The sequence below is a fragment of the Sinohyriopsis cumingii genome, chromosome 4 (assembly GCF_028554795.1).
Source record: "Sinohyriopsis cumingii isolate HCF-2022 chromosome 4, ASM2855479v2, whole genome shotgun sequence".
Lineage (NCBI taxonomy): Eukaryota > Metazoa > Mollusca > Bivalvia > Unionida > Unionidae > Sinohyriopsis > Sinohyriopsis cumingii.
This window is the reverse complement of record NC_142964.1, coordinates 54,992,712-55,136,890: the sequence shown is the minus strand read 5'-3', so window position 1 is coordinate 55,136,890 and position 144,179 is coordinate 54,992,712. Positions and strand designations below refer to the sequence as shown.

The window sequence follows — 144,179 nt, the reverse complement described above, 5'->3', positions numbered from 1 at the left end:
CTCAAGTCGAAAAAATAAGTAGTATACGATCGGAGAATACTGGAACCCAAACAATAAATGGTTAATAAATATAATTCGAGGTAATTACTTGATAATGATGATAGTTTATCTCATTAACAATATTGAAAGGTGATTTTCTGTTTATATTTACTGGAAAGAGTGGATTTGGTTATATTTTCTGCGACATATTTTACTACACGCGATTAATATCAAAATATCTCGCAGTCGCGTTCATTGACTGAAACGTTTTCTCTTCACCAGTATCTACATTTTTAGATTTAACTGATCTTGCAATTTTTTCATGTTTACCAGTATTACCACGTGCATAGTTCTCGCTCTGTGTAACAGCTTGAAGGTTGAATAAATTATTATTAAGTTTATTTCCGTCAATATGATGTATCACAAAGCCGTCTCTGATCAACCCCTTGTGACATTCATACACGAATCGATGACAGAGATAAGGTTTCTACAAAGCAGTAAACAATAGGTAACCAGCATTATTAATATAACCAACTGGTACTTTCTTCTGACAATTTCTGATCACACCATCAATATTTGATTCGTAGTTTGTTATTATAGGATGTGGGACAAGTTTATTTTGCTCCATTATATAATAATATTATTTGTTTAAATCATAATTTGTCTGAAAACGTACTTAGATAGTCCTCTACGGATTTTATAGCTCCGTCACTGACGTTATTTTTTTATCATAATATCTCTTAAGTTCGCGATATTTTTTACCGCCACAACACGCACACAACTCTATTTTATCTCGTACTCCAACACCACATCGCAGACATGGTATTGGTCCTAAGCTTCCACGGTGAACGTTTTGCATGTGTTGTCCACAGAATTCCTTTTTACAGGATTTATTACAGTGAGTTAATGATCTGATCATCAACCATTTGCATCGAGACATTGTATATATAATATTTTAATTTAAATACTTGTCTGAAATATAATATTTTAATTTAAATACTTGTTTGAAATATAATATGAACGAATTCGATAGATTATCCCGAATCAAGCCTTGGAGCGCAGATAAATTCAACCTCGACAGGATATCTTCTGATTTACCAATAAAACATCTAGTTGATAAGAAAAACAAAAGTTTGATTAATAAAATTCGCGACGCTAAGAAAGAATTTCACGCAGATGGTGCATCTCATGTCTGGTCAACGTTCAAGATTATACGCAACAAAGATATCATCGACGCTACGATGAATGACAAACGAGCAGCAATTATCATTAACTATCTTGATAATCGCAAATATCTTTTCAGAATAAAATTTGTCATACTTGCAGAAACAGATGATTGGATTATCCGTGGCAAATATGATCCTGTCCACGGTGATAAAAAAACTGTCGTACTAAGTAAAGATTCCAAACCAGGTCTATTGACCGGTATTGACAAATCGTATTATGAACGAGCATATCCGTAACAGCAGTTATTTATGGAATCTATGTGATAAATGAAAAACTTAGCGTTGATAAAATGGCGCCGATGAAATTTTCAAAAATAAACTGTGTAGCTGAAAGAGTAACATAACATTTTACCGTTTCGACTCCTGGAAACGGTCTAACGGATAAAAGACGTAAAATAATAAACACGTGGGGAGAAATGGTTAAAGATACCGGGGCGTCTATCAAAGATGTCACTGAGTTAGGAAAAAACTAAAATTCCCAATAACCGTAGCGACGATAACAGGAGAGATTTTGTATGAATCAAATTAAAATTGAGGAGCATATGATCACAGACGACATTGTACAAGATTGATTATGGATGATGCTGAGTTAGATTTTATAATCGCTGATACAACGAACAGAAATACGTTTACAAGTCGAGAAATAGCTTTCTTGTCAAATGGAACTAAATTAGGTACAATTGTAAGTTATATGGACGGTGAGTAACCGCAATATACTCATTTAAGATCTTCAATGCTCGCGTAAGTTTCAATAAATCTACTATCGATGATAAATAAAGTTTCTACACTCGCTGTCAGAGTTGCTACGGATTCGTTTTATATAAGTAAAAAATATTCAATACTGTTAGAAAAATTAAACATAGGCACTTGTGCATCGTGGGGTTCGTGGAGAATAAAAAAGGAATGTATACTTAATTATTCCGAATCCGCTGATGTTGCGGTTAAAGATATTTACCTGATAAAATCAGGCAGAAATAATCAGATATCTTCTGCACCATCGGTATACGATCCAATAGCTAGAAATAAAACGGTTTATCTAAACGGACCTGGGGGTTCTGGTAAAACCACTCGAGCGATCGAACTATTTCAGAACTCAGATATGATCGTGCTGACACCTACACACAGACTCACGCGAGAGATGAAACAACGAGGAGTAAAATCATGTACTTATCATAGCTTCTTCCGATGGAATGGTGATGCATGGACATCTTTAAGGATGGGAGAAAAATATATTCCGAGGATTATAATATGGGATGAAATATACACGGTGCCGTTAGAAACATTAAAAACGTTTCTAAATTGGTTGTTAACAAGAAATACTACTGTGATAATGTGCGGCGATCACGGTCAACCTCCACCGTTTGTTGGACTATCTCCACATGGACGGCTAAAACATTTCGTTGATTACTACGAAGAAATAACTGATGATCATATAGAGCTTGATGCAGAATTAAAACAGTTTAAAAAATTAATTAGACTACAACCGAATACAATTCAATGTGAAGTAATGCGTGAATTAATTCCAGAAACACCCATGAACGACTTTCTACAAACGTGGCGACCAAACGATTTGATAGTTGCAAATAGAAAGATAGTTCGTGATACACTTGAATGAGAGTTGTTTCAGTTACAACGGGAAAAGTTTCCGACGCTGCCAGTTCCGTTGTTATCGACCAGCAGATACGCGACGGCAAAATATTGACGTTGATATACCAGGACAGACCAAGAAACAGAATTTAGTATTAAATGATATTATCACAGTTAATATCAACGCTGTTGAAGATGCATTATCGTTGAACAAATCTCCGTGGATACTAGGATATGCAATGACGATTCACTCATCTCAGGGATTAACTATTACCGATACAGTTGTTTGGATTATAGATGATCGTATCGAGTGGTCAAACTTAGTTTATCTCGCAGTGTCTCGAGTCAGAAGAATATCTCAACTGAGACGAATTGTCTTGGACGAGTCAGTGACTAGTGATGATATTGACAACGATATAATAAGAAAAATATTAGCTAGTTATAAACAATCTGATAAAAAAAATAAGCGCGATTTTGATCTTGATGTTGAATTTATCAGCACGTTGAAACAACAACAGAATAATCACTGTGCAAGTTGTAATTGTGTGATGTTATGGAGATATTCGAGTATTAATCCAAGACAATTTACCGTAGATAGAAAAGATAACAGTCGCGGTCACACACGCGAAAATATCATGTTGACCTGTCTTGAGTGTAATCGACGTAGAGGAGCTAGTTAAGTGATTGCGGTGGTAATTGCGTATCCTCAGAAATCACCTGTAATTGTTCACGTACAAATCCACGTTGAGAAGCAGTTGAATCCAGTCTGTAGATTGCAGGTCTACCTGAGGATCTTGTTATGTTAGATATCTTATGTGTGGTAACACTCCAAATAGGATCAGTCGCTCTTTTTTAACCACCTTCGAGTTCACCAGCCTCATATAAATACCTGACAGTGATATTACCTAATACTGGCTGTGCTGAAAAATCACGTCGTTGTGTAGGTATTTTGTTTGTGTGACTGCGCTAATAGGTTTCATGTTGGTCGTTCGAGTTACTTCATTATTTAACGCGGCTATCACACTTGGTAATCTTACAACCCATTCACGAGATCTCTTGTCTTGAATAAATTCCTTCGCATATTGATATCCAAATAACCGCTGAGATGGTTAAAGTGGGATAAATTGTATTTGGTAGCCCCGTCAGTTGATGATCAACGATGTTATGATGTGCTCAAGGATTTTAATGAAAACGCGCGAATAGATAAAGATAACGATGTTATCGAGTTTATAACCGATATTGATGAAGCACCATCAGTAGATTCCATAGACGGATTTATTAATAATTTGGTTGTATATGCTGATGTGATGCTGGAAAAACAATCAAATCCAGCTAGGATTTTTTCTCGAGGTAGACATAAAAACACCGATGTTATTTATGTTACTCAACGATACATACAAATACCAAAAGTGATCAGAGATAACTGTAATATTTTAGTTGTGTTTAATGGAGCTGATACACACACGATGAGAAATATTCATCAAACTTCAGAAACTTCTTTTCACGAGCGCAAGCTACTCCGCATAGATTTATAACAATAAATTTGCACGATCCTAGAACAAGATATCGTATTGGACTTGATAAAATATTTGGATAAATTAATAGCAGCAGAGAGGGCGGGACCTCAAGTTCGTTCGTTTTTTGTAATGTACTTGCCATCGACAAGTCTTTAGTTGGAGAAATAACGTGGACTAACCTAGGGACTCTAGGGACTTTTTGAAAGACTCTTTGAGAGAGCCTCTGTAGTTAGTTATTTTGATTTTTAAGGTTATTAATCCCTTTTTTAGGAAGGCTTATTTCGGTTTTTGGACGCTCCAAAAGTCGGTCTGTTCGCCCTCTCTGCTGCTAAAATATAAATTTGAGGAACTTTATATATAGTCTGTAAAATCTGGCCCTGATCTGCTGTCACCGTAAGCGGAGAAAACAAGTTTCACGATCTACATGTTTGGGCGTTTGTTAATGAAGGGCACAAAGTTACCAATTTCGAATATCTCTCTCTCTCTCTCTCTCTCTCTCTCTCTCACACACACACACACACACACACACACACATATTGTTATGTATCTTTGATTTAATTTTATTGTTTGTTTGTTAGTTTTGAATTTTTTTTAAATTGTAATGTAACTGCATTGCCGTAAACAACTTTAGAGAAACAGGGTATCTAATGATGACCTAGTTTCTGACCTTCATTCAGAACCAGTAAGAGTTGTAGTAAACAACTTTTTTATATTCGTCCTCAGAGCAAGATTCATAAAGTGGCATCGAAGCCATACTTGGAGTACGTGACAAATAACATGTAGCAATTGTTACAAACTCTGGTTTTTCTAGAGTATTGATCCACATATCTTTTGTGTTTTATTTAGATTTATTACTGATGTTTTGAGAAATAATAGTTATTCTTGCCTCAGCACTTGAGAAGTTAAATTGTTTTATGTTGTGACCAGTTTGGGGCTAATTATTTTGTTTAATTTAATTTATTTGGATTACAAGTTTGTTTTCCTTGGAAATATTAGTGTTCTAAATTAATTCTCGGACAAGGACAGTTATCGAAATTTATACAGAATTAAAACACTGGGATGTTATTTTCTGTGATACAACAAAGAACTGTTGACACACCAGCACGACGCTGATCACAGCATACGTCATCATCTTCCATTTAGGATTTCACCAGGATTCAGTTTTGGATTTGATTTGTAGAACCGTAAGTTCTTTTCTCATTTTTGCCATAGTTTTCTAGGGAAGTAAATTCTTTGTTAAATTTTACAAAGCTTGTTATCCTAGTAAATAGTAAATACTGTTTATATATAGCCAAATAAATATTATTAAATAATATTTCATATTTAATATTAAATAATAAGAATATTACTATTATTAGGACCGCGAGTTCAATGTCGTAAAATACTGAACGATTCTCACAATCTAAAGTTATCGGAGAAACAAAATGAGGGTATAATCAGTGGCGTCGCTAGGCGGGTGCGGGGGGGTGCGGACCGCACCGGGTGACACCATCTCAGAGGGGTGACACCAAAATGAAAAATTGCAAATTTTACAGAGCACACACTGCTCGGTCTAGTCGGATTTCATAAGCGGATAACCGATCATAGTTAAATACATGACTAGCAGGCACAGCAGTGGCGTCGCTAAGGGGATGGGGGGGGGTGCGGACTGCACCGGGTGACACCATCAGAGGGGGTGACACCAAAATGACATTACTAAGGATTATGTATGGTCTGTTACGGAAGGAGGACCATGAAGGTGACACCATGAGCTACCGCACTGGGTGACACCAACCCGAGTGACGCTAATGGGTATAATAATGATATATTTATTCCCCTCCGTACAGTATTGATAACCAGTACAAAAAGACTTAACTATAGTTAAATAAATTTCATTAAAGACTTATATACTTGATAAGACAAAACCCAAAACACGCTACATACAAATTACAACCCTATTTACCGTCATCGAGCTAGAAAGGAATGAAAACGCATAAATAGACCAATCCTAAATTGAATAATAACGAAAGACTGTTATTAATTTCATCTCAGTTTAAATGAATACCTATTGTACAATGATAAATATTAACCAATTGTATGCATTTTGAACCGTATTTGAAGAAGATTATAATTCAAAATATTCGACATTTTGGCCATGTAAAAGTCAAATAAGACTTCACGATCAGATTTATAAAACAACCCATTTAAGAAAGCTGACATTCCTTGCCTAATTTCAAGTATTTCACTGGTAAAGTTAGGAAATTAGCCATTTTCAAAAAATTGTGTTGTTTTGGAAAATCTTATTATTCCACCTTTGTTACATCTAGGTTTTCAAAATGTATTACCTAGCCATTTAATCTTACATGGTTTATCTGGCGTTCGATATTCAATATGTGATTGCTTATTGCTCACCCAAACTGTAACTACTTTTACAAGTCGAAATATTCAACAATAACCCACTTATAAAATATCGAGAATGATTTATTTCTATACTTTCTAATTATTTAAAATGTCATTTTGTAATTTTAAGAAATGCAGTCATATTGGGTAAAAAGGCTCGCGTTTGCTACTGAGAATAATTGGAGAGTACCTTTCGTAACTATTAATAGTTTGTGTAGCTATGCTCAAGGTATTTTGTAAAATGCATTTTCAATGGGTAATATTAACTTTTCATATTTATCATGGTCTCTTTATTACATATTTATATTTCCCCCCCGTAAATTGAAAAGTTATGAAATTGTTGTATTGTGAGTCGATTATGGTCCTAAAGTTGATACACTTTTGAAATGTAATTTATTTTCGAGTCCGTAAGAATAACGTCACCAACTAGAAATTTTGTTTTCTCTAAGAATTTCAGGGGTTCATAACTTAACAGTAAATTTAATTGTCTTTTACTTTGGAAAAATAAGTTTCTGAGTCAGCTAATTAATTTTTGAAGAACACTCTTTTTACATGATGCATGATGACTAGCTTTGAATAGAAGCCAGATCTGTGACGGAAATGTCCATGGTGCAGTCATACTTTGGTACACCACATAATCAGATGTTGCATTTATTTGTGTCAAAATTTGGCATTGGCAAGTTTTAAATAAATAAAAAAATGACTTCTCTGTTTTCTTTCATCGTCTTTTTTCTTGTTTACCGCCAAATATATACATGATATAACAAAATTAATTATTTCAGGCGCGTCCTTGGCGGCGATTGTGCATCGTTAATACGTTCAGTTGCTAATTCTGGCATTTCCTCTTCTGCTTTGAACGACAGTTTTAAGCACTTAACTGAAAATTCTATTTCAAGCAAGATGCAACAGTTACAGTTTTCAAAAGTATGATACAAAGTATCAACTGTTGCTTTTTTTAAAAATATATGTGCGGAGCGCGTATTAGGCCGATTAGGAGGATCCAAAGTAAGATTTCATCTTTCTTTTACTCACCTTGATACGCGCGCTAATGAGGCCAGATTTTTGGTATCTGCTTTGCATAAATACCAATAATTCCATCCTAAACGTTATCACATGATCACAGGGTATGGTGCAGAAAAAGACCTGTTTTATCTCCGGGTCTAATGTCATCCAACCATGCTTGAGCATAGCAAGTTCATATGCATGTCATGGTATCTAGACTGAGAAATTAGTTAGCTGAGGTGGACAACAATATCTTGGACAACAATTTTTGACAATGAGTTATCAGATGAAGCTGATGTGTAAAATGAGAGAAAGAGAGAGAGAGAGAAAGAGAGAGAGAGAGAAAGAGAGAGCAAATACCTTGCAACTGAAATCTTGTATGGACATTTTTAAAAATCCAGACAAAGTAAGAAAGACTCGGGAAGTCATTCCAATATTCTAGACATGGTTAGAAATGGCCTACGTCTGGAGAAAACTTTACCCCATGTTTAATTCACATGAAACATTCCACGATGTAAAATCAGCTAAAATACTAAACTTACATAAAAATCCATTTCAGCTTCAAAGTTTAAAAAACGTTGTCTGCGGAATAATATTTGTTAAGTATATCTGAGGATAAAACTGACAAACATTTGCAATATAAAGGTAGAGATATACCAGAGAGCAGCAACTGTTTTGATTGTGACACAATTTTAGAATCATTATATCTGGTTATAATGTAGTCGAGACCTTTTCAACACTCGAGCACAAAGAAGGAACTTTATATTTACATTATAAATTTTTGAGACTGTTCAGATACAAAAAAGACAAGAAAACAGAACAAATACTACAATATTATTTAGACTTGTCTTGATAAAATATATCGAGCTGAATATGAAAAATCTAGTCCGCATGTTAGAAAGAGACTGAATCTTGGATTCCTTAAAACTATATTCATAAAATTAACATTTTACATTCACTGCATCAATTTTTTCTTGCATGAAACGAAAATCAACTATATTCCCTCATCAAAATCTATCTTTCCATGCATTTGATCTTTTACAGATGTTTCTAAACAGATCGTGTATGTGGTGTATCCATTTGTTGCTTGCACTTTTTCAACCGAAGTTTATTTAGAGAAAATATATCAGTTGCCAAATGTATTTATATGTATTGTTGTATCTTTCATATACATCCATTTCTTACTAACTTAGGTTGTCCACGTGTCTAACAAAGAACCTTTCGTATCAAAATATTTTTCTCTCTTGTTTATATGATGTGGAGGAAGACTGTTCATATAACAATTCTTTCAATTCAATTTACTTTATTCCAGTTTTTGTCTAAACTGCTGTCACAATTGCTATATTTTCAGGATCTTAGCAAAAATTAAATACTTCTCTTTGTCTTGTTAGGCAAGGTCAGTCTTTGATGAGACTACATCCTGTCCGAAAATGTTTATTTAATATAGGATTAAGTTGTCACGGTTGGGTATTAATCGATGTGTAAAGTCCTAAGGACTTTATTTACTTTGTGAGTGATTAGGTAAAATGTACACATCGATAAATACCCAACCATGATCATTTAATCTTTTTAATCTCAATTTACTTTCTTTCTGGCATCATATCAGCAGATTTCATTAACATGTAATTCACTTTTAGGTAGTTTTCATTCTTTATCCTCTTTACTGCGATATAATACATACATATTGAGTTACTTTAAATAAATAGAGTCCGAAGGATCAGTGTCGGATTACCAGATAAGCAGAGCAGGCACCGGCCTAGGGACCCCGCGACAACAGATCAAAATAACATTAATAAAAAGTATTAGGAGATAATTTGCGAGGGGGACCCCAAGATTTCGACTGCCTAAGGGCCTAAGGGCCTCCACAGAGTTTAATCCGGCACTGCGAAGGACTTTATGTTAAGTTTGTGAGTGATTATGTACAATTTACACATTTAATCCTATATTAAACGTAAAGTTGCTCTCTGTAATGAATCATTGTATGCTGACCTTCTAAATTGTACGAGATCGTCAGTGTTGTAAATTTAGCCTAACACAAACTTGTATATTTATTCAAACATGCTATTTATTCCATTTTCTTACTACATTGTTTTAAACCTTTTGCACTTATAGATGGTATCGTCATTGAAAATAATATACAAATCTGCATCTTTTCTGACACATTGGAGGATATCGTCATTGATATTTGAAGTAAACAAATTAAGAATTTCATTCCCTTGTTTTGAATTGAACTTTGACATTCATAATTATAGCCTTACTATTTCAAATCATGTCGACCTTGAAAAGTTTACGATGTTGCAGTATAAACAACCATGCAATCAATTCTGATGCTTTCACTGGAAGGAAGTCCCAGTACTTTTAATGCATTGTATGAGAGCCAGCTTGATATTTCAAATCAGCCAATCAGCTTTGTCTCCATGAATGACATTCTGAAAGCCTTGGCCACTCCTTTAATCGGTCCAAACCTGTAAACATTATCTCCTGATAACAATGGGTACCTGGTCGTTCCGTATCCAAGTCGTTTCGTACCCAGTGGAAATTGGTCATTTCGTACCCACGGTGCTGGTCGTTTCGTGCCCAAGGTGCTGATCGTTTCGTACCCAAGGTGCTTGTCGTTTCGCACCAATTAATTTACAAGTGTACACGTATTTTCATATTTACAGCTCCTTTTTCCTAACTTAAACAAAGCATATCCGGGCAAAAAATTTACCAAACACAGATAATTACAGTAGTTGTACTGTTTTCACTGTATCATAGTATCTATTTACAAAACGGAATTAAAAAATTATTCACATTGCCAGTAAGAAGAAGAAGAAAAACAACGTTGGCCAGGTTTAAATAACTGAATAAGCCCATTAGTTTTGTATAGTTCCAATTAACACTTACTTGTCATATTTCTTGGTATTATTTAGTAATGACTAACGTGTCCGATAAATTACATATGGTTATCCCCTCAAAACAACTATACATTTTGCGATCTCTTGATAATGGGGCTGAATGCTGATACATTAGTGTCGTTTGTGTAAGTTTCTCTTCTCCAAGACCCAATACTGGTGTTAATTTCAATTTTTGTCGCCTGCTTTTAAAGGTGTTGAACGTGGTATATTATACGGGCAACCAAGCCATTTTTTTTGGGGGGGGGGGGGAGGGGGAGACAGCCGATCGCATTGGCATACTTGTGCACATTTTTGCTCACTTTTGTTATCCTCCACATAAATGAGAGAGAGAGAGAGAGAGATTTAATTTGGCACTGCATTTTACATACATTTGCTTTGTTGGGTACGAAACGACTCATTTGGGTACGAAACGACCAGCACCATGGGTACGAAACGACCATTGTTTTGGGTACGAAACGACTCATTTGGGTACGAATCGACTTGGGTACGGAACGACCATGAGCCATACCAATGTTGTTTCAGTGATGTTAAATATTTATCATATCTCTCTGAAACGTGCTGCATTCAATACAATGAAGCTTTGTGCTATTATTTAAAATGTGTAAAAGATTTCAGTATTATTATCTTTATGTTATCAAAGTTAGAAGGCATTTAGCTCAGATATTGTAAAAAGAATCGTGTTGTAATGATATCTTCATATTACACTTGAAATCTTTCCAGATATTGTTTTCTGGAACAAGGTAAAACGAATCGTGTTGTAATGATATCTCCGTATTACACTTGAAATCTTTCCAGTTATTGTTTTCTAGAACAAGGTAAAACGAATCGTGTAGTAATGATATCTTCATATTACACTTGAAATCTTTCCAGATATTGTTTTCTGGAGCTAGGTAAAACGAATCGTGTAGTAATGATATCTTCATATTACACTTGAAATCTTTCCAGAAATACACTTCACGGGTTCAGCTGGAACAGAGAGACATGATCCTGATTTGTTCTGTGCTACATCCTAATTTGTTCTGTGCTACATCCTGATTTGTTCTGTGCTACATAAATATTACAGTTTTCAACGCGCAGTTCAATCTTCGCAAGAACGTATTTTAGAAAAAAATGAATAAGTTTTCAATTTGGTTTTTTGAGGATTGGGCAGTTGTGATTAATATTTATGGTAATAAATTCTAGTGTTTGGTTGATTGCGGAAAAGGCTGAATTTGCAAATGTCGGTTCGTTCATATGGTATCATGTAAATTTATTCATTTTGATATCTTCTGATTCTTTTTGCTTTGATTAAACTGTGACCTTTTCCAAGACTTCTGTCTTCCACTTTAGGTCCTTTTCAGGTTTTCCAAGATAACTTATTCAATATTAAGGCTACAGTTCTCGGGGCATGGCCATACATTGATGTAACAAGCGTGGCTGTTCGCTTTTGGATATTTTCAATTTCATCCTTTTTAACCTGGGAATGGGTATCCCAAACTGTACAAGCATATTCTAAAATAAGTCTAACTAAATCCATGAAAGCTAACTCCTACACATTTTGTGGGCAAGATGATAAGTTACAACTAGATAGGCATAGCGTACCATTTGCTCTGGTACATAATTCTCGAATTTGAAGGTTCCATTTCAGATCACTAGTTATTGTGACCCCTTAATGTTTTATTTCATGAAGGTGTCCTAAAGTAATACCTTCCAATAAATATGACATTCTGGTTTTATGACATTTCTTTCTTTCTTGTCATTTGCATTATGTTGCCTTTATTAAAACTGGAATTGCATGCCCCGTTTTTGTGCCCACTGTCCTAGTTTACTAATGTCACTCTGTACAATTGCTCGGATCTGATTGGTCTGTTGCATACACAGTCATCTACAATCATGTTGTCATCGATGTGCGAGGAGGATTACACTGGTAAAAATATTGTGCCTTGAGGTACTTCAGAAGCTAATATGACCAAGCAGATTTGGAATCGGTTACCACCACACACTGTTATCAGAAAGATTAAAGAGAATCTATACAGAATGGAGTTTTGGTGCAATTCCATAATGAAATAGTTAACACCTCAGCAATTCATGGGGGACAGAGTCATCATTCAAAGACTGTAATGAAACCCTACCTTTATGTCTTAAAGAACCAGGTCTAAGAAAATGCAGTAGTAACCTTTCAAACTTTTCGCAGGTATATAGGTTGAATCTATGTGAACGTCATCAAATGCTCTTCTTTATATTGGTCATAGCTATCCTTTCATCCTATTAACCGGAAAGACAGCGGACACAGTGAAATGGCGGTCTTTGCTAAATTTGTAATTTTTGTTCAATTTGTTCATTTTTTCAGTAGATAAAGATTCTGATAGTGGATAGGATTATGTGCCATACACTTGGAATAGTTCCTTTCAATAGAAAAAAACAAACTGTCGGCAGCGGTCTATCCTAGGAGCACGATATAAGGCTAGTTTTTATGGGCTACATATTAGAACAGATTTTGAAACAAGCGCTTCAATGATGCACCGTGAAATAGAATACAAAATTATTAAATGTAATTTTATACTTGGTTTGCAAACGTTTCTTGTTATATACACATCAAATGAGGCATTGAAAAACTGATATGTAGTACTTATTCAGTACTCATTTTGGATTACAAAGACAAACAATTTATACATTGTCCACTACATTGATTCATTTTAAAAAATAAAACGTGGAATGTTACAGTTACATCTTTGGATTAAGTTTTTGTACCCAGTAGGATATCCAACAGAGTTGTTCAAACTATTGTACAAGTTCTTACTGCTTGAACACAAGCAGATTTTCAACAGAGTTGTATGAGATACTGAGCAATTGTCTTTTGCTTGTACCCAATAGGATATTCAACAGGGTTGTTCGAGACACTGTACAAGTTCATATTGCTCGTATCCAATAGAATATTCGACAGAGTTGTTCAAACTACAGTACACATTCTTACTGCTTGTACCCAATAGGATAGTCAACAGAGTTGTTAGAAAATACCGTGCAATTGTCTTTTGCTTGTACCCAATAGGATATTCGACAGAGTTGTTAGAAATACTGTACAAGTTCTTATTGCTTGTACCCAATAAAATATTCAACAAATTTGTTCAAACTACTGTACAAGTTCTTATTGCTTGTACCCAATAGGATATTCAACAGATTTGTTCAAACTACTGTACAAGTTCTTATTGCTTGTACCCAATAGGATATTCAACAGAGCTGCTCAAACTACTGTACAAGTTCTTATTGCTTGTACCCAACAGGACATTCAACAGATTTGTTCAAACTACTGTACAAGTTCTTATTGCTTGTGCCCAATAGGATATTCAACAGATTTGTTCAAACTACTGAACAAGTTCTTATTGCTTGTACCCAATAGGATATTCAACAGAGTTGTTTAAACTACTGTAACAATTCTTATTGCCTGTACCCAATAGGATATTCAACAGAGTTGTTTAAACTACTGTAACAATTCTTATTGCTTGTACCCAATAGGATATTCAACAGAGTTGTTTAAACTACTGTAACAATTCTTATTGCCTGTACCCAATAGGATATTCAACAGAGTTGTTTAAACTACTATAACAATTCTTATTGCTTGTACCCAATAGGATATTCAACAGAGTTGTTTAAACTACTATAACAATTCTTATTGCTTGTACCCAATAGGATGTTCAACAGATTTGTTCGAGATACTGTACAATTGTCTTTTGCTTGTAAGCATGCTTACTTTAGTTTTCTATCGACCTCTAAATCAGATCTCATGAAAATAAATTCTAACAAAATCTTTTTTTTTAAAAATTTAGATGTAAAAAATTGAAAGAATGTTGTTAAGTAACATATCTTATCCCGAGAAAAACCTTATAAATGTTCCTTTGAGACGGGAATAGTTATAACACTAGGTAGATAAGCATTAGTTTCATTATATATGCACCGTACTCTTGATTAATAAACAGTTGTATCGACTTAAACATTTTTGTTTAGAAAATAATTTTAATCATTTAGTAATGTCCTGGAAGCATATCAATAATCGCTTCCCTCCTGTCGATAATTAAAAAGAAACAGTCTCATTTGGCAAATCGAATCTACATCGGAAAGGATGTCATTATCGAAAACCTGATACATCCATTTCTCGATTAAAACAGTTTAATATCATAAAGTAAATAACCTCCATTTCGTAGAATGACAAGGATGAAGTTTTAAGTTGAATATCTTAACAGATAATAACGGCTTATTAATCGCTACATGTCTGCGACATGATGCCCCAGTGCTAAACATCACTAAAAACTGCGGCACTGCAGACATCGTAGCGATATGACTGAAAAATTGTTAAAGCTACGTTAAAAATCCAAATCTCTCTCTCTCTCATACACACACACACACACGCGCGCGCGCGCGCGGCTTATTAATACATCAATCTCTGCAAATACTGGATAATTTCTGAGAAAGTGATATTCAAACTGCCCATACTTTTCATACTGCAGTTCTTTAAATGACAGTTTCTCGCACCCATCCGTTTTCTCTCACATTCAAGGGTTTTCTTTTCATCTCAAGGAAAACTCTGTTTTATGAGAATAATCTAATCCTGGATTGTACTATCTAATCTTTATGAGAATAATCTAATCCTGGATTGTACTGTCTAATCCTGGATTGTACTATCTAATCTTTATGAGAATAATCTAATCCTGGATTGTGCTGTCTAATCCTTGATTGTACTATCTAATCCTTGATTGTACTATCTAATCCTTGATTGTACTATCTATTCTTTATGAGAATAATCTAATCCTTGATTGTACTATCTAATCTTTATGAGAATATTCTAATCCTGGATTGTACTGTCTAATCCTGGATTGTACTATCTAATCCTGGATTGTACTATCTAATCATAACTTTTGTTCCATCAGAACGAGCTTTTACAAAAAAGACATACCTACCTTGACGAAAATATTGAAACCTTTTTAACAATATGATCAGAATCAAGTAGTTTGAAATAAACTATGCTTCTTGAAGCCTAACCTAAATAATTAATTTAACAATACACAAACGTCTGCAGTTTTATATAAGGTATCGATACAAAGTATTTTTTAAAACATCCAGATACGCAAAATTGGAAAATATTTTGTTTAAATAATTCTTATCTCGAGCAGCTTGTTGTATGAGACATCTTTTTGTGAAGTTATATGAAAACAATGCCGAATAAGATAAAAGAACCCCATAAAAATGTATTTTCGATGCAATATTTTGGAACAAGCTGTACTTGTGTGACTGGAATTGCAATGCAATAACGTCAGCTATTCAACGTCATCAGTAGACGGCAGTTCCTCAACAGACATAACAAATATTCGCAAGTAGACTTGTCCATTTTTTTAAAAGTAAAATATAGTCTCTATTTTCTGTGAATCTTGCCTCTTGCAGTCCATTAGAAAATAAGCTTGTCTTCATCAACCAGCTATCGATCTTGATTCCATTATTATCTTTCCATCACGACTCCGATTTTCAATATTAGACTTTAAAACTGAACATTTCTGCTTGGGCCCTTGTTTTTAGGAAATGAAATGTCGACACCGGATTTATGTGTTTGTTTCCTAAGTTGCAAATGTAAATCAGACTGATGTGCATTAGTTTGTTTTTCATAAAGTCGGTATTGTCTGAGAGCTTTCTTTGAAAAACTGCCGGTTTCTGTCACTCACAGCCGTGAAATGTCAAGCGGTTTACTTGCAAGAAAATCTATATTTTCTTTTAAAGATTTCTCTGATCAGGGGGTGACATAATGACTGTATGGAGAAAGCTTTTTCTTCCAAGAAGTAATTGGATTTCTGGTCCGGTAGTATTTTCGGAGCCATTAACACTCTCAGTAATGAAGAGTGTTTAACGTGGCCGGAAAACAGTCACAATCCATCGGCTAATGAATCTGGTCTGTTATGCTCATCCTTCCATTACAACTTTTGCTGTGTTGTTAGCTAACCTGTGACACAGCAAATGCTTTATAAGACTATTACATAGCTAAATCCAATCTCTTTCTCTTTCCTGAACTGATAAAGGTTTATCTAAACCTTGGAGCTATTGAAAACACCGTTACATAAGGTTAAAGACATGGTACCAGTCCTACAATATCTCTTACACATCAGTCCTACGGTATCTCTTACACATCAGTCCTACGGTATCTCTTACACATCAGTCTTACAGTATCTCTTACACATCAGTCCTACAGTATCTCTTACACATCAGTCCTACGGTATCTCTTACACATCAGTCCTACGGTATCTCTTACACATCAGTCTTACAGTATCTCTTACACATCAGTCTTACAGTATCTCTTACACATCAGTCCTACAGTATCTCTTACACATCAGTCCTACAGTATCTCTTACACATCAGTCTTACAGTATCTCTTACACATCAGTCTTACGGTATCTCTTACACATCAGTCCTACAGTATCTCTTCCACATCAGTCCTACAGTATCTCTTACACATCAGTCCTACAGTATCTCTTACACATCAGTCCTACAGTATCTCTTACACATCAGTCTTACAGTATCTCTTACACATCAGTCCTACGGTTGTCTCTTACACATCAGTCCTACAGTATTTCTTACACATCAGTCCTACAGTATCTCTTACACATCAGTCCTACGGTATCTCTTACACATCAGTCTTACAGTATCTCTTACACATCAGTCCTACGGTTGTCTCTTACACATCAGTCCTACAGTATTTCTTACACATCAGTCCTACAGTATCTCTTACACATCAGTCCTACGGTATCTCTTACACATCAGTCCTACAGTATCTCTTACACATCAGTCCTACAGTATCTCTTACACATCAGTCCTACGGTTATCTCTTACACATCAGTCCTACAGTATCTCTTACACATCAGTCTTACAGTATCTCTTACACATCAGTCCTACAGTATCTCTTACACATCAGTCCTACGGTTATCTCTCACACATCAGTCCTACAGTATCTCTTACACATCAGTCTTACAGTATCTCTTACACATCAGTCCTACAGTATCTCTTACACATCAGTCCTACGGTTATCTCTTACACATCAGTCCTACAGTATCTCTTACACATCAGTCTTACAGTATCTCTTACACATCAGTCCTACAGTATCTCTTACACATCAGTCCTACGGTTATCTCTCACACATCAGTCCTACAGTATCTCTTACACATCAGTCTTACAGTATCTCTTACACATCAGTCCTACAGTATCTCTTACACATCAGTCCTACAGTATCTCTTACACATCAGTCTTACAGTATCTCTTACACATCAGTCCTACAGTATCTCTTACACATCAGTCCTACGGTTATCTCTTAGACATCAGTCCTACAGTATCTCTTACACATCAGTCCTACAGTATCTCTTACACATCAGTCCTACGGTATCTCTTACACATCAGTCCTACGGTATCTCTTACACATCAGTCTTACAGTATCTCTTACACATCAGTCTTACAGTATCTCTTACACATCAGTCCTACAGTATCTCTTACACATCAGTCCTACAGTATCTCTTACACATCAGTCTTACAGTATCTCTTACACATCAGTCTTACGGTATCTCTTACACATCAGTCCTACAGTATCTCTTCCACATCAGTCCTACAGTATCTCTTACACATCAGTCCTACATTATCTCTTACACATCAGTCCTACAGTATCTCTTACACATCAGTCTTACAGTATCTCTTACACATCAGTCCTACGGTTGTCTCTTACACATCAGTCCTACAGTATTTCTTACACATCAGTCCTACAGTATCTCTTACACATCAGTCCTACGGTATCTCTTACACATCAGTCCTACAGTATCTCTTACACATCAGTCCTACAGTATCTCTTACACATCAGTCCTACGGTTATCTCTTACACATCAGTCCTACAGTATCTCTTACACATCAGTCTTACAGTATCTCTTACACATCAGTCCTACAGTATCTCTTACACATCAGTCCTACGGTTATCTCTCACACATCAGTCCTACAGTATCTCTTACACATCAGTCTTACAGTATCTCTTACACATCAGTCCTACAGTATCTCTTACACATCAGTCCTACAGTATCTCTTACACATCAGTCTTACAGTATCTCTTACACATCAGTCCTACAGTATCTCTTACACATCAGTCCTACGGTTATCTCTTAGACATCAGTCCTACAGTATCTCTTACACATCAGTCCTACAGTATCTCTTACACATCAGTCCTACAGTATCCCTTACACATCAGCCCTACGGTTATCTCTTACACATCAGTCCTACAGTATCTCTTACACATCAGTCTTACAGTATCTCTTACACATCAGTCCTACAGTATCTCTTACACATCAGTCCTACGGTTATCTCTCACACATCAGTCCTACAGTATCTCTTACACATCAGTCTTACAGTATCTCTTACACATCAGTCCTACGGTTATCTCTTACACATCAGTCCTACAGTATCTCTTACACATCAGTCTTACAGTATCTCTTACACATCAGTCCTACAGTATCTCTTACACATCAGTCTTACAGTATCTCTTACACATCAGTCCTACAGTATCTCTTACACATCAGTCCTACGGTTATCTCTTACACATCAGTCCTACGGTTATCTCTTACACATCAGTCTTACAGTATCTCTTACACATCAGTCTTACAGTATCTCTTACACATCAGTCCTACAGTATTTCTTACACATCAGTCCTACGGTATCTCTTACACATCAGTCCTACAGTATCTCTTACACATCAGTCCTACAGTATCTCTTACACATCAGTCCTACAGTATCCCTTACACATCAGCCCTACGGTTATCTCTTACACATCAGTCCTACAATATCTCTTACACATCAGTCCTACAGTATCTCTTACACATCAGTCCTACAATATCTCTTACACATCAGTCCTACAGTATCTCTTACACATCAGTCCTACAATATCTCTTACACATCAGTCCTACAGTATCTCTTACACATCAGTCCTACAGAATCTCTTACACATCAGTCTTACAGTATCTCTTACACATCAGTCCTACAGTATCTCTTACACATCAGTCCTACAGTATCTCTTACACATCAGTCCTACAGTATCTCTTACACATCAGTCCTACAATATCTCTTACACATCAGTCCTACAGTATCTCTTACACATCAGTCCTACAGTATCTCTTACACATCAGTCTTACAGTATCTCTTACACATCAGTCCTACAGTATCTCTTACACATCAGTCCTACGGTATCTCTTACACACAGGCTTCTTTAATGTAGTTGTCTGATGGACTGAAGAGGGCAAGACATTCTTCAAAGGAATCAAAATATCGAAAGGTGGCATAAATCCTGAACGACATTAAATTCAGTTTCCAATGCAAAACAACAATAAATGTCAGATGTGGCGTGAGCTCTAGGATAAGCACGGTAAAGTATGAAAAGACCTAGTAGTGTTTAACAGCACATCAAAACAATAGTGGCTATATTGTGCGAACTAGAAGAGAAATTCCAAAAATGCAAAACAGAAGAACTGTACACAATTCCAGGAAAATAAACCCTTCCAATAAATGTAAAGTAAAAAAAAACAACATAATATATGGAATCTAGCTGTTAATAAAACATATGGTCACGATTGATCTAGCTTAATGGAAATAGAATAGCGTAGTGGGAATAGAATAGACTAAAGGAAATAGCATAGTATTGTGGGAATAGCATAGACTAAAGAAGATAGCATAGCATAGTGGAAATAGCATAGACTAAAGGAAATAACATAGCATTGTGGGAATAGCATATTTTTCACGCATACACTACTGAAGTCTATAATGGAATATCCAAGATTTTATAAAAGATAAATGGAACCGAGAGGGACGGCCTTAATTTTCTTGTGTTTAAGATTGCGATAAAATGTACAGACATTTAAGACAGATAAAATTCCCAGTTCTAAGCAGTCATTTTCCTCACTATAATCTGAAGAAATAGTTACTTTTATTATCGCAGGAATCCCACACAACCCATCCCCCTATAAAAGGATTTCCTTTTTTTTCACATCTTAAACAACACCAGTTCTACAAAAATAAATCTTGTCGATGACAGAATAATGGAATTATCTATTTAAAAAATATTAAATTTAAAAATGCAATAGATAATCTATCTTCAGTGCAAGAAGTCGGCATAGTATGATAACCGGAAGTTGACATATGAGGCAAATCCTAGTAGAGGACACAGCTGACGTAGCACTATTTTAAACCCAGGTTTAAACCCATTGGGCCTACACACTTTGTCAACCTGCGATGAAACATTTCGTTGAAAAGTTTCTAATTTCCTCAATGATAGAAGAAGAAAAAAAAATCCAAATAATGTGACTCTAATAGTTTAATTTCGTTAATTTGCTCATCTACTGAACTGCACAGTGAGTGATTATCATGCTTTAATATCCAGAAGTGGATTAAATTATTCATTATTTGGAGGGGAAAAACACATTGATGGCTTACATGCCATATTATAATTCTCTCTCTCTCTCTCTCTTTGTCTCTCTCTCTCTCTCTCTCTCTCTCTCTCTCTCTCTCTCTCTCTTCTCTGTCTGTCTGTCTGTCTGTCTCTCTCCTGATTTACAAGGCATTAAAAACAGTGACGTCAGTTTGCTAGAAAGTTGGAACCATAGATATGTATTCGTAACTTTTCAAAATGTATGTTATGTACGTATCAGCGGTACAACATAATATCTAATAAATGGTTAAAGTAGTTGGAAACTCCCCAGCTCTAGACGGGTACTTTAACGCTTGAATGAACCGACCGGCTCTAGACGGGTCCTTTAACGCTTGAATGAACCGACCAGCTCTAGATTTGTACTTTAACGCTTGAATGAACCGACCAGTTCTAGATAGGTATTTGAACGCTTGAATGAACCAATCAGCTCTAGATTGGTACTTTAACGCTTGAATGAACCGATCAGCTCTAAATGGGTACTTTAACGCTTGAATGAACCGACCAGCTCTAGATGGGTACTTTTACGCTTAAATGAATCGGCCAGTTGTAGATGGGTATTTTGACGCTGGAATGAACCGACCAGTTCTAGATGGGTGCTTTAACGCTTGAATGAAACGCTTTAACGCTTGAATGAACCGACCAGCTCTAGACGGGTACTTTAACGCTTGAATGAACCGACCAGCTCTAGACGGGTACTTTAACGCTTGAATGAACCGACCAGTTCTAGATGGGTATTTTAACGCTTGAATGAACCGATCAGCTCTAGATGGGTACTTTAACGCTTAAATGAACCGATCAGCTCTAAATGGGTACTTTAACGCTTGAATGAACCGACCAGCTCTAGATGGGTACTTTCACGCTTAAATGAACCGGCCAGTTGTAGATGGGTACTTTGACGCTGCAATGAACCGACCAGTTCTAGATGGGTGCTTTAACGCTTGAATGAACTGACCGGCTCTAGACGGGTACTTTAACGCTTGAATCAACCGAACACACGCGTCACTCCTGAACGTCACACTTTCTCTCTGCCTTTCAAATTCCATTTAACTACACCATACCTAGCCTGACCGGATGTGCTAATGTAGTACCCTACTCGTAGCAGCTAATATAACCGGGAAAAACAGAGCCGGACATGCGTTTCAACCCGCGACCTCTCCAGTTCTGGAGCTATGTAAGTCTACGCGCCCAGTCCTAACGATTTCATAAAAAAGTCATCGATGCCAGCAAGTTATGGAATAATTTATGATATTAAAGCAAAGATGGCAAGTACCTTTACAAGAGAAGATAATAAGTCTTTATTTCAGACTACATAGTTCATTCTTTTAAATTAAAATACAGATACAAATTATAAACATTGTAAACATAAAAGAACATGTATATGATATGTTTAAGTATACAGATACATCTACATAACTGTGTCATGCATTGTTAAGAATGAAATTAAGTGGCACATTTAAAGAGTAATTTATTCAATCTGCTAATAATCTGAGAATTAATGAGTGTTATAGTTCCAAGGAGATTTCAATACACAGTTCTTACTACTAGAAAGGGTGAAACTGAGGTAGATATATTTGTACGATAAAGTAAACGTACTCCCCGCTAAGGCCTCGTCGGAATGACAACAATTTCGTTCTTCTGACCTCAGAAAACTAAGGAATAACGATCGCAATAGTTATTACTAGTAAACCAATTTAATTTCTACGCATTTATAAGTAATTTATCAGATTAGTACTGATTTTGTTGACTGGTGCTTAGATTAATTCTAAAAGACGGTTTAGACATACGAAAGTTTGAGAACCGACTGCCAGAGCATATGCTTTTTTGGCATCCAATATATCAACTGCACATTAATTGCAAATTATACTGTATATCTTTTCTAACGAATAAAGAAAAGAAGAACATAGAACATAAGTACTACATTATCTCTCTTAATGCTACTACAGTGCATCCAGGGACGCGAGTATCTTCTGAAATGCGATGGTAAGTTTTAGACGAAACCGTTGGTCATGTCACAATGAAAAAGATATTTATAAGCACAAGCACAATTTATAAGTACCTCCAGGCCTGGAGACGTTTTATTAATAGGAATGAGTATAGACGAATACTTCCTATCAAAATCTTTGATAACTGAAATATTTTTCTTGCACTGGAGGTTTTAGTTAACTTTCATTAATAACTTTAAGCTTTTGTCATAACTTAAATGTGTTCACTTGATTTCTTTTGAACTGACTTATGTAAAAATGGAAAATAAAAACATATCGAAATTCCAAATATTAGTATATTACTTTAAATGAATGGATATAATACGATCCGCACTTTTCAAACTAATAATAAAAAACTGAAAATCCCCGTGAATAAGTTATTTTTTATATATATGCATATAACTTCTAGAATATAAATTGCTGGTAGTGTTTGCATTCATATAACATAGTATATAAACTGACGCTACAACAAAATGGATATGCTACTTTATGTTTTATGGGACATGTGAATTATGCCTTGAAGTAACTGACATGATACTAAAGTAAACCATCTTAACACTTCTTTGAGACTTACTACTAACAAATGTGCACGGAGAGTTGTCCGTTTTGTCGCGACTGACGCCATAAAATGCAAGAATCAATTTGGCAGGAGGAAGAGATTGAAAGGTAGTCTTGTTGAAGACTGCTATAAAGAAAAGAAGTGAAGGGTGTTTATATATATATATATATATATATATATATATATATATATATATATATATATATATATATATATATATATATAAACACCCTTCACTTCACGTTTGTAAGAAGATAAGAAATATATATATATATATATATATATATATATATATATATATATATATATATATATATATATATATATATATATATATATATATATATATATTTCTTATCTTCAGACAAACGCCAAAGGGGACGTATAAATGATAGGATATCCTCTATGACACACAATAATGAAACAAACTGGTATGAAATCGTAAATTATCAGGAGTGGTCGAATTTAAATCGATGAGTATATACGCATAGGGTCTTTGAGTGGCATCGTCGTACACATAATGCAACCATGGTGTTCCTAATTATTTGGTTAACAGTTGCACTTCACGGTTATCTCTGAGACTTTTAATCAGTACTAGATAATAGGCATTGTGACTGCTGGTGCGATTAATTTTATTTTTTCGAAATACATTTTAAGAACTTTAACTAATACTAGTATTACAATTATAACCTTTTCGAGTAAACCAAAACTTAATTTCTTCTTTGTCCTCTCCTATCATGTCATCGAAGATGACAAGATGGTGTGTGGCTAAAGTCAGACATGAATCTTTCGTCTTATGGAGGAATACTTCTACAAACTATTTGAAATTTCATTGACTTTCTTGAAGAAATATATAAGCCGAGTGTCACTCATTGTAACACCACATGATACAGAATACGTTGTGGTGGATGGTCAAACATCTATGATTTGTATTTGATCAAACATTTGACAAACTCACTTTTGCCTGAACCACTAGGTCTAGCTATCAACATGGTAAATGGATGGGGACAATACAGCGCCTCTCAACTCAGACAATTTATAATCTCGTCTATCACTTTGAAAACAGGTGAGATGCAACAATAAGAATGGTATTAATAATTTTTAGATTGCCATCAACGATACAAGATAATTTATACATCTGATAAACTTTTCATATTTGTTTTCAAAAAGTGTAACAGCTACAACATATTTACATTTCCGTGTACACTAATTAAAGCACGGTAAAGCACAAGGCATGCATGATTCTTAAAGAAGCATCGTCTTGAGATGAAACTTCTTTTCAAAGTTTTTTTACCTTGTAAGTCTTCATCCTCTGGAAGAATAATCTGCAATATTCCAACCTTGTACGTAGAAGTTATTGCATCTAACATCCTCTGAGTCGCGGATATATCATCAGTATCTGATTATTTTAACACTTTCAATTTCATCAGCATTCGTATAGAATTCATGTACCATTTGCTAAAACGTCTATGTCGCAAAGGGTGTAACTTTTGCATTTTGCTTGAACCTGTACGAGCTCAGTGTAAATAAGTTCTCTTAATTCAGGAGCCAAACTACGAATGTTCTTCTAAGTATCCATCTGGATAATCTTAGTGCCCCACCAAACGAAGGTACTGACAGCACGGAGACCATCTGGCATGTTCCATCTTCGTGCCTCACCAAACGAAGGTACTGACAGCACGGAGACCATCTGGCATGTTCCATCTTCGTGCCCCACCAAACGAAGGTAGTGACAGCACGGAGACCATCTGGCATGTTCTATCTTCGTGCCTCACCAAACGAAGGTAGTGACAGCACGGAGACGATCTGGCATGTTCCATCTTCATGAGTCACCAAACGAAGGTAGTGACAGCACGGAGACCATCTGGCATGTTCCATCTTCGTGCCCCACCAAACGAAGGTACTGACAGCACGGAGACCATCTGGCATGTTCCATCTTCGTGCCTCACCAAACGAAGGTACTGACAGCACGGAGACCATCTGGCATGTTCCATCTTCGTGCCCCACCAAACGAAGGTAGTGACAGCACGGAGACCATCTGGCATGTTCTATCTTCGTGCCTCACCAAACGAAGGTAGTGACAGCACGGAGACGATCTGGCATGTTCCATCTTCATGAGTCACCAAACGAAGGTAGTGACAGCACGGAGACCATCTGGCATGTTCCATCTTCGTGCCCCACCAAACGAAGGTAGTGACAGCACGGAGACCATCTGGCATGTTCCATGTTTGTGAGTCACCAAACGAAGGTACTGACAGCACGGAGACCATCTGGCATGTTCCATCTTCGTGCCCCACCAAACGAAGGTAGTGACAGCACGGAGACCATCTGGCATGTTCCATGTTTGTGAGTCACCAAACGAAGGTACTGACAGCACGGAGACCATCTGGCATGTTCCATCTTCGTGCCCCACCAAACGAAGGTAGCGACAGCACGGAGACCATCTGGCATGTTCCATCTTCGTGAGTCACCAAACGAAGGTAGTAACAGCACGGAGATCATCTGGCATGTTCCATCTTTGTGCGCCACCAAACGAAGGTAGTGACAGCACGGAGACCATCTGGCATGTTCCAGATAAACAATCTTTCTCCTCCTATTCGTGAATCTTCCCATAATAATTGAAATCCGGCTCGGACTGAAGTTTAGGTGCTATCCAAGCCATCCAGACCTTTGGGCATTGTTTAAAAGTCCGGATTCACAACAGCCAGTCAGAATAGATAGGTACAAGCACGACATCACTTCTACCAGTAAAGTAGAAAAGTCGCTCAGTATCAAGAATGTTGAATCCATATATCATCACTTGCCAACAATTTATGGAGACAAGGACAAATTCAAAGAACGGTACCGAACTCAAAATGGCATCACACTGGAACATGTGGAAAACAACGAAGGAAGACCATCGCATGCTCCCTGGTTTCTATCACATGGTATCCCTGACTTTCTAACGTCAGGGATCATTGGTATGTTGTTCCAACCTTTCTATGGTGAACTCTGACAAAGCCTTTCCATATCTTGTTGAAGGAAACACTACGACATCTTTGAAATATCCATCTTCGGAATTCATAAAGCACAGAAAGACTTCAAAATGTTCTTGTTACCACCGATTGAGCATGTTGAATCCATCTGTCTTAACTTTTATACAAGTAATCGAGCCAGCACAAAGCTCTCGTATAATATCGACGGCAGACCGAGATATACGATTGAGGGGGTATGAAAGCTAGTTTGTTCTCAGGCATGAACTTATTTCTATATACTATTTGACACGGTTTAGTGGTGGTAGAAATTTCCTCTAAAGGATCCATACTACCGTGATCTAGAAATAATTGAAGAAATGTTCCATAGCAATGGCGTAAAATATCCACCTCAGATCGGCAATATTTCAACATTCTTCTTAAAGGTCAAAAGGTAAAAGGCGTAGAATGCTTCTCGTGCGTGCCATTAGGGTCGTAGTAGCGAACTTCAGACAAATACCTGAGCTCAACGTGTTGAAGTATTAAAAATGTGTGGAAATTAGCCATTCATTATTTTTGTTATTCCAGATGTTTTAAGCATTCTACATGGCTAAATAAATCATTGTTCTAACTACCTTATTCTGAATTCCATTTTAAAAGAAATTATTCATCGTACCCCGAGAAATAGTGAGGCATGACTGTAACATAACGATAGTAGCCCCCATCCTCTTCGCTCCAAATTACCTCCGTACGAACTAAATTCTTTTCCGCATAGGTGGGAAGAATAAGTGGTATCCGAGACATTTTTCTCGTACTCCGGAATCTTTCTACGGTTGGGACGGTGAAAAATATAGGTTCTTGAGGATACTTCTCAAATGCACGGTGTGCTACGCTAAATAATATGATGCGAATGTTAGTCTCTTTTGTACATTCACAGTATAAAAGATAAAATGATCCTGTTTCTGTTTTTTTTTTGTGTGTGTGTGTGTTGTTTTTGTTCTTGTCTTCCTTTCAGCCTTCCTTAAGTTTAATAGCATATGTTTGAATGTAACATTGGTGCTCGGTGTCCTCGATGTCGTCACAAAAAGCGAAATATTTTCTTTCATGGACAAATATGTCTTTCTTTTATTAGTTCAACTAAGATTTCCACAAATGGAGCACAATCTCAATAATTTGCAAGTACATTGTGTTGGTTAAGCTTGTTTTGTACGATGCCAGTGATATTTTCCAGTTCTGCTATATCATTCATCCCGCCATAGGTTCGGCCCATGACGATGGCTCGAACTAAGTCGGGGTCTCAAACTCAAATCACCACGAGGGCCACATAAGGACTAATACATTGACCCGAGGGCCGTATCGCTGAAACCATTTCATACAACAAAAACGGCTCATATGAAACATAGCCAGTCGAAATATTTGAAACAAGAAGTAAACGATATAAAAAGATCAAAGTTTTATCAAAGCTGGCTGGCTGTGAAGAAACAATTTGCATTATTAATTATTTTACAAAGTCCGGTTGTCATAGCCGAGGGAAATAACTCCACAGGACGCGTGTTTGAGACCTCTGGACTACGTACATCTGGTCATGAGAGTTGTCAGTTTGGACGATACCTGTTTTGTTAGTGCGGAGTTCATTCATCCGTCCATAACATTTAAGACCGTCTACTTCTCGGGAGCTGGAATGTCCGTCATGTGAAGAGTAGCCTTTAGATAATTGCTATATCTGTCAAGAAAATATTGCATTGGTTTCCAGAATGTCTACACGGTGAAACAAAAGGAACGAAAGGAGAAAAGAGAGACAAAGGTAACGATACCTGTTATCGTTGTCATATTTTTTCTAAGAGATAAAGGTGATCCTGAAAAGTACCGTTATATTCTTAATAGCAAAAAAAAAAGCTTATGAATTTGACATCATCAGCTTAACTGCTGAATTATTTTTCATGGACACGTCCTACGTATCCTGCTGCCGCTGTTCTGCTTTGTTATTGGTAGTAACTACTGCTGCTGGCATCTTAGTGCTGCGAGATTAGATGTGGTGATTGATGGGTTATCTCGCACGTGAATCTCTCTCTCTCTCTCTCTCTCTCTCTCTCTCTCTCTCGGTTGAGCTATAGAAGTCTAATACATTTCTCGTTGGTGGTTTGAAAGGTCATGTAACAGATTCAACGTTTTGTTTCACTCCCTTCCTTCTACCATTCACAATTCAAAGTTGTCCTCTTCTCTTCTTCGTCTTCGTGCGTTTTCCGTCTTGTTGTTTGTTTCTGAAAAGAAAATAGTTTAAAAATACCCCTTCTGATATTGTTTGCTGCTGCAAACAAAGTATCCAGTTCCTGTTTTTCTTTCTGAACTCACCCACCAATAATAATGGAGAAGGCGGTGAAAGTAGTACTACCGTTGCAAGCAAATATTCTTGTGGAAACGACAGGAAATCAGCTGCGTCTAAATCTGAAGCTATCCTGTTCTGGAAGAAGAATACTGGTTACAGCTGTAGTAGCAGCTGTAGTCCTAGCACTGTCTTTCCGAGCTATACATTGTCTTCGATTTTTCAGCATGCGTACTGGAACTATTCCTCAAGAGTAAGATGTAGGAAAGCTTTGCACCGATATATTAAATTTGACGCCACATATCCACTCTTACGATTGGAAGAGAGATCCCACGCTCTGACAGAATTTTATAACACGCGTTTTGATTGGTGTAACATTTCACATACAAGGCCATTCTCCTATTGTGTCACCTGTTTCCAAGACAACTCAAGCAAGATATGAATTAGGGTAGAGTCTTCAACCATTGTTTCCAGCATTCTTCTTAACCCATCACTACCCCATATGTGTTAATGTATAAACACTCATACCCTTTTCGTTGGATATTACGGGTGTGTGCTTGGGTAGTAAAATTAATTCCAGTACGTCCCAGAAAGTCACATACAACCTGGGCAGTCCTACCTGCCGTATATCCCACAGATGACAACCACCCCGACTGACCAGAAAGTTCGGTAGGTATCAGAGAAAGCGATTCTTGGGTAATCGCTGTTGTTGTTGTTGTAGGGTTTAACGCCATTTCAGCACACGATATACACCAGTATTAATGGTGGAGGAAGAACCCGGGAAATCCCCAGAAAGAACCACCGACCCTCGAGAAGCTTTCTCATATACCCACATTGGCCGAATCCGAGACTCAAACCTATGCAGACAGAGGTGAGATGACAGTGATCCGTAAAGAAGAGCGCTTTAGACCAGTCGGCCACTCGGGGCCCCTGGGTAATCGTAAGAATCCTATGATGAACTAGGTTTGAGAACCTTAACCACACCATTATCGTAAATATCTTTGAATAGAACCCTTCGCTTTATAGACACACGTTTCTGAAAAGGTTCCAGATATGATCGTCCGCCTTTTGCTACTCACCGAAGCCGAGAAAACAGTACTACAATTGGATCAAAGATCTTCCCCGGATGGTGCACAACACTAGAAAGCATAAAAATCGAATGCACGTTTGCTGCCGATGCTTCTGCGTGTTTAAGAGATCTGACTTTCTTGAGGACCATTTAACACACCGTGGAGGCACTGGCTTCAAGCCGCAGAAATCCGTACTGCCCAGAAAGAACAAACCATACTTTATGCACGTCTTCCGTTAGATTCTCGTACCATATGTCATATATGCGCACTTCGAGGCCCAGAATGTACAAGTGATAAGGAAAAGATCGATCCTGTGTCAACCTACAGCAACACATACAAGTCAGCCAGCCAGTCACCGTACTGCTTTTGCTACGTAATCCAACGATGTAACGGTAAAATCAATAATTTTGTTAAGTATAGATGGAAAGACCTTTTCAAAAGTCCACAGGAAGAGCTAGTAGGCATACACGAGATGTTAGCTAACCATCCTAATCTGGTCATGACACCACCAGACAACACTGCCAAAAGCTTCAAGGGAAGGACCGGGCGAAAGACTGCTGCCACATCACCGGCAAATTCCAAGGAGAGCTGCTCTCCTGAGCGATAAGGGTATATATCCCTATTAGTATATGGAACTCTGGGAAGGTTTTGATGCGACGAAGCACTCCCTCCCATAATAGCCTTCTACAGCAGACTCAGCCGTACAGGTATTATCTTCTGAGAACTGTCAGCACGCCCAGCGCGTATGGCATACCTTTGATTGTCAGACAATGGGGACTATTACGACCTCTACCTCCGAACGGATGTGTTCCTTCTGAAAGATTTCTTTGAAGCCCCTAAAGTCACCTCCTTGATAACGTATAGCGAATACCCACCATCAATACTTTAGTAACCCCAGAATGACGCGGGTAGCCAAACTCAAACCACAGGCCGGTAAAGATCTTTTCTAGCGTCGACGATATTCCAGGGCTAGAGGGCCTTGACAGAAGCATCACATATAGGCTGGTGGGGAATCCCCCACCCATGTACGCATTTCGAATGACACCTACACTGCAAATGTTTATCGAAAACGGCGATTGTATAATGTTAGCAATGGGCCAACTGTGAACAACTTTAATTGCACAAAGCTGATCAAAAAACGTCTATAACAAGACTCGAAGAATCGTGGCCGAAGTGAACGTACGGGCACAACAACAGCTGTTGGCTCCTGATAGAACGAGTTTTAAAAAATAAGCCTCCACATTAGAAAAAAGCGGGACCCACCTGAAAAGGGTGGCGTACTTGCAGAGCGTTTGAGAGAGAAACCAATTGATGTGCCTGGGTAATGAGAAACTGGAGTGCTACCCAAAATGCATATTCTGGTACCGCAGCCAACACAGACAGCACAATGACCACTACCACTACCGCAGCCAACACACCCAGCGCAGTGGCCACTGTCACTACCACAGCCTACACACCAGCGCAGTGACCACTACCACTACCGCAGCCAACACACCCAGCGCAGTGTCCGCTACCACTACCGCAGCCAACACACCCAGCGCAGTGTCCGCTACCACTACCGCAGCCAACACACCCAGCGCAGTGACCACTAACACTACCGCAGCCTACACACCAGCGCAGTGGCTACTACCACTACCGCAGCCAACACACCCATCGCAGTGGCCAATACCACGGTCACTTCGATCGTACCCAACCACGATGAACGCTCTAGCATAGATCCTGTACGAAACGAGGAACGTATCTGAAATATCGTTACCGATTTGTACCTGAACGACCCCGTTGTATTTGCCAACAAAGTCGGAAACCGAAAGATCTCCCACATGGACCTCTCCTCGCTGATGATCCTCTTGGTCAGCACGGAAGCTGCATACAATCTCGCCGTCCTCCATGTCGCCCTCTCTATCACGTAGAAAGACCTGCGTCAAAATTATGGTCCATTATGACCCATTAAGAAAACTACGACATTACATGGTACATTGTTTTACAATGACGATATCAAATATATTAGAATTGTTCAGAACAGTAATTTCATTCAATGCTTAGAAAATGATTTGAGATGTTGTGAACCTTATTTCAGGATGTTTTTGCTACCGTTTTTATTTCATCTTTCGAATCCTACTGACTGTCAATGAAATCTATTATTTAAGTATGTGCTTTATGTAATACGTTGAACATATAACTTCGTTATTAAAAATGTATAAATACTAAAATAAAATTAATTAATGTATAAAACGGTGCTAGTAGCAGGATTGATAATTAGTTAGAGTCATTTGGAAATCTAGGGAAATTGGATTGCCCAGAAAATCTATCGCTCTCACATGGCACAGTAAGATTCTGGAATAAAAACATCTTCCTTTGCACAAGCAGAGAGAGAGAGAGAGAGAGAGAAAGGGGGGGGGGACTTTCAAATGAACCTTCGTTTCAGATATAGTCTGAGGAACATAATGCTTGCGAATAAAAAATATTCTTTGTGGCAACTGTACCTTTTTGTATTTGTTGAACATAAGAATCCTACATCCCAGCATAAGACATTAAAACTCTCTTCAGACAGAACATTTGTAAGAATATATAATGTCAGTTGAAATTCTCTATCATCAGTAAATGAGTTTAGCACATTTAACTTTAAAAATTTCATCCAAGCTCCTTGTTTGCAAGTTTCGCAAGATGGATGTAAGAGTCTCAAAAGATTGTTTGCTTTTCTTCTCTTTTTTTCGAATCTTCCTCTACATTAGGTATTTAAGACCTGCATTAAAACTATTATTTTAAATCATATCAAACCAAAACACGCTAAATATGTGCCTACATCGAAATTACTTTAAAACTATTATTTTAAATCATATCAGACCAAAACACGCTAAATAGGTGCCTACATCGAAAATACTTTACTTGAATTTACGGTTTAATGCGACTGGACTATTTGCACAAATTACATCATTTGAGTGTCAAAAGAACAGATGTAAACTTATTTTATAGAAAGATTAATTAGAATAATAAATTTCAAGTGTAGTCTCTTTTATAATAAAAAAATTTAGATGCTCGAAGTCAGAATATGCCTGATACTTAGAAGAGTAACAATTTCAGTTAGATTTTTACCAATACCATGAAAGTTGTCTTCAAGTATTTACCCTGGTATCTTGTTTCCCTTTTTGACCTAAAAACATTGTATATGTATAAAACAATAAGTCTTTACTAATCTCCATTACGATCAGCATTTTCGTCATCGTCGCTATTTATTCTCGGAAAACGTTATCTTATTTTGGAAGAATGCACGCGTTTATTCGTGTAAAGAATTTGATGGTTAAAAAATGGTCTTGAACGAAAAGATACGTGTCAATATTCCATTATCTCCAATGACATTTCGTCGACTTTAACAAGGAAACAAATGAGCTAGATATCTGGAATAATGTTGACGAAAACCTAATTGGAACAGATTGATACAGGATTCGTAACTTCCGCTAAAGTGACACAATAATTAGGTGTATGCACAGCTGGGTAGTAATGTTCCCTAGACAAAATTACACGGCTATGTCATGGCATATTTAAAAAACATTCCCTTCAGAAACATATATTGTACGTGTACTTGTAACTGTTATTAATAATGGTAATACATTCAAGATACTCGACCAAATTCCCATTTTTCAGAACTAATGATTTCTATTTAATCTTTTTCAAACAAAACAAACAACAACAACTTAGATATATAAGCAGTGCGGTATGTACGTGAGTTTGTTAATAGCTTTTCTGTGACAAAATATTTTATACGTGTCTATATGGACCGTATGTGTGTACTAATTCACTCTTCTTTAATTCTGGCTCGTTATTTGAATATATGGGAATTAAAATTACTGGGGTACGGTAGGGACGTATGGAACACCTATCGATGGAAATTTGGGATAGGAATGTATGAGAAATTAACTTTGTCCTTGAGTCGGTGCTGTTTTCAACTGCTGTTTATATTATGTTTCTCCATTTCTCTATTGTGGAATACGACAACAAAAAAGCAAGTTCCGAATCAAACTTAATATGTCGTGCACGTTTTAACGGCAAGCATAAAGTGCACTGTTGCGTTCAATGCTTTTATCGGTTCTGTTTTTCCATGGCGATTTTAGTCAAGATGACAGCAAGCATAGCTGCACTTTGAGAATACAAAATCAACTACAACAACAACAACAAAAGACAACAGACCTTGTTAATTTGAAATACGCCCTAATGTGTTGTGTACTTTTAAACAGCAAGCGTACAGGTCATTGTTGTTTGCAATGGCTGGTAGCTTTAACACTAAGACAAATATATCTCTCGTTGTCATAGGGGTAGACAAATATGTTGCAGATATCAACAAAGACACGCATCATTACAGGCAATGACCCTATTTACATTTCAACAATCACGTCGTTAGTATTACACACACGTGCGTTTGGTTACAATAAAACAAACGGAAGGTTGGGAATTGGTTATGGTCGCTAACACACGTTCTTAAAGACAAACGCACAAACATATCAATTGAAGCCCGAGAGGGACTTAAAGTAGGGAGAAAAGTTATGGAGTTATGAGGACTAACGTTTCTTCCAGAACAAACACAATGACTGGTTTCATTCCTATTCCCCCTTCAGATCAACCTCATTGTATTGTTGTTGTTGTTGTTGTGGGGTTTAACGCCATTTTTCAGCACACGATAGGCTATGGATGGCGGCCAGTATTAATGGTGGAGGAAAAACCTGGAAAACCCCGGGAAGAACCACCGACCCACGAGAAGCTACTGACAAGCTTTATCACATACCCATATTAGCCGAATCCTAGACACGCAGACAGAGGTGAGATGGCAGTGATCCGTAACGGAGAGCGCTTTAGACCACTCGGCCATTCGGGGCCCCACCTCATTGTATACTTTGATGTTATGTTTTTTGTAGATTAACATTTCTTTTTTTAATATTAATAAACACATTTTCTCCTTGGAAAAATATATAACTGTAACTTCTCATTCTAACAAAGACTACACGAAACCTCACTTGGAATTTAAAACTTGTGACTTTGTTTTTAACACAGCGTAATAAAATATTTTTGTCGCATTCTCCTAACCAGACTGGAGTAGAAATAAAACATTTCTTCTAACATTAAATTTAAATGTGTGACATAGATTTAATTTTGTTCTAAACATTGTTATGGATTTAACTTCACTTCAACTTAAAACTACGTTTAGTACTGATTTATTTACTGCTAGCTTGAACAAACCAGACATTGATAAGATTTATCATCAGTGACTATAAAGGGCCCGTTATTGTAATCATCGTTGCCGCTTGTGTTGTACGTTTATCGTTTGCTATTTCTCCATTGTTTCGTTGATTGCTTAAATGATTGCTACAGATACGATCAAGATATTAAAAGCTGTTACATGTACGTTTATCGAAATTCCTATTCAGTAAAGAGTTGGCGTTATCTGTTTTTCTTTATATCCATCTGGTAGGTTCTAACAGGGAAAAGTAAACAGATACCCATACACCCTCTCAGTGCCCCAGTATTGTTAATTCCCATATATGCCCATATCCCCATACAGCTCGAAACCAAATATTAAATTACGATACCCAACACAAGCCAAAGTTTTGACGAAGGTTCTGTGACACGAAAGAAAGGTTCAACGTTTCACTGATTTCATGGGTCATCAAACCGAAATAGGGTGTCATTGGGTTCATTGGCTTCCATCTTTAGTGGTCCAAAGGTGTAACAATCCGACGGTTCATTGGTCCGTAAGGTTTCAGTGCTAAAATATTCTTAAAATAGAGCTCTTGTAAAAAAATAGCTGGGACTTGTGAACCTTCAGTCAAGTGAACTCTCAGAATATCGAGCAATTGCCCTAAAAGGTCCAGACCAGCTAGGCTGGGCAGCAAGTTGCCCCATAGACCTTGACCGCTACATACCTCCATCCTTACCTCGAAGGACGATTGGCACCAATATTTACTTTTCGGAATGGATGATACCTATTCCGCCAACGGGGCCATCAGCTACTGAGAGTCAAACGAACGCCCAAGTTTAACTAGAGGGGATGCAAAGTCTAACTGTCGATGTTGGGAATAAAACCCCAGTTTCTCTGTCTCGCATTCGAACACCCATACAAACAGACGTATAAGGTACGAAAGGTGAGACAGGCAAAAATCTTCATACAATTTCCCTAACGAGAGGCAACATCAGCTGTCAAGCGGGGCTTTTACAGGATTTCAGGTAAGATATTTTCCATTTATTATATTCTACCAATTTCAAGTATTTAAAAAAATTATTCATGTCCATTATTGGCAACATCCGCTCATCATACGGCATATGACCATGACCCCAAGTAAAAACAGCTGATGATATCGGATCGGGTAAAATTTTCTCCTTTTCGTTCCAATTCCCGGCTTTTTTTCATATTTTCTTTGTTCTCCATCACTGTCATCAACCTACGGAAGCAAAACTAAAACCGGACGACAATAATACTTACAGTTAGAGGGAGTTCGAACGTAAATCCATGCGGATTATCATATGCTCAACTTCCAATGTAGAGAGTCTTCCGGTGTGGTCGCTTAAGATTGTAATAAACGATCTTAAACTTCGTCCTTATGTGTGTGTGTGTGTGTGTGTGTGTGTGTGTGTGTGTGTGTGTGTGAATATGATTTTTAACGTAGCTTTAACAATTGTTCAGTCATATCGCTACGATGTCTGCAGTGCGGCAGTTTATAGTGATGTCTAGTACTGGGGCATCATGCCGCAGATATGTAGCATGATGTCCCCACCCAGTCACATTATCCTCACACCAGGTCGACCAGTCCTAACACTAACCTCTTAATGCTGGGCGCTTAGTGAGGCAGCTGTTAGTACCAGTTTTGTAAGTCTTTGGTATGACTCGGCCGGGGTTCGAACCCACGACGTCCCACTTCCGAGGCAGACGCTCTAACCACTAGGCCACTGGAGCGGTCCCTTATTTTAGGATACTCAAATGTTGAATTGAGGAAGGACAGTGAAACGGTACCTGAGAAAAATCTCAGCTCGGCCAAAAACTCAACGGATCTGAGGTTGAGAATGTTCTCAGACTTAAGATGTTTAGTAAAACCGGGCCAGTGCAAAACTTTCTTTATCAAGGACACTTAACTTCAACCGCTGCTTGTTTTTATTTGTAAATGTGTTGTAATTAATACTTATTTTGATTATTGTGAAAGATTGCTCAAGTGATGGTGAAAATTTGGGAGTCTTTGCTTATTTGTGTGCACTATGCTCGCAGTAGAAATCAAAATAACCCCGCATTCAAGGCTAAGGGCACGTGTGAGGTAGGATAAAGTGTTTTCGCATTCACATTCCATCTAAAATATATCTATCCATCCTTATAAAGAGTTTGAAAATAAAAAGGTCTAGACCAACGAGCTTAGTTAGTAATGGGTCTCGTATATCTGGACGCTACTTGATATTACACTATGTCGCTACAACTGATATAGCCAGTCTGTAAAACATTGATTTTCTGGTTCTTGTCCATCAATAATACTTACCAAAACTGGAGTGTAAACCCTGGCGGTGAAACGTCATATATTTAGCATACTGAAGGATCCGTTAAGTGTCACGATACAAAAAAAGGAGATAGTCTGATATTATTTACATTCATGTACTTTGGTGTTGACCTTTTTCTTTCATGGACCTTTCCACTTTGTTACAAGCCCTTTGATGCTTATGCCAAACTTGAACTCGAACTGGTATCTTATTCATGTATCGCACATATTCGCGTATAAGTCAAATTTAAATGTCAACAGCATAGACACGGATTTCATATCGCATCATGTAAATGGTCAGGGTGTGTGTTGTTGGATCGGACGTAAACGAGAGTATACACAGTTAGTCAGGTTATGACTTTCGTACAGCTTAATACAGACAGGATGTAATGATCATTCCCTTCCTTCCACTATCAACACTCTCTCCTCTGGCATTACTGATGATAGCGAAACGATGCCTACATTCAACTTAGTTGTCTTTTGAATAAAAAGGACAATAATATCTTTAATTTATCAAAGTGACATTTCAAGTGACATTGTACATTAAAACATGTCTGAGCTTATGCTAATCGATAAACAAAAGAAAACTAATTTGAAATGGAAAAGCCTTTTCTTGTGATTACGGAAGCTCCGACGTCGTGAAACAATGCTTAATCTCATTACAGAAGTCCAAACTGGAAAGATATTTCTAACACATTTTGGTTTCTTATTTGTTTCATAATATAAATATATAGCATCGTAACACGTTTGTTGTGAAATAAAAATTTGTCAGCATAAACTGAAGATAATATATATTTTGTCTTCACAGTTTAAGATGTTTCATTAGCACATTAAAAATAAATGTGATTTCATCAAGAAAGCAGCGATTGAAGCCGAATGGAACCAAAATTATGTGAAAGATATTTAAGATGTGCACAACCATTCTATTTTAAGCTCATTAGTGGCAGCAGTGAACATGGAGCATTACATTCAAATAATCTTTAAGTGCTTCTAGGCTGGGCTTTCTATCAGGCATTGCTTTCTCTAATTCCTCTGTAACAATGCAAGTAAAACTTTCCTCCTAATCGATCAGAAAGCGAAGAATTGCTGCATCTTTTGTGCATCAGTTTCTATCAATATGCTTATTTCACTGTCTAGCTGAATTTTTAATACCTTATTGATCTAACATGAAAACAAAGTCTGGAGCTAAGGAACAAATTTATTATTATTATTATTATTATTATTATTATTATTATTATTATTATTATTATCATCATCATCATTATTATTATTAGTAGAAAGTGTAAAAACGAACAAGAAGATTTGAATGAAGAATATATTATCAAAGAATCCATAGTCACCTGACCGAGATGCCAACTGAGCTTATAGTATGGCCATGTGAATGTGTTGTGTCCTATCCGTCACTTTGTTATCACATGCGGCTTGACCATTTTACACAGAATGTGGCAAAAGGATTTTAACATTCAAATCTTTTATATTTGTGACTCTTACCCTCTGTCCATTTTCGTCCACAGTAATTGTTCTCTCTATCAAGAAATGCCACCGGTATTGGAAGTTGTATACGACTTCATTAAAGAAAAGCAAACACTCCAACAATCTGTTTCAGAGATCATGTTCTCGTTGTTATGTATATTTGATTTACTTGTATCTGATTTAATATATTTTATTTCAATTTAACTGTTTGTAAGTTTTAAAGATTTTTTTTATTTTTCATTACATGATATTGTAATGTAAATTTATTCACTAGAGATGATACTTTTTTCAGAAAATAATTTGACCTTGACTGTTAGTTTATAAAAACCAGGTGTTGATCTAGATCCTGACCTTGATTTAAAATTTGTATCGACCACGTAAACAAATTCTATTTTTATTTTAAAATGATTGGTTGTTGTCAATGTCATGATGGGACAATGTGTTTAAGATTTTTTGTTTTATTTCTTAAAGTAAAACGATTTGTTTTCGTCAGGGTCACACGGGATTTACGTGACCTTTAACAAGTACCTAATTTCTACAAGCTTCCAGAACATGATCACGTGATCCCCTGTTTACGTTTAGAAGACGATATAACCTCTGTTTTGGAAAATTATTCTCAGGAAAAGTTGGGCTGTTACACTGGATGTTGTATGTTGTGCTGTTTGGAGTTATTTCAAATTACTGGGATTGGAGTTATTTCAAATTAATTGGATTCAAAAGGATTAATTATTTTTTTTCTGGAAAATACATATGCTCATGTGAGATTTTTAATCAAAGACAGTTCTTATAAGAAATTTATTTAGATTTCCGAAACCGGAGTGATAATTCTTGTTTCTACAAGGAATTATAGACTTTATAACTACAGGTTACAGCATGCTTCATCGTCTTCCATCTTGGATTTTTCCTCGGGATTCGAACTTGAAATCAGTAGAACATTTTGTAATCAGGACTTCAAACAATTTTATTCGTGGATTATTCTTGGATTATTTTTGTTTTTGATTCTTAAAACCATCAGTTCATAAATATACTTTTTTACAAAATTTTCCAGGGAAATAAATTATTCTTGTATTTTTCAAAGCTTGTTGTTTTCACTCTTTCTTGCGTTACTGTTTACTCGAGCCTAAACACGTGACATTGTTGAGACCTTTCCGCGCTGTACGTATTAAGTATCACAATGCTGTCATATATGGCGGCCGTTACTAAGCGTATGGGGCAAAACTTTAACAACTTTTCTAAAGCCACTAAACTAGTTTAAACCAAGGTTATCACATATTGTTAATTTATCTGTTGCATTGTTTGACAGAGTCTGATTGGGGTAGCATCCCTTACATTTGAGTATATTATGACGTGTGTATGACGCAGACCATTATTGTAAAGCAAACGGTTTATTAATGGTACATTCATCCCATGAACATTTTTGTTACAAAGTCATATAATTATAAAATGAAAATTTAATAAAGCTAATAATTGTAAATATAGACCAGTATCATACAAACAAGACCTGTTACATTTGTATAAATTATTCTGCTCCATTATTACTTAATGGTCGCAATGTTTTAAACGACTTCTTGAACTCGCTTGATCAGTTGGGACTATATTTTACAAAGATCATTCTGACACTCGTAGCAATGAATCTCCTTCGCCGTCAAATATGGCTACCGTCATGGAATTGTGCCAGAAAATAACTTGACGTTGAATTAGACGATTACATGCAGTTGGTTTCGTTAATACGAATAACATAACCTGGTATACTTTATTTTACACCTACTAATCTAGCTACCAAGTAAAAGTTGCATCTGGTTGTATCGTTCGCTTCAAGATACCCATTTTACACCATGTGTACGGGAACTTTGACCTTGGATCTTCTTTTTTTTTTCTTTTTGTCGTATTTATACACTGTATATTCTAGACGCTGGCACAACGATTCATGGACTTCTCAGGCAGTGTTTACTTTGCTGACAGTTTTCCATAGCCATAAGGGAAAGTACTAGTCTACTTTACAGACAGTTTACCACATCCATAGGGGTAAGCACGGGTTTACTGTGAAAACAGTTTACCATATCCACAGAGATAAATACGAACTTTAAAAACAGTTTACTATAGACATAATGGTAAGCACGAGTTTACTTGACCGACAGTGTATCGCAGATATATGGGCAGTTTACTACAGCCATTGGGATAAGCATGAGTTGGCCGGTATTTTACAATAGTCATAGGGATAAGCATGAGTTTACCGGTATTTTACTACAGCCATTGGGATAAGCATGAGTTGGCCGGTATTTTACTACAGCCATTGGGATAAGCATGAGTTTACCGGTATTTTACTACAGCCATTGGGATAAGCATGAGTTGGCTGGTATTTTACTACAGCCATTGGGATAAGCATGAGTTTACCGGTATTTTACTACAGCCATTGGGATAAGCGTGAGTTTACCGGTATTTTACTACAGCCATTGGGATAAGCATGAGTTTACCGGTATTTTACTACAGCCATTGGGATAAGCATGAGTTTACCGGTATTTTACTACAGCCATTGGGATAAGCATGAGTTTACCGGTATTTTACTACAGCCATTGGGATAAGCATGAGTTTACCGGTATTTTACTACAGCCATTGGGATAAGCATGAGTTTACCGGTATTTTACTACATCCATAGAGATAAACATGAGTTTACTTTTGAGCATTACTAAATTATATTTGCAATTTGTTTTCAGGGTCGAAAGTGTCACGTGAATTTACCACTTTAGATTATATTCTTGATAGGTAGACTTTAGGTAAATGATGTTCAATTTGAGATACGGAGTATAGTCAGCTCACTGTTTTAAGGGCTATTGCTAATACGAATGGGTTTAAAAGGGTAGATTGCTAATACGAATGGGTTTAACAAGGTAGATTGCTAATACGAAAGGGTTTAACCGGGAAGATTGCTAATATGAATGGGTTTAACAGGGTAGATTGCTAACACGAATGGGTTTAATAGGGTAGATTGCTAATACGAATGGATTTAACAAGGTAGATTGCTAATACGAATGGGTTTAACAGGGTTCGTGGTTGCGGTATAGCTAAATATCACGTAAAGTACGTAGTAAGTGAAAAGTTTAAAATTAGCAACTTAAAAAGCTGTCATTTTAATTTTCACTGACAATCTGTTTGCGGAATATGTATTGATTTGAGCTAAAATATGCAGCTGGATATTGTATTTTACGAGCAATAGATACGGCAATGTTATTGTTACACGCACACGGGTATTTACTTGACCGAGCGGTTGTCAGACCCTGGCGCGATTCTCGCTAGAAGTCATAAGTTTCCCCGACTTTCCAAAGACTTCCATACAACCTCAGTTGTAAATCAGAAAGCCCGACGTGTCCATTCTATACCTAAATTTTCCTCTAATTAATGCAAGACCACAGATAAACCAAACTGCCAACTATCTACCAACCGTACATCTGCGTGTTTTGGCTTCATTATGGTTCCGTACCACCAACCGTTCACGCCTTAGAACATATATGAGTACTCCCTAACAATGGGAACTATTTTAACTCCGCCGCCTTAGGCCAGTCAATGTATGCTTTCCAGGCACATTTCGCCGATATAACTGCACCATATTCGCCCACATGGCGACATAAACGGTGTCTGTCAAGTCCCTTTTTATTTATTTCCTTGTGTAATTTACCGGTTTAATACCGTAAGTACTGTCCTTGCAGTTACGCTACCAATGTATACCACTAGATTTTAATATGTACTATTTTACGACAGGGACATTCATTCGGTTTTGGTCGGAATTCACTACTAGTGAACCAGGACATCATGGAAACACACTAACACTTCACTCCGTGACGTTTTCTCCTATTAATTAGCTCATTAGTTCGGGCCAGGAATATTTCCATGGCGCCGAATTCCAATAATCAAACAAGTAATCACACAAATCTAAGAATTGCTTAAAACGGGGCACTACAACCAAGTGCACATACTCTAAATTTACTACAATATAGTATTGATCTATTGTATTGAACTAATCTTTATGCATGAAGACTAAACAAGATGCAACGAGCGTTACATTTCTCATATGGGGCCCCGAGTGGCCGAGTGGTCTAAAGCGCTCTTCGTTACGGATCACTGCCATCTCACCTCTGTCTGCGGCGGTTCGAGTCTAAGATTCAGCCAATGTGGGCATGTGAGAAAGCTTGCCAGTAGCTTCTCGTGGGTCGGTGGTTCTTTCCGGGGTTTTCCGGGTTCTTCCTCCACCATTAATACTGGCCGCCATGTATAGCCTATCGTGCTGAAAAATGGCGTTAAACCCCACAACAACAACATTTCTCATATACCGTGAGCCCTGCGTACTACGCAGGTGGCAACACCACGATGCCATATATAGTGGTTGTCATATTGGTAGTATTCCATTAAACCCGGTCGCATGACTGACAGTCATATTACAAGCACACCTGTAACCCAATAGCTACCAAACTTTCCACAGTTAAAGTACATTTGTGGTCGATACTGATAGTAGCGAAGACAATTTCAAAACTTTCCTTATATACATATTAAAAGATAACTTACTTGCTTGTTTACAGTTTTATTTCTTTTCTTCTCTTCTTTCACCGCAAGTAGTTCTCTATATATTAATTCGCCAAAGATTATATATTCGGGTATAGTCTGTCTTTTGTTCTTAATACCCGTCTAAAGATAATGAAAAGTACTTGCATTGACTACTTATCCTAAATAAACCTACATGAACGGGATTTATATTGACTTGTATGAGATCTATCGCACGAGTTCCCCATAGGGTGTGAGAATGCATTTCATGTAAATTAAGAGAGTGATTCAGTTTTTTTTAAAAAGACAAAATTTAACAAAATTACAGACTGATCAGATAAGGTATATGAGCTATTGAGTACTTTAGTTTGTTACTACTGTCACTAATCGTGAATGTTTAAGTATTGCGCAGCATGTTTAGTGATGATAAATATGACATGTAGCCTATATACATGTATGTATCCATGTGCTTTTCTATAGTGGATACGAGGGTGTGCAGAATAGGCCACGCACAGGGAAAGACATTTTTACACAATTATTTTTATACAAATTACTGTTGATTCAGTGAGATGTTTCTGTATTTGTGATAAATATTTATGTATGTTGTTTTGTGTATGACATTATAACACTGGGTAAATTAGTTTTGATCGTTGTAGAGTGTATTCCTTGGCAAAAAACATGAGGTGCTTTAGAAAGCAGGATACAAGGAAGCAGCTTAATAGAGCTGGTGGTCTACATAAAGGGGAAATATTAGACCAAAGTCTTACATTTGGTACATTTTGCCTTGAACCCATTACAAGGATACCGAGAAAGTGGTTAGATATTTAAACTAAGATTCGTTAATTAATAAAGTATGGAAAACTGAATTACCAGTAGTAGTGAAAGGGGTGAGATTAGCGTCAATGGGAATTAGCATTAAAAACACCCCCTGGGCGAGATTAGCGTCAATGGAAATTTAACATTAACCACCCTGGGCGAGATTAGCGTCAATGGAAATTTAACATGGGCAAAAAACCCTGGGTAAGATTAGCGTCAATGGAATTTAACATTGGAGAAAGGAAAAAAAAGGAAATATTGAGATTAGCGTCAAAGGCATTCGAACAATGGAAAAAAAAAATCGATTCTAGGGACAAAGGCAATTGAACATGGGGAATAGAGTTTGGGTCTGTCTAGGGACAAGGGGAATTGAACATGGGAATAGAGTTTGGGTTTGTCTAGGGACAAAGGGGAATTGAACATGGGATTTAGCAGCAGGGAAGGCGTACAGACCAGGTGGCTCAGATAAATTTAAGCCTCCCACCAAACATTTCTCCGTAGAAGCCTCAGAATTCAAAAATAAAACCTCCTACGAAAAATAATCCGCAAAATCTCCCCCAAAATTGCATTTTCGGGCATAAAAAAAATAGCAGCATTTTTTGGGGGGGATATTGTAAAATTTATTTGTGATTGCAAATTTGGGCTGCGGATATTAATTTTATTTCACAATAAAACAATATCTTTGAAAATAAGATGAGCCGGAAAACTAGCACAGTTGGAGAACCTCATTCTGCCAGATTAGCGCGAGAGCAATTAGCGGCATTAAAGAAGTTTATTCCGACAAAACAATTATTTAAGAAAAATGTTCGTGGTTACGAAGATATGCAACATGGAATTTTAGAAACTTCGGCAAAATGGTTGAAGCCAGTTACTAAAACAATTGAACAAACTGTATATGGTGACGAAAAAGATAAGGAAGATGAGGAAGCCAGAAAACGTGGAATTTTTCGTGCGTTGAAAGGTATTGAGGAGCAATCACGAACGTTACCCGATCGATTAGCAATAGCAGCAGCGGCAGCGCAACAGGGTGGACAACCTGCAATTGCCTTTAAAGTAGGTCGTAAAGGAAAAACTGAAGCAAGACCTAGAGGGAGAAAACCTGGAGTAAAAAAAAGGAAATTTGATATCGATGATTTAAGAGAAAATTTCACTGATGAGGGATGGAATATAATATCACAACCGCTATCTACGATATATAGTTTAGATCAATTTGGTCAACTTGCTGAAGATATGTTCAGTATTCGAAATGATTATTTGTCTGATATAGGAAGAGAAAGATATCCAACTCGTAAAAGTTGGTTTAGTATGTTATTTAGAATTTATGATGGAAAAACGCAAGCGAGTGAAAGGGATCCATCTTTTAGAAGATTTATGGCAGCAGCAGACGATAGATATGATCATAATAAACAAATGGCGGAAGAAAGAAAACAGCAAGAGAAAGAAAGAAAACAGCAAGAGAAAGAAAGAAAACAACAAGAAAGAAAAGAAAAAACTAAAACACGAGGAAGAAAAGCAGCACCACAGGAAGATATTCAACTACAGGAGCCAATATTTCAACCAGAGGAATTAGGAGCTAGACCAAAGGAAGATATTCCACCACAGAAAAAAGAAAGAAAATCAAGAAAGAAAAAAGATCAGAGTGATGAACCGATAATTGTTCCCGAACATATATTATCACCGGCTAGTAGTTTGTTTACAATTAATCCTAAAATATCTGCTAGAAATTATTTGGATGAAAAAATGCTGCATTTAACCCGCAACTATGATTCAGTAGTTCAGATGGCTGCGGATAATTCTCCGGAAAATAAAAGATTACTTTTACGAAAAGATATTGATGTTGATAAACTTGACGAAATTGATTGGCTAGCAATAATGTATTTTGGTAGTTTAGAAAAACCAATAATATATGATGATGAAAATTTTGGAAAATTTTCATCAGATGTTATTAAATACAGATTTGCAAGTGCAAAAAAGACAATTTCGCCACCCAAAAGTAAAAGTTCGTCACCCAAAAGTAAAAGTTCATCACCTAAAGATAAAGGTTCACCGCCTAAAAGTGATAGTTCTGAATCATTTTCCTTTGATCTTCACCACTCTCCTCTTCTCTCTCCCACATTATATCCAAGGAGACCTTCTGAATTCCCCTCTTGGCGCCCCCCACCTCCGGAACCAACAGCGTCAAACTACAGGGGTCCCACTGAGAAATATTTATTATACGATCCTGAGGGTAAAAAACTAGAAAGACACCCGGCTGGGACTCCCCCATCTCCACCAGAAATATATTCACCACTGACATCGTCAGGGACATCGCCGGGATCACCATCAGAGGAGAAGAAATCTTCATCGCCGTCAGACGATTTATTCTACGTAACGCCATTGGAATCTCCAGAAACAAAAAAAACAGGAAGTGGATATTCAGTTTGTCCCGATAGTGTTGTCAACGATGTATCTCGCCTCGAAGTATTAATCGGAGGAAAGCGAGCCGGAAATAACTCCCGTGAGATAGTCAACGAAGCATCAGATATTTGTCAGCGATTATTCCGTGGTGGTATCATCGATTCTCACATTTATAAAGAGTTTGTCGATGAACTCATCGATTAAATCAACACAATTGAAATAATATGATTGTTCATAAACATCAACGCAGACCTAATCAGGTCCGCATAGTAAACTCTCGATTGCCAGTATACAAATATATTCACGGTAATGGATTTGGCGATATCATTGGAAGTCTTGTCACGCGAGTAATACCTAAAATTGGACCAATGGTAAAACAACTAGGATTAAAAGCAATAGGAAAGATAGGTGAGACTGCTGTTTCTGGTATCGGTAATTTGGCCAGTAAAGGCTTCAACGCTATCAAAAATAAAATATTAAGTTTAGTACGTAAAAAACAACCCGTCAAATTACCCATTACCAGCGAAATGCCACCCGAAGTCAGTAAGGCCATAAATGATGCGGCAAATAAAAAAATAAATGATCTAGCACAGGAAGCTGCTATAACAAATCTAGCACAGGAAGTTGCTAAGACAAATCTAGCGCAGGATGTTGCTAGGACAAATCTAGCAAATACAAGTTTTGTTTCAGGCGATGGTCTTCGTTTTAGACGATATTATTAATAATAAATGTTCTCACAAGTGTCAAATGAAGTATTTGACATGGATGAACCAGTAGGTAGGGATACATCAGTGCGAGATTTCCAGTATTTCTCGTACGACACAGTTACACCAAATACTGATAATCGCCTGGAAATTCAAGTTCACGATACAACAAGATATTTTCTTCCATCTGAGGCATATATCGAAGTTACCGGTGAAATTACTAGAGATGACGGCGTTACTCTCTATGGAGCAGATTTTAGAGTCGGATTTGTTAATAACGGTATTATGGCATTATTCAAGAGCGCCACTTACATGATTGATGGAAAAGAGATTGAGTCAATTACCAATGATGTTGATTTAGCAACAACGATAATAGGTCTAGCGAGATACTCGGATGATTTTACCAGATCAGCTGGTCCGGGTATGATGTTTGCCAAAGATAATTCTGATCGTCCCGATAATAGACCGCTTGATATCGGACAACCTAGAGATCGCGCCGCCCCCCCAGTCCTTATTAATACTGTCCAAGATCTTCCCCTCGGCACTAATCCTGATTATAATCTTGGATTTGCCACGAGAAAATCCATGTTGTGGGATATACGTAGAAAATTCTCTTGTGCTATTCCGTTATCTCATATATTTGGATTTTGCAGGCATTTTAGAAAAGTTATTTACGGAGCAAAGCATACCGTAACATTTATTAGAAAAGCAGATAGTAATGATGCTATTTGGCGAGAAGGTGATATCAATTACCAAACGAACGTGGTAGGTGCAAATGATACCACGAATCATGGAGGTAGGGTAAGATTACTAAAATTTACCTTGTGGATGCCAGCGATGACTCCATCATTAATCGTGGAAGAAAAATTATTATCATTTATGAATCAAGGTGGTAAATCTATCATGTCATGGCTAACAACAACAACAGATTCCACAACTACTGATATTGATGGTGATTTTACTTGGCGCATTGCATCGCAGCAAGGTACCTCTGCGCCACGTCATATCTTTGTCGCTTTTTTGCATACACGAAGATATCATCAATTATATAGCCACATGATATTCGATAATATTCACGCAACAAACGTGTCACTGAGAGTAAATGGCCAACAGGAGCCATCCGAGGAAATATCCATCAATTTTGAAAATTATTCGACAGCTCGCGCATATCATCGATTGTTAAGTTTCATGGGTCGCGATCAAAATATCGATACTGGATTGCAAATATCACAACTAGATTTTAATAAACTTTATCCTATTTATTACTTTTCCTTGGAACATCTCGATTTGATAAAGCAATCCGTCGTCGATATTCATTTCAAAGCTAGAATTCGAACAGGAAATAATTTATATAAGGTATTCGCAGTAATTCTCAGTGATAGAACAATGTTCCTGGAAGGCATCAGCGGTAGAATGAGAGTTATCGATGCACCCGTAGAGAACATGTAATAAATTCTAAATTTAGATTAAGTGATTATTAATATGCCATACGATCACGTCAGCGTAACTCTGACCCCGGGTCAGGTGAAAAAACTTCATGCAGCAACAACAGCGCGACGAGGTTTAAGTTTAACCTTAAAAAGTAATCAACTTCACGGTGGACCTAACAAACTATCGTTAACTAAAAATCAACACGGACATTTCACCAGAGCCAGATCAGCAAATACTGGTATTCGCTTGAATCTCTCAATAGGAGCAATCAGAGATATGATCAAAGTAGGTGGTATTTTTCCATTGGCTGCGCTTATACCTGGGATAATAGCAGGTGCAAAAGCATTAGGATTGGGCGCACTTGGAGGGATAGGTTCCGCAATAGCAGGAAAAGTTGTTGGAAGAGGATATCGCAAAAAAAAGGGAGGATTTCTCTCCCCCTTCTCTCTTCTAGCAAAAGTGCTGCAGACGCAACAAGGATCCGGCCTTTACCTAAGACGACCCCCGTACGGATCCGGGTTAAGTCGAGCTTACCAACCTCAAATTTAGATTTAATCAGTGAAGCAAAAAAAAGGAAAATAAAATTTTTCAGAGGCGTATTTATGCGAGATCAACTACCAGATAAACCAAATCCCACCGAGACAGGAATAATAAATCTCGATGAAAATTCCGGTCCTGGCACTCACTGGGTTGCCTACGCGATTAATCCTCGCGAAGTTATTTACTTCGACTCATATGGATTAGCACCGCCAAATGAATTTATCAAATATGTGTCAAAATTAAAACTTCCAGTTTGGTATTCAACACTTCCAACACAAACATTAGCGGATCCACCAATATGCGGTCCAGAGTCAATTAATGTCCTTGATGCAATTTCAAAATCATCCAATCCTTATCGCAAAATTTTATTTGAATATACCGTAGATAAATATCATGGTTGACATTTACGGTAGATCTCTCTTTAGGAAAGAAAAAAAAGACGCAGTCGACATCGATACATCAAAGTTTGCAACCAAGAGCGATATTAACAATCTTTTATCGCTGTCAGAAGTTGATCCTGGTGAAGTTGCTGTTTTTCAAAATACAGAAGGGCGATTACAAACTAGCAACGTTAAAATAACTGACATAATCAAGCGAGACGAATACCGCGATCACATTAGTCAATTTACTCGCCAATCGGAGATGGTATTAAAATCTGTTGCTGATATCGCCGATATTATAGCAAAGTTACCCCTGAAGGCCGATAAAGCATTACACGACGAACTTCAAGATAGAATGACAAAAAGACTTAACAAACTAAATAACGATCTTAAAAAACTTGACGATATTTTAGCTAAATTTAGCAAAAAATTTGACGAGAATATAAAAACATCCAGTGATACTTCCTCCGTATCAGATCAAGCATCACATGACGATCTTAGCGAGAAAATAAAAAAAATCAACGAGGAAATTACTAATATTCTTGCCAAAATTAACGAAGTAAATATCTCGATGAGTCAGAAAATCGATAAAACATCAATCGACGATCTCAACAAAAAAATAAAAAAAATCAACGAGGAAATTACTAATATTCTTGCCGAAATTAACGAAGTAAATATCTCGATGGGTCAGAAACCATCGATCGACGATCTCAACAAAAAAATCAACGAGGAAATTATTAAACTCGGTAATGTTGTTGTTCCTGAATTTACCAAGGGGATTAACTTGATGCAAGGACAAATAAAATCCATCAACGATGAAATTAACGTGGTACGTGAATTAGCGCGTCAAAAAGTCGATACATCAACGTACGACGGAGAAATTCGAGATTTAAACACGAAACTTTTTGCTGCAACAGCAAAGATTGACCAATCCGTCGATAAAACTGGTCACGCCACTGACGTAAAGCAATTAGGTAAAGAAATTGACGATATCAACACAAAAATATCGTCAATGAAACTTGGAAAATTATCGCGAATTTCGATACCAACGGAGGTAGAAACAAAAAATATTGTCTGCAATGTGCCATTTGTGTTTAAGACATACAATTATAATTGGGACCCTAAAAAAGGTATTATCGGATTTTATTTCACCGTACCAATTACCGGCGTATATCGAGTATATGTTATTTCCAAGATAAAGTTTAAAATAAAATCGAATAGTGAAATTCATGAATTCTACCCCGGATTTTTTATTATTTCTATAAAAAAAAATACCGGCGTAGTCTGCGATCTAGAACCGCCAGATAGAACCACCACAGAACCGGTGGATTATTTTGTAATTTTCGAATATTTATCGGGATTGGAAACAGTTGGTATTCCAGGATAAACATGATAATCCCGTAATTGTTATCGTAAGATACTAATAAATGACCGCATCTGATTACCGTTACAATCAGGCGCGATCATGGCAGGATTCGTTGCGAAAACAACTTGACGATTATCAAACAAAAATAAATAAATACCAGCGCAAATTAGTTATCATTGATGTTGCAGTGTACGCGGTATCAGCTGTAGTTGCTGGTGCAGGAATAATTTTATCCGCGGTAACAATGATAGCGCCAATCGTAGCAACAATAATAATCTCGTCAACAACAGCAATCGCGGGTGTTCTAAATATCATCGCGAAAAAAATATCATCTTGCACAAATGAGAAACTATATTTGTACAAAAACAAACTAACTAAGGTAAATGACGCGTATTCGAAGTTATCATTGTTACTTTCGGAGAGTCTCAATGATGGTATTATATCCGATCTAGAATTTTCTGCAATGATCGGTATTTACTCGGAGATTGAACAAATGAATATTAATAATGTCCGATCTAGCCCAGATAGTGACAAACACGACACCGCCAACAACAACGTTAATATCGCTAAGTTCAACGAAACCCGAGTTTAGCATTAATTTCTCAACACCAATCAGCGTCAACGAAATTGCATTAACACAGTTGCGTGTCTACAACAGCTGGCCTAATGTTAGATCAAAATCATTCGGTAATTTGATGTCAAATAATTCACTAGTTTTTGCAAATAAGAATAAACCCGATGGAACACCGGATTGGATCGTTGTTGGTATACCAACGGGCAGTTATGAAATTGATCAGCTGAATAATGAGTTTACCACTAGAATATCAAATTTAACCGGCGATGCTACTCCGGGAATAAAGATATCTTCACATGATCCAACATTATCGTCAATGATAGAAGTGAAATCACCGTACATGGTAGATATTTACCAATCATCGATTAGAAATATATTAGGTTGGCCCGAGGTCGCACCTCTGGTAGAACCAAAGAAATCGGATGTTATTATTCCAGGTTGGTATGATGAAACCCTTCCAGAACTACCGGAACCAAAGAAATCGGATTTTACAACCGACGAAGGATGGTATGGAGATATCAAACACAAACCTTTGATCCACAGCGCCATCAATCTCATGAATAACCACAAAATTAACCTAGTAATGTTCGCTTTCACTTTTATTAACGAAAGAATTCTCTCATGGCTGCCTCTTCCTAAAATCCCCCCAGATGTGAAAATCTTCGACGCTACCCACATTAACAGGATAATAGCCCCCATAGACGGTATCTTGGTAAGAAGAACCCTCGACGAGTTTATTCAAGAACACGAATCACAATTAAATTTATTGCGAGGATCATTTCATGAATGCATCCTAAATAAATCAGGTTCATGCAGCGAAATTATAAAGCATGTGAAAATTTTAAATCAACTTGCGAATGATATTGAATATTATCATGATATGTTTATTCGGGCGATAGTCGACGATATATCAATTGCCGACTATGTTCTTCCTATTAGCAAATTCGAGTTGATCAAGAACTCGGGTGAGAAACAAAAATTCATGAGAGTATTTGAATTAACCGAGGAAACACTGCCAAATTTCAAATTTCCCAATTCTGATTTTGATGCGATGAGAAAATCCGTCACTGATACCATTGATGATTTATTTCCGAAATTACATGCCTCATGGACCAAAAAAATATATTTAGAATTGATTCTCAAACACAATAATGATCCTGCCGGGCAAGGGCGGCATATCTCGCCTGGTATCGTCAATATAACGGAAGTTATCGCGATTTATCTTCACGCGGATGTTGTCGAGGGTAGTTACAATGTTGATGCGTCAGAGTCAAATCAAGCCCATCAGGGTTTTATATTGTATTCATTTTCACCTAGCGCATCTCCTGGTTATTTGATAATCAAGGAACCAATGAATCCGTTTTACCTGCGATGTCATAATCGATTTTTATCAAGAATAAATTTCAAACTAACGGATCAGAAAGGAAATTTACTTGATATACGCGGGGAAACTGTGAGTATCAATCTTTTGGTGAAATCATAAATTTTCAAATCGCAAGTGAATTTGTTAAATCTGTCTCCGTAAGAAAAATAGGCGAAAAAAATAAATAAAAACCAGGGGAATATTCAAAATTAATCTTTTTTTTTGTTTTGCAGAAATTATTCAGGATATAGATGATTCCCTAATTTTACTTTCATCGACAAGTTTTTTCAGTTGCCTGACACGCGAACTTGTAATTTTTCGTGATTCATAAGCGTCTGATAAAATCAATCTAGCATTTTCTACTAGCATCGATAATTTAACAAAATCCTCGATGTGATTATCGCTGACTGTCGCAAGTGATTGATATATCGCGATTTGGATTTTCTTTATTAATTTATATTCCGACGGCAGCGTATATTTATATTCAAGTTTTCCTTGAACAATCATTTCAAATTCAGATCGAATTTTATTTGTGTCTAACTCCGATGGAAGATTTATCTTTTTCTTCAGATCATCAATCGCTGCAATGATGTCGTTTATTATTTCTTCGTCCATTATATTAATTTTGTAGTATTTAATTATTCTTCGTCGTCGTCATCATCATGATCTTCGTCATCATTGAATATTATTGGTACATAAGAGAATCTGATCCACTCGCCGAGATTGTAGGAAAATGTTCTGTGAATTATTCCCTCCGCTGCTCGCCACACCGATATTACATTAATTTCATAATACTTTGCAGCAGCATTTATCGACTCAAATATAATTTTTTCATTTGTTTCTAGATTTATCGACTCAACTGATTTGGCATATTTCGGATACCTTCCAGAATTACCTGAGGAACAATTTTCACTTTGAGTCACAGCTCGAAGATTGGAAAGTTTGTTGTTGAGTTTATTTCCATCGATATGATCTATAACCAAATTATCATTGATGAGTCCATGAAAACATTCGAATGTAAATCGATGAACGAAGTAATGTGTGTTTCTTCGTATATTATTTTTATTGATTGTAAATCTGAGATATCCATTCATATCAACAAAACCAACAAAATTCTTTGTTCTGATGTGTCTGACATTTCCATCCTTGGATGCTTCGTAACCATCAATGATGGGATGTGATTTATATTCACTCATGGGAATCGTTGATTTCATTTCCATATATAATATTTTATAAGTCTAAATCATAATTTGCTTTGAAACGATTAATATAATCTTCTTCACAAGAAATTACTGATAAAGATTTCTTTTCATAATATCTTCGTAACTCACGATATTTCTTTCCACCACAAGAAAAACACAATCGAGTCTTTCCTCGAATGCCAACTTGGCAAACTAAGCATCGTTGTGGTCCTTTGTTACCTCGTCGAACTTCGTATATATGAGCGCCGCAATATTCACCTCTGCAGGATTTGTCACATGACTTTGTTGATCCGACTATTATCCACGCACATTGCTTCATTATAATTTAAACATTTGTCTAAAATATAATAATGGATTTATTTGATCTTGATGAGGCAGAATATATCATTCCTGAAGTAGATCGTGCAAAGAAAGAATTTTTCGATGATGGAGCGATTCATACCTGGTCGACATGGAAAACTAATTTTGTTGATGCTACGATGAATCTGGAGCGAGCAAAGAAGATAATCGAACATATAAAATCTGAACACAAAGAGGAGCGATTTATCTTTGGAATAAAATTTATCGCACAAATGCCCGATGACACTTGGATTATTCGCGATAAAAGAGATCCAGTACGCGGCGGTAAGAAAAATGTCGTTCTTGATAAAAATTCGAAGCCGGGATTGTTATTAGGGATTGATGGTCCTTATTATGCTAGGGCGTATCCTTCTAGTGCTGTAGTGTATGGAATTTATCGGCTGAATAATAATCCTGATGCGAAAAATTTACCTGCGATGAAAGAATCTCCGATGATAAATTGCGTGGCTGAACGCGTTATCGAGCATATGAAAAACGCTTGTCGTGGATCTGGTCTGACTCAATTAAGACTGGATAAAATTAATTTATGGGCAAGGACGGTTACTGATGGTGCATCGATTGATGATGTTGCTGCGCTGAGCAAGAAACTTAAATTTCCTATTACGGTTAAAACGTTATCGGGTGAAATATTATATTCGTCACCGTATAAGTCTCGAGGAACACCAATCGAAATTGTTGATCATAATTCACATGCGTGGAGTCAGTCGGTAATGATATTTCCACGAGATCGTGTTGTTAAATTTTATCCCGTGGAAGAATCCAAAGACAATTCTGATGCAATGTTTAGGTTTATCAAACTATTAGCCAAGTCCGATCCAATATCGATTTGGTTATTTTCTAGCGAAGAAAGATACGATCAATTTATCTTACCACGCGGAGATATTTACCGAGATGAAATATTACACGAAGCGATGAGAAATATCGCGGAGAAGTATTCGTCAAATCCAGATCGATTACTGACAAATTGCTTTACTGTTCCGTCTGTTGCTGCTCATGCTGCCAGAGAAAGAAATTCGTGGAAACCTACAAGAAATGAATTTCTCAATGATATTCAACTTAGTTGTATCGAATACGGCCATGGAGGATTATGGAATACCAAATATTATTTCGAGGATATGATTTCCGTTGATATGAGCGCATGCTATCCTGGAAGTTTCCTTGGATACGGCGATTGTGCAGATTACTTTGCTAAATTCGGTCATCCCACCAACGAGATGACTAGAGTTGCAATTAACGGACCGTTACCCGATTTTGTCATGACAGGATTCGCTAATGTTACTTCGTTTGAACTTGCTGAAAATTTGCATAAAATTTGTTATATTTGGTTTGGTCGGCATTTATCTCAGCGAAGATGGGTCCCTACGGTATTATTGAGGTATATGTTGGATTCGTCGATGTTAATATCATTGACGGTAAGTGAAGCAATTATATCGTATAGAAAGCAGACCGAGGTGTGGTTACCCACGGATTGTGAGAACGCGAAAGATATTGGAAGAAAAATAATTGGTAAATTTACTCAAGGAGGATCAGTTGATCATAAACATCGCCATGCTAGGTTATTTATCAATGATGCCGAGGTGGATTTTATTATTGCTGATACAGTATCGCGCGGAATATTCTGCAACAGAGAAAATATTATTATTGATGGAGAAAAGTTAGGTACCGTGATTAGTTATCTTGATGGAGAGTCAGCACAATATACGCATTTGAGATCGTCAATGCTAGCTTATGTCAGTATTAATTTACTGTCGATGATAAATAAATTTGCTGATATCGCGGTAAGGGTTGCAACGGATTCGTTTTATATCGATAAAAAATTCCAATGTAGGTTGGAGAATTTAATCGCCGATGGTTCATGGGGAACCTGGAGAATAAAGAATGAGGATATTCTAGATTATTGTGAAGACGCTGATGTGGAAGATTGCAATAAGTTTCATAAAAACCAATATGATGAAATATCAACAGCAGCATCCGCATTCGATCCGATTTCACGAAATAAATTTGTTTACATGAATGGTCCTGGCGGTAGTGGTAAAACTACACGAGCAATAAACTTATTTTCAAATTCTGATATGATCGTGTTAACTCCAACTCACAGACTAGCAAGAGAAATAAAGCAGCGTGGTGTTAATTCTTGTACTTATCACAGTTATTTCAAATATAGTGGTGGATTGTGGGATCCGGCTCGAATGGGAAACAAGTACGTTAATAAGATTATAATATTTGATGAAATTTGCACAGTAAATTTAGTTATACTAAAATCATTCCTAAGTTGGTTGGAAGAGAAAAACACCGCAGTAATAATGTGCGGCGATCACGGCCAACCTGATCCTATTGATGGCGAATCTCCTCATAGATGGCTTAGAAATTTTGTGGATTATTATGAAGAGATTGATGCTGATTATAGATCTAATGATATTTTACTGACCGAGTTTAAAAAAATGATTCGATTACAACCGAATAAGTTTCAATGTGATGTGATGAGAAAAATAATTGATGAGACTCCGATGGATAATTTTCTAACTTTGTGGCGTCCAGATCATTTGATCGTTGCTAGCAGAAAAATTGTTCGTGATAATATTCAAGAAATACTATTTAAGCTTCACTGTGAGAAATTTCCAACGTTGCAGGTTCCGTTATGCTATAAGCCCGCTGATACTAGGAAACAAAATATTAATGTTACTTTGCCATGCGGAGAAGAAAAAATATTAGTTTTGAATGATATTATTTTCGTTGATATTAATCTTGTCAATGATGCGATAAACGCAGAAAGATCTCCATGGAAACTCGGATACGCAGCAACGATACATTCATCACAGGGATTAACAGTAGATGGCCAGGTCTGGATCGTCGATGACAGAATTTCCTGGTCAAATTTAGTTTATCTGGCCGTGTCTCGAGTAAGAAAATTATCTCAGTTAGGTAGAATTAAATTTCACATTAACGACGATGGTGGTAATTGAGTATCCTTTGGTATTATTTGTAATTCTTCTTTGGTAAATCCGCGTTGTGGCGCTAGTGAATCTAGAAAATAAATCGCTGGCCTTCCTGATGATCTTGTTACAGCTGATATTTTATGTGTCGTAACACTCCAGTTTGGATCAGTTGCTCTTTTTCTGCCACCCTCGGCTTCTCCTTCCTTATACAAATACCTTACAATAACGCTACCTAGCACAGGTGGAATAGTAGAATCTCGCTTTAGTGGTATTTTTGTTTTTGTAATTGCAGTTGCGGGCTTCATTGATATTGTTCGTGTTACCTCATTATTTAGCGCGTTAATCACGTGAGGTAATCTTGTTACCCAATCGCGAGATCGTTTATCTTGGATAAATTCTCTCGCGTACTGATATCCGAATAATCGTTCTGCAAGAGTTTTATTGAATCTCTCAACGATAGCTTGATTGTGATGAACACCTACAATACCGCGACGGATTTTAACATTATTCTTTTTCATCAGTGAAGTAACCGCGCCAAGAAATTCTCGACCTGGATCAACCTGGAGAAGCTTCGGCCATGTTAATGGAGATCGTGAATAGATTTCGCTAAACGCCTTAGCAATCTCTGTTGCTGTTTTATTCGATAACGGTTCCGCTTCCTTGTATCTGCTAGCAATATCAACAACCGTCAACACGTATTTATATGTGACTCCGTCAACGGTATCGTAAGGAAGAAACATAAGATCAGCCTGATGGACTTCATTAGGTACGCTGACAGAGAAACTCGCATATGATATTTTCTTAGGCGGAGGAAGATAAATTTGCCAGACCGCCTGCCTCGATAGCCACGATTCAGCGACAGATTGCTTTACTTTTGCTGCCTTGGCAAGTTTGGCTATTGCTGATTTTCCCTTCCAAAATCCTCGCGGAGAATAATATATTTGCTCCATTATAAATTACCAGCACCTAGTACTAATTTACCTTTCATTGCTCCTTTTATCAACCAAGTTGCCAATTTCTCTTTGAAATTTTTATCAGGAATAGCATCTATTGCGTGAATTAATTTAATATCAGCGAGATGTCTTTGTTGTAAATCTCCGCTGCGATATGCAAGATCGTGATAGTAGCATGCGTTATCGATAGCGTTTACTGGATCCTCGCCAGGATTTGGTTGATTATTATCGTTAAGTCTTATATCTAGCCTCGTGCCGGGTCCACAGTAATTATATCCTGGTAAATGTTTCTCTCCGGGATATTTCGCCCAAGGAGCTCCAGGCAGATTTGTTAAGGAGGTTGCGATGTCTCCTCCGGTTCTACTTTTTTTTTTACAAATCTAAACTTAATTGTCTTGCAAACTTCACATTCTCCCTTGATTGCATTTCTGTTGTTGCGTGTAACGACTTCGATTGGATTTATCGTAGCAGTTCGAGTGCGACACTTAACACAATATGAATCCATAATATTCTAATAACATGAATGTAATTGATTTTTCAGCCACAAAGAAACGCGAGAAAATGAAACATATCGAGGCATTACCAAATTCGATTAGAATGATAATCATTGGACCATCTGGTTCTGGAAAGACGCAGTTGTTACTAAATTTGATAATGAGATGGCTAAAATGGGATAAGTTGTATTTGATTGCACCGTCCGTAGATGATCAACGATGTTATAAAGTACTAAAGGAATTTAGCGATAATACTGAGGATGGCACAATAGAATTTATAACGGATATTAATGAAGCTCCATCAGTGGAAAGTTTAGACGGTGATGCTAATAATCTTGTTGTTTTCGATGATGTGATGCTGGATAAGCAAACTAACCCAGCTAGGATATTCTCGCGTGGCCGACACAAGAACACCGATGTGATTTACGTGACGCAGCGATATACGCAAATTCCAAAGGTGATTAGAGATAATTGTAATATTTTATCGGTATTTAATGGCGTTGATACTCACACGCTGAGGAATATTCATCAAACTTGGTGCAATGGCGACATGGATATAAATAAATTCAAAAATTTCTTCAGTCACGCTCAGGCAACACCGCACGGTTTTGTCACAATTAATCTTCATGATCCACGTAGTAGATATCGTGTTGGTCTTGATCAAATTTACTCATAAAATTGCAGCCCAAATTTGCAATCACAAATAAATTTTACAATATCCCCCCCAAAAAATGCTGCTATTTTTTTTATGCCCGAAAATGCAATTTTGGGGGAGATTTTGCGGATTATTTTTCGTAGGAGGTTTTATTTTTGAATTCTGAGGCTTCTACGGAGAAATGTTTGGTGGGAGGCTTAAATTTATCTGAGCCACCTGGTCTGTACGCCTTCCCTGCTGCTGGATTTTTTTTTTTTTTTAATTTTTTTATAAAGGGGTAGGCAATCGAAAGGCTATCTCTTTTCGAGAAATGTGGGTGGCCCTGAAAAGGGCCTTTGGGTTTATGTTAATATTAATATTAACATAGACGGCATCTGTCACATCTTCTTCTTCTTAAACTCCTTCTAACTGCAGGTCCATACACAAGTACCCCCTCTTGAGGCATCCTTGTCTTTCTATGTAAACTCTTCTCATCCATAGACTAGTATCTGTCCTATCAACAACAGTCCACTTGGACCGGACATACATGAGCATGTCCGTCCTAAACATCATGGAAGACACAAGGGTGGATGATTCAACTGTGGTCCACATCGTGAGGCGACGAGAACAGGTGAATCAATGCAGTGAACTGAGCTTATTTATAGGTAGTGGAAGGATTGAAACGGATTGAGTCCATTCACCAATCCGAACACGCGTTACAAAATTCAGTCAGTCCGCATCCAATCCGAAGAGAGCAGTCTGTGACGTCATGTGGTCTATATAGATTCGCTAGCGCTTGTGTGCTGTCAATCTATGCGACAGTGATTCAACATGACGGAAACTCAGAAAACGATCCATTGGGGTGCACCAGCAGTGGAGACCGCCCAAGGGAACCCGGACTTACTTTCAGAAGAGGTACATTGGGATTTTGTGGATTTTCTTACCTCGCAAGAATTTGTTCCGGAACCTTCGTTACCTTCTTCATTACCGCAAGTGGAGAATTTTAGACAGAGACAGAAAAAACAATTGGAGAAATTTATGCAACGACAAAAGGAAGCGGAACAAGCTTTTCTCCTACAGCAACAGCAACAGCAACAAGAAGAGGTAAGAAAAAAACAACAACAGCAAGAAGTAGCAGCAAAGAAACAAGAGGGTGAAAATCAAACGGCTACGGTACTGTTGGACATTTTAGCGGAGTTAAGAAGTCTGAAACAAATGTATTAGACTTCTTTATCACGACCGAAGAGAATACGACCTTCCCGAGCTAAACACGCCAACCCTGTGACTAAGCCTATCGTACCACCCTTAGTGATTTCAACCCAATCATCATCATCATCAGAAGTAGGCCTCGGCCGTGGCAAAGGCTTAAGGCAGTTAAAGTTGATTGCTTAAACTCACCCCTACACCAAAAAAGGCCCTTTTCAGGGCCACCCACTTCTCTCGAAAAGAGATAGCCTTTCAATTTGCCAATAACTCAAAAATCAACACAAAAAAAAAAAAACATTTTACCCTTATAGTACATGTCTGTGTATGAGTGCGTGAGTGTAGCTTCTTATTTTAAAATCAAAATTCAAAGACACTTACCTTATATAATTAATGTATTCTTTTCTCCATAGTTACAATCCAATTCACAATTCACAACAGAACACTTTATAAATTGCATTCACTTCTTCTGTTTCTTTCTTTTTTACTCTCTCTTTTTTTTCAATTTCTTCACCGTCACAGTCTTTTCCTCCTCTTCCTCCTCACTTTCTTCCCTTCTTCTTTTCTTCTCCTGTTTCTTTTTCTTCACCTGGCTGCTTTCTTCCTCTGAAGAATCTCTCTCTTCTTCTGAAGAATCCCTCTTTTCTTCCGACTCCTCTTGTTTCTTTTTTGGGCAATCTGGAGATCAATGTCCTTTTTCTTGACAATAATAACAGGTATCTTGACTTTTGTCTTTTCTAGCCCCTTTTTTTCTTTTTTGACGGTCTGGACACTCTGAAGACCAATGCCCTTTCTTCTGACAGATATAGCAAGTATCTTGACTTTTATCTCGAAAGGAAGGAGAGTAGTCCGTTGGCTGGTCTGAAGAGAATTTTCTAATCACCCCTCGCAAAGCTCTGATGAAACGTTCCATCTGGGTAGTCTCTTCCATTGTTGTGCTCGGTTTGAGAGTGAAATGAATAGTGAAAGGACAAGACACACACCCTTTTTATATACGCTGGTTTGTCATGACTATAAATTAGTCTATGGTGTTTAAACTTGAGTCATTTGACGTTTCGCACTCAAGATGAAACGATCCCATTCATTCGAGAAGAAAGAAGAAGAAGAAACTAAGAGGCAGAAACGTGATCTATCGCCTCGTACCAGGGCTGAAATCTTGGCACAAATTCATGCCAGTGATTTTGAAGAGGACATGAGTGAACCAGAATCCGAACCCTCTAAACAAAGTTCACCACCCTTAGTTAACCCTGAAAAGTACTATTCCATTCGAGAGACGGAAAAGCGCTCCTCTAGAAAATTTAGAACCACGGCTTACACCTACACAGTGAAGTTTAAAGATTTCAAGTCCGACGTACCATTGGAGAAAGCAGAAGGGTTTATCACCGAGATGTGGGATTCTTTGCTCACCGCACTCAAGCGACAATGTCAACCCAAAGAAGACGATCGCTTGACACTATCCATAGATCACGACAGCTTGAAATCCCCTGTTTGGATCGAGTTTAGCAGACCCGCAGAACTAACCCCTTCCAAAGTCATGGACAAGATTCAACACGTACAACAATCTAATGACCAGTTTGACATCACCGATGGTAAAGCCACACTGAAAATGGCCCACGTCTCTCCTCCTCAAGGGACCGGACAACGCAATAAGGTGTTATTGGTGAACGAGCTTCGCAGCACCAAAAAGAGTCTAGTCCAAATTAACAACCCTCAAGACCAGATGTGCTTAGCCCGAGCCATCGTGGTGGGACGAACCTATGCCAACAAGAACGACACGGCAGAATGGAAAAGAACCTGGAAAACTATTCAACAATCGGACCTAGCCAAACAACGAAACGAAGCAGAACTCCTGTTGAAACAAGCTGTCCTGTCCAAAGACACACCCTGTGACATTCCTGAAATGCAAAAATTGCAAGATGTCCTAGCTCCACGCTACACCTTGAAAGTGCACCCTCAAGAAGTGCGTGGGCCTTTTTTTGTTTCGAGGGAAAGACTTTAAGGACGGAAAATACATTCATGTCTATTATCACGATGACCATTTCGATACCATTACCACTATCACTGGATTCCTGGGATACAGTTATTACTGTGAGAAATGTGACTATGGCTATAACAATCGAGAGCAACACAAACATTGCGGATGGAAATGCCCAGCATGTTTGGCCTCTCCACCCTGTCTGAGCGAAGGACAAGAAAGAGTACATTGTCCTGCTTGTCTGCGCACGTTTGTCAGCCCTGCCTGTTACCAACAACATCTGAAGACGCAAGGTTCACAGCAGAAATGTGCTTGTCAACTGCTGAGACTGTGCCCTACGTGTCGACAAGGCCTACGTACCAATAATGCCAAGGCACACGTATGTTCAGGAAAGAAAAAATGTCACATTTGTCACCACATCGTGGACTTGAAACACGAATGCTAGGTGCAAAAATACCAACCCCCACCAGAGAAAGATGACGGTCACAATAAGAAAGGCAATTTCATCTTTTTCGATTTCGAATACATGCAAGAGACTGGCATTCACATTCCTAATTTCTGCGTGGCTCATCGAGCGTGCGAGAAGTGCATTCAAGAACCTATCTTCAGTCATTGCCCTCACTGCAGCAAGATTCCCGGAGGGCGTGAAAAAATCTTTCGAGGACCGAACACGTTAGCCGATTTTGCCCAATGGGTCTTAGATCCCATCGACAAGACGTGGAGCCAAGAGGACATCGAACATTACGGAGATTGTCATCGTCATGCCACAGTGATGGCTCACAATTTCTCCGGATACGATGGACAGTTTCTTCTCAGATACTATACGGAACAAGGCACACAACGTCCTAAAGTCACTTTGAACGGAGCCAAAATCATTTTCATGCAAGTGGGACAAGTGCAGTTTAAAGATTCGATGAGCTATTTGGCCATGCCTTTGAGTCGAATGCCTAAAACGTTTGGAATGACAGAAATGGCTAAAGGGTACTTTCCACACTTTTTCAAAACGGAAGCCAATCAACAGGCCGTTCTACCCCATTTACCTGAGGCTCACTATTACGACCCCGACAACATACGTACCGAACAACGAGAAGCTTTCTACACTTGGTACCAGACTCACGCCTCGGACCCTTTCGACTTTCAGGAAGAAATGCTAAAGTATTGTCGTTCCGACGTGGACATTTTACGGCGTTGCTGTGGAAAATTTCGAGAACTGTTCATGGAACACGGAGGGGTCGATCCTTTGAAAGAAGCTTGCACCATTGCCAAAGCGTGTTCCTTAGTGTATCGACAACGATTCATGCCTGAAAACACCGTGGCTGTCATCAGTCCTCAAACGACCCACTATGTCAAACGTCAATACTCGGTCAAAGCCCTACGTTGGTTACATTACTTGTGCGACAAGGAAGACAAATGGATTCAGCATGCCCGCAACGGAGGAGGCGAAAAAACCATCTGAACGCATTCGGTCGATGGCTGGGACTTAGAAAACCCCAAGATCGTGTACGAGTTTAACGGTTGCTTATTTCACGGATGTCCCGTCTGTTACCTTGATCGTAGCACTAAAAATCAGTTTTTACAACGAACCATGGAAGACTTGTACCAGGACACTTGTCAGCGACGCCTAAAGTTAGAACAGGAAGGATACCAAGTGGTGGAAATGTGGGAACACGAGTACGATCACCGTATGAAAACCGATCCCGAGTTTAAACGTGCCGTGGAAAGTTACAAGCTGATGGACACCCTAAACCCGAGGGATAGTTTGTATGGAGGAAGGACCAATGCCACCTGTTTGCTGTACCAAGCCGACGAAGAGAAAGGAGAAGAAATCAAATACTTGGACGTGTGTTCGTTGTATCCTTACGTGTGCAAATATTGTCCCTTTCCTGCAGGGCACCCACAATTGTTCACGGAACACATCGACCTGAAAAACATTCGACAATACGAAGGCTTGATCAAGTGTAAAGTTTTGCCTCCCACGAACCTATATCATCCTGTCTTACCTCACCATTGCCAAGGCAAACTGATGTTTCCATTGTGTCGTACTTGTGCCGAAACGTGCAACCAGGACCAACCTTGTCAGCACACCCAGGAAGAACGTGCCTTGACGGGAACCTGGGTCAGCGTAGAATTGTTCAAAGCTCTGGACATGGGATACCAACTGTTAGAAGTGTACGAAATTTGCCACTTTCCCAAGACACAACAATACCACAAGGGTGACCCCAGTCAGAAAGGCATTTTCGCCGACTACGTGGATGCCTTTTTGAAACTGAAACAAGAAGCCAGCGGCTATCCTTCCTGGTGTCACACTTCCGAAGACCAAAATACATTCAAAGAGAAATACTATGAACAAGAAGGCATCTCTTTAGACCACATCGAGAAAAACGAAGGCAGGCGGTCGTTTGCCAAAGTGATGTTAAATTGCTTGTGGGGTAAAATGGCACAACGACCGTGTTTACCCAAGACGGAATATTTGACAGAACCTTCCCGCTACTTTCACATGATTCACGACAAAACCAAATACATGAAACACGTGGACGTCGTTCGCGAGGATTTGATCTTGGTCAATTACGAAGAAGACCTGGACTTTGTACAAGACGACCCCTTTGGAAATGTCATCATTGCGGCTTACGTGACAGCTCATGCTCGCTTAAAATTGTACGAAGCTTTAGAACTCTTAGGGGGGAACGTGTCCTGTACTTTGACACGGACAGTTGCATTTACATCCATCACCCGAGTCAACAGCACCCTGACATCGAAGGAGACCGTTTAGGAGCCTGGACAGACGAACATCCCGACGACAAGATTCTAAGTTTCGTCAGTGGTGGTCCCAAAAATTACGGCTACGAATACCGGGACAAACAAGAGGAATTGCACACGACGTGTAAAGTGAAAGGATTGACTCTGAATTATCGTACCAGTCGTGTGGTGAACTTTGGGGTATTGAAAGAAGCCTTGCAATCGGGAGAGGATGCAAACTTTAAAGTGACCACCTATCAACCGAACAAAATTGTACGTTTACCCACTCACCACATCGTCAGTCGACCCTTGGAAAAAGTCTATCAAATCGTGTACCAGAAGCGAGTGCGACTTCCCAATCATTTCACCTTACCGTATGGACACGTCGGTATTGGTCTATATATAAAAAGGAACCCTAGGCAAGATCGATAGTTCATTGGGACTACCAAGACCGAGCGAACAAGATGAATACTTTCAGAGAGACACAAAACAAGTTTAGACAGGCACAATTCAAGTGTGGGGCTTCTGAAGTGGAATGCGATTGTGAGCCTTGCGACTTTTCAACCTGTGTTAGTGACGGTGCCAGAAGAACCCGTCACCCAGGACGGGACTGTCGTGGACAGGCCTGAAAGACCCTTTCGGGAGGACACTTGTGTGACCTTACCCCCTACTACAGAACTGGTTAGAACATTACCCAAAACATGTTGTACAGACACTTGTGTTTATTCCACGTTGATGGTTATCATGTGCCTTTTATCCTTATACTTAAGCCTTTGACTTTTATGTATTTTTGTCTTTCGTATTCATGTTTGAAACATTCAATAAACGTGTTCTAGAAAAAAGTATATAAACTCTTGTCTTGTTTGTTTTCGTGTCACAAGTGACATTTCTCACACTATGGCTACCTCTGCTGTCTCTGCTCCCTCTTCCTCTACTGTCAAAGTCATCGACGAACACTTAGATCGTGCCAGTTGGGAGGCTTTGTATCTTCGCCATCCCTTTAACATGCTCATTGCTGGACCTAGCGGTTCTGGCAAAACCGAATTTGTCAAACGTTTGATCGAACATAAACATCATTTGATCGATCGACCACCTCAGCGGATCGTGTGGTGTTATAAAGAGTGGCAATCGGCGTACAGCCTCTTGCGAGAAAGTCAAGGCGATTCCATCGTGTTTGTGGAAGGCATTCCTAAAGAAGACGACAGCATCGTCTCTGACTCCCGTCAAACCCATTTGGTCATTTTCGACGACATGTTAGGAGAAGACGAAGAAGAAATTAAACTGTGGTTTACGCGCAAAGGGCATCACCGTAATGCCAGTGTCGTTTACATCACCCAAAATTTGTTTCAACAAAGTAAAGCCCATCGCACCATCAGTCTCAATGCGCATTACGTGGTCTTGTTTAAAAGCCCTCGAGATAAATCGCAAGTGCAAGTCTTAGCCAAACAGTTAGGAACGCCTTGGCTGACTCAGGCGTACGACGATGCCACTCAAACTCCACACGCCTATTTACTCGTCGATTTGAAACCTACGACCCCCGAGGATTTGCGATTTCGTACCCACTTGTTTCACCACTGGTGCCAAGACGGAGAGCCTGTCCTGTACACGTCTCCGTCCTCGACTTCATTTCACTCCACATAAAAAAATGTATAAAAACCTCAGACCCTTTTTCGTCTGTCTCATTCACAGTGTGAACATGACGTCCCTTCAGTCGCATCTTCACGTCAAATTGATTCGTGCCTTGTATGGCATCAGTCGAGAAAAAAATCCACAAATACGAGCTCGTGTCTTAGAAGCTAGTCTCAAAGAAGTCTTACGATGGTTCACGGTGAAGGCACGTCAAATGCTCCAAGGAATCATTCAGATTCCTCATCAAACCAAACGCTTTTTCGATCGAAACAAAGTCGCTTTGGTCCAACTGGCCGATCCGCGCATCGACACTCAAACCAAAAAACAAATCATTTTGAAACCTGGAGGGAGTGGTACTCTAGGAGGGGTCATCATTCGCTCACTCTTAAGATGGGATCCTAATGCCCCCAAAGTTATCCCCAAGAAAAAAGTCCAACGAAGCCCCAAGAAGAAAAAGAAAAAGACCAGGTCCCCAAGAAGAACTTCTCCAGTGGCGGGACCCTCCTCTTACCAGACACCACCCCGGGAAAAGAAAAGAAGCCCCCAGAAAAAGAAAAGTCCACAGAAGAAAACTAGTCGCAAGAGAGGCACTTCGGCCAGGACGCAACCTTACACTCGCAAACCACGACCTGCCACGGCGGTGACCGCATCTCCGGCAGCCTCACGTTCATCCACTTCTCCGTTGATGACACCAAGAACTGAAGAGTACTTGGAGACGTTGATCACACCAAGAACTTCTCCGTTGATGACCCCAAAAAGAACTTCCCCAGTGGCAGGACCCTCCAATTTAGTGGCAGTGGCTGCTGCTCACAAAGTACCTTCTCCCAAAATCAAAGTCCATGAAAGATCGGGTATGTTACAAAGTTTACTGGATTTGTCCAAGCAAGAACTGGCTCGATTTAGTCCGTTGCGTACCCCTCCACGACGTGTCATGCCTGTCCTCAAACTGATACGCCGTAAAGACAATCAGTGGCGACGCGTTCCAGTATAAAAAAGGCCTGTGACCAAGTCGGGGGTATCAGTGTTTTTTTTGGTGCTCCTGAAGACTCAAAGATGTCACCCTCCAGAAAACCCCAAGGAAAGAAAAGAAAAGGACTACCACCACGTTTAGTCAAACATGGGGACATGTTATCTGTCCTGTCCAAAGCTTCTCCACCTCTACGAAAAAAACTCATTCAATCGGCCTCCAGAGAGGTCATAGATACCGTGTGCGAATGTTGTTTGAACGTTTTGAAAGGCACGATCCCTTTGTCCAAACACCAGAAACAATGCTTAGGCAAACATCGTCACGTTCTTCGCCAAATGGTTCAAAAGAAAATTCCCATTCGTCAAAAGAAGAAGATGTTAGTCCAACGTGGAGTCATTTTGCCTCTCTTGTTAGGCCCCATACTGAAAAGAGTCTTGGGAACCATGTTGGCAGGACTGGTGGGAGCAAGATAAAAAGGACCTCGGAAGTCCCAAGATCTCAGAATCGACCCTTGACAACCCTATGGAAGGACGAAAACTAGCTTTAGTGCCTTACAAACGATGGATGGAATACCATCGTTGGCAAGAACAACGCACCCCGCATTTACCTCCCAATTCCAATTTGGGCGAGATGTCCCAGTTACAACACGAATTGCAGTCCTTAATGGATCGCCAAGATTTGTCCGAAACAGAAAAATCGCAAAAGTACGGTCAACTCTTGGAACGACTGCAACTCTTTCACCAGAAGGCTTTAGACGAAACAGCTCTACCCACTCTGAAAGATTTTAAGACCTTGATGAAAAGTCCAGCACCGTCACCAGTACCAGTACCAGTCCCACCACTACCAGTGACCAAGACAGAAAAAGGAGAAGAAGAAGAAGAAGGGTTTTAAACTCAACCAGAAAAAGTACGCAAGTTAACAACACCACCTACCTCCAGAATTGGATGGATTAAAAAGATGATGGCCACCCCTTCTTCATCGCAAGAGAAAAAGAAAGTGAAGACAGAAGTGAAGACAGAAGTGAAACAAGAACCGATATCCCCCGCTCAGATATCCTCCTCTTCAACACCTATTGCCGGTCGCACACGCAAAGCATTGCAATCCAAGAAAGTACCCCAAGAGAAAAAGAGTAGCATCCTCCAAGAGTGAGTGTCTTATTAACACACAAACACAAAAAGAAATGGAAAAAGCTTTAGCCAGCATTTACTACGATCCCTCTCATCCTGCAGGTTACGCAGGAGTTCAAAAATTGTATCGTGCTGCCAAAACGCGACTGAAAAGTCTCCGTTTACCTCAAGTGCAACGATGGTTACAAGAACAAGCTACCTACACTTTACACAAACCCATTCGACGCAAGCTTGCCAGAAGTCGCACCCGAGTGGAAGGCATCGATCATCAATGGCAAGCCGATTTAGCCGATGTCTCTCATTTGGCCAGCTACAATCGTGGCTACAAATATTTGTTTTGTGTCATCGACGTCTTTTCCAAATTTGCCTGGGTCGTGCCCTTGACTTCCAAATCGAGCAGCGAGTTAGTGCGAGCCCTGCAACGGATGTTGAAACAAAGCGGTCGTCACCCTCTTCGATGGCAAACGGACAAAGGCACCGAATTTCTAAACCAAGCTTTCCAAAAAGAATTAAAGAAACGTGACATTCATTTTTTTACCACCGAGAATCCCGAAACCAAAGCCAGCATCGTGGAACGTTTTCAACGCACTTTGAAAGAACGCATGTGGAAATATTTTACGCATCACCACACTCTGAAGTACATCGACATCTTACCGCACCTGGTGCAAGCGTACAACCAATCTTACCATCGAAGCATCGGACGTGCCCCGCAAGACGTGACTCCCGACAACGAAGGGTTGGTGTTTGAGCGTCTGTTTGGTACGTCCCCGACGAGGGCTGCCCCCAAGAAAAGTGGAGAGTTGGCCGTAGGAGATTGGGTGCGCATTGGCAAAACCAAACGCACTTTCGACAAAGGTTACTTACCTAACTGGACCACCGAATTGTTTCGCGTCACTGGACGAGTGCATGGCCGTCATCCTGCCGTCTATAAATTAGAAGACATGAACGGAGAAGTGCTCAAAGGAACGTTTTATTTGCCCGAGTTACAACGTGTGACCAAAAAAGAAGACGACGTGTACGACATCGAAAGCATTCTCGAACACAGAACCCGTAAAGTGGGCAAACGGCGTGTCAAAGAAGTCAAAGTACGTTGGAAAGGATATCCGCCCAGTTTTGATTCTTGGATCGACGCTTCGCAAGTCATCGACTATAAAAAGAAGTGACCATCATGCCCTTTCACACAGACGCAGCTACGTCGACCACTCCTCCTTCACCTAGTTCTTCTGTACGAGATTTACAAAAACAACCCTTGTGGGTGTGGTGTGGAGAACGTGTGCCTAAAACGCAAATCGTCTTTTTCTGCCAAATCTTCGTGGTGTATTGTGTCATCGGGGCAGCCATTGCCAATTTGAGTTTGCAACAAGGAGACAAACAATTGTGGACCATTTTATTGAGCAGTTGCATCGGTTACCTGCTTCCCAATCCCTCCCTGAAATTCTCCTCGAACGGGAACCACGGGAACCTTGTATCCAGTGCCAGTGCCAGTCACCACTCCAACAACAACCACAACCAGAACCCCATTTTGGGCGGAGACACGTCTCTGACATCCACTAACCCCTCGGACAGCCACAGAACTCTGGAATTATGAGTCACGAAAACCAATTTTACTTAACCTTACCCAGTGACAGTTCCATGGAGGTGTTTCCGCACAACACGTTGTGCTGTTACACGGCTAAATTACCTCAAGCCATCCAGTTAGATCACGAAGCCCATTGGGAAGTGGCTTTAGTAGAAATGATTCACCCTACACATATCCAAAACATCACCGAAAAGCGAAACACTTTTGAGGTCGAAATCATGAACCAAAGATTACAAGAAGCCATGAATGACATCGGGTTTTCAGGGGACACAAGACCATCCAACAATTCACCCTTCAATATCTACACCTTGAAAATTCCGGCAGGGTTTTATTTTATTTTAGTGGCCAACATTTGGTGGGCACCATTACTTCCAGGTTCGAGTTCGCCTTTGGCAAAGCCCTGAACAGATTCAAAAACGTGTCACCCTGGAGTACCATAAAGTGGCTCGTCGCTTACTGATGAAATTTCAGGATACCCAAACGTTGTCCATCAGTTTTAATCGTGACTTGTTTGATATTTTAGGTGGAGACACAAAAATGGCTCCACATTTTAAACCGAAGATCAACAGCAATACGGAATTTTACAAGTTTTTTCGATTCCCTGTAGAACTGAACCAAGGACTGAATTTGATGTTCGTGTACTCCGATGTGGTGGAGTATAACGTGGTGGGACACACCTCTGTACCGTTACTGCGTGTCATTCCTTTCAAAGTGGATAGTACCACGACCAGTGACCAGGAAGGTGGAAACACCTATCACGTCCACCGGGAATTTGTGCATCCTCATTATTTGCCTGTCAGCAAGTCGTATTTGGACACGGTCAACATTACTATAAAAGGAGATTTGGGACAAAATATTCCATTCACCAAAGGAAAAGTCACGGTGAAACTCCATTTTCGAAAACGGTTCTGTCACGACTCGTAAGTCATGTATCCAGTGTATCGAGGGGTTGCACGACAGCGAGGACACGGTTTAGGAGATATGTTAAAATCGGCCTTTCGTTCGGTGGCCCCGGTGTTGAAACCGATAGTGGCACGCCTTGAAAGATGCGGCACTGACACAAGGCAAAGAATTTCTCCAAAATGTCATCATCGACAAACAAAACCCTAAAGAAGCCTTCATGAGGGCAGGCAAAAATGTCTTGCTGCAAACGGGTAAAGACCTTTTGGGCCGACAAGACACACCTATAAATGCCCTGCACGCTACCGAGTCAAGCATTCAGCAAGGACAAGGCAGAAAGAGACGACGAAGAAAACACCCTTTCACCAGACTTCAAGCTAGAAAGGCCAAGAAAAGAAGAACCGTTCGAGACTTAGACGTTTTCGATTATTGAGACACTGCAACAAAAAAATGATGCCCCGAGAGTCTTGCGCCTGTTCCAAGACGGAACTGGATCTGTTTGCCATGCCCCCCACCATGATGACCATGTAAGAATCCCAATGGGTGGAATTTCATCCCGTCTCCTCATTGATCGATTCCGCTCCCATCGAGCTTGAAATCAAGGGACAGCCCGAAGATTACATCGATCTGAATAGCAGTTACTTGTACCTGAAAGTCACAGTTCTAGATAAGGATGGAAATGCTATAGACACTGAGCCAGTAGCTCCCGTCAACAATTTCATGCATTCCTTATTCAGCTCAGTGGACTTGTACTTGAACAACAAACTGGTCAGTAGCAGCATTGATACTTACCCTTACCGTGCCTACCTGGAAAATCTCTTGACGTACGGAATAGCCGCCAAGAACACTCATCTCAATGCCTGCGTGCTATGGGAACCTGACGAAGCGGGCGAATTTGATAAAACAGGTCTTGAAGCTGACCCCAAATCAAAAACAACCACCAATGAGGGATTTATAGAACGAAGAAAGAGAATCATAGGACCCAACCAAAGTTTAGAACTGATGGATCGTTTGCATTTGGACATGTGGTTGCTAGAAAACTATTTGCTGAACGGGGTGGATGTCCGCCTGAGACTGAATCGGAGCAGTACCGCTTTCCATTTATTGGCTGATGCTGGCGAGTACAAAACCAAAATCCAAGAAGCCAGACTCTACGTACGTCGTGTGGAAGTGTTACCTAAAGTAGGTAACGACATCAGTCAGACGTTGAGCAGAACGACCGCCAAGTATCCGATCCGACGCGTAGAAGTGAAAACTTTCACCATTCCTAGGGGACAGCGATCCGTGATCGAAGATCATCTGTTCCAAGGACAGCTACCCAAACGTTTGATCCTTGGTATGGTCTCGAATGAAGCCTTAAACGGAGCTATCACTAAAAATCCTTTCAACTTTCATCACTTCAACGTGTCCAAGATTGAAGTCAGTCGCGATGGCAAGACCTTGTGTACCCGACCTTTCGAACCTGACTTTGAGAAGAAGAATTACTTGAGATCGTACTTGTCCTTGTACGAAGCCACGGGACAGTTAGGAACCAACACCAGTCACGGCATTACGTACGACGATTATGACGGAGGCTATGCTTTGTGGGCTTTTGATTTCACTCCAGACCAAGACAGCGACGAGGGACATTTCCACCCTATAAAATCCGGCCAGATTCGTGTGGAAATTCAGTTCGGAAACAGAATCGGTGATGATGATGTAACATTGAACGTCATCCTGTATGCAGAATTCGATAATACCATAGAAATCAACAGTTTGAGAGAAGTCATTCTAGATTACTAGAAGCCATGGAAGACTGTTATCCCTCTTTACCTAGTGGAGAAGCTTTGAAGATGGAATGTGAGGAGACCGTGGAAGGAGAATCCCAACACAAAGACGAAAAGGACATCGTGATCAAGTCGAGATGGCCAGAACAAGAACAGCAATTGGTCTCCTACTGTGCTACATACCTGGCAGACACAATTACGACATGGATGAAGCATGATTACTATGGATGTCAAAACATCAGTCAAGAAGAAAAATTCAACGAATATCTGGACGAAGCTTGGAGTCTGTTTAAAAAAGACGTGTTACGTTGGTGGTATAAAGACTTGCGTGAACATTTCTGTCCTCCATTAACGACTCGAGACATCCATTACATCAAAACCCTCTTTGACAAATTCAAAGAGAAAGTCGAGATCGAAATTGATCACTTATTATCAGCAAAAGAACATTTAGTGACTTATTTTGATCGTGATTTTTCTAGAAACGATGAGAAAGTAAATCGTTGATTTTTTGACTAGTATGCTTATTTTGTTGTCTTAAGCTAGGAAACGTAGTGTCCATCCATGACTCAATGACTTGCAACAGTGGAAATCACAATTTCATTCACAACTTTGCCAACCCTGTTTAAAGTAGAGTGTAAATTGAAAAAAATGTTTGATGTTAAATTGTTGGATTATTGTTAAAAAATGTTAGAGTTGTTGGTTAGTGTTAAGTGATTTTTGAATAAAAAATGATGTGTTTTGAAAAAAATGCCTTTGTGATTTGTTTGGCTATAAGAATGTTTGATTCATGCTCTTTGACTTCTTACTATCCCTCTCATGACGTCCGCGCTTTGACTTTAAGAACCGGGTTGTTTCCAGTCTAACCATCCATTGTCGACTCATCCTCCTACGAAGATGTGCTCCAAACTAGCTAAGCTAAACGAAGCCTACGTGAATTTGCATAGGGTCAGACACAGTCTGATACCGAAGCCAGAAGAGATAGAGAATGTGAGAATGCTAAAAATCACTGAAGACTTGATAGAAGAACTCTTCAGAGAAGAAGTGAACAGGGAGAAAGAAGAATGGACAGAGAAGTACAGACTTCAGAGACAGCAGCAACAACAACAACAGCAGCAGCAACAGCAGCAGGAACCTGAACCTGAGAGAGGCTTTGTCGATTGTCGTATCGACACCAAAGAGTTCTTCTTCTCTTTCGGAAGAAGCAGACCTATCGCCAGAAAGTCTATCCTCAGAGGACATCGCATTCTTAGAAACTAAAAGATTGCCATAGCAAACAAAAAAAAACAGCCCTTTTCAGGGCTACCCCAATACTCTAGAAAAGAAATAACCATCCATTTGCCAATGTGTGTAGGTAGAGTAGTGTGAATATAAACACTAACTCTTTTTTATAGTGTGAGGGTATGTGTTTGTGTATTTGTGTTTGTAACATCTCACGTACGTTGGTGTGGATAGTAGATTAAGATCATGTTTTGTTTGGCTGTTTGAGGTGTGGGGAGAGTAGATTTGGGGGGTTTGATTGAATTGCTTTGCGTATGTGAATAGTATATTGGAGTGATTAATGAAAAAATGTTTTAGAATAGGAATGGGTAGTATAAAAAAGTGAGTGAGTGTTTGTTTTAGGTCCGCGCGTTGTTTTTTGGTCATGATATAGGTAAGATCAATTTTATGTTTTTTAGGGGGATGTTTTCCTTCACGTCCGCAGTTTTAGTATAAATTGAAACTCGTTCGGCAGTCCAGCTACCCTTGTTGATTGATCAACACCAGAATGAACACGAGACTGGCGAAACTGTTGGAACTTCATGTTCATCTGGAATATGCCAGGCGCCTGTTGAACGAACTGGCCGCGGAGGCCATTGTGGAAGAAGGAAGGATGAGAGAGGAGGAGGAAAGAAGAAATAAAGAAGAGGAGGAGAGAAGCTACAAAGAAGAGGAGGAAAGAAGATACAAATAAGAGGAGAGAAGATACAAAGAAGAGGAGGAGAGAAGATACAAAGAAGAGGAGGAGGAAAAGGAGAAAAGAAGAAGAAATTTCAGAATCCCAGAAACCGAAAATTGGGATTCTGAAGCCACATATCCTGCCTCTGCTCTCTCCCCCAAAAAAGTAAAAAGCAACTGGGGAACAAGATGTGTATGTGGCGCCAGGCCTGGAAGGTGCCACCATTAACCAGGTGTCCATGAAGTTCCAAAAAAAAACAGCCCTTTTCAGGGCTACCCAATACTCTAGAAAAGAAATAACCATCAATTTGCCAATGTGTGTGTGTATGTGTGTGTGTGTGTGTGTGTAGGTAGAGTAGTGTGAATATAAACACTAACTCTTTTTTCATAGTGCGAGGGTATGTGTTTGTGTGTTTGTGTTTGTAACTGCTCACGTAAGTTTGTGTGAATGGTAGATTATGGGTTTCTTTATTGTTTCTTAGCGTATGTGAAGAGTATAGTTTGGGTTTTGTAACCGCTCACGTACGATTGTGTGGATAGTAGATTATGGATTTTGTTTATTGTTTCTTAGCGTATGTGGAGAGTATAGTTTGGGTTTTGTAACCGCTCACGTACGATTGTGTGGATAGTAGATTAGGGATTTTGTTTATTGCTTCTTAGCGTATGTGGAGAGTATAGTTTGGGTTTTGTAACCGCTCACGTACGATTGTGTGGATAGTAGATTATGGATTTTGTTTTAATGATTTGCGTGTGTAAATAGTAGATTTGGGGTTTGTTTATTGTTGCTTCACTTATGTGGATAGTATATTATATGAAATGAGAAAAGTAGGGGATGTTTTCTTTCGCGTCCGCACGATGTTAGGTTATGATCTAGGTAATATCAATTTTATGTTTTAGGGGGATGTTTTCCTTCACGTCCACGCTTTTCGTATAAGAACCCACAATATTCGTCGTTCAAACCATTCTAGAGAGAAGATGGCTTCGAACCACCTCGATAAATTTCAAACATTGCAAGACGTCCTTGACAATTTGGGCATGATAGAACAAATGCTAGTACGACTCAATGAAGACCACTATTCTTATAGTCCGCATAGAGTAAAAATGGAGATTAACAACTTAAGAAAAGCAAAGGACATGATAAGTGGTGTGATGAAGGAAATAAAGGAGGAGAAGGAGGATGAAGGGGAAAGGATAATAATACGAAAATGGAATGAAAAAATTGAAAAAGAAGAAGAAAATGAGAAGAGGAAGAAAGAAGAGGAGGAGGAAGAGAAGAAAGAAGAGGAGGAGAAAAAAAAGAAGAAAAAGAGTGTAGGTGAGAAAATAAGACGTTGGTGGAGAAAAAGAAGAAATTAGAAGCAGAAGAAGAAGAAGAAACCAAAGGCCCTTTTCAGGGCCAGCCATATTTCTCGAAAAGAGAATGACTTTTCAATTGCCTACCCCTTTATAAATTTTTTTTTTTAAAAAAATCCCATGTTCAATTCCCCTTGTCCCTAAAGTAGTTTTTTTTTTCTAACATGTTCAATTCCCCTTTGTCCCTAGACAAACCCACACTTTATTCCCATGTTCAATTCCCCTTGTCCCTAGACAGACCCAAACTCTATTCCCCATGTTCAATTGCCTTTGTCCCTAGAATCGATATTTTTTTTTCCATTGTTCGAATGCCTTTGACGCTAATCTCAATATTTCCTTTTTTTTCCTTTCTCCAATGTTAAATTCCATTGACGCTAATCTTACCCAGGGTTTTTTGCCCATGTTAAATTTCCATTGACGCTAATCTCGCCCAGGGTGGTTAATGTTAAATTTCCATTGACGCTAATCTCGCCCAGGGGGTGTTTGTAATGCTAATTCCCATTGACGCTAATCTCACCCCTTTCACTACTACCAGTTGTGGTAGAACTGATAGAAAGACACCTGAGAATAAAATATGAAAATATTCCACACTGTTTTTTTGAGGTCATCATAATGTTTGGGACTCAAAATTATGCCATTATTATAATTACCAAATTATGCCATTGTTATAATTACCAAATTATGCCATTGTTATAATTACCAAATTATGCCATTATTATAATTACCAAATTATGCCATTATTATAATTACCAAAATAATGCCATTATTATAATTACCAAAATAATGCCATTATTATAATTGCCAAAATAATGCTATTATTATATTACCAAATTATGCCATTATTATAATTACCAAAATAATGCCAATATTATAATTACCAAAATAATGCCATTATTATAATTACCAAATTATGCCATTGTTATAATTACCAAATAATGCCATTATTATAATTACCAAAATACATGGAGAATTGTAATCTTTAACATAAAATGTTGCTTATGACCAATACAGGTCTTCCTACCTCTTTTGGGAACTATTGGCAATGTTATTCAGAACTAACAATAATCCATTTTATTTGCAAACGGCTCGTGTTCAATTTTTGTCAAGTTTTAATATAATCCATTTCCCCTTACCACTAAATGCATTGTTGATAAGTGTCAGTGACATCTCATTCTCACTACATAAAGACTCCATATTGCTGTACACTGCATCAAACTCCATATATCTGTACACTGCATCAAAGTCTGTAGACAAAAGATATGTAATTTTTATTATTATAAGTTAATCTTTCACGTAGTCACTGTTAAATGTTGTAGGATGCTTAACTAAAAGTAACAGTACATCACTATAATTATACTTTATAGCCATGTCTTCACAGATTACCATCCCCCATCCACATGTACTTTGTTGTGCATTACCAAAATCTCTTAATATATTTCCATTGAAACGGTTTAATGTAGTGTGCATCTAAATGGCTTTTGTTCCCATAATTGTAATCTTGTGTTTCTTATTCTGATTGATATAATGTAAAAATTATATTTGGTTATTTGTTTAATAATACAGTATTGATGTTTATTCGGCATAGTACAGGAATCAATTTGGTTTACTTTTAGCTGGAACTGGGCAACATAGATAGCAATGGAGCAAAATAGTCGGCAGTAACGCAACATCACTGGTAACAGAGCAACACAGCTGGCAACATAACGGCGTGATTCTTGGCTCGGTGTATGCTTGGGGTGTGACAAGGAAAATCGGTTAAGCCATTGTCATAGAATGCAAGTGATTAGTGTGTACCTTGATATTCGGAAGATATCGGCATTCCATGCAGACGTTCATGGGTTTGCGAGGAACCTTCGAGTTCAGAAAAAGGGTGGAGCAGCTCCAGGATAAATTTGATCAAAGAGTGTACATTGTATTTTGAGTAAAGCATCTGGTAAAATAAACCATACGTACATCTGTTTTAAACACATATTCGCATAATGAAGAATGCAGGTGCTGCATGTGACAACGTGAATATCATTTAGTATATCAGGCGAATTGTTTGATTTTAGTATCTTTCAGTGAATTTTATATATCTTTGGGTGAATTTTGTGTATAAGTACTCGACGTGCACTTGTGGGTGTGTCTAGCTCCAGCATTGGTGTATATATATATTTTGTTAACAGCCTGTTTATATGTAACGATCCTGTTCAAATGAATCTTTGAAGGAACACGAACGCTTTGTATGTAGCGATGAATATTGTATTCCAGGTCTAAGTCCCAATATATTTCTTTTTCATTATTTTTTTTATTATTATTTTGGTTTTTTTAAGCATTTATGGAGGAGGGTGTATAGAGACGCTTATACTTTATTATCATAAACATCATATTCTCGTATATCATGTTCGGTGTTGCCACTTAATTCGTGTCCACTCGGTTTCAATCTTGTTACAGCTATTAAAATAAAAAAAAAAACATTTTTAAAATAGAAATAAACGAATTTTCTTTCTTGAGACCATACAACCAGCCCCGGCCCTAGGATGTGCGGGCCCAAGGCAGCAAGTAATGAGCGCGGGGCCCCAAGCAAAAGAATTGCATTGCCCGAAAGCGCGGGGCTCAAGATGGTTGCCTCGTTCGACTTGCCCTAGGGCCGGGCCTGCATATGACCAAACTGAACCAAAGTTGGTTATGTGCAGTTTTGCACAGAGATCGTCTTTCAATCTGGAGAAATTTTTATTACAGTGTTGCCTTCAGCCCAATGCGAGCCAGTCTTGTTGTATCAGGTAAACCTAAGATAAGTGTTCGGCGTGCATTTCAATTTTAAATCACCTTCATAAGTAGTGATGTGAAAGTAAGGGTGTGAAATATGTTACCGATCTCGCTTAACTCATATACACTATTACTTTACCCTTTTTTTTGGGGCGGGGGGGGGGGGTCGTGAGTGTAGGGCATGTGTATTTCTAACCTGACCGTGCACGACAAATACTCGCCTCGCGTGAGAAAACCCCCATGGGCGCCGTATGTTTAATCGATGTTTCCTACATGCAAATTACTTGCCTGTTTATATTCTGTCTCCGAGTACCAGCTTGTTATATGTGCTTAGAGACGTCGAAAGTTTTCCATTTGTGGTATTTTTTTATATATATCTTCAATGGCCACCGAGTACAGCTTATTAATTGTACCAAGACTACTATGTGCCACAGCACGGAACGAATTTCCAAATAGGCACTATCCATTTGTGGAGCCGTAATTAAATTATTTTGCTAACGTCATCAGCCACAACGGTTCCTGTCGAAGTAATTCCGACAGTAAATCCAACAGGTGTAGTCGCAATTCCAACAACATCAAGGCCAACAGTGGTCGGCGCCCATATTCCTCAAATGGTATCTACGACAACAAACATGCGTTTATATTTCGCAAGTACAACCTTTTGCGATTTTATCTGGCAGCTGTGTTTTCAACTTTGATTATTGTTTTGCATTGATAGCTTTGAGTGTCTATCATAATTCTTCTATTAATAACATCACCGTAAAATACAATTGCTCGTCCATCAAAAATTGCCCAGACGCATCGCGGCTGGGTGCAACACGCACACAGGCACATTCAACGAAGTATTATTCTTTCTTAATACAACTGCCATGCAATTACTGAAAATAATTTCCTGGGAAGTGTTCATATCTCCGGCGATTGTTTTACACGCTTTTTAGGTTCACCTAGAACTACATTAATTACACTACAGACTGGTGTCTCCAACGATCGTTCTCATTTTGTCCAAGAAATGTTACATGGACAAGTACTTCCCTTGGTGAATATCAATCTATGTTTTTCTTTTGCCAGTCAAGTTAATGTTGGTGGATCGATTTAAATGAAGTCGAATTTTATTGTGGTGGATTAGTTGGTGAATTTCACTTCATCGTTGTAAAAACAATCCCTGAATGTTTAAATGTCTGTTGGTGTATTCAGTGACCGAGCATTTTTGCGTGCTAATGCGATGATTCCATCTGACTTCGAGTTGGTTTTGATACAAAGGAGTGTTCCTAATGGTCATTTTCTTTCTGGCCCTCTTGTAGTCTATATAAGATCGTATAAGAAGGTTTGTTAACGCCTTTGTCATGCAGGTATTTATCTACAACTGGTACAAAAGCACCGTTGATGTTTGCGCTCTATCCCAGTTGCTACAGCACCTCGTCATCGTTAAATTCCAGAACAACGTTGCGTGGCTGTTTAGAATCCAACACGTATACGTAATGATAAATCTTAAACACAGACACCAAAGATGGTTAAGTTCCATTACGGATAGACGTTGAGCCCTTCAAGGTGAATTTCACCTTTGGTAGAGGCTGATGATATCGATACTGCCTATGTGAAACTTTCTGGATGATTGCCGTATTTAATTGGACGCGTTATTGGTGAATCGTAATGCTCGAGATTATTTATCAACATTGTCAGTGCACCCCACATGTCAACAAACCCTCTTAAGAGGAACAAATACAACCCAGACTCGCGCACCTTTAAGATGTAAGATTTAGGTTTATCAAAACAATCCCCAACATCAGCAAAAACAAGTAGACCACTTGCTGTGTCGTCACTTCTTTTCTCGCTATCATCAACAAATATTCTGTGGGAAATTCCCCATGAATTTACTACACATTTTGGGGGATGGCAGGGCTGATCGCCCTTCGTCAGCTTTCAGTGACCCCATATACTGTTCGATCTCATCATTGTCAATATCAATATATTTTCGACACACCCGAGTCCTACCTGAGGTTTCAGAGTCGTAAGTGTCTAGGGGACCATCACGAACCGAGCAATGCGACTGAGCGGAAAATTCTCCAACAATCATGTCGGCGGGCGGGTAAAACTGACGTCTGTTTAGATAATGTCCGAATGCAACAATAACATTTGTGATCATTAGTGATCTTTCCTTTGTTAGTTCAACAATGTAGTTTAAGTCCGTGGCAAGACGAAACCGAAACGGAGCACGGAAACCCATGTTTCACTAAGCTACGTTGTCAACCCTCTAAATATATTTATGGCTTGGTTTCTATTTTACCTCCACTTATTTTATATTTAGACTTTAGGCACTTAAAGTATAGACGCGGTACAGCCACAATTCTCACTCTTCCTTTTTTGTTAGTGATTTTGTCCTTGAGTTAGTTAATAAAATGGTGAGATAGGAACAGCAAGGTATTGATTTGACAAACAAAACAACATTGTTTTTTTTTATTTTTTATTTATTTTATTTTATTCCTCTGTTTTTCCCTATCGATCTGTTTGATTGGTCGATCTATCTCTATGGTTGTTTTGCATTACGTGCTCGTGTCCAATCGTGGGTGTTTAGGGACATATCCAAGTACCAAGCAACGTGCTGTTTTTTCTCGAGTGCTCCCATGAAGCATATAAGCCAGTTATCGTAAACCAGTAAAGATCAGTCAAAGCAAAAGAATTAAAAGCGGTTTAAGACAATTTGTCAGGCTGGAGGACCTTCTGATCAGGGTAGGGAAGATTGTTTCAACGAGAAGAAATTGATGCCAGTAGGCCAAATCCATTTTAGAATAGCCAGTCAAATTCCCTCTTCAATTTTCGATCGAGAGAGAGAGAGAGGGAGATAGTAAACATATGGGAGGAAAAGACTGAAGAAGACGAGCAAATAAAATCAGTGCAGACTTCTTAGAATGGTGGCAAAGACACCAGCTGCAGATGGCAGAAAGGCCAAATGAGGAGGGGTAAAAGATAATGGAAGAATATATGCTACTAAAGCAGTAGCAAGAGCAGAAAGAGAAAGATAAATATTAACACCACTACCACCACCACTACTAATATGAGGAAAATTCTGAAACCGAGTCCAACGAACCTTGCTTTTGTCTATCGTTTTGTGTTGTTACCTGGAGCATAGAGAAATGGTGTAAAAGCTGCCGATGACTTAGAACCCGGTCTTATTTTTGCAACTACCCTCATCATGAAAAGTGTCCTTCTGAGTTTCAACCTTACGGCTCTTTTTAGTGCCTCCCAACTATTCTTAGATGTTTGTGTTTATACGAGTGATGTTGTGTGTTTCTTCTGATACCGATGTGTTGTATGAAGATTCAAAACGTCTCATCTGATAGTGTGTAAGTGTGAGGTTTTTGTTTGTAAAAATGTGTGCGTGCTAGTCAACACACCATAACATAAAACTTTCTCAATCACCCTATCAAATGATGGGTAGCCATCAGTATTTGTTTTTAAGAGAGTATATGAGCCATGCGATATCCTACCTCTCGCCCTCTAGATTCTAGACCAGGGGTCGGCAACCTACGGCATGCGTAAAACAAGGTGGCATGTCAAGAGGTTCTGTGTGGCACGCGAAGGGCAGCCAGAATTCTTGATTTTAAGTGTTACTCTCTTACTGGTGGCACGCGCTCATTCATTTTGTAATTAATCCGAAGAAAAGTGGCACGCTATGTAAAATAGGTCGCCGACCCCTGTTCTAGACCCTCGTATGTTAGAGTGCATATTGGATTGTAACAGTGTGTATTGATCTGTACAGATAAGTGTATGTCTATCATTAGGTGTTTGTTCATCCGGCTTCCCATAACTATTAATTCCAACAGAGAGACATTAAGTCCAATATTGTTCAATTCCCAAAAAGGACTTGCATGAACATGTGCAATTCCCAAAAATGGCTTTAGTGGTCCCCATTCTTAAATGCACATATGGCTATAATGATATGCAATGTTAACCTCACACAAGTCTGTGTCAATATGAGGGGTCTTGTTCTGGTGACCTATATTATTATGATAATCGCTAATTTTATCAGCCAATCAGATGAAGTCTTTTATCTTTGCGTTTGGGAGACTGAGCAGTGTGGCTGAAGTGCATTAATGCGTTTCAAACGATTTTCGCTTTCAGATTTTTTAAAAGCTGCATTTCCATTGGCTAATTCAAGGGTCACCAGGATATGACTCCTAAGCGGTCGCTGTCAGATCTTCAACTAGGACAGTGGAGAGGTGATATATGCAATGTTTAAATTCCATGAAGGGCTATAATGATCATTCATTTCCCAGCTCAGATCGCAATAATTTATGAATTAGATGCTTTCTTAGATCAAAAATGGAAACGGTTCTTTATCAAGATTTCCCATTATCTTAAGTAAAAAATCGCAAGACTTCATAAGTTTGACAATAAAAATCTGTTAGTTGTTTGATCCAGTACACCAACAAACATCTTAACTTATAAGTATTCTTATTTACTACGCATAACCTGTCTTCCATGACAATATGCAACATAAGATTTGTACATTATAAAATTTGCATTATAAAAGCGGTTCGTGTGATGTGGAAGAAGTATATGTCAGAGTTTCATTGTGTATGGTAATGCACAGACTAGGTGTGCAAACGTTTGTGTAGGGTAATGCACGGACTAGGGTGTGCAAACGTTTTCTGGATCACGAGTCCTAAAACTAAAGTATCTTTGCTCCAAACACCTACTAAAGGGCCAACACTATTCAATTATTCACTATAGAGACACACAAAACCTGTACTCGAGTAGTAGGTGAAATTTCAATAATCGAGTACAAATGACGTCACAAAAGCGCATGCCGTTAATAAGATAGGCCTAGACTGATAATATACATGCCTCGTTCTTGTAGCCGGAATGCGATGATTACGCCTTTTTCGCCATATTCGTTTGTAAAATGAATTTCTTAGAAATGTATTCCACCAAGATTTACTCCTCTCGGGTACTCTCCATATAAGAGAGGAAACTTTCTTCTTAAATTGCTGTCAAAATGTTTGACTTAGTGATGTAAACTTCTTTCTCATTGAAACTTAAATATACATGATTAACTGTATTCCCTTTAAATTAATTTACCAATGTTACTATGTAGATGTACTTTGCTAGGCTTTTCCCTGCCTATTTAAAGCTTGGTGTATGGCGTATAGGTAAACAGTATGGCGTCACGAACGTAAACGTTTATGCATGCGTTAATTTTGTTGGCAAAGTGCCTTCTTAGAGAAAAAAATATGTATGGTTTAATTTTCACATCATTGAATGGATATTTGTTTTAATATTTGAAATCTTTGGGTCTGCAGACATTGAGACCACTTTCGACCATTCCTCATATCCGCGAAGTTTTGGGGGGTCCTGTTGGTACTCTAAAACAGAAAGTTCTGTTACGACCCTGTTATCCTGGATTTGAACATCTGGCTTCTTGAAAGGAACATCATCGGACTTGAATTCGAGCTATTGGTGTGAAGTTAACTGACAAATTCAGTGTGTCACTTGTGAAAGCACACACCAGGCACAACCATTTTGTTCACAATCCAGGCTATCTTTCCAAGGTACATATGCATGTACGTTTCTAGTCGTTTGTGAAAACAATGTAATGCTGCTTGTTTGGCACCAGCACCTTCTCCAGATACAACCGAATCAAAACTCGGATAGACAGACAAAAAAAAGACACATTAGAAGGCCGCTATTCCCACCAACCCTTTAATGTTTCCTTTGTTCTGATTTAAAGGATGGTGGGAAGTGAAGGAAGCAGGATTCCTAATTGTTCATCAGGACTAAAATGTGTGCATTTAGGCCTGACCATTCAGAAGTAGGACAGAATAATCACGACTTGAGTACAATAAATGTTACCTGCATCAATGGATATTAGGCCTGGCCATTCAGAATTAGGACAGAATAATCACGACCTGAGTACAATAAATGTTACCTGCATCAATGGATATTAGGCCTGGCCATTCAGAATTAGGACAGAATAATCACGACCTGAGTACAATAAATGTTACCTGCATCAATGGATATTAGGCCTGGCCATTCAGAATTAGGACAGAATAATCACGACCTGAGTACAATAAATGTTACCTGCATCAATGGATATTAGGCCTGGCCATTCAGAATTAGGACAGAATAATCACGACCTGAGTACAATAAATGTTACCTGCATCAATGGATATTAGGCCTGGCCATTCAGAATTAGGACAGAATAATCACGACCTGAGTACAATAAATGTTACCTGCATCAATGGATATTAGGCCTGGCCATTCAGAATTAGGACAGAATAATCACGACCTGAGTACAATAAATGTTACCTGCATCAATGGATATTAGGCCTGGCCATTCAGAATTAGGACAATAATCACGACCTGAGTACAATAAATGTTACCTGCATCAATGGATATTAGGCCTGGCCATTCAGAATTAGGACAGAATAATCACGACCTGAGTACAATAAATGTTACCTGCATCAATGGATATTAGGCCTGGCCATTCAGAATTAGGACAGAATAATCACGACCTGAGTACAATAAATGTTACCTGCATCAATGGATATTAGGCCTGGCCATTCAGAATTAGGACAGAATAATCACGACCTGAGTACAATAAATGTTACCTGCATCAATGGATATTAGGCCTGGCCATTCAGAATTAGGACAGAATAATCACGACCTGAGTACAATAAATGTTACCTGCATCAATGGATATTAGGCCTGGCCATTCAGAATTAGGACAGAATAATCCCGACCTGAGTACAATAAATGTTACCTGCATCAATGGATATTAGGCCTGGCCATTCAGAATTAGGACAGAATAATCCCGACCTGAGTACAATAAATGTTACCTGCATCAATGGATATTAGGCCTGGCCATTCAGAATTAGGACAGAATAATCACGACCTGAGTACAATAAATGTTACCTGCATCAATGGATATTAGGCCTGGCCATTCAGAATTAGGACAGAATAATCACGACCTGAGTACAATAAATGTTACCTGCATCAATGGATATTAGGCCTGGCCATTCAGAATTAGGACAGAATAATCACGACCTGAGTACAATAAATGTTACCTGCATCAATGGATATTAGGCCTGGCCATTCAGAATTAGGACAGAATAATCACGACCTGAGTACAATAAATGTTACCTGCATCAATGGATATTAGGCCTGGCCATTCAGAATTAGGACAGAATAATCACGACCTGAGTACAATAAATGTTACCTGCATCAATGGATATTAGGCCTGGCCATTCAGAATTAGGACAGAATAATCACGACCTGAGTACAATAAATGTTACCTGCATCAATGGATATTAGGCCTGGCCATTCAGAATTAGGACAATAATCACGACCTGAGTACAATAAATGTTACCTGCATCAATGGATATTAGGCCTGGCCATTCAGAATTAGGACAGAATAATCACGACCTGAGTACAATAAATGTTACCTGCATCAATGGATATTAGGCCTGGCCATTCAGAATTAGGACAGAATAATCACGACCTGAGTACAATAAATGTTACCTGCATCAATGGATATTAGGCCTGGCCATTCAGAATTAGGACAGAATAATCACGACCTGAGTACAATAAATGTTACCTGCATCAATGGATATTAGGCCTGGCCATTCAGAATTAGGACAGAATAATCACGACCTGAGTACAATAAATGTTACCTGCATCAATGGATATTAGGCCTGGCCATTCAGAATTAGGACAGAATAATCACGACCTGAGTACAATACATGTTACCTGCATCAATGGATATTAGGCCTGGCCATTCAGAATTAGGACAGAATAATCACGACCTGAGTACAATACATGTTACCTGCATCAATGGATATTAGGCCTGGCCATTCAGAATTAGGACAGAATAATCACGACCTGAGTACAATAAATGTTACCTGTATCAATGGATATTAGGCCTGGCCATTCAGAATTAGGACAGAATAATCACGACCTGAGTACAATACATGTTACCTGTATCAATGGATATTAGGCCTGGCCATTCAGAATTAGGACAGAATAATCACGACCTGAGTACAATAAATGTTACCTGTATCAATGGATATTAGGCCTGGCCATTCAGAATTAGGACAGAATAATCATGATCTGAGTACAATAAATGTTACCTATATAAATGGACATTCTTATTCTCTTCTAAAGTTAAACTGAAATGCGATTTAATAACCGAGAAGTCAATCTTAATATAAAAATAACATACAACCACGTGAAACGCGTCGATTGGTGCTGTACTAACATTTAATTCATCATCCATTGATCGCTTGTTGGACAGGTATTAGCAATATAAGTCGTCTGGGGAAACAAAATATGTCTTTGTTCTCGTTTCTTTCAAATAAAATACCCACCCTACTTTAGTCGAGAAGAATCTTTCGTGAGTAAGCAAAAGATATTCCGTCAAAGCCGTAATTATCGTACTAAACGCACTATGTATTTATTCCACCCCACCTCCCAAACGCGATACGCCACATTTTTCTGCAGCTGATTTTACTCTTCACAGCCTTTTATTCATTTTTTTTTTCCTTCTCCGCATATTTAAAAGTGTGGGAAACATATTTTCGTACTCAGATATATCAAATAATTCATTTTTGGTTAAACTCTGACAGATTCCCAAACATATGCCCCTACTGAGGCTACAGATCCCTAAATAGGAGTATCATTTACGAGGGGAATCCGAGCACGTGTGAAGAGGAGGTGATAGTTTACATCGGTCTTTCTTATAATTGCATAAAATACATAAACACGGGCCAGCACTTTTAAACTGTATTAATGTCACAAAGCTTTGTGCATTTGACACATAGGATTTTGTTATATATGCATAGCTAAATACGGGCAAGCACTTTTAAACTGTATTAACGTCACATAGTTGGAAACGTTTTGATTTTAGAAGCAGATGGCAGATTATGAGACATAGATGGATTTTCTTATACTGAGTTTTTTCATGGCGATCCATAGTCAGAGAACGCCTTTAACTCGATACGATTATATGAGAATATGACTGAACTAGATCACGTCTTTATTGAACAATTAAATACAACATGCAATTTACAGGACCGGTTTTGTATTTGGTATAATGATGAAAATTTTGGACATTTATCAAGTTTTGGTGTCATTGTCTTACCTATGAGTTATACGCAGAGCAATACCTATAAAGTTGGTGTTTGTGTCCTTTTGTCTAGTCACCATCTTTTTCCGTTTATATGGCGCTAAACTTCCAACATCGTAGTCACAAAAGCATGATGTGGCAGCAGATCATGGCACGTGTTGTTCCTTCTATTTATGGATAATTCAAACACCGCAGACTTATAGTCTTTACCGATATATTTTCAACGTCAGATTTTAGATCTACAGTGTATACATTTTGGATGAGCGTTATACACGGTTCATACAGTAATTCAATTTTTGAAACCCTAAACAAAGGATATTACCGAGATTGAACGATATGCTTAAGATTATTATCATGATTAATAAAATTGACAAGTACTTCCTTAATTCCCCTACACAAACGTAGCTGTCATCTTCATATAAAGACTGACGGAACTCTTCGAAAGACAGTATCGAATAATGATGCTGATATCCCTTTGGTTTATATTTCTTTTCTTCATTCTTCTAGGACACATTTTCAAGCCAGGTAAGATCTCAATATTGTCTACGTTCTTAATATTGATTCATACATAACAGTATGCTTGTAAGTATGTGATAAGGACTATATATGTATAGTTACCTATATCAATGGACTTTCTTATTCTCTTCTAAAGTTAAACTGAGATGCGGTTATATATAATGAGACATTCAATTAGTATTATGTCAGCTGATTTTATGTGAATACCTTTAATGTATTCCTACTAGACTAGAGTTGAATTATTACTTTTGTTCTGAGTGTGCGATACTATCTCAAAACTATCATTTTATCTCATAAATATACTGAAGTAAAGACTGTAAGTGTGTTTAAAAAAGCCGACTTAATAATTCTCGAAGATCGGTTGCATTCCTTCTGTTTCTTCTACACAAGCCGATGACCTCCAAGCTACTTCTGTACCTACTGATTGGTCTTGAAACATCACTATCAAATAAGACCTACAATAAGCACGTCTACTGATTGGTCTTGAAACATCACTATCAAATAAGACCTACAATAAGTACGTCTACTGATTGGTCTTGAAACATCACTATCAAATAAGACCTACAATAAGCGCGTCTACTGATTGGTCTTGAAACATCACTATCAAATAAGACCTACAATAAGTACGTCTACTGATTGGTCTTGAAACATCACTATCAAATCAGACCTACAATAGCATGTCTACTGATTGGTCTTGAAACATCACTATCAAATAAGACCTACAATAGCGTGTCTACTGATTGGTCTTGAAACATCACTATCAAATAAGACCTACAATAAGTACGTCTACTGATTGGTCTTGAAACATCACTATCAAATAAGACCTACAATAGCGTGTCTACTGATTGGTCTTGAAACATCACTATCAAATAAGACCTACAATAAGCACGTCTACTGATTGGTCTTGAAACATCACTATCAAATAAGACCTACAATAGCATGTCTACTGATTGGTCTTGAAACATCACTATCAAATAAGACCTACAATAAGCACGTCTACTGATTGGTCTTGAAACATCACTATCAAATAAGACCTACAATAGCATGTCTACTGATTGGTCTTGAAACATCACTATCAAATAAGACCTACAATAAGTACGTCTACTGATTGGTCTTGAAACATCACTATCAAATAAGACCTACAATAGCGTGTCTACTGATTGGTCTTGAAACATCACTATCAAATAAGACCTACAATAAGCACGTCTACTGATTGGTCTTGAAACATCACTATCAAATAAGACCTACAATAAGCACGTCTACTGATTGGTCTTGAAACATCACTATCAAATAAGACCTACAATAGCGTGTCTACTGATTGGTCTTGAAACATCACTATCAAATAAGACCTACAATAGCGTGTCTACTGATTGGTCTTGAAACATCACTATCAAATAAGACCTACAATAGCGTGTCTACTGATTGGTCTTGAAACATCACTATCAAATAAGACCTACAATAGCGTGTCTACTGATTGGTCTTGAAACATCACTATCAAATAAGACCTACAATAGCATGTCTACTGATTGGTCTTGAAACATCACTATCAAATAAGACCTACAATAGCGTGTCTACTGATTGGTCTTGAAACATCACTATCAAATAAGACCTACAATAAGTACGTCTACTGATTGGTCTTGAAACATCACTATCAAATAAGACCTACAATAGCGTGTCTACTGATTGGTCTTGAAACATCACTATCAAATAAGACCTACAATAAGTACGTCTACTGATTGGTCTTGAAACATCACTATCAAATAAGACCTACAATAGCATGTCTACTCCGCTTGCTGAAGAACTGATCTCTCACATCACACAAAAATCAGAAGTTAACTTAATTGACCAGTATACTTCCCAGAAATTGAGTATTGTATCTCTTTAACCACAACTCTTCTTTGGAGATTCCCAGATAACCCAAAATCTATATACACTACACACTTTTCATCCTCTTTCAGTTTCTTAAACTAATTAACTGACTTACTTACAGACTCGTTGATTAAGTGATTAATTGAGAGAGAGAGAGAGAGAGAGACAGACAGACAGACAAAAAGACAGAGACATTTGTTGATTGATACTTTTAATTCTGGAACCCTTTTCACTCTTCAGCCTACTCTATAGACTTGCAAAGCTATTCAGCTTGTTACGGAAACACGGCTGACAATTTCCTCAAACCTTTTCGTGGCAGCACCGCAGTGATTGCAATTGATGCAGTCTTTGCATTTGCCAAACCTCTTTCAACCGGATGTCCACAAGAGCAAACAGTTAATAATACGGAATGGTGTTGCAGGTATATACAACTGTTTATCCTTCTTTATCTTTCTCCTCCTCGTCTGCATCTAAGAAGTTTAAGTGTTATTAAAACATCACTTCTGCAGAGCATGGAATCCGGTTCCTTTAAAATGTCCCCGCGTATCAGTCCCAACACTAAAAGAAGATATCACCAGTATACTTTGGTGAAAACTGTGCAGTATTATTTATTTTTGATAATGTTTTAACTGTTCAATCACATACTCAAACAATATAAAGCTAACCTGTAGCTTTCGTTCTGGTACTAAGGACTTCAACAGACCGATTAATCTCTATTGACTTTTAGCATCACCCGAGGGCATGGTAAGCGCTGTTAACAGATTGTCCCAGATATGCTGCAGGTTGTAACGGCCCCCATCCTTGTTTAGCTTTGGTCTGTGTGCACGGATGTTGATGTATTGTTTAACCCACCCACCCACCTTCACCCCGGCTCAAACCAGACTTGTTCTCGAATTAAGATCTTTGCTGAGTCCCAAGATACAGTTTTTGTGGACCTATTTATCACATTAAGTTTGAAGGACAACGTGAAAGGACATTGAAAGCGAGATTTAATGAAGATAGAAGACCAAGTTCTAGCTCGTCGGAGGTAACACAGCATATCCACAATGTTTGCCCTGGCTATACTGTATCTTTGGACTCAGTAAAAATCTTAGACCGTGAACAAGCGTGGTTTGAGTAAGAGTGTATATACATATATATATATATATATATATATATATATATATATATATATATATATATATATATATATATATATATATATGCGTGTGTGTGTGTGTGTGTGGCTGGACATGATTGTCTGATAATGAAAAGTAAAATTTTAGTGAAAGAAGCGTTTTAGATCTTATTCTATTTTGTATCTAAAGAAATGAGATACCATCAGTTATTGCTGGAATTTCAGTTCTTTTACAGGTTTTACTTTGGAACACTAATTACTGAAATTAGCACCAGATTCTTTATGTGCGGAATTGAAAGCAAAGATTTGAGACACATGCAGATTAAATAAATGCTTTGGGACATATGGTTTTCTCGACACAGAAGCTTGCATCAGGAATGGATCTATACAGAGAAATATTGGTTTGATTATGAGCATTCCAAAATTTGTAGTCATTGATTTTTATTTTAATATCATGGCGTATCCATAGACTTAGTATGGAGCTGTAACGTTAGTCATGATGTTGTCTGATAATGGTCGGATTCCATTTCAAGGTACAATATCACAGACTGTGGGGTTCGCTACACCGTTTCTCCACTTTCCCAATATGCGACGTGCACGGGGAACAGTCAGTGTACGGCCCCAGTCTCCTGGTCATTGACACCCTCAAATACCACATCCTGTAATGCCACAGACTACTTACCAAAGACATCGTACATGAGGATGGATTACTTCTGTGTGCCCAGTAAGTGGAGAGAGATAGAGAGAGATTTTAAATTAGTTTTTTGTATTAAAATCGGTGATTAGGATTCTTTTTAACTTCCAAAACATTTACTAATCTCAGTTTTATTTTTTTTCCGACGACTTAGATAGAAACAACAGTTGCTTGCATTTTTCCGCCAAAGTACTTTTTCAAGCATATATTTTTCTTCAAAATGTCAGAGTGCTGTCGATATTTACTTCCCATCTGAAATATCATTGTTTAAACCAAACAACGGGTTGAGGGCTGTGTTTCAGGTGTTTTTCAAATGCGTTAAAGTAATTGTCTACGGGTGTTTATTTACTGACGTTTCTTTATGAGTCTCAAGTTGTTTTTCTCGCCTGCAGCAATTGTCTATATTAAGGATACGACCTCTTAAAAATAACCCCTGTATCCAGATAACATCCTCAAACTAGAACCGTTTTGCATAAAAATAAAATTAATTTGAAATTTTTAAGTTGATGACATGTCCAATTTATTGAGTGGATTTTTTAAAATATAATTTGGAACATCTTTACAGAAAGCCATATTTTAGGTGTCTGTAGTGGTTCACTAGTTCAAGCATCTGAGGTGTTTATATGGAACAGTGGCTACCCATCTGCCATGACACCAGGTTCTGACATGTGCTCATGTATCGTGGAAGTTTCCTGTGATACCAAGCTGCAAATTACACTCGTTGACCTAAGGTTAGCAACGGACAATGACACGTGCGCACAAAATTTAACAATAACTGATGGCACCGACAGAATTTCCCTCGACTGCGCCAAAAACAATAATTTTTATTTTGCCAATGTCTACACGAGTTCGTCTTACAAAATTCTTTTGGAAGTCTTTAATCGGCTGATACGTACTGATGGCTACTTCTGGATTCAAATTACCGGTAAGCATCCTGGCTTTTCTTCTGTATTTCTTAGAACTGCTAATTAATTAGAGACACTGAAATAAATGTGAGGATGAGCAAGTAGGTCTTTAGTTATTTTCTCTTTCGTTTTGTTTTACTAGTTTTCATGAAGAAGGTTTATTGATGGATCAGTTGTTAGTGTGCGGCACCTCCGACCAGAAGGGTATGGGCCCCAAAATGTCTGTGTTAGTTCTTTATGCCCGTGTAGAAAACGTTTCATTTAAATTAACTCGCACACTAATACTTTTCCTGTATGCTCTGAAAATTGTAGACACACACACACACGCGCGCGCACGTACCTACACACAGAGAATGTATAATTTTCGATAATATTCGATATTGTGATTGTAACAACCACTGTAAGCTGTATTCTGACTTCAGTATTAGACAGGAACATGACTGACATTTATTTTATTGTATTTTAAATAAGAATTAAAGGTGCCCTTCTAATTTGCATAACCATTCATAGTATATTCTTTGAGCAGAAAACGCTGTCAGTTGTAAAGATAAGTTTCTTATTTACTTGGCAGGTGTCAACAAAGCTGCACATGTGTCTCTTTCTTGTGGCGGCGGTTCATCATACACTCCCAAACCAACGTGCCCGTCGGATAATGCCTCTACGACCATCACAACAATATTAACAACTGCAAATCAATCAGTGATCTCCACTACAACTCTAAATTTAACAACGCCACCAAATAACATGTCTTCTGTAACAACATCGTCAACATCCACATCCCAAAAGATTTCTTCGAGTAAGGGCGAATCACCCAAAGATGACAAAGGTATTAGCCATGTTTTCCTCATGCAATTATTCCAGTGTGTTGTCTGAAATACTTTTTATGACCCTGTCCTTCCGTATGTTGTACCAATCTGATAGTGTCCCACGATGCAGTTATGTTAATATCATATGATGGCTGCATTCCTATGGTCGTTGTAAAGTGTAACTTCTACATCATCAGAAATACTTCCTGTTTGGAACTATAATTAAAATATGCAGGTATAAACATTCTAGAAGGCAGATTTAAGGACAGATGACACTGGAGTGAGGTGGGGGCACAGGATAGGTCATCAAGTACGATTGGTGCACAAGTGCGCGTTAGCAATGGTATGTGGGAACGAAATTGCGAAATAAGCTTGCAAAGGCATTCATTATTTAAAATACGCTGAGGGCACTTTCGTAATTTGAGTTATTTATGTACGCCAAGAAGAAATAAATTAAGAAATCTAATAAATAAATGAAAACTTCAATACTGAATTATGTATTCACTTTATCATGGTTCTGCTCTGAAAAAGATCAAATGTTCTTAACAGAAAAAGTAATGGATCAAACTAAATCATGCAATTTTGTTCTTAATTATAGCCAGGTCTATTTGGATTATCTTAGCTTGTCTTGTGAATCATTTGAAACAACTGCTAAATCTGTTTAGATATTATTACCATTATTATTATTATTATTATTATTATTATTATTATTATTATTATTACATAAAAGTCAGGGTGTATTGTATTTACCGTAACATTTATTGTGAATGACTCCTTCGTTAGCAGATGGTACATTAATGGATTTTCGTCCCGAACATATTCGAGTAAAACTGTGTTTGCAACATGTCCATGACAAAAGCTAGCTAATCAATATACTTTCAATTTAATCTATAATATCTCATAAGCAAAAGAGTTTGGACGAGACTGTTGACGCATTAACGTGTCTTTGAGAATGGCGGTGAGGACCATTTCGTATCTCAACGGAGTGACCTGTTTGACAAATGGGCTGCGAACGTTTAGCCATACATAAATTTTAGAAAAGGATGTTTAACACTAGTAGTGAATGGGGTCACCCTAGCCTCAATGGGAATTAGCATTACAGAGACCCCTGGGTCACTCTAGCCTCAATGGAAATTTAACATGGAGAAAAATCGTGGGTCACTCTAGGCTCAAGGGGAATTTAACATGGGAAAAAGTTTTGGGTCACTCTAGCCTCAAGGGGAATTGAACATGGAGAAAAAACCCTGGGCCACTCTAGCCTCAAGGGGAATTGAACATGGGATTTTTTTTTATAAAAATTTTTAAATTTAAATTTAAAAAAGGGGTAGGCACTTGAATAAAGTCATTCTCTTTTCGAGAAATATGGCTGGCCCTGAAAAGGGCCTTTGGGTTTTCTTCTTCTTCTTCTTCTTCTTCTTCTTCTGCTTCTAATTTCTTCTTTTTCTCCACCAAGTTCTTATTTTATCTCATACACTCTTTCTCTTCTTCTCTTTCTTTTTTTCTCCTGCTCTTCTTTCTTCTTCTCTTACTCCTCTTCTTTCTTCCTCTTCTCATTTTCTTCTTCTTTTTCAATTTTTTCGTTCCATTTGCTTATTCTTATTCTTTCCTCTTCATCCTCCTTCTCCTCCTTTATCTCTTTCATGACACCACTAATCTTGTCCTTTACCTTTTTTAAGTTATTAATTTCCATCTTTACACGATGGGGACTATAGGAATAATGGTCTTCAACGAGTCTTATTAACATCTGTTCCATCATTCCTAAGTTGTCTAAAACGTCTTGCAATGTTTGCTGTTGTTGTTGTTGTTGGGTTTAACGCCATTTTTCAGCACGATAGGCTATACATGGCGGCCAGTATTAATGGTGGAGGAAGAACCCGGAAAACCCCGGAAAGAACCACCGACCCACGAGAAGCTACTGGCAAGCTTTCTCACATGCCCACATTGGCTGAATCTTAGACTCAAACCGCCGCAGACAGAGGTGAGATGGCAGTGATCCGTAACGAAGAGCGCTTTAGACCACTCGGCCACTCGGGGCCCCGCAATGTTTGCATCTTGTCCATTTGGTTCGAAGCCATCTTCTTTGTAGAATGGTTTGAACGACGAATACTGTGGGTTCTTATAGTGAAAGCGCGGACGTGATGGAAAACATCCCCCTTAAAACATAAAATTGATCTTACCTAGATCATGACCAAAGAAACAGCAACGCGCGGACGTGAAGGAAAACATCCCCCTACTTTTCTCATTTCATATAATAAAACCCAAACTATACTCTCCACATACGCTAAGAAACAATAAACAAAATCCATAATCTACTATCCACACAATCGTACGTGAGCGGTTACAAAACCCAAACTATACTCTCCACATACGCTAAGAAACAATAAACAAAATCCATAATCTACTATCCACACAATCGTACGTGAGCAGTTACAAACACAAACACACAAACACATACCCTCGCACTATGAAAAAAGAGTTAGTGTTTATAATCACACTACTCTACCTACACACACACACACACACACATTGGCAAATCGATAGTTATTTCTTTTCTAGAGTATTGGGTAGCCCTTAAAAGGGCTGGGTTTTTTTTTTTTTGAACTCCAGATGCACCTATCTAATGGTTGCACCTTCCTGGCCTGGCGCCACACACGCATCTTCTTCCCCAGTCTCCTTTCACCTTTCTTCTGGGGAGCGCAGAGGGAGGATGATTCGCTTCAACACCCCAATCCTCTGTCTCGGGAATATTGTACGACATCCTCTCTTCTAGTTTCTTTTCCTCCTCTTCCCTCTGTCTTCTCTCCTCCTCTTCGTTCTTCATTCTTTCCTCTTCTACTATAGCCTCCGCGGCCAGTTCATTTAACAGGCGCCTGACATATTCCAGATGTATCTGGAGTTCAAGAAGTTTGCTTATTCTGCTATTCATTCTTGTGTTGATCAATCAACAAGGGTAGCTAGACTGCCCAGCGAGTTTCAATTTATAGTGAAAGCGCGGACGTGATGGAAAACATCCCCCTAAAACATAAAATTGATCTTACCTAGATCATAACCAAAAAACAACAACGCGCGGTCCTAAAAGAAACACTCACTCACTTTTTTATGCTACCCATCACTATTTTAAAATTTTTTATAAATCACTTCAATAGACTATCCACATACGCAAAGCAATCCAATCTAACCCCAAATTTACACCTCAAACACCAAAAAAAGACATCATTTTAATCTACTATCCATACCAACTTACTTAACCACTTACAAACACAAACACATACCCTCACATTTTTTTAAAAAAGAGTGTTTATTTTCACACTACTCTACCTACACACATTGGCAAATGGATTGTTATTTCTTTTCTAGAGTATTGGGTAGCCCTGAAAAGGGCTGTTTTTTTTTTTGTTTGCTATGGCATTCTTTTTTAGTTTCTAAGAATGCGATGTCCTCTGAGGATAGACTTTCTGGCGATAGGTCTGCTTCTTCAAAAAGAGAAGAAGAACTCTTTGGTGTCGATACGACAATCGACAAAGCCTCTGTCAGCTTCAGGTTGCTGCTGCTGTTGTTGTTGTTGCTGCTGTTGCTGCTGTCTCTGAAGTCTGTACTTCTCTGTCCATTCTTCTTTTTCCCTGTTCATTTCTTCTCTGAAGAGCTCTTCTATCAGGTCTTCAGTGATTTTTAACATTCTCACATTCTCTACTTCTTCTGCCTTCGGTATCAGACTGTGTCTGACCCTATGCAAATTCACGTAGGCTTCGTTGAGCTTAGCTAGTTTGGAGCACATCTTCGTAGGAGGATGAGTCGACAATGGATGGTTAGACTGGAAACAACCCCGGTTCTTAAAGTCAAAGCGCGGACGTGAAGGAAAACATCCCCCACACGGTTTTTGAGTCGCAACGTTTAGTGAGTGTCATGAGAGGGATAGTAAGAAATGAAAGAGCATCAATCCAACATTCTTATAGCTAAACAAACCACAAAGGCATTTTTTTCAAAACACAACATTTTTTATTCAAAAATCACTTAACACTAAACAACAACTCTAACATTTTTAACAATAATCCAACAATATAACATCAAACAATTTTTTCAAAACACAACATTTTTTATTCAAAAATCACTTAACACTAAACAACAATAACTCTAACATTTTTTAACAATAATCCAACATTTCATGTCCAAAGTTTCTCCACTAGGTAAAGAGGGACAACAGTCTTCCATGGTTTCTAGTAATCTAGAATAACTTCTCTCAAACTGTTGATTTCTATCGTATTATCGAATTCTGCATGCAGGATGACGTTCACCGTTTCATCAGGGTCTCCGTCTTTAAACTGAATTTCCACACGAATCTGACCGGATTTTATAGGGTGGAAATGTCCCTCGTCGCTGCCTTGGTCAGGAGTGAAATCGAAAGCCCACAAAGCATAGCCTCCTGCATAATCCTCGTACGTAATACTGTGACTGGTATTGGTTCCTAACTGTCCAGTGGCTTCGTACAAGGACAAGTACGATCTCAAGTAATTCTTCTTGGCAAAGTCAGGTTCAAACGGTCGGGTACACAAAGTTTTGCCATCGCGACTGACTTCGATTTTGGACACGCCAAAGTGTTGAAAGTAGAAAGGATTTTTTTCGGCAGCTCCGTTGAAGGCTGTATTCTCGACGATACCAACGATCAAACGTTTGGGTAACTGTCCTTGGAACAGATGATCTTCGATCATGGATCGCTGTCCCTTGGGAATGGTGAAGGTTTTCACTTCCACGCGTCGTATGGGATACTTGGCGGTCGTTCTGCTCAACGTCTGACTGATGTCATTTCCCACTTTAGGTAACACTTCCACACGGCGTACGTAGAGTCTGGCTTCTTGGATTTTGGTTTTGTAACCGTCACTATCAGCCATCAAATGGAAAGCGGCACTGCTACGATTCAGTCTCAGGCGGACATCCACCCCGTTCAGCAAATACTTTTCTTGCAACCACATGTCCAAATGCAAACGATCCATCAGTTCTAAACTTGTGTCGACTCCGGTGATTCTCTTTCTTCGTTCTACAAATCCATCATTGTTGTCTTTCTTTTCATCAGTTTCCAATATTTCAAACTTGGTAGGTTCGTCAGCTTCCCATACCACACAGGCATTGAGATGAGTGTTCTTGGCATCTATTCCGTACGTCAAGAGATTTTCCAGGTAGGCACGATAAGGGTAAGTATCCATGCTGCTACTGACCAGTTTGTTATTCAAGTACAAGTCCACTCCACTGAACAAGGAATGCATGAAATTGTTGACGGGAGCTACTGCTTCATCGTCTATAGGACCTCCAGTCTTATCTAGAATTTTCACTTTCAGGTACAAGTAACTGCTATTCAGATCGATGTAATCTTCGGGCTGTCCTTTGATTTCAAACTCGATGGGAGCGGAATCGGTAAGTGAGGAGACGGGGTGAAATTCCACCCATTGGGATTCTTGCATCGTCATCATCGTGGGGGGCATGGCAAACAGGTCTAGTTCCGTCTTGGAACAAGCGCAAGATTCTCGGTGCATCATTTTTTTTGTCTCTTTTCTCAATAATCGAAAACGTCTAAGTCTCGAACGGTTCTTCTTTTCTTGGCCTTTCTAGCTTGAAGTCTGGTGAAAGGGTGTTTTCTTCGTCGTCTCTTTCTGCCTTGTCCTTGCTGAATGCCTGACTCGGTAGCGTGCAGGGCATTTATAGGTGTTTCTCGTTGGCCTAAAATGTCTTTGCCCGTTTGCAGCAAGACATTTTTGCCTGCCCTCATGAAGGCTTCTTTAGGGTTTTGTTTGTCGATGATGACATTTTGGAGAAATTCTTTGCCTTGCGTCAGTGCCGCATATTTCAAGGCGTGCAATCCGCGTGTCACCATCGGTTTCAACACCGGGGCCACCGAACGAAAGGCCGATTTTAACATATCTCCTAAACCGTGTCCTCGCTGTCGAGCAACCCCTCGGTACACTGGATACATGACTTAAGAGTCGTGAGAGAACCGTTTTCGAAAATGGAGTTTCACCGTGACTTTTCCTTTGGTGAATGGAATATTTTGTCCCAGATCTCCTTTTATAGCAGTGTTGACCGTGTCCAAATACGACTTGCTGACCGGCAAATAGTGAGGATGGACAAATTCGCGGTGGACGTGGTAAGTGTTTCCACCTTCCTCGTCAGCGCCCGTGGCAGAATCTACTTTGAAAGGAATGACACGCAGTAACGGTACGGAGGTGTGTCCCACCACGTTGTACTCCACCACATCGGAATACACGAACATCAAATTCAGTCCTTGGTTCAGTTCTACCGGGGCACGAAATAACTTGCTAAAAGACTCGTTGTCGTAAACGATGGGTAATTCGTTTTTCTTGATCATGGCCTTTCTCGTGTCCATATCTCCGCCCAACATGTCAAACAATTCAGGACAAAATAAAATGGACATGATTTTACTCCGTTCAAATTTCATCAAGAAGCGACGAGCTGCTTTGTGGTACTCCATGGTGACATTTTTGTTGACATGCTCCAAAGCTTTCAGAAACACGACATTAAACCTGGAGGTTATGGTGCTGACCAAATGTTGACCACTAAAATAATAGCCTGGGGGAATGAACAAGTGATAGGTGGTGTACTTTTGTGTACGGGTTTTCTTGTCATATTTGACATTGCTATCCATCCACTGTTGCATTTGCTCGTCATGAACTTCCACATCAAAAAAATTTTGATTAGGAAGGACATTGAGGACTTGGGTCGGGTGAATCATTTCTACTAAAGTCACTTCCCAATGGGCTTCGTGATCTAACTGGATGGCCTGAGGTAATTTGGCCGTGTAACAGCACAACGTGTTCTTGGGAAACACCTCCATGGAACTGTCACTGGGTAAAGTTAGGTAAAATTGGTTTTGGTGACTCATAATTCCAGAGTTCTGTGGCTGTCCGAGGGGTTAGTGGACGTCAGAGGCGTGTCTCCGTCCAAAATGGGGTTCTGGTTGTGATTGATTGTAGCTGGCCAAATGAGAGACATCGGCTAAATCGGCTTGCCATTGATGATCGATGCCTTCCACTCGGGTGCGACTTCTGGCAAACTTGCGTCGAATGGGTTTGTGTAAAGTGTAGGTAGCTTGTTCTTGTAACCATCGTTGCACTTGAGGTAAACGGAGACTTTTCAGTCGCGATTTGGCAGCACGATACAATTTTTGAACTCCTGCGTAACCTGCAGGATGGGAGGGATCGTAGTAAATGCTGGCTAAGACTTTTTCCATTTTTTTGTGTCGGTTGGTGTGTTAATAAGGCACCCACTCTTGGAGGATGCTACTCTTTTTCTCTTGGGGTATTTTCTTGGATTGCAATGCTTTGCGTGTGCGACCGGCAATAGGTGTTAAAGAGGAGGAGGATGTCTGAGCGGGGGATATCGGTTCTTGTTTCACTTCTGTCTTCACTTCTGTCTTCACTTTCTTTTTCTCTTGTGATGAAGAAGGGGTGGCCATCATCTTTTTAATCCATCCAATTCTGGAGGTAGGTGGTGTTGTTAACTTGCATACTTTTTCTGGTGGAGTTTGAAACCCTTCTTCTTCTTCTTCTTCTCCTTTTTCTGTCTTCGTCACTGGTACTGGTACTGGTACTGGTGATGGTGCTGGACTTTTCATCAAGGTCTTAAAATCTTTCAGAGTGGGTAAAGCTGTTTCGTCTAAAGCTTTCTGGTGAAAGAGTTGCAGTCGTTGCAAGAGTTGACCGTACTTTTGCGATTTTTCTGTTTCGGACAAATCTTGGCGATCAATCAAGGACTGCAATTCGTGTTGTAACTGGGACATCTCGCTCAAATTGGGATTGGGAGGTAAATGTGGGGTGTGTTGTTCTTGCCACCGATGGTATTCCATCCATCGTTTGTAAAGCACTAAAGCTAGTTTTCGTCCTTCCATGGGGTTGTCAGGGGTCGATTCTGAGATCTTGGAACTTCAGAGGCCTTTTGATCTTGCTCCCACCAGTCCTTCCAACATGGTTCCCAAGACTCCTTTCAGTATGGGGCCTAACAAGAGAGGTAAAATACCTCCACGTTGCACTAACGTCTTTTTTTGACGAATGGGAATTTTCTTTTGAACCATTTGGCGAAGAACGTGACGATGTTTGCCTAAGCATTGTTTCTGGTGTTTGGACAAAGGGATCGTGCCTTTCAAAACGTTCAAACAACATTCGCACACGGTATCGATGACCTCTTTGGAGGCTGTTTGAATGAGTTTTTTTCGTAGGGGTGGAGAAGCTTTGGACAGGACAGATAACATGTCCCCATGTTTGGCTAAACGTGGTGGCAGTCCTTTCCTTTTCTTTCCTTGGGGTTTTCTGGAGGGTGACATCTTTGAGTCTTCAGGAGCACCAAAAAACACTGATACCCCGACTTGGTCACAGGCCTTTTTTATACTGGAACGCGTCGCCACTGATTGTCTTTACGTCGTATTAGTTTGAGGACAGGCATGACACGTCGTGGAGGGGTACGTAACGGACTAAATCGAGCCAGTTCTTGCTTGGACAAATCCAGTAAACTTTGTAACATGCCCGATCTTTCTTGAACTTTGATTTTGGGAGAAGGTACTTTGTAAGCAGCAGCCACTGCCACTAAATTGGAAGGTCCTGCCACTGGGGAAGTTCTTTTGGGGGTCATCAACGGAGAAGTTCTTGGTGTGATCAACGTCTCCAAGTACTCTTCAGTTCTGGGTGTCATTAACGGAGAAGTGGACAAACGTGAGGCTGCCGGAGACGCAGTCACCGACGTGGCAGGTCGTGGTTTGCGAGTGTAAGGTTGCGTCCTGGCCGAAGTGCCTCTCTTGCGACTAGTTTTCTGTGGACTTTTCTTTTTCTGGGGACTTTTTCTCTGTTTCTTTTTCTGGGGGCTTCTTTCTTTTTCCGGGGTGGTGGTGTCTGGTCAGAGGAGGGTCCTGCCACTGGAGAAGTTCTCCTTCGGGACCTGGTCTTTTTCTTCTTGGGGCTTCGTTGGACTTTTGTCTTGGGTATAACTTTGGGGGCATTAGGATCCCATCTTAAGAGTGAGCGAATGATGACCCCTCCTAGAGTACCGCTCCCTCCAGGTTTCAAAATGATTTGTTTTTTGGTTTGAGTGTCGATGCGGGGATCGCCCAGTTGGAAGAAAGCGACTTTGTTTCGATCGAAAAAGCGTTTGGTTTGATGAGGAATCTGAATGATTCCTTGGAGTAATTGACGTGCCGTCACCGTGAACCATCGTAAGACTTCTTTGAGACTAGGTTCTAAGACACGAGCTCGTGTTTGTGGATCTTTTTCTCGACTGATGCCATACAAGGCACGAATCAATTTGACGGGAAGATGCGACTGAAGAGACGTCATGTTCGCACTGAGAGTGAGACAGACGAAAAAGGGTCTGAGGTTTTTATAGATTTTTTTATGGGGAGTGAAATGAAGTCGAGGACGGAGACGTGTACAGGACAGGCCCTTCGTCTTGGCACCGGTGGTGAAACAAGTGGGTACGAAATCGCAAATCCTCAGGAGTCGTAGGTTTCAAATCGACGAGTAAATAGGCGTGTGGAGTTTGAGTGGCATCGTCGTACGCCTGAGTCAGCCAAGGCGTTCCTAACTGTTTGGCTAAGACTTGCACTTGCGATTTATCTCGAGGGCTTTTAAACAAGACCACGTAATGCGCATTGAGACTGATGGTGCGATGGGTTTTACTTTGTTGAAACAAATTTTGGGTGATGTAAACGACACTGGCATTACGGTGATGCCCTTTGCGCGTGAACCACAGTTTAATTTCTTCTTCGTCTTCTCCTAACATGTCGTCGAAAATGACCAAATGGGTTTGACGGGAGTCAGAGACGATGCCGTCGTCTTCTTTAGGAATGCCTTCCACAAACACGATGGAATCGCCTTGACTTTCTCGCAAGAGGTTGTACGCCGATTGCCACTCTTTGTAACACCACACGATCCGTTGAGGTGGCCGATCGATCAAATGATGTTTATGTTCGATCAAACGTTTGACGAATTCGGTTTTGCCTGAACCGCTAGGTCCAGCAATGAGCATGTTAAAGGGATGGCGAAGATACAAAGCCTCCCAACTGGCACGATCTAAGTGTTCGTCGATGACTTTGACAGTAGAGGAAGAGGGAGCAGAGACAGCAGAGGTAGCCATGGTGTGAGAAATGTCACTTGTGACACGAAAAACAAACAAGACAAGAGTTTATATACTTTTTCAGAACACGTTTATTGAATGTTTTTTTTTTCAAACATGAATACGAAAGACAAAAATACATAAAAGCTAAAGGCTTAAGTACAAGAATAAAAGGCACATGATAACCATGAACGTGGAATAAAAACAAGTGTCTGTACAACAACCACATGTTTTGGGTAAAGTTGTAACCAGTTCTATAGTAGGGGGTAAGGTCACACAAGTGTCCTCCCGAAAGGCTCTTTCAGGCCTGTCCACGACAGTCCTGTCCTGGGTGACGGGTTCTTCTGGCACCCTCACTAACACAGGTTGAAAAGTAACTTTTTTCCTTGAATAACTCTCGTGCATACTGGGCCACCTCTTGTGTCCAAGCCTCAAAACCCTGGTCTCGGTGATGTCCAACATTTGACTCCTAACCAATCTGGTTTCTTCTTCGTCAACGACATGGTAAGTTACTTCAATGAACAATGAACTATCGATCTTGCCTAGGGTTCCTTTTTATATACAGACCAATACCAACGTGACCGTACGGCAACGTAAAGTGATTGGGAAGTCGCACTCGCTTCTGGTATACAATTTGATAGACTTTTTCCAAGGGTCGACTGACGATGTGGTGAGTGGGTAAACGTACAATCTTGTTCGGTTGATAGGTGGTCACTTTAAAGTTTCCATCCTCTCCCGATTGCAAGGCTTCTTTCAATACCCCAAAGTTGACCAATCGACTGGTACGATAATTCAGAGTCAGTCCTTTCACTTTGCACGTCGTGTGCACTTCTCCTTGTTTGTCCCGGTATTCGTAGCCGTAATTTTTGGGGCCGCCACTGACGAAACTTAGAATCTTGTCGTCGGGATGCTCGTCTGTCCAGGCTCCTAAACAGTCTCCTTCGATGTCAGGGTGCTGTTGACTCGGGTGATGGATGTAAATGCAACTGTCCGTGTCAAAGTACAGGACTCGTTCTTCTAACAGTTCTAAAGCTTCGTACAATTTTAAGCGAGCATGAGCTGTCACGTAAGCCGCAATGATGACATTTCCAAAAGGGTCGTCTTGTACAAAGTCCAGATCTTCTTCGTAATTGACCAAGATCAAATCCTCTCGAACGACGTCCACGTGTTTCATGCATTTGGTTTTGTCGTGAATCATTTGGAAGTAGCGGGAAGATTCTGTCAAATATTCCGTCTTGGGTAAACACGGGCGTTGTGCCATTTTACCCCACAAGCAATTTAACATCACTTTGGCAAACGATCGCCTGCCTTCGTTTTTTTCGAAGTGGTCTAAAGAGATGCCTTCTTGTTCGTAGTATTTCTCTTTGAATTGTATTTGGTCTTCGGGAGTGTGACACCAGGAAGGATAGCCGCTGGCTTCTTGTTTCAGTTTCAAAAAGGCATCCACGTAGTCGGCGAAAATGCCTTTCTGAGTAGGGTCACCCTTGTGGTACTGTTGTGTCTTGGGAAAGTGGCAAATTTCGTACACTTCTAACAGTTGGTATCCTATGTCCAGAGCTTTGAACAATTCTATGCTGACCCAGGTTCCCGTCAAGGCCCGTTCTTCCTGGGTGTGATGGCAAGGCTGATCTTGGTTGCACGTTTCGGCACAAGTACGGCACAAGGGAAACATCAGTTTGCCTTGACAATGGTGAGGTAAGACGGGATGGTATAGGTTCGTGGGAGGCAAAACTTTACACTTGATCAAGCCTTCGTATTGTCGAATGTTTTTCAGGTCGATGTGTTCCGTGAACAATTGCGGGTGCCCTACAGGAAAGCGACAATATTTGCACACGTAGGGATATAGCGAACACACGTCCAAGTATTTGATTTCTTCTCCTTTCTCTTCGTCGGTTTGGTACAGCAAACAGGTGGCATTGGTCCTTCCTCCGTACAAACTATCCCTCGGGTTCAGCGGGTCCATGGACTGGTAACCTTCCACGAGGCGTTTAAACTCGGGATCGGTTTTCATACGGTGATCGTACTCGTGTTCCCACATTTCCACCACTTGGTATCCTTCCTGTTCTAACTTTAGGCGTCGCTGACAAGTGTCCTGGTACAAGTCTTCCATGGTTCGTTGCAAAAACTGATTTTTAGTGCCACGGTCAGGGTAACAGATGGGACATCCGTGAAATAAGCAACCGTTAAACTCGTACACGATCTTGGGGTTTTCTAAGTCCCAGCCATCGACCGAATACGTTCCGATGGTCTTTTCGCCCCCTCCGTTGCGGGCATGCTGAATCCACTTGTCTTCCTTGTCGCACAAGTAATGTAACCAACGTAGGCTCTGACCGAGTATTGACGTTTGACAAAGTGGGTCGTTTGAGGACTGATGACAGCCACGGTGTTTTCAGGCATGAATCGTTGTCGATGCACTAAGGAACACGCTTTGGCAATGGTGCAAGCTTCTTTCAAAGGATCGACCCCTCCGTGTTCCATGAACAGTTCTCGAAATTTTCCACAGCAACGCCGTAAAATGTCCACGTCGGAACGACAATACTTTAACATTTCTTCCTGAAAGTCGAAAGGGTCCGAGGCGTGAGCTTGGTACCAACCGTAGAAAGCTTCTCGTTGTTCGGTACGTATGTTGTCGGGGTCGTAATAGTGAGCCTCAGGTAAATGGGGTAGAACGGCATGTTGATTGGCTTCCGTATTGAAAAAGTGAGGAAAGTACCCTTTAGCCATTTCTGTCATTCCAAACGTTTTAGGCATTCGACTCAAAGGCATGGCCAAGTAACTCATCGAATCTTTAAACTGCACTTGTCCCACTTGCATGAAAATGATTTTGGCTCCGTTCAAAGTCACTTTAGGACGCTCGGTGCCTTGTTCCGTATAGTATCTGAGAAGAAACTGTCCATCGTATCCGGAGAAATTGTGAGCCATCACCGTGACATGACGATGACAATCTCCGTAACGTTAGATGTCCTCTTGGCTCCACGTCTTGTCGATGGGATCTAAGACCCATTGGGCAAAATCGGCTAACGTGTTCGGTCCTCGAAAGATTTTTTCACGCCCTCCAGGAATCTTGCTGCAGTGAGGGCAATGACTGCAGATAGGTTCTTGAATGCACTTCTCGCACGCTCGATGAACCACGCAGAAATTAGGAATGTGAATGCCGGTCTCTTGCATGCATTCGAAATCGAAAAAGATGAAATTGCCTTTCTTCTTGTGACCGTCCTCTTTCTCTGGTGGGGGTTGGTATTTTTGCACGTAGCATTGGTGTTCCAAGTCGACGATGTGGTGACAAATGTGACATTTTTTCTTTCCTCGACATACGTGTGCCTTGGTACTGTTGGTACGTATGCCTTGTCTACACGTAGGGCACAATCTCAGGAGTTGACAAGCACATTTCTTCTGTGAACCTTGTGTTTTCAAATGTTGTTGGTAACAGGTAGGGCTGACAAACGTGCGCAGACAAGTCGAACAAGGTACTGGTTCTTCGCTCAGACAGGGTGGAGAGGCCAAACATCCTGGGCATTTCCATCCACAATGTTTGTGTTGCTCACGATTATTATAACCATAATCACATTTCTCACAGTAATAAACATATCCCAGGAATCCGGTGATAGTGGTAATGGTATCGAAATGGTCATCGTGATAATAAACATGAATGTATTTTCCGTCCTTAAAGTCTTGGCCTCGAAACAACAGAGGTCCGCGCACTTCTTGAGGGTGCACTTTCAAGGTGTAGCGTGGAGCTAGGGCATCTTGCAATTTTTGCATCTCAGGAATGCCACAGGGTGTGTCTTTGGACAGACCAGCTTGTTGCAACAGGAGTTCTGCTTCGTTTCGTTGTTTGGCTCGGTCCGATTGTCGAATAGTTTTCCAGGCTCTTTTCCATTCTACCGTGTCGTTCTTGTTGGCATAGGTTCGTCCCACCACGATGGCTCGAGCTAAACACATCTGGTCTTGAGGGTTGTTCATTCGGACGAGACTTGTTTTGGTGTTGCGAAGGTCGTCCACTAATAACATCTTTTTGCGTCCAGTCCCTTGAGGAGGAGAGACGTGGGCCATTTTCAGTGTGGCTTTACCATCGGTGATGTCAAACTGGTCATTAGATTGTTGTACGTGTTGAATCTTGTCCATGACTTTGGAAGGGGTTAGTTCTGCGGGTCTGCTAAACTCAATCCAAACAGGGGATTTCAAACCGTCGTGATCTATGGATAGTGTCAAGCGATCGTCTTCTTTGGGTTGACATTGTCGCTTGAGTGCGGTGAGCAAAGAATCCCACATCTCGGTGATAAACCTTTCTGCTTTCTCCAATGGTACGTCGGCCTTGAAATCTTTAAACTTCACTGTGTAGGTGTAAGCCGTGGTTCTAAATTTTCTAGAGGAGCGCTTTTCCGTCTCTCGAATGGAATAGTACTTTTCAGGGTTGACTAAGGGTGGTGAACTTGGTTTAGAGGGTTCTGATTCTGGTTCACTCATGTCCTCTTCAAAATCACTGGCATGAATTTGTGCCAAGATTTCAGCCCTGGTACGAGGCGATAGATCACGTTTCTGCCTCTTACTTTCTTCTTCTTCTTTCTTCTCGAATGAATGGGATCGTTTCATCTTGAGTGCAAAACGTCAAATGACTAAAGTTTAAACACCATAGACTAATTTATAGTCATGACAAACCAGCGTATATAAAAGGGTGTGTGTCTTGTCCTTTCACTATTCATTTCACTCTCAAACCGAGCACAACGATGGAAGAGACTACCCAGATGGAACGTTTCGTCAGAGCTTTGCGAGGGGTTATTAGAAAATTATCTTCAGACCAGCCGACGGACTACTCTCCTTCCTTTCGAGATAAAAGTCAGGATACTTGCTATATCTGTCAGAAGAAAGGGCATTGGTCTTCAGAGTGTCCAGACCGTCAAAAAAGAAAAAAAAAAACAGGGGCTAAAAAAGACAAAAGTCAAGATACCTGTTATTATTGTAAAGAAAAAGGACATTGGTCTCAAGATTGCCCAAAAAAGAAACAAGAGGAGTCAGAAGAAAAGAAGGATTCTTCAGAAGAAGAGAGGGATTCTTCGGAAGAAGAGAGGGATTCTTCGAAAGAAGAGAGGGATTCTTCAGAGGAAGAAGAGGAAGAAAGAAGACAATTCTATTTAAAAGAGGCAAAGAAACAGGAGAAGAAAAGAAGAAGGGAGGAAAATGAGGAGAAAACGGTGAAGAAATTTAAAAAACAGAGAGACTAAACAAGGAGAAAGAAGAAGTCAATGAACTTTTAATTAAAGTGTTCTGTGGTGAATTGTGAATTGGATTGTAAAAAATGGATAAAAGAATACATGAATGATATAAGGTAAGTGTCTTTGAGTTTTGATTTTAAAATAAGAAGCTACACTCACGCACTCATACACAGACACGTACTATAAGGGTAAAATGGGTGGGGTTTATTTTTGAGTTATTGGCAAATTGAAATTGTATTTCTTTTCGAGAACTGTGGGTGGCCCTGAAAAGGGCCTTTTTTCTTTTAGGTGTAGGAGTGAGTTTAACCAATCAACTTTAACTGCCTTAAGCCTTTGCCACGGCCAAGGCCTACTTCTGATGATTGGGTTGAAATCACTAAGGGTGGTACGATAGGCTTAGTCACAGGGTTGGCGTGTTTAGCTCGGGAAGGTCGTATTCTCTTCGGTCGTGATAAAGAAATCTGATACATTTGTTTCAGACTTCTTAACTCCGCTAAAATGTCCAACAGTACCGTAGCCGTTTGATTTTCACCCTCTTGTTTCTTTGCTGCTACTTCTTCTTGCTGTTGTTGCTGTTGTTTTTTCTTACCTCTTCTTGTTGCTGTTGCTGTTGCTGTAGGAGAAAAGCTTGTTCCGCTTCCTTTTGTCGTTGCATAAATTTCTCCAATTCTTCTTTCTGTCTTTGTCTAAAATTCTCCACTTGCGGTAATGAAGAAGGTAACGAAGGTTCCGGAACAAATTCTTGCGAGGTAAGAAAATCCACAAAATCCCAATGTACCTCTTTTGAAAGTAAGTCCGGGTTCCCTTGGGCGGTCTCCCCTGCTGGTGCACCCCAATGGATCGTTTTCTGAGTTTCCGTCATGTTGAATCACTGTCGCATAGATTGACTGCACACAAGCGCTAGCGAATCTATATAGACCAACTGACGTCACAGACTGCTCTCTTCGGGTTGGATGCGAGCTGACTGAATTTTGTAACGCGTGTTCGGATTGGTGAATGAACTCAATCCGTTTCAATCCTACCTCTGCCTATAAATAAGCGTAGTTCAGTGCATTGATTCACTTGTTCTCGTCGCTTCAAGATGTGGACCGATGTGCAATCTTCTACGCTTGTGTCTTCCATGATGTTCCGGACGGACATACCCATGTATGTCCGATCCAAGTGGACCGTTGTCCACAGGACAAACACCAGTCTGTGGATACGTAGGATCTACGTAGAAAGACAAGGATGCCTCAAAAGAGTCCTGATTTACGGTCCTACAGTGAAACGCAGCCTAAGGACAAGAAGAAGACCAATGCGGTGCCCTTTATGTTAATGGATACATTAACATAAACCCAAAGGACCTTTTCAGGGCCAGCCATATTTCTCGAAAAGAGAATGACTTTATTCAATTGCCTACCCCTTTTTTAAATTTAAATTTAAATTTAAATTTTAAAAATTTAAAAAAAAAAAAAAAAATCCCATGTTCAATTCCCCTTGAGGCTAGAGTGGCCCAGGGTTTTTTCTCCATGTTCAATTCCCCTTGAGGCTAGAGTGACCCAAAACTTTTTCCCATGTTAAATTCCCCTTGAGCCTAGAGTGACCCACGATTTTTCTCCATGTTAAATTTCCACTGAGGCTAGAGTGACCCAGGGGTCTCTGTAATACTAATTCCCATTGAGGCTAGGGTGACCCCATTCACTACTAACACTCCAGCTCTCTTGTCCGTTTCATGTCAATGGACTGTTCAACTCTGACGTAAGAGTTATGTGCCCATTTTGGTCACATACACCATGTATTTTGGCCATGCAATTTCAAATCAACAAAGAAGAAATTATACATTGCAATTTATTGCAGCTGAGTGCACCTAGATTAAACAGTAACTGACCAAGTCCAAAAGATTCAGATTCACTTTTGAGCTAACCATAGGCTTCCGCAGGAATTTTTCGGGGTGGGTGAACAACCAAAAATTCGAAAGATCAGAAGACTTGCATATATATTAACATTTAGCCAAGGATATACAAGGAACAAGAGTTATCAACGAAGGAGTTAATAATTACAAAATGAGAATTAAAGAAAGAAAGAACATAAACAGAGAAACTGTTAGCTAAGTGTTGTATGGCACTGTGTATAAAAGTATAAACAAGGGAGAAAGGAAGAACCAAACAAAGAAGCAAAAAGTGAGATTTAAGTGCATAGCTTTTCCTTGTAGAGTGAACTGTTGCAAGAGCGATTTGATATCGAATTTGTATGAATCTCTTTCTGGAATCAGATATGTTACCCTTGAATCACAACTTGGCGGAAGTCTTCAAATTGAAAGCAACGTTCATCGTTCCGAGGCAAAAGTTTTGAAATTTTAAAAAAAATAATCTAGTGACAATGATTTGATAAGAAATCTCATCTTTCATAAAGTTTGTCTTCGTATTCACTCTTTAAATATTGGTTTCATTGCAAAACGATATTTATGGCTGAAGGTTCAAATTTGAAATTCAACACTAATTTTCATTTTATATGCCCAGAACGTTAACTTTTAGATAATTCTATACTCAACTTTCTGTATATTCTGCCAGGAAAGAAAAGTAGTTTTTGTAATTCACTTGAAAAATGAACTTACTCATCTCTCTCTCTCTCTCTCTCTCTCTCTCTCTCTCTCTCTCTCTCTCTCTCTCTCTCGTAGCGAATAATACGATCATCATTGCTTGTCAGAAAATAAGTAGGATATAAAACATTCAACGTTTTGCGTATGAAGTATATAAGTGAAAGTATTGTCTCTTCATTTCAAGTGATGTCAATGTGTTATTTTAATTACGACTGTCTCGCAGTGATCGTAGGACCGTGGTGATTTTTAAATATGACATGTATCGATACTCCTTGTGATTCCATTTAATTAACTTATTTTAATTTTCGTTTGTTTTTTTTTTCTTAAATTAAAATTTGTACTCGATGCATTTGTCTACTCTGTACTATAAAGATAATGCCAACCATTTTAAACATAGTGCATAATCAGATAAATGTGAAACGTCAATGCTGCCTGTCATCGTTTACGATAAAGCTTAACTGTAGTGTGCGATTTCATGAACATACATCAGTCAAAACTTCTCGAACCTGGTCGAATTTTGTTTTCCTACAGTAAAAGGTCGACATCAGCAAATACATATATTGCACTTGCACTAAAATAGCCTACGTATGCTTGATATGTCGAAAAACACCAAATCGAACCAAACCAATCAGTAATATGAAACCACTTAAAAAATGTAATAGTTTTGAAATTTACAGGCCTTTCAATATCTTTGATCGCTACATAAACTTACTATTCAGCAGGTATTGTTTGTGTTTTATTTTTTGTTTTTTTGGGTGTGGTTGTTTGGTCTTGTGTGTGTGTGTGTGTGTGTGTGTGTGTGAATTACCCATGCTTACTTTTAAGTGGCACGTGAAAAAAAAGTTGTTCGAGCCAGCTCTGGGTTTGAACTTACTTTTTTACCCAGATGCACGTGAAAAACAGTTTTGAGAACAGCTTGTTGGTATTTGATGATAGCAAGGAGAAACAGAAAGAACGAGAGTTGACAATTTAAATTCTCGTAAGAATCTATCTGCTCTATATGCATCTGTCTGCCTGTCTAAACTCAAACTGCTCGGGAAACGTAAATTAATCTAAGTAACTTTATTGCGGTTTAGGAAATAAACCAAATCTGAAATATGTTAGCAAAAAAAATTCGATCAAATACTATTAGGGGATTTAAAAGGTTCTCTTAATTTCAAACACGCTAAACTACTCGTACGAAACGTTCTGATATTTAATTAGTATTTACACTTTCTATTATTTGTACACGTGAATTTCTACTGCCGTACTGTAGGATGAACTTTTTAACTAAGGTAAAAGTTATTGTACCAACAGTACGTACTAAATCAATAGATAATTAACTCCATGGTTTGCAGGATTCATGAAATCAAGAAGATTGAAAATCATTTACACACTGCACGAACGCTCATACCTAAATCCGTTCATGTAGCGTGTAATACATTTTACCGTAATAAGACCGTTCATGTAGCGTGTAATAAATTTTCCCGTACTAAGTCCGTTCGTGTAGCGTGTAATAAATTTTCCCGTACTACGACCGTTCATGTAGCATGTAATAAATTTTTACGTACTAAGACCGTTCATGCAGTGTGCAATAAATTTTCACGTACTAAGACCGTTCATGCAGTGTGTAATCAGTGTTCTCGTAGCTAAGACCGTTCATGCAGTGTGTAATAAATTTTCTCGTAGCTAAGGCCGTTCATGCAGTGTGTAATAAATTTTCACGTACTAAGATCGTTCATGCAGTGTGTAATAAATTTTCACGTACTAAGACCGTTCATGCAGTGTGTAATAAATTTTCACGTACTAAGACCGTTCATGCAGTGTGTAATAAATTTTCACGTACTAAGACCGTTCATGCAGTGTCTAATCAGTGTTCTCGTAGCTAAGACCGTTCATGCAGTGTGTAATCAGTGTTTTCAAGCTTCGTAGCTTTATGAATCCTGTTAATTATTCTGATAAATTTTTATGATCACAAACAGTTATATATAAAAAAGGTATCTCAAGAAAAAGGACAAAACTATATTTTAATTATTGTTTACAAATACTGAGGAAGCACACGCAAACGGCACAAACCTTGTCCCTTTCTGGTGTTATGAACAAATAATTCATTTTTTTTTTACCAAGCCTTTGTAACAATCGCTGGGACTGGCTATGACCAGTCGTTAGTGTGTAATCGAATTTCAAGCTGAATAACTTCGTGAATCCTGTCAAATATGAAGTTATACTCTTACAATGTTAGTTAGTTGTTAGTTAGTTCTCTGCATCACGTGATGTGATTTTAACCAAATGGCAGTGCTTGTTAAAAATTCTTTGTAACAAAAATAAAAATGTGTAATGACGTTACTATGCATTGCTTGGTGATATCACATCAGTTAAGTGAAATTGGAATCCATGCTGAATTGTTGATTTATTTTTGTTGATTATTTGGGAAAGTTTGTACCGGACAAATCTGCGTGGCATGTATTTCACTTTAGCAATACCAATTGCAGCGTTATTTGTGTAGTTTATAATTATTATTCACCAGAGCAAAAATTCGCTCGAAATGAAGCGTTCCCAAAATATTAAATCTTTTACATATTATAAACACATTGATGACAGTATTTTGATACTCGGAACTCTCGTTGTTTTAGTAGTAATAATAATAGCCGTGGTTGTCGTGGTTGTACTGGCTGCCATCGCTGCAGGTGGAGGGATACTGTATTGGAGGCATAAGGCAAAAGTGAAAGCCGAGGTGAGTCCTGGTATTTATTTTAGCGGAATTTGCGGTAAAGTCACATCCAAGAAAGTGCACAACCAATAATACACAATTTTATCAAGTTAGATAAACTAGCAATGATACAGCTGCTAAATTAAATCTTTGTGGCATTGATTGATTTCGGGGGGGGGGGGAGAAAAAAGCGAAATGTATAACCCCGACCACACCACACCACTTTCTCGGTAGGTTTGCAGTATAATGGGTATTCTAACATTAATTACATGGACATCTACTATGAAACACAAACAAAGATATGTTTGAAAACATGGTGAATGCTGTACTAATACTATAAATTTTGTGGATTATGCTACTGACGTATCTATTAACGAACATGGAAAAATGTATGATTATCTCCTTTATCATCGATATTATCTTTTAGGATAGAGAAAAAAAGAATTTGGAGAAGTAACAAACATAATTTTATGAGCCACGTTACTCATAAATCTGGCATAAGACACCTTAACAACAGATTCTCACAGCAAGTAAAATATATGCGACTGACATAATAATGCAGATTTTTTTTTAAATGTCAAATTGTCGTTGAGAAGCGGCTGCTGTAGGCTAAATATAATCTCGCTTCTATCCGATCTCCTATGACACGACAAGATAGTATTAAGCGATTCTTCATGCTTAACAAACCGTCTCATATTATAACCCATATGTCTTCATTTGACCACGAAGTGTTTGAAATTTATGTATTGTCTATTCATTAATCTGAATCTATTTTTTACTGCCTTGCTGTTCAAATAACATGATGCCAGTTAAGATGTGCTGTGTAACTTTGTAATTACGAAAAGATCGACTTGTATCCGACGCAACCATCAGCGAGTTCTTATGGCTCTCCCGTTACTAATAATGTATCTTTAATAACTGTACACATGTAAAAATGAATGTACAGAACACGACCGTTGAGTGTTTAACTGACAGTCGGGGTTTATCATTCAAGTTAAATGTGGCTACCGTCTGTGTAGAAGGCTAGTTTATTATGATTATCTGTTAATCTTCTGTCTAATTCTATCCCAATCATACCAGTACGTTAATGTCGTATATGAATTTGAACGTAAGGCCTGAAATGAGATAATCATACAGTACCTTTACGCGGTGTATGAGTTTGAAAGTAAGGCCTCAAATGAGATAATCATACAGTACCTTTAAGCGGTGTATACGTTTGAACGAAGGGCCTGAAATAAGATAACCATGCAGTACCTTTAAGCGGTGTATGAGTTTGGACGTAAGGCCTGGAGTAAGATAACACTGGACAACAAATTTTTACAAAAGTCATGTTACTGAAATAAAATTAGTCAATTCTTATCAATTTTTATGTGCTGAACACGAATATGACAGTCAAATTGCAAAATTGGCTCTAGTTTTTTTGTAATCTGCAAGAAATTAATGTTTACATAACGAAATGCATTCCAATAGTAAAAGGTCAACTGTAATAGCCTACCTATAAAAAATCAAGTCATTGACTACATCTTAGATTTCTTCGCCTGTCTCTTGTACAGCTGTTCGGGAGCATCTCTGAGGAGTGTCCAGCAGTAGTCAGCCAGCATTGTAGTGGACCATTTTCCCTGGTATCTTTGTTCCATTGTTGCGATATCTTGATGAAAACGTTCGCCGTGTTCATCACTAACAATACCACAGTTGCTAGGAAAGAAATCCAAATGGGAATGAAGGAAGTGAATCTTTAGAGACATATTGCAGCCAAGTTTCTTATACTTCATCAACATGTCTTCTACTAGTTCCTTATAGTTTTCTGCCCTAACATTTCCGAGGAAGTTTGTAGAAACTAGGCGAAAAGCATTCCATGCTTGTTTCGCGTCACCTTCCAGCAAGTTGTTGAACCGGTCATCTTTGAAAAGCTCTCGAATCTGAGGACCCACAAAAACTCCCTCTTTAATCTTTGCTTCGCTGAGTCGAGGGAATTTTTCATGCAGGTATCGGAATGCTGGCAAAGTCCGGTCAATGGCTTTCACGAAGTTCTTCATCAAACCTAGTTTGATGTGAAGGGGTGGTAGCAAGATTTTCTGAGCCTCAACCAGAGCTGGGTGTTGGATATTCTTCTCTCCAATGGCTACATTCTGCCTGTGAGTCCATTCCTTCCTCATGTAGTGCATTTCCCTTGCTCGGCTATCCCACTCGCATAAGAAACACATGTATTTTGTATATCCTTGCTGCAGTCCCATTAAAAGGGCAACTACCTTCAAATCACCACAGAGGTGCCAGCTGTACTTGTTATACTCAATGGAATTCAGTAGCTGCCTTAAGTTATCGTATGTCTCTTTCATGTGGACAGCATACGCTACTGGAATAGATGGAAGAATGTTTCCATTGTGCAAAAGCACAGCCTTGAGACTCAGTTTCGAAGAGTCCACAAATAGTCTCCATTCTTGTGGGTCATGAGTGATTTTTAAAGCATTCATGAGGCCCTCAATATCGGAACAGAATATCAGATAACTTTCCTTTCTGAAGAAAGGCTCCAATTGCTGGTGGCGCTTTCGATATGCAGTAATTGTGACATCTTCTTCTAGAAGATTCCATTGTTGGAGTCTTGATCCTAGCAATTCTGCCTTGTTCTTTGATAAGTCCAAATCACGAATCAGGTCATTTAGTTCTTCCTGTGTTATTCTGTGTGGGGTTGATGATGCACCACAGTGAAAATCTGGATCACTGCATGCTGATGGACCAGGAGAAGAACAGGTCGACTCACCTTTGTCTTCGTCAGATGAATCAAGAGAATATTCTGCTGGAGGTTCTGGAATAGGAAGTCCCTCACCATGTGGAACTGGTCTCAATGCAGACGGAATGTTTGGGTAGACTATTCTCGACTTCTTTCGCTTCGTTATTCCGCCGGAAAGAGGAGGAACCAAGCAGAAGTAACAGTCATTTAGGTGGTTGCTTGGCTCTCTCCACACCATTGGGACTGCAAACGGCATTGATGACCTTTTGCAATTCAACCACTGTGAAAGCTGTGTTGTACATGTAGCACAGCATATATGCGGAGCCCAAGGCTTGTCTTGGTCACCAACCTTGCATCCGAAGTAAAGATGATATGCCTTCTTCACTTGAGAATTGATACTTTTCTTCTGGTTGGCAAATGTCACTTCCCCACAAATATAGCAAAAATTGTCCGCGGTATTAACACACTTTCGAGGCATTACTGTTCTTTATTGTACGTAAATGGATAAAATAATACGTTTTATGTAACAGTAGCTTGAACTGTCTCGCACAACGTCTAAAATATTTTAAATGCTGAACCTATCTGATTGGGCTTTATATAGTACACTGCTTACGTCAGCTTCAGCAGCCGCCTGGCATTAGTATAATAGGCCTACACATGTATAGTACACTGCTGACGTCAACTTACTTCAGCAGCCGCATGGCATTAGTATTGCATTGCATCAGAAAATGATGCAATCAACTGTGGATGATGTGAGCATGGTGGTATTATGCAATGTTACATCATTATTCCGGATGTTGCTGCAGTCCTACTGGAGAAATTTACACAGTGAAACATAGAAAATGAGGTATATGAATATCTTCAAAACGAGAGCCAATACAAATTTTTCACGGTTATATTCGTGTTCGGCACACCAAAATACTACAGATTAGGGCCTTTTCAAGTCAGTAATGATTTCACTGTTGACCAGTGTAACCATACAGTACCTTTAAGCCGTGTATACGTTTGAACGAAGGGCCTGAAATAAGATAACCATGCACGTAAGGCCTGGAGTAAGATAATCACACAGTACTTTGAAGCGGTGTATGAATTTTAACTTAAGTGATCAACAAAAGCTTTTGAAACTATGTGCAATTAATTTGAATGTGGACATCTCACTGGAGCTAGACTGTTGATAAAGTACATCTCTTCTAAGCGTCTAGCACCAGCTTAAACTCTCGTACCCGGCACATACTTTCCTTTGGTGATTATGTTTCTCTTACCCCCAGATAACAGACTTGTGATGATGTACATCTTTTCCACCCGTGTAACACCAGCTTATAACCTCGTACCCGGCCTATACTTTCCTTATGTGATTATCCATCACTTATCCCCCAGATATTAGACTGGGAGTTAACTGAACAGCGACATTAGCCAGATATTTACACTTTACTGTTGCGAAATACTGCCATGACCTTCGCTTTATTTCATAATCAACAACCAACCCCAACCCCCACCTCCCGAATTATTGGTAATAAACTTCTTGACGGCAAGGAAAAGAAAATCGGAATAACTTCAAAAATGAGTGCCTCCAATTTCAGGGTTTTGTTTAATATTCTTTCAAATGTGTGGGTTATTTAAAATTAAACTTTTATGTGTTTTGTCTGAAAGGATCTTCTTATTTTATGTAATTAGATTGTTTAATGAAAGTATGAGGGAAATCTCGACTATTTTACTGTTCGTTTCTTTCCTATCGGGACGCCATAAATCAATCAAGAAGCAGTCATCCTTGCTTAATCAACAAGATCGTGTAAAATTACAGCTTTAATTGATGTTATCTACAATAAAGAACATTTAATGTGTACCTAGGATATAAATGCAATGTGGGATATTTTGATTCTTTAAAAAAAAAAGATAACGTCAGATTTCAAATTCAGACAAGGGGTATAACTCTGTCAGATTTTTTAATAAAAAGAACATTACCTTTCTATGTTTGATATCATAATTCACATAGTTTCATTTTAATCCAAAACGTTTTACAACGCCAATGAGCAGAAACATTATGCATGTGAAAACATGTGCTTTAACTTTAAACGAGACAAATCTATGAAAATTGTAATTCCAATTGTGAATCAGGTTTTAATACTGGTTTCTTTCAAAAGGTTTTAAACAAAATAGTGAAACAAAATCAAACATATTAGTAAAAGAGGGGCTATAGCTCAAACCAACGAAATTTTATTTAAACGAAACTTGATCTTTATCTTCTTCATGCAATATCCCATCAATTTTATTTTATTTTTTTTTTGGTTTCCACGAAATTCTTAAGATGTTGTTGAAATGAGACGAAATTCGTGACTTGACAGACAGACAATAATACTATATTCACCTGTAACAAAATATGGATGAGATATAAATATCGTAACATGAAAGGACTCTTGGAGAACCACATTACCGACTGAATGAAACATCACATGCATAAGGCTGGCTGGAGGTCGATGCTTCCCCTATTTTCAAGGACATCAAAACATTTGTTTTCAACAGAAAGAATCTTAAACGCGCTAATATCACAAATAAGTACCTCTAATCAACTAATGACCACACATTCACGAGACCTAATTTCACACTTGCTTCTCAGTTGTATCGGGTCCGTGGTCTAAGACGCCCACCTTTACAGATCACTGACATCTCACCTCTGTCCGTGTGAGTTCGAATCTACACACGGCAAACGTGGATATGTGAGAAAGGTTGCCAGTGCCTTCCCATGGGTCGGTGGTAATTACTAGCATAATCTCGGATTCTTCCTCTACCAAATATATTTCCCACCATGAATGAAACATGTGCTGAAAATGGCATTAAAACCGCCCTAAGAATCATACCTGTATGATTTATCAGTATGTTTTTCTAAGCCGCATACTGATACTTCTTGTCATGTACCATAAAACATGATCCAAACAACTAATGCACCGAATTAGTCCAATCTCAAATGATCAGACATCATACGTGAGAATATGTTCAGACATTAGGGAGGGTCCATTTTAGTTCACGCTGCCTTAAGTCAGGCGAATACTGCACATTACATCTGCTTCTAATGGCTAGTTACTAGGTTTGAGAAATATCTCCCCACATTCAAACGAACCTATAGTAAAGCTATAAACGGAGGCATAAATAAAGATGTCTTATACTCTAGGCTGTTTTTTTTTTTATTCTGCAGGAGAAAAAGAGAATAGACAAGGAATCAGATCAACATCCGAATGATAATCCCTTGTTTTGGTCGTCATCATATAATGTAATTCCTGGCATAGCTGCAAGTAATACACTATACCCTGTGCCCTTCCATAACTCCAAATTACCTCCCCTGCAACCAATGGAAAAGGCTAAAAAGGGCGAGCATCGTAGGAAGAAAAAGAAGAAGCAAAAGAAGGAAAAAAAGAGGAAGAACAGGAACAAAATTGGCATATTTGAGGTAGAAATAACAACCGTGACTTGAGCAAAGGGAGGCGTACTGTCATATCTTAAAAAAAACTTCAAACGTCTCCAAGCCAGAATTTGCAAAGAAAGTTCAAACAAATTATTGTGATCTTTTTTGTATCATCTTTAAAAATTTTGTGTGGTTCATATTTCAACAGTATCAGATGTGATTTTCAGACTCAGGTGCTATCATTTTTAAAGGATATATTTATTTATTTATTAATATTCTTGTACTATGCCGCTGAACTGTTATGAGAGCCATTTGTAGTGTCCAAGAATAGCAATGACGTTTTCTTCTCTGTGATTTTTTCTGGAGACTTGCTAAACAGCGAAGAACGTTTCTTGAATTCAACAGAAAGCAGCGTTAAAATCTAAACAGGAAAAGAAATTTTGTCGAGTTCAGCCATAGAGTTTTTGCGTAGAATGACAAAGAAAATATATGTGATTCGGTCGGTTACGGATAGGGCACTTCCATTGAAAAATACATTTGTTTCATTTAATTGCAATTATTTCCAGAATGATACAACAAAACCTATTTTTTAGATATGTAAGCTAGTCTGTGACTTATAGGCTATGCAATGGATTTAATCTAAAATGTGAAAAATGAAGGAAATATATAAGAAACCTAGTTTAGTGATACCTACAAACCCAGCTTCGAAATGTATACCTCATCTGAGCATAACATTAGTTGGACTTATATGCTCCTTTGCTATATTCAACTTTTAAAAAAACGACAGGATCGATTTCTAAAAAATATGAAATAAAGCATTTCAAATTTATACAAATGTTGATCCATCCATGGTTCCCGTACTTTTCAAAAGTTAAATTTCCAGGGGTTTTCCAGGATGAAATTACCTTTTTCAAGGTTCACATATGACCATTACTTAATGGAGTTAATGAACATTTTAGATTATAAAAATGCATTTTCTAAATCTGAAGATGGTTCTCTTTCAAAGCTCTCCAAAAACATGGAAGTCAGAAAAGATGATCATGTACAAAACCACAAAATGTATCACATAAAACAAGTTTGACTATACTCCTATAAACTGGTCATTTCAATGTACAGAATAAAAATTCTAACTTTATTTTGCTGCATTATATAATGAACATAAATTATGTTTTGTTTCCTTTCAAACCTTTAATTCTAAAGAATTTATATATATATATATATATATATATATATATATATATATATATATATATATATATATATATATATATATATATATATATATATATAATAGAAAGTAATATTTCCAATTACAGTATAAAAAAAACAATAAACGCAAATAATTAGAATCTTGTCATGTAACGTAGAGTTTAACCCTGAATTTATGATTGCCAATAAAATCCCAAACAAGATTTTTCAACCTAATCTCCTTAACATGATCTGGTTAAAAGTCAAATCACATTTACGTTAGGGAATATTAGCCTGCTACATCGCGAATCCAGCCCTACTAGAAGACAAAAATTATAGGGCAGTAACTCATGCACATTACCTCCCCTTGATACCACCAGGTATCGCCAGTTTTTAGCTGAGCGAGACATTAATGCGGATGCTTGCATGGTGGGACATTTGGGAGGGTTTTCAAGCAATGTGAATGGGTAAGTATTCTCGGAGAATCATAATTTACTTGAAGAATTTGCTTTCTCCTTCGAATACGTTCCCCAATTACATTACGTTAGGAGAACAAGTAGTAGGAGGAGGGGAGGCTGAACATCCGGTCTCTTCCTCGGGTATCCTTTTGGAGATGAGTGGCTGGATTTCCCATATGAAATATAACCCGTTCTCCTAATAACCTCAGCAACACAGCCCAAGATGCCTTGATCTGGGACTCGAATATTTATATATACAATGTACATGGCTGAGAAGATGAATTTGAGATCTTCTCACCTACCCAAAATTTTCACTGGTGAATCCAGCGAAGCTAATGGTCTGTGTTGATTGGTCTAGTTGAGTCTGGTGGTCGCCTGTGCTGCTGACACCAGCCCAATCAGACCCAACGTTTGTTTCTGCGACGCTAAATTTCTGAGGTAAAAACTGAAGAAAGTTGACTCTGCATGCCTGCCAACATCTTCCAATATCTCGGATCGAAACATTGTATTTGACAGCGAGACTCTCAGAAGTGGCTCTAATCTCATGAGCCGTAATCCTAATGAGGCTACTCTGATCTTGTGAGATCTCAGAGTATGCCGAGCATATAACCCATTTCAACCACAAACCATGGGCTTGAGGGGTGATGCACTATTTTCTGAACTTGACCGGGAGGAAGTGATATCTGTGCATGTCACAACTTCTCTCTGTGCGTCTCAAGTAGCGTTGAGGGCGCAGACATGAGACTACTCTGATCTGGTGAGATGTCAGAGTACACCAAGCACATATATGATCACCTTCAGCCAGGAATAAAGGGTGTGAAGCATGATATCCTGTGTTCTGTCTCACAAAGATTGCTCGAAATTTCGGAGCAGCAAGTCATGTGAGAAAAGATGTTGATTGTGCCATGACTTGATTACTTGTCTCTGTGCATCTCAAGAAGTGCTTGAGGATGAAGACGGGATCTTGCATGGCTGCCTCTCAAGACTTGTCTATGGAAAAGAGAGTACAAAATGACTCGGTTACCTACAGACGACAACTGATTCTTGGCACTAATGATGGTTGTATAAGGAGGACTACTGAATGATCAGAACTGAACAGAAGATAGTTCGGGTTGACTGAAAGGACATGTAGCTCACTGATCCTACATGTGAAGGCTAAAGCTATCAGGAAGCAAGTCTTGTACGATAGGAACTGTAGTGAAGCATGAGCAAGAGATTCAAACTTGCTTGAGTTGAGCAAAGTTAGAACCCAAGACAAATTCCATTTTGGAAATAATGTTACGGATTTTGGTTGCAGGAGATCAAACTGTCTAACAGATCTGTCATGATGTCAGAATGTGTCAAGATCATTTATCCCTGAGGGAGCGAACATAATCTTAAATGGCTGCCATTTTCAACCTGGCTAAGGAAGAAAGCGAGCAGGGACACTGGTTGACTACCAACAGACGGTAGTCTGTTCTGGGATAAAAATCGCGATGTTATCTTGAGAACAACCAAATCCTCCGATCTGAAATGAAGAGAATTCTGGTGAACATAAAGAGGGACGCAGCCTTCTTACCCTGTATGCTGAAGCTAAAGCTATCAGTAAACATGGTCTGTATGATAGTGACTTTAACAATGTGTAGACTAGAAGTTTAAAGGGGTTTGAATCTAGCTATGTTAACAAAACCCGATTGGATCCCTTTGGAGACAAATAAGGGACATTGGTCAAGGAGACCAACACTGTATAAAAGATCCAATAGTAGATCTCTATCCCACACAAACATATAGTAATGATGCCCGAATTTGTCCAATATCATAGGGCGGTGGCCTTTGGTAACAATAGGGTCCAGCTGTTTCTCATCCAAGAAGAGAGTCAGAGAAAGTCGGCCAGATGAAGGATAGAGGCACGCAGATGGGCGATAAAGATGGTAACTCTCTAGATTCTCTCCACAAATGAAGGCTTGACTTGTCTGACTCGCATAGCTGAGCAAGTAGAAGAAGAGGGCAGTCAATTCAGGTTGGCCGGAATCTTCCTGTGTGTATAATATCAATGGGAAAATTAGATCGCTGATCGTTGTGCTCTATTTCGGAGTCATCTTGCCAGTCTGACCCCGTAAATGTAGCACCATAGGAGGGGGGGCATAGGCCCATGACCCCTCCAAGATGGCTGACAGTGTATCTCACGGCTCACGCTAGTGTCTTGAACTGGGAAGGACGAAGGTGGGTAGCTGTTGATTCCACCCTGTTGTCAAACGGTCGATCATTGGATGCGCTTGAAGTGTGTGAATCCAAGTGATGACCAACTGATGGATGGGACATTCCGTGTGAAGGACATGACCCGTACTGGATTGATTCTCTGTGAAGCCACTGATGCAGCCAGAAGATGTCTGAATTGTATGTCGATATGGGGATTGTTGCATTCACGTAGAAAAATGCCAAATCAGAATACCGGACAAGTGGTCTGGTACCTCCCTATTTGAGGATATAGGTCATCACCACAGTGTTGTCAGACCAAAAGAGGACCGATTTGACCCCATGATCGATCTTTACAGAAATAAAAGGCATTCATGACAGCCTTCCTTTCTGAGATACTGATCCATAGAGACCATTTCCTAGGTGTCGCTAATGGTAATGAAGGTCAGCAACAGGTTGATACTCCAATCATGTGCACAGGAAGCGGTACTTTACGTTATTCCTGCCTGGGCTTCTTCAGCACGATTCCAATGGTCAGCCAGCCCAGATTGCCCCACTGATGTAGGAATGATCAAATTTCTGGTGCGATCATGACTGCTTGATTAGGTGGACGTTAAATGGGGCACCAATGTGATGACAAGGCCAGCATAACGAGACAGCTGAGCGGGGTCAAGTACGCTGCCGTATAATAGCTGAGGAGTTGCAAGAACTCTCCCGATGAAATCCAAGTCTTGATGGAAATGGACTCAATGAGTTTGACGATTCTGGGAGTGCAAACACAAAGGGATGTGCCAGATTCCGGTTGGTTAAGAATTCCATGCCCAAATGGACGAAATTCTGGGATGTACAGAGGTATGAACTTTCCAAATTGTGAAAAGACCTAGATGATCTAGCAGAGAAGTGAGATTGATCCACCATGGAGTAGGATTGAACTTACCACGTGTTTCTTTAAGATGCTGTCCAGGTACATTGCTGTCGATGTAGATGATGATGCCTGGAATCAGGAGACAGTGGAGTCCCTAGTGTGACTGAAAACCCAAGGGTTGATGAGGGCCGAAGGGAAAAATGGTGAGTTGAGAACGGTGTTGTAAAAACGGTGAGTTGATAACGGTGCTGTGGTAAACATGGAAACTATCAATAGATGGGGTGGATAGAGACATGGAAATATACATCTGTCAGATCAAGACTAACGGCATACTTGCCGCATCTGTTTGCATGCCAAAGCATGTCTTGAGTAACTCATTGGGGAACATGTCCTTAGCACAAGCTTCCACGTCTTATATGAGCGACTGTATCCTCTGTTGTCGAAAGGTCTCAATCTCCCAATCTGACCATGTATTGTGCGAATGGGCGAGGGGGTTGTTGATGAACGAAACCCCCTCTGACTGACCTGGATCAGTCTCCCTCAGCTCAAATCGGTTTCATACAGCCACTGTACTATTGTATATAGGGGTCAGTGTGGGTGCACATGCGAATATTGATGACTCATCACCCTTAGGCTTCAAGCCCAGTATAAGTCAAGCAGGTGGCCTTGATGACACTACTTGGTCGTATCTCTGCAAGACACAATCTCTCCCTTGAGTAAGTACTCTAATATCCGGCATTGTTGACAAAGACAGCACTGCCAACATCACTGTATTTACTCGCACTGTCGGCATCACCGTCTTTACCCGCACTGTCGGCATCGCCACACTGCTGATATCTCTGGCCTTTCATGTACTGTTGGCATCGTCACACCTCCAGCCTTTCTAGATGGACGGATCTATCACTAAGATCGCCATAAACATTGTTGGGACGGCTGGACTGCTGGTAATGTCGGGGCGACTGCCTGTTTTGGCTGGACAGGCGGTGTCAGTACATCAATATTATTATTATTATCTGGGTCAAGCTGATCAATCATAAATCCCGTGAACCCCGACTTACCAGCCTGAAGGCCAAGCTGATCAGTCATAAATCCCGTGAACCCCGACTTACCAGCCTGAAGGCCAAGCTGATCAGTCATAAATCCCGTGAACCCCGACTTACCAGCCTGAAGGCCAAGCTGACGTGTGGAGGCTTAACCCATCTTAGCTGCCTGACAATGGGGAATATTCCCCTAATGTTTTGCTCACATTGAAGAGTGCAGCTTCGACCGCTGTACCAAGTGATGCATCTTATCCAGTGATGGATGGTCCCATGCTTTATCCTCTCCGTCCCTGACATATGGTATGTGATGGTTCCGTGCGACAAACTTTAGCTGGGGGGGGGGATTCCAGAGACCCTTCCCCCCAGCTTACTGAGGCTAATCTTGGGTGAAGATTAAGGATGTCAGAGGTATCCTGCCATGTGCATGTCATGTGTGTAGTAAACATTCCTCCTGAAATGACACCAGATGAGAGAAAACAAAGCATTAGCAAATTAGCTAATAGTATCAGTCATCTAATCCATACTATTATATTAGACACGCTGCATGCATAACATAACAAAGTAGGAGTCATGGTGGACTTCCATGCATATAGATGGATTCAATAAATATTCTGCAGACATGACATGAAAGACAATAAGTAAAGCAGAATCTTGTAAAGGGTTGAAAGTACTAGGTTGCTAAAACACTGCTGTAACAAACAGATTCGTGCTCCGATACAAGAAACACAACAAAGTAGAAACTAGTAATATATTGAAATTACTAGGTCGCTGAAATAAAACACTTTTGTAACCATATTTGATACATGCTACATAACGAAAACCATGTATACATAACATGAACAAAACACGAGTCATGGTAAACTTCCATGCTCTGAAGTGGCCTGTAGAATGTTTAATTGATATATGCTAAAATGACACAACAGACATAAACTAAAGCAGAAACTTGCATTCTGTAAAATTACTAGGTCGCTAAAAATGCTGTTGTAACTGACAGATCGGTGAATTGTCAAATAAGAAACCTATGGCCCTGTTTAAAACTATGTTGCATGCTTGGTTAATAATAAATATATCAAAACAGCATGCAGTACAAATAAATAGAGCATAATTACCAAGCAGCACTTCAGAATTTGCTATTATGAGCTCCGTAGCAGACGGCGCAAGTGATTAAAATCAAATGTACGCTAACCCATAATAACCTTGTGTAAGGTCAATGATAGTGTGGTGAGATGAAGTCCCGACAAGTGACTGATCTCTCAAAATATTGGCAGAAATTGTAAAATAAAGTATACAACCTGCAGTAGGTTGATAAATCTGCATTATAAATGCAACACGAACGTTGGATGGGTCCAAAGGAACACAACAATGGGCTGGATTGTTGGAGGCTATTGTACTCCGTGTTTCTCATAACACAGCAAAGCTAAAAACTGGTGACACCTGGTGGTATTAAGGGCAGGTAATGGGCAAGAGCTACTGCCCTTGGTCTATCTACAAACAGACAATAAGACAATTTTCGTCTTTTAGTAGGGCTGGATTTGCAAGGTAGCAGGCTAATAGTTCCTAATCTAATGTGATTTGGGAACATATTCGAAGGAGAATCCAGATTTGTCTGCTTCATTAAAATTTATTTTTAAGGTATGTTGAGCATATTTGGAATTTTCCAACCCTGATTTACTGTTAAACAAAATATATTTTCCAAGGACTTAGAACAATGTTGCAACTTGAGAAAAGCTGCACTAAAACAAGAAAAATGCATGCTTTTACAATTGATACAATGCAAATTCTACCTCCATCACCAACTTAAATCAATACTACTGTTATATATATATGATTTAATTTATATCTGATTTAATTGTTTGCAAGTTTTAAGATCTTTTTATTTTTTAATTTCATTATATGTCAAAATAATGTAGTTCTGTTTACAAGGAACTAGATACTTTTTTCCAGGAAATAGTTTGACCGTGACTGTTCATTTGTGTAAACATATAAGGCTGACCTGGTTTCCGACCTTAATTAAAAATTAGTAACAGCAACATGAGCAAATTGTTTTTAATTTATTTTTATTGTAAGGTTGAGATCGAGGCTGTGTTGGATACGTGACCCCCAAACTGTAAATAGTTTTTAGTTAGGTAAACAACTTTTTTTCTCGGAGTAAAATGATTGGCTTTTATCAAGGTCATATGGGGGCTCCCGTGATGTTTTATATGTAAACATGATAACATAATCCTCTATTTTCCAATTAGGCATTTCCAAAATTGTGCATTACTTAGTATAATAGTGATGCTTAGAGACTATTATGGGATACAGCATATGTCATCGCCTTCCATCTTACTAAGAACAAAGGGTATGAGGATTCTGTCAGCAATTACTGATGACAATGCTTTCCACTGGCCTGATTAGGAAATGTAAACTTCTGTATGGTTTAGTCCAGATCTTGAACACATGTTTGTGAATATAATGTACAATGAAAATAATATAAATGGCCATGTTATGAGGAGAAAGTGATGTTATGCATAGTTCATGAAATTCAAGAAAACTGATTATTGTTCAGTAAAGACTTCAAAAACATTTACATCTCTAGCTGTGACTATACATTTAAACAATTATAGTTCTATGTTGGTTCTGATTTGCTAACCATCCCATTTCTTTAAATTACAGATTTCCTAACATAAAATTAGTCATTTTACATGTCAGTTCAAGTTTCACATCAGTCAAGTGAAGAAACATTGACTCATGAGAGAAAAATTCAAGTTTCCTTGATATCCATGTCAGTTTTAAGAGAAACTAGGCAAAGGTAGAAGATAAACAAAAAAACTAATGTTGTTTTGATTGTGGTAGTGTGGTATCTAATGTATATTTCTCAAATGGCATGGCTGACACATTATGTGATTGGTTAATGACAGCACTCGTGAAACAGAGGTCAAACCGAGATAAGAGTGTCTATATTCATAAGTGATGTTGACGATGCCTGCTGAAACAAACAGAATTGATTCAGATATTTTTGAATGAATAGCCATGGAGTATAATGCAGTTTACCACCAAATGTCCCAGCTATTGCAAAAGGACACAAGTAATTTTCTGTGTCCTCAGAGAATATGTAGATTAGACAATAAATAAACAAACATTAGTAAGAGGCAAACTATATTACAATTAGGCAATTACAACTATTCATTGGAAGTATGTTAAAAGACAAAGAAATCCTTCTACCAGTCATCATAACTGGATCTGAACTGTAAAGAAAAAAAAAGTGTTCAACGTAAACTACACTGCGCAGACCTAGCCTCCATTGCTGAAACCCGGAAACTTCAGTGCTTTGCATTGAGATGGGCTTCTGGTTGTTGACATTACCAAGTACAGAATATTTGTCAGGAAACAAACACCACCACATTGTTGTTCTTTGGTCAAGTTCTCTGAAATAACCTGGAGAAAATTAATATAATGTTTTGATATTTTGAAAGAAACAGCATGCATTACATAGAAAAATTTAACACAATACAATTTTAAAAGTTGTTTTAATCAAAAGATCGAAAGTTTTATTAAGCTAATAATGTACATATAGCAAGATCATTCACCTGGTGACACTGACCAAACATCAAGTCTAATGCAACAGAATGAAGGCTAGGTTATAACCTTGTTATTTGGCTGCTATTTGTCAAATTTTATTAAATTCTGTTGACAGTGGTTTGTGAAATTTACATTACCTTTTTTATTGCTAGTAACATAGTATCCAAATTCAATAGTAGCTATGTCATTTTTGCAGCTGTAAATAATCTGAAGGGCCTTCATACCAAATACTTTGTCTGATTTGGTCAAATTATGTTGAGACATTTTGAGAAGAAATCTTATATCTTCTAATTTAATGGAGGAGGTCACATGTTATGGTGATTTCGAACCATAAAAATAAGTATTGGTCAAGAATGATAATATTAATGATATCGAGTTTGATCATACTTGGCCACTCATTTTTTCAGAAGCCTTCAAGTAGCTAGCAAATTATAATTAATAGAGAATGCACAACACAGAATTATAAAATAAACTCATTTAGATCTTTATGGCTCTTAAATTATTTCATGCCTAAGTGACTTAAAATTAAAATAGTCACTTTTCACACCTCAACAGTTTGAAATCAGTCAGAAAAAGCTGTTAATTTTGGATTGCACATAGCCAAAAAAATCAATTTTACTGTAACAATTAATAAAGCAAGCTGCTGTATCAAACATATTTACCAACAATGCTGCCATGGTTGGGCTGTATTATGGTATGGGAAATTTTTTCTTGACCCTCCAAATCAGATTTATCAAACTGGTTGGTTTGAGTATTACCTACATAATTTTAGCCATACTCTGCCTCATCAATACTACCTACTCAATTTTCTGTTCTTCGATTTTGTTTGGTACCGTCATCTTGATTAAGATCTATGTCAAGATAATCATATTCGAGTTCAAGAGGTTAAAACTAGTTGAAGAAAGGTCTTCACTATCTATAATTGGTGCTATCAATGATGAATTCCTGGTTAGACCCTTTGCATTTTCTTCAGATCTTGTCACTGGTTACTTGGTTGTTAAAGATTTCTTTGCTTTAGGTGTACCTGGAGAACTTAATTTGGCAGGAGACTTTGCTGAACATATCGAGCTGGGTTTTGCAGGAGACTTGTTTGGAGTCTTTAATTCTGGAGATCTTGATTGGCTGGAAATCTTGATTTTGATAACAATTTGGATGGAGTACATTTGGATTTTATTGACGTGTTTGCTGGGGAGCTGTATTTTGCTGGTGACTGGACTAATCTGAATTCTGCTAGCAACCTTGCTGGATATATGGATTTTTCTGGAGACCTGAATCAAGGAGACCTTGATTTTTATGGAGACTTGAACAGTGCTGAAAGCTTGAATGGAGAATTTGATTTTGTTGGTGATCTCAATTTTGCTGGAGTTGACTTGGCCTGAGATCTTGATTTTTGTGGTTTAGCCAAAGTCTTATCTATAGCAGTGATTGGACTTGGGCTCCCACTTTGAATGTTAGAAATGCCACTATTTCAGCAACTTTCATAGCATCAAGTTTCTTAACTGGTGTCCGTATCAGGCTGTGCTTTTATCAATTCAGATTTTTCCCTTTCCTCAATTTTTGCTGTTTGGACTCGCAAGCAGCTTCACTTTGCAGCACTCTTTTCAACTTCAGGCTTGCACCCCTTTTTTCTGATGTTTGCATTTCCACTGAAAGGGATTCTAGCTTTTCTTCACAGTCTACCTTGGTAATGTCCACTTCTTCCATATATTGGTTTATGTAGCTTTTGTAAGTGGAACAAATAAAATAAAAATACAAATATAAATCCATCCAACCAAAGAATTACTGTTGCTCCCCCACCTCTAAATTAAATGGTAGATCCCTAAACATAATAATTTAGAATTATATATTCCAACAGGTCTAGTCTATTATGATACTCTTTACCAGTGTGTCAGCTATTTTTGTGGAAACAAATTCAGCTATCAAAAACCAAGAACAAAATTCTCTTGCTTGGATTCACAGCAACCAGAACAAAAAAAAAAATCATATAATATCCATTATATTTAAGAAAATAAAATATCATGAGATAAAGAAAATCTCTTGGTTTTTTATACAGGTTTACCTTTGTATGTGGAAATATGTATGACTAATGGGTTTTTGTGTCCTTTTGGAGGGCAATTTAGTATGTATGCAAAAAATCAGCCATTTTCAACCCCCTTCCCCACTAATGCATCGTGTACTTTTATGCGAATATTGGCTGCAGACAACAATTATTTTTGACTGTAATTTACTGTTCTAGAAACCAGTAAGCAGTCTAGCTGTTAGCTTCTTTATATCAAGGGCTTCCATTCGCTCTGATATGCAAACAAGTTGATAGTGTTAGAAGCCCCCTTGCAATAATCAGGTTAGAAATGATAAACTGACTAGCATAATTGCCTGTCCCAAGACGGGAGTCATAAAAAAGTTTGCACATAGAAAAAATGGAATGAGCAAGTTTAAACGTTTGAACATAAAAATTAAAAAAAGTATTTTAAAAATATTTTAAAAAGTGGAATGCTGCAGTGAGTTTCAAACTTGCGACCTCTTGTTTGGCAGATGTGACACACAAGAAGAATGTTTATTTATATAAGATGAATGAAATGATTAAGCTTTATGCATTTTTTTTATATCCCTGATTATTTTCTTTTTAAATTCAGTAGCGGGTACAAACAAATGGGAAGGTTTGTGAATATTAAAGGTTGGCTAAGGCAAATATGTGTTGCTATAATAAAGACTGTATTATCATATGTGTACATGCTACTTGGTTTTACTCGTTCCCCCAAACACGCAACAACCCCTTGTGCGTAAGTACCAAAAGGACAGCCACATACAGAATGCAGATCAAAACATTTTACACTATAAATTATTAATACAAATACTATTACTAAATATAATAATAATATTAATAATAAATAATAATAATAATAATAATAATAATAATAATAGTACTTACTGCCTGAGAAAACAACCTGCCCGACGTATGGTTGATCAATTAACTGTTCCAATCCCTCATCATCTAGCAGAGAAGTTTTAAACAGAACAGATACCTGAATGCTATAGCTCTTACCTGGCCAACATACTGAAAGAAAACTACAAAGTGAGAACTATCCATGAAACATTTTGGAAACCAGTTGGATCTGAATGTCATCTTTCAAAGTTTTTTGATTTTCCGACTAATCCTGTAAATCAGCCAAACAGTGAAGCATCAGCATTCCTACTCTAGCATTCCTACTCTAGCATTCCCACTCTAGCATTCCTATTCTAGCATGTACATGTTGATCATAAAGCTGCTTTCGTCCCTCAGAACTACAGTGAACTATGTCAAGTCAGGTGCTGGGCAAATAATCAGTAGACAACCGCATTGGTTGAAAACATCTCTTTTGAAAAGAAAGATCATCAAATAATTCCAATGGAACCAAGCAACAAAAAATGATATGGACCATATTTGAAAACAAAATCACATGCCATGAGTATAGTTTTTCTGACTTAAAATTTATACCTGGTCAATATATATATATGCAATGGTCAGCATATTTGCAGACAATTCATACTTTTTTCAGAGATATTATTACATATTTGCATTCTTTCTAACCTGCCTAAAAGAGTAAAAGTTTGGAAGCAGAGAAGGGCATGTTCAGTGTCTCTCCCTCCTCTGGGATATGTACTGCCTAGGACTAAGGTGGCGGTCTACAGATTCGTATTTTGCATAGTTAGAATTTTAAAGAAAAAGAATTTCCCCGGCTTTCCTCACTGGTTATACTGGCTGATTAAAAAAGACCTTGTATATCTTAGGTATAATTCAAAGAACCTTTAATTCCCTTTATTTTGGTGTATGATTGATGGGTGTAATATGGGTAATAGAGTATAAAGCTTGGCCTTACTCCAGATATGCACCTTTTAAAAAAGTGCTAGCTCCACTTGGACATTTTCACTTCCTGAACTTCAGAGGTAAATTGTATAAAAAAGAGCTGATAACGTTTATTTACATTTTATATATTTGGTAATTCATTCATTGCACTTTCAGAAGCTGGTATTGTCTAGTCTGGCAAAATTTATTTTCTTTTTCTTTAATAGCTGCTATGGATAGGGTACTTTTGACTAATTCAGGCTGATTTTTTAGTGCAAGGTAGCAGTCATTTTAGTTAGCAGTGTGCTTAGATGATGTACAATTTCCAAAAGTACAATATTCAAAGAAATATCATCCACATTACATTAATGTAGCATAGAGGTATGCCAACATTCTCTCCTTTGTGCATGTTTTAAATGCAAACAACTTCACCTTACATACATCACTCTCTCAAAAGTACATAAAAAATGTTAAGCATCCTCTAAGCATTAAGGATAATCTGGGATTTTTTGTCTAGGATTAAGCATGGTTAAAGACCCATAATGATCCGATCAAAGGCATTCAGTCGTTAATGCTATTGACATCACGTGGAGGGGCGGGGGCGAGGAGGGGCTATTGCTATTGCCTCCATGCAAAATGGGGGTGGGTTCCATTGGAAGCTAAATTCTGTAGCCAAAATTTTCATAGTATATCACCTCACCTCGTTGAAACGGGGGTAATTCTTCAGAAAACAAATTTAGGAAGGGAGGAAGAGGGATAGTGCACATAACTTACATAAAAAATGTTCTCTTTGACAAAGCAGGGGTGCCACTAAAGAACATTATTGCCCCCCAGATTGTATCAAACCCTCGTACTGCAACTGGTATAACTACCTACATACATAATTTTTGATGAACGAACAGTGGTTGACTAACAGGTGCTAAAAGTTAATAATCTACTAGTACACATGTGAATGAACTCCATGTTATGGTCAAGATTGCCTTGGTTAATGCCTACTGATACTGTATGGACAATGAAATCTATGTTATGGTCAAGATTACCTTGGTTAATGCCTACTGATACTGCATGGATAATGAAATCCATGTTATGGTCAAGATTGCCTTGGTTAATGCCTACTGATACTGTATGGATAATGAAATCCATGTCATGGTCAAGATTACCTCGGTTAATGCCTATTGATACTGTATGGATAATGAAATCCATGTCATGGTCAAGATTACCTCGCTTAATGCCTATTGATACTGTACGGATAATGAACTCCATGTTATGGTCAAGATTGCCTTGGTTAATGCCTATTGATACTGTATGGATAATGAAATCCATGTAATGGTCATGATTACCTTAGTTAATGCCTATTGATACTATATGGACAATGAAATCTATGTTCTGGTCAAGATTACCTTGGTTAATTCCTATTGATACTGCATGGATAATGAAATCCATGTTATGGACATGAGTACCTTGGTTAATGCCTACTGCATGGATAATGAAATCCATGTTATGGTCATGATTACCTTGGCTAATGCCTATTGATACTGCATGGATAATGAAATCCATGTAATGGTCATGATTACCTTGGTTAATGCCTATTGATACAACATGGATAATCAAATCCATGTAATGGTCATCATTACCTTGGTTAATGCCTATTGATAATGTATGGATAATGAAATCCATGTTATGGTCATGATTACCTTGGTAAATGCCTACTGCGTGGATAATGAAATCCATGTTATGGTCATGATTACCTTGGTTAATGCTTATTAATACTACATGGATAATGAAATCCATGTTATGGTCAAGATTACCTTGGTTAATGCCTATTGATGCTGCATGGATAATGAAATCCATGTTGTGGTCAAGATTACCTTGGTTAATGCCTATTGATACTGTATGGATAATGAATCCATCTTCTGGTCATGATTACCTTGGTTAATGCCTATTGATACTGTATGGATAATGAAATCCATGTTATGGTCAAGATTATCTTGGTTAATGCCTATTGATACTGCATGGATAATGAAAGCTATGTTATGGTCATGATTACCATGGTTAATGCCTGCTGCATGGATAATGAAATCCATGTATTGGTCAAGATTACCTTGGTTAATGCCCATTGCTACTGCATGGATAATGAAATCCATGTTATGGTAAAGATTACCTTGGTTAATGCCTATTGATACTATATGGATAATGAAATCCATGTTATGATCAAGATTACCTTGGTTAATGCCTACTGATACTGCATGGATAATGAAATCCATGTTATGGTCAAGATTACCATGGTTAATGCCTATTGATACTGCATGGATAATGAAATCCATGTTATGGTCATAATTACCTTGGTTAATGTCTACTGATTCTGTATGGATAATGAATATATGTTATGGTCAAGATTACCTTGGTTAATGTCTACTGATACTGTATGGATAATGAAATCCATGTCATGGTCAAGATTACCTTGGTTAATGTCTACTGATACTGTATAGATAATGAATCCATGTTATGGTCAAGATTACCTTGGTTAATGCCTATTGATACTGCATGGATAATGAAATCCATGTTATGTCAAGATTACCTTGGTTAATGCCTATTGATACTCTATGGATAATGAAATCCATGTTATGGTCAAGATTACCTTGGTTAATGCCTATTGACACTGCATGGATAACGAAATCCATGTAATGGCCAAGATTACCTTGGTTAATTCCTACTGATACTGAACGGATAATGAAATCCATGTTATTGTCAAGATTACCTTGGTTAATGCCTACTGCATGGATAAAGAAATCCATGTTATGGTCAAGATTACCTTGGTTAACGCCTACTGCATGGATAATGAAATCCATGTTATGGTGAAGATTAACTTGGTTAATGCCTATTGATACTGCATGGATAATGACTTCCATCTCATGGTCAAGATTACCTTGGTTAATGCGTATTGATACTCTATGGATAATGAAATCCATGTTATGGTCAAGATTACCTTGGTTAATGCCTATTGATACTGCATGGATAATCAAATTCATGTTATGGTCAAGATTACCTTGGCTAATGCCTATTGATCCTGAATGGATAATGAAATCCATGTTATGGTCAAGATTACCTTGGTTAATGCCTATTGATACTGCATCGATAATGAAATCCATGTTCTGTCAAGATTACCTTGGTTAATGCCTATTGATACTCTATGGATAATGAAATCCATGTTATGGTCAAGATTACTTTGGTTAATGCCTATTGATCCTGCATGGATAATGAAATCCATATTATGGTCAAGATTAAGTTGGTTAATGCCTACTGCATGGATAATGAACTCCATGTCATGGTCAAGATTACCTAGGTTAATGCCTATTGATACTCACTGGATAATGAAATCCATGTTATGGTCAAGATTACCTTGGTTAATGCCTATTGATACTGCATCGATAATGAAATCCATGTTATGGTCAAGATTACGTTGGTTAATTCCTATTGATACTCTATGGATAATGAAATAAATGTTATGGTCAAGATTACTTTCGTTAATGCCTCTTGATACTGCATGGATAATGAAGTCCATGTTATGGTCAAGATTATCTTGGTTAATGCCTATTGATCCTGCTTGGATAATGAAATCCATATGATGGTCAAGATTAAGTTGGTTAATGCCTACTGCATGGATGATGAAATCCATGTTATGGTCAAGATTACCTTGGTTAATGCCTATTGAAACTGCATGGATAATGAAATCCATCTTATGGTCAAGATTACCTTGGTTGATGACTATTGATACTACATGGATAATGAAATCCATGTTATGGTCATGATTGCCTTGGTTAATGCCTACTGCATGGATAATGAAATCTATGTTATGGTCAAGATTACATTGGTTTATGCCTATTGATACTACATGGATAATGAAATCCATGTTATGGTCATGAATACCCTGGTTAATGCCTACTGCATAGATAATGAAATCTATGTTATGGTCAAGATTACCTTGGTTAATGCCTACTGCATCGATAATGAAATCGATGTTATGCTCAAGATTACCTCGGTTGATGCTTATTGATACTGTATGGATAATGAAATCCATCTTATGATCATGATTACCCTGGTTAATGCCTATTGATACTACATGGATAATGAAATCCATGTTATGGTGATCAATACCTTGGTTAATGCCTACTGCATGGATAATGAAATCGATGTTATGGTCAAGATTACCTTGGTTAATGCCTATTAATACTGCACGGATAGTGAAATCCATGTTATGGTCATGATTACCTTGGTAAATGCCTATTGATACTGTATGGATAATGAAATCCATGTAATGGTCAAGATTACCTTGGTTAAAGCCTACTGCATGGATAATGAAATCTATGTTATGGTCAAGATTACCTTGGTTACTGTCCAATGATACAGCATGGATAATGAAATCCATGTAATGGTCATGATTACCTTGGTTAATGCCTATTGATGCTGCATGGATAATGAAATCCATGTTATCGTCATGATTACCTTGGTTAATGCCTATTGATACTGTATGGATAATGAAATCCATGTAATGGTCAAGATTACCTTGGTTAAAGCCTACTGCATGGATAATGAAATCTATGTTATTGTCAAGATTCCCTTGGTAACTGTCTAATGATACTGCATGGATAATGAAATCCATGTTATGGTCATGTTTACCTTGGTTAATGCCTATTGATACTGCATGGATAATGAAATCCATGTTATGCTCATGATTACCTTGGTTAATGTCTTTTGATACTGCATGGATAATGAAATCCATGTTAAGGTCATGATTACCTTGGTTAATGTCTTTTGATACTGCATGGATAATGAAATCCATGTTATGGTCAGGATTACCTTGGTTAATGTCTTTTGATACTGCATAGATAATGAAATCCATGTAATGGTCATGATTACCTTGGTTAATGTCTACTGATAATGGATGGATAATCAATCCATGTTATGGTCAAGATTACCTTGGTTAATGTCTATTGATACTGCATGGATAATGATACCATGTTATGGTCAAGATTACCTTGGTTACTGTCTAATGATACTGCATGGATAATGAAATCCATGTAATGGTCATGATTACCTTGGTAAATGTCTATTGATACTGCATGGATAATGAATGCATGTTACGGTCAAGATTACCTTGGTTAGTGTCTACTGATACTGAATGGATAATGAATCCATGTTATGGTCAAGATTACCTTGGTTAATGCCTATTGATACTGCATGGATAATGAAATCCATGTTATGGTCATGATTACCTTGGTTAATGTCTACTGATACTGTATGGATAACGAATCCATGTTATGGTCAAGATTACCTTGGTTAATGCCTATTGGTACGGCAGGGATAATGAAATCCATCTTATGGTCATGATTACCTTCGTTAATGCCTATTGATACTGCATGGACAATAAAATCCATATTATCCTCATGATTACCTTGGTTAATGTCTTTTGATACTGCATGGATAATGAAATCCATGTTATGGTCATGATTACCTTGGTTAATGAGTGCTGATAATGCATGGATAATGAAATCCATGTTATGGTCAAGATTACCTTGGATAATGCCTATTGATACTGCATGGATAATGAAATCCATGTTATGTTCATGATTACCTTGGTTAATGTCTATTGATACTGCATGGATAATGAAATCCATGTTATGGTCAAGATTAACATGGTTAATGCCTATTGATACCGCATGGAAATTGAAATCCATGTTATGGTCAAGATTACCTTGGTTAATGTCTACTGATACTGTATGGATAATGAAATCCATGTAATGGTCATGATTACCTTGGTTAATGTCTATTGATACTGCATGGAGAATGAATCCATGTTATGGTCAAGATTACCTTGGTTAATGTCTACTGATACTGTATGGATAATGAATCCATGTTATGGTCATGATTACCTTGGTTAATGCCTATTAATACTGTATGGACAATGAAATCCATGTTATGGTCATGATTACCTTGGTTAATGCCTATTGATACTGCATGGATAATGAAATCCATGTTGTGGTCAAGATTACCTTGGTTAATGCCTATTGATACTGTATGGATAATGAATCCATCTTCGGGTCATGATTACCTTGGTTAATGCCTATTGATACTGTATGGATAATGAAATCCATGTTATGGTCAAGATTATCTTGGTTAATGCCTATTGATACTGCATGGATAATGAAATCTATGGTATGGTCATGATTACCATGGTTAATGCCTGCTGCATGCATAGTGAAATCCATGTATTGGTCAAGATTACCTTGGTTAATGCCTATTGCTACAGAATGGATAATGAAATCGATGTTATGGTCAAGATTACCTTGGTTAATGCCTATTGATACTATATGGATAATGAAATCCATGTCATGATCAAGATTACCTTGGTTAATGCCTACTGATACTGCATGGATAATGAAATCCATGTTATGGTCAAGATTACCATGGTTAATGCCTATTGATACTACATGGATAATGAAATCCATGTTATGGTCATAATTACCTTGGTTAATGTCTACTGATACTGTATGGATAATGAATCCATGTTATGGTCAAGATTACCTTGGCTAATGTCTACTGATACTGTATGGATAATGAAATCCATGTTATGGTCAAGATTAGCTTGGTTAATGTCTACTGATACCATATAGATAATGAATCCATGTTATGGTCAAGATTACCTTGGTTAATGCCTATAGATACTGCATGGATAATGAAATCCATGTTATGTTCATGATTACCTTGGTTAATGTCTATTGATACTGCATGGATAATGAAATCCATGTTATGGTCAAGATTACCATGGTTAATGCCTATTGATACTGAATGGAAATTGAAATCCATGTTATGGTCAAGATTACCTTGGTTAATGTCTACTGATACTGTATGGATAATGAAACCATGTTATGGTCAAGATTACCTTGGTTAATGCCTATTGATACTGTATGCATAATGAAATCCATGTTATGGTCATGATTACCTAGGTTAATGCCTATTGATACTGCATGGATAATAAAATCCATATTATGCTCATGATTACCTTGGTTAATGTCTTTTGATACTGCATGGATAATGAAATCCATGTTATGGTCATGATTAACTTGGTTAATGTCTGCTCATACTGCATGGATAATGAAATCCATGTTATGGTCAAGATTACTTTGGTTAATGCCTATTGATCCTGCATGGATAATGAAATCCATATTATGGTCAATATTAAGTTGGTTAATGCCTACTGCATGGATAATGAACTCCATGTCATGGTCAAGATTACCTTGGTTAATGCCTATTGATACTCACTGGATAATGAAATCCATGTTATGGTCAAGATTACCTTGGTTAATGCCTATTGATACTGCATCGATAATGAAATCCATGTTATGGTCAAGATTACGTTGCTCAATTCCTATTGATACTCTATGGATAATGAAATAAATGTTATGGTCAAGATTACTTTGGTTAATGCCTATTGATCCTGCATGGATGATGAAGTCCATGTTATGGTCAAGATTATCTTGGTTAATGCCTATTGATCCTGCTTGGATAATGAAATCCATATGATGGTCAAGATTAAGTTGGTTAATGCCTACTGCATGGATGATGAAAACCATGTTATGGTCAAGATTACCTTGGTTAATGCCTATTGATACTGCATGGATAATGAAATCCATGTTATGGTCAAGATTACCTTGGTTAATGCCTACTGCATCGATAATGAAATCGATGTTATGCTCAAGATTACCTCGGTTAATGCTTATTGATACTGTATGGATAATGAAATCCATCTTATGATCATGATTACCCTGGATAATGCCTATTGATACTACATGGATAATGAAATCCATGTTATTGTGATCAATACCTTGGTTAATGCCTACTGCATGGATAATGAAATCGATGTTATGGTCAAGATTGCCTTGGTTAATGCCTATTAATACTGCATGGATAATGAAATCCATGTTATGGTCATGATTACCTTGGTTAATGCCTATTGATACTGTATGGATAATGAAATCCATGTAATGGTCAAGATTACCTTGGTTAAAGCCTACTGCATGGGTAATGAAATCTATGTCATGGTCAAGATTACCTTGGTTACTGTCTAATGATACAGCATGGATAATGAAATCCATGTAATGGTCATGATTACCTTGGTTAATGCCTATTGATGCTGCATGGATAATGAAATCCATGTTATGGTCATGATTACCTTGGTTAATGCCTATTGATACTGTATGGATAATGAAATCCATGTAATGGTCAAGATTACCTTGGTTAAAGCCTACTGCATGGATAATGAAATCTATGTTATGGTCAAGATTCCCTTGGTTACTGTCTAATGATACTGCATCGATCATGAAATCGATGTTATGGTCATGATTACCTTGGTTAATGCCTATTGATACTGCATGGATAATGAAATCCATGTTATGCTCATGATTACCTTGGTTAATGTCTTTTGATACTGCATGGATAATGAAATCCATGTTAAGGTCATGATTACCTTGGTTAATCTCTTTTGATACTGCATGAATAATGAAATCCATGTTATGGTCAGGATTACCTTGGTTAATGTCTTTTGATACTGCATAGATAATGAAATCCATGTAATGGTCATGATTACCTTGGTTACTGTCTACTGATAATGGATGGATAATCAATCCATGTTATGGTCAAGATTACCTTGGTTAATGCCTATTGATACTGCATGGATAATGATACCATGTTATGGTCAAGATTACCTTGTTTCCTGTCTAATTATACTGCATGGATAATGAAATCCATGTAATGGTCATGATTACCTTGGTAAATGTCTATTGATACTGCATGGATAATGAATGCATGTTATGGTCAAGATTACCTTGGTTAGTGTCTACTGATACTGAATGGATAATGAATCCATGTTATGGTCAAGATTACCTTGGTTAATGCCTATTGATACTGCATGGATAATGAAATCCATGTTATGGTCATGATTACCTTGGTTAATGTCTACTGATACTGTATGGAAAATGAATCCATGTTATGGTCAAGATTACCTTGGTTAATGCCTATTGGTACGGCATGGATAATGAAATCCATCTTATGGTCATGATTACCTTGGTTAATGCCTATTGATACTGCATGGACAATAAAATCCATATTATGCTCATGATTACCTTGGTTAATGTCTTTTGATACTGCATGGATAATGAAATCCATGTTATGGTCATGATTACCTTGGTTAATGAGTGCTCATAATGCATGGATAATGAAATCCATGTTATGGTCAAGATTACCTTGGTTAATGCCTATTGATACTATATGGATAATGAAATCCATGTTATGATCAAGATTACCTTGGTTAATGCCTACTGATACTGCATGGATAATGAAATCCATGTTATGATCAAGATTACCTTGGTTAATGCCTGTTGATACTGCATGGATAATGAAATCCATGTTATGGTCATAATTACCTTGGTTAATGTCTACTGATACTGTATGGATAATGAATCCATGTTATGGTCAAGATTACCTTGGCTAATGTCTACTGATACTGTTTGGATAATGAAATCCATGTTATGGTCAAGATTACCTTGGTTAATGCCTATTGATACTGCATGGATAATGAAATCCATGTTATGTTCATGATTACCTTGGTTAATGTCTATTGATACTGCATGGATAATGAAATCCATGTTATGGTCAAGATTACCATGGTTAATGCCTATTGATACTGAATGGAAATTGAAATCCATGTTATGGTCATAAATTACCTTGGTTAATGTCTACTGATACTGTATGGATAATGAA

The 144,179-nt window shown here is 38.5% G+C and overlaps 1 protein-coding gene and 1 long non-coding RNA gene across 2 annotated transcripts; one reads left to right on the top strand and one right to left on the bottom strand.

Annotated features, from left to right (window-relative positions):
- The first annotated feature begins 89,028 nt into the window (after positions 1-89,028).
- Positions 89,029-121,322, top strand: LOC149801199 (uncharacterized). The gene is made up of 7 exons (XM_089956777.1): positions 89,029-89,159; positions 91,260-91,440; positions 92,670-92,860; positions 93,396-93,755; positions 94,307-94,561; positions 115,052-115,152; positions 121,047-121,322. Exons 1-7 carry the CDS (start codon positions 89,093-89,095, stop codon positions 121,320-121,322), a joined length of 1,431 nt encoding a protein of 476 aa, XP_089812903.1. The 5' UTR covers positions 89,029-89,092.
- An 8,782-nt stretch (positions 121,323-130,104) lies between these two features.
- On the bottom strand, positions 130,105-133,733 carry LOC149801198 (uncharacterized). Its single transcript, XR_016420445.1, has 2 exons — positions 133,470-133,733; positions 130,105-130,396 (listed from the first exon to the last, which is right to left on the bottom strand). It is a non-coding gene; the product is annotated as an uncharacterized LOC149801198 (long non-coding RNA).
- Positions 133,734-144,179: the final 10,446 nt, after the last annotated feature.

Coding starts and splice junctions, on each gene's coding strand:
- LOC149801199 (XM_089956777.1), top strand. CDS start 89,093: ATGATGCTGATATCCCTTTGGTTTATATTTCTTTTCTTCATTCTTCTA. Junction 89,160..91,259: donor AGGACACATTTTCAAGCCAG/GTAAGATCTCAA, acceptor TTCACTCTTCAG/CCTACTCTATAGACTTGCAA. Junction 115,153..121,046: donor AGGCAAAAGTGAAAGCCGAG/GTGAGTCCTGGT, acceptor TTTATTCTGCAG/GAGAAAAAGAGAATAGACAA.